The sequence below is a fragment of the Pseudoliparis swirei genome, chromosome 16 (genome assembly GCF_029220125.1).
Source record: "Pseudoliparis swirei isolate HS2019 ecotype Mariana Trench chromosome 16, NWPU_hadal_v1, whole genome shotgun sequence".
Lineage (NCBI taxonomy): Eukaryota > Metazoa > Chordata > Actinopteri > Perciformes > Liparidae > Pseudoliparis > Pseudoliparis swirei.
The window spans coordinates 21369246-21513424 of NC_079403.1; the positions used below are offsets into that span (position 1 = coordinate 21369246).

General features: G+C 43.3%; 1 protein-coding gene across 1 annotated transcript; it reads left to right on the forward strand.

Moving 5' to 3' along the window:
* The first annotated feature begins 39921 nt into the window (after positions 1-39921).
* On the forward strand, positions 39922-79000 carry LOC130206680 (uncharacterized). The gene is made up of 5 exons (XM_056434751.1): positions 39922-40346; positions 40501-40647; positions 41392-41493; positions 41596-41731; positions 78795-79000. The coding sequence occupies exons 1-5, from the start codon at positions 40002-40004 to the stop codon at positions 78998-79000; spliced, it is 936 nt and encodes a 311-aa protein (XP_056290726.1). The 5' UTR covers positions 39922-40001.
* Positions 79001-144179: the final 65179 nt, after the last annotated feature.

Below are 144179 nucleotides of genomic sequence, written 5' to 3' on the forward strand. Positions count from 1 at the left end.
AACATTTTAAATACAGTTGTTACTGCGTCTTTTGGCAAACATCCACAACACCCTCAAGATTTATGACACTAGCCCTTCTTGATTCTACACCTGCACATTGCTCAATTGATCGTCACTAATTGTATTTGTCAAGACGATCTTGATTAATGCGAGCACAAAAACGGCTCTCAACATGCCGCAGTGCTCACGCGAAAATGCACGTTGTGGTTTTAACCAAGCTTACAGAACACATCCCTGCATGCTTTAGGGAAAACTGTGAGCTCCATTAAACTGGCTTGTTTCTACCAGACAGGTTCACTGTCACGGCTCTGCTGTTTCTTTGTGTCTCTAATGTCCCCTGTCAGTTCTCTGTATTTGTGTGTGTGTGTGGCATGGGTGCTGCTTCCATCACCCGGCACCTGTACGAAAATCTACCCATCAAACCCATCCAGTGAAATACCCTGGCTTCCTTCCTACTGGTGCCAGATTGTTTCGTTAGCTCAGTGGTAGTAGGACTCTCGGCTACTCCGAGTCCCGTAATGACAAATAGCACTTTTTGTGATTACTGTTAACTTTTATTTGTCACTTAAATTGTTTCATTCGTTTAGTAATATAAACATAAAACAAGTACAGAAATGTCAGACATAAACATATATATACACACATATACATACACATACACACGCATACACACACATACTATTATGTCTTGAGTTTATGACTAAAGCTATCAAGGTTCTGTTTACTGGGCACTTCGCAGATGATGGAAATCAGGCTCTTGATGCGGTGAATTCAGTTTAACAGTATTTAATGGCAAGAAGTTTGTGGCTCGCGATCGCGGCTCCGTCCGACCTGTACCCCACAGTCTCCTCCCCTTGTAATCACCAGAGAACAGCTTCTGCGCGACACCGGGACCGGAACGAGAGACCAGACGTTTACCTGCACAGCGATATATTAGTTTCCAAACAGCCAATCCCTATGCTCAAAGATTAGTTATGTCATATTCAGATCGGCAATGCATTCCGGTTGGCTAGGCTAATACAAACAACAGCATGGAGAAGTTGAACCGTTATATTTCCCGCCATCCACCACAGAAGAGCTAACCACTAGTTCCGATTTCTACTTGTTGAGGACCTCCCACAAATGTCGGGACATCTATCGCCTTTGTTTGGTGTCATGACATCACCCGTAGGCTCACACAGCTCGGTGACTTTTTACGAATACGTCTGAATGACTGCCGCTTCCATCGCCATTAGAGCAGCAGCAGCCAGTTAGATTCACCAACGGTGCAGCATCTCAACGTTGATTGGCTTTTGCAACTCGCCGTCGGGTGAATTTTTCGTTTTTTTACTTGAGGCGAAAAATTAGCAACAAGCAGTTCGTATCAAACGGCATCCGGCGGAAAAAAAATTATATCGCAACCACTCTCGTCTGTACGTTGACTTTGCATTGGAATTTACTCTCGCGGAATATTCGCAACGCTTTTGGTGTGAACGCACCTTAACTCCTGTTCTTTGTGCCAATGATTCACGTTCCTGCCCAACCGCCGCTCTTGTCGCCACCGCTGCTCTTCCACATCTATTGCATACGAGATAAGATTGATTGAGTTTGCTGATAAACTGTAAGATTGGTAGTGACAAATTGTATAGGATGAAGCAATCTACAGATGGAGCTTTACATGATATACCAAGGAGGAGCTTGTTCTGGGTGTAAGGAACCAACCAGTGAGCTGGAGACCAAAGGCAAAGTTATTTTAAAATGGAGAGGAAAGTCCTGATCTTCTGGTTCCTGAAGCTTTCTCAAATTCAGTCTGGGGTGTTTCCAGAGATTTGTTGAGAGGAATTGTTTAAAAATATTTGAAGTTAAAAGGTAGTGCCGGGAAAAAAAAGGATATGTACAAGGTCTGGAATTTTATTTTGTACTAATGCCTATTGCACTACATACACAATTTCCAGGTTCCAGTTTTAGTGTATAAGAAGAATAGCTTATGATGTTGCCTAATCAAACTTATGTCCTGAGAATGTATGGATTAATCATAAATAATGATGGGACCTCATTGTCAAGTTTGCTGATGACACAACCATTGTGGGCCTCATCACTGGCAATGATGAGTCAGCCTACAGAGAGGAGGTTGCTACCCTGACTACATGGTGTCAGGATAATAGCCTCTCTCTCAACATCAGCAAGACAAGGGAGATGATTGTGGACTTTAGGAGACGGCAGGTGGAGGAGCACGCACCCCTGCATATCAACGGTTCTGCAGTGGAAATGGTCAGCTGCTTCAGGTTCCTCGGGGTCAACATCAGCAACGACCTCACCTGGTCTGCTCACACAGACGAGGTGGTCAAAGCGGCCCGGAAGCGCCTCTTCTTCCTGAGGAGACTGAAGAAGTTTGGCATGGATTCAGTCATCCTCACCAATTTCTACAGATGCACAATAGAAAGCATCCTGACTGGGTGCATCACAGTGTGGTCTGGGAGCTGCACAGCCAAGGACCGCAAGGCCCTACGTCGTGTGGTCAGGACTGCGGAGTTCATCATCGGTAGGGAGCTCCCAGCCCTGCAGGACACATACCGCACACGATGCCTCAGGAAGACTGGCAGGATCCTAAAGGACTGCCATCATCCAGCCTTCAGTCTGTTCACCCCGCTGCCTTCTGGAAGGCGGTACCGTAGTATCCGGTCTCGCACACAGAGACTGGAGAACAGTTTCTTGCCGAGAGCCATCAGGCTGCTAAATGGACACTGACACACGATCGACACTTTTGCACTCGTCACTTTACAAACACTGTCACTTTCAGCTTTGTACTTACACTTTTTATTGCACGACCTGCTTTCACTACCTGCTACTCCCATTTGTCTGTAGTTTAGTTTATTATGTGTATTATATGTTTTATGTATATATGTTAGTATTATGTTCAGAGTACTTGTACAGAGTGTATGTCATGTTATGTTATGTTATGTTATGCTATGGTAGTTGTTGTGTGGTGCCTTGTCCTAAGAATTTCAGTGCCCAGTCTGACCCTGTGTCATTCTGTGCATCTGACAATAAAAGACTTGACTTGACTTGTTTGGGTTATGGCTGTGAAACCGATAGTTAGAACTGTTCTGCAATGGGTGTAAAGAGCGCAGGAACAGATGGACTCCAAGATGGAGAATAGAACCTATTTCAACCTTTTTAAATGCCTTATCTGTGTTTAAGGAGACTGTACATACCCCAAAGTAATAGTGTACCTCATACCAGGGCCAAGAGCTTTACCAAATGGGAGATTTTGTCTAGCTCCAGTTATTTACTCCAGGGTGATTGGCTGATCAATTGATGTCACCTGACAGACAGTGGGAAGACCAAAGGGAGTACCAAAGGCATTAATTTCCTGCCCATCTATGTGGGACTTGAAGGAATGGAGGCCGACGTAGAAATCACAGAATGGTCAATTCCTCTTATTGGGTGTACTCTTAAAGCAGGAATGTAGCTTTGAGCCTCCTTTCGTTTATTGATGTCCTTGTCCCCTCGTCTGCTAGGCCTTGCTTAGCCCTGAACAATGCAATTCATCCTTGAGGGTTAAAAATAGTATTTAATTGGTTAATCTGGTTAGGGAGATCGAATGGTGCCCGCTATGTAGATTTATTTTCTCCCAGTCATTCTGCTCAATGATAGTCTTTTTTTATTATGAAGAATGTTGTATGATATAATCTCTGGCGAAAGCCTTTCCTAGCTTCACAAATTATGCCTGCAGAGGTTACAGAAGGCAAGTCAGTCTTCTTATGAAGACAAATCTGAGCTCTTAGAGGCTGGGGACGAGCTGTTTTATTAAAGAGGAGCATGCTGAGTAATAGAGTGGCGTGGTCAGATTAGTATTTACTGCAGAGGAACTGACACATTTTGAGATATGGAATACATCTAATCTCGACAATGTATCCTGAGGGAATAACAAACGTGTAATCTCTAGTAGAAGGATTTAGAAATCAACAGACGTCAACAAACCCAGAGTCCTGACAAATGTCTTGTCTATTTGAGTGACGGACTGGTGGGCTTTGGTCCAAAATACAACCTAAAACTAGTTGACTTCCCACGACCCCTAAGTATGAGTAGACATGGGCTAGTATTACAGTTTGACCTTGAATTTTGGAAGATGAAAATGGAAAACATCCAGCTTTGTCCCTGCCTCTACCATAACAAATTTGTATTAATGAATTAATAATTAAGACAGCAGTGCTTTTATTACTCACACGTGGCAGAGACATGACCAACCCCAGCATAAGGTGTGTCTCTTCCATATATATATGTATTTGTGTGTGTATGTATATATACACACATACATATATACATATATGTGTGTATTTGTGTGTATATGTGTGCATATACTTGTGTGGGTGTATATACACATATTTATAAATATATGTGTCTGTTTATATATATATATATACACATATATGTGTGTATATATATGTATGCCGTCAATACTTCACCCCTATTTAATATGTTTAAAGGCCTTCCTTTTGAATTGGTGTAGATGAGTGTGATAATATTCTGCATATTTTCTAAACCTGCTTCTATTTAGAAGTGTATTCAATTCTTTCGACATCCAATATTGGTTAGTGATGAAAATACTTGTCAATCCAATTGTTTTAATATGATTCTGACCTCTTTGTCAACCATTCAATTTAAAGTAAACATTTTGGGAGTTGATTTGTCGAACTAAGAGAGTAAAGTTAGTTTGTTAAAACGCTTAATGTTCCTATTTTATTCCAAGAATTGACGGATGAAACTGACATAAAAAATTGTATGAATCATTTTAGAATTTTGTATCTTCAGGCAGGAAGCTGCTGAAACTCATTACAAGTTAGAGACATTATGAATGGACCTGGCTCTGTTTTTCATATGACGCCAGTCAGCTTGATCTGATTGTCGATGACTTAACGCGTCTGGATTCATCAGGCGGGCTTTTTGGAACCTCTTTGAGCCACTGAAGTCTGCCAGTTTAAACTCCTAGAGCCTTCAAACAGAAACAAAGCACACACTCTAGATACATCGGTGGATCGACTCAATAATGTGCTACAACAAGTGGTACTACGGTAACGACTGTGGTGTCACAAAAGATGATTTTTCATCATATTTGTCTGACGTACAACTTGGGATCCTTTACTAAATGTCGTGTTACTCATATGAACGTTTAATAGAACATCAGGCACTCTTGGATATAACGATATTTGGTCCTAAAACACAACTTCCTTGGTTTCGATATTAAAGCTCTCATGATAATAAGTTGAGAATCCTTCCAACACTCAGGCAGTACTTTCAACAGTGGAAAACAAAAAGTGCAAATTACCATGTACAGAGTATTTAGTTGAGTTGAGCACATCTGTACCATGCAGTGGAACCAGAGGGGTCTTGGCCCCCCACATAGTCCCGATGCAGGATGACAATCAACAAGTTTCCTTGATTAGGAAATATATATTTTGAGTTGTTTTCATTATTTTGACAAAATCACGAGTTATTGGCATTACAAACATCTGTAACCCATCAGGTTAAACTCCGTACAACTTTTTAAAAAATCAAACTTGATTGCTCTTTAGTTCAGTTGACTGTCAAAGTTGTTCAATAACAACACTGGAGGTGTGTGTGTTTAGTCGGGCAGTGTGTGGATCGATCAGCACCGGTCAGAAAAAGGACCCGGGCGGTGGTGTGTTGAAGCTCAGTCTTTTGTGAGCTTAACAGGAGCAGTAGGTTTGGGTGTAAATGAAAACTGGTCCGGTGGACCATTAAACAGCGGCCAGAAGAGCGGCTCCGACTAATGGCTATTGAACAGGTTTCTCCAAAGGAAAAGTAATCAAAGCAGGGTGTAATTACACACTCTTCTGTGCTTTTCCAAAGCCCGGCCCATGGTGCCCTGAGCTCTCCACATCTAATGACACAGGTAAAGGATCAAGCGGAGCTGAGGCTGACAAGTGGCAGAGCAGGGATGCAATTATGTATCAATGGTAAGGCGGTGCTCGCAATTTGGCCTTACCACAAGGGCAAAAATGATGAATGCAAATAGAAAAGATGAAAGAAGAAGAAGAAAAAACTCGACGATCAGAGCAATCTATTTGCATTTGAACTCTGGTGTTGGGAAGTGCTTTCTTTTGAAAAGCCATCAGAGGTTAGCTATGACGCACATATACAGCAATTGGTCATTTCGCTGCGATGTTCACATTATCGAAGGGCAAGGGAGTCTTAAAATATTGGTTTGAACCCTCTTCTTAGATTCTCAGGCTTTACTCGACACATTCAACCCTTTAAACTGCCTCTGATAATTTGAGTTACGGTTCGTACATTTATTTTGCGTCTCTTCAGTGTTAGTTCTTGGAAGCTACTTAGAAGAACTTTCTTTTGTGTTTGGATTATTTCAGTCCCTGTTTTTACGAGCACCAGAATCCATTTTATAAAAGACCGCTCTTCTGAACCTGCGAGTCGATGAGGCAGACGCCTTCCAACTCCTATCAATGAGGTTGAAAATGCTCAATGGACTTGTACTTGGATAGTGGTTTACTCGTATTCCCTCCACTGAAAAGTGCTTTTTCGCTGGGCCGGTTAAAGCACATTAAAGGTCTTACACAAACATGTTTGGAAAAATCCATACCTGCCAGCCATATAGACACATCCAGTCTTTGAAGATTAGGAGGAAACCCAAGCCCCAGCTGGAACACATGAAAAACATGCAATACCATATTCCCTGGTTAAAACACATTCTCTTCTCCGCATATGTTCCCCTCTTTACAGGCCTGTATTGTCTGTAATCGATCTGCTCACACACAGTTTCAGTTTTCTTGTTTGTAGTTCTCTCAGGTAATTTTGTCCACATGCATTGGTAATAGCTTCTGGCAAAAGTCGATCGCTGTTTAAGTGTCATTAGAGGTGATTGACAGCTGCTTTGCTCCTGACATTTACAAACTGTTGAGGAAGAAGCCCCGTCGCTGAGCACTGATCTTCTTGCACCTTGATTTAAGAAGGAAATTGGAAATCTTGAGAGAAGCATCCTCTGTTGCCACTCTTCTCAGGATTCTGTTTTATAGGGAGCCACTCTGCATTAGTGATTCATGGTCAATGGCACGCTGAGTGCCAATAGAGAAATCAATGTGACGTGAGGTTTTTTCACACTGGCATCCTGGGTTTGTATCCTCCTTAAAGCAGTTGGCTTTACAGTTTTTACCAAACTATATCACATAAGCTCACTATTCAACAACTAATGTGATAGTGTTGAAATGGCACATTGTCATGGACCAAAATACAGTACATGTCAAGATCAAAAGCAGGTAATATCCATAGCAGACTATTAATATACACACCAGGTTTGTCAATGTTGGCTTGTACACCTAGCTTAAACCTATGAAGTATACTATAACAGCCATGAAATAAATCACAAGTCATTAAGATCATGTATAGTTTTTGTTGAAACAGTTTGAGACGGGTATGAGATTCCTTTTTTAGGGTGTAGTTTGTGGCGCTGTTCTATATGTTACAGTAACATGTGCCATTTTAATTGTCCACTTCATTTATATCAACGTGGGCTAAATAACGGAAACAGATCTCTGTATAACACAATATAGTTCAACCACTGCGTCAACCTCTGGGCTTGAAAATTAAGCACTATCTTAAAACTTGTATTATCTCTGGGGGCGACTCCTCTGGTTGCATAGAAGTCTTTGAGAAAATGACTATACTTCTCTCTTGAGTTATTCCCTCAGTAAACATTGTAAACATGAGTTTATGGTCTCAATATTGAATTTATGGTCTCAATATCGAGTTTCAAGTCTTCTACATTTTGTAAATCATGGTCCATTTCAAGTCAAATACACTATAAAGCACGGTATGCTTTAGGATGGGGATAAAAGTGGGAATCGACATATTGTCTACAACAGCGTTGACCGATCTGGAAGCTGTCTTGAAATGTAACACCATCACCCGTGTGTTTTGTGTAAATCATGAAAGTTAGTTGTGACATTTTGGTCAACCAACAATGTCTCATCTAGCGTTCGGTTGTACTGAGCTCCACCCTCGCGTGTCCCTTCTGGTTCCAAAAAAATCAAGATGGCGACGGCCAAAACGACGAACTTGTTTCTTCAAAACCGTAGTCCACTGACTCCGTTTTAGTGAGACTCCGCCCACTATTTATATCCAATCTAGAACAGCGGCCTTTTGGCTAAATACACGCTAACACATCCTTTCACAGAATCTTTGTAGTGGATATACACAGGTGAAAAATCTAGATATCTGCTTTGAAATATCATGCTGCTATCATAACATTTGAGGGTGAGACAGTAAGAATAGTATCCAAATAATAGACTACTCCTTTCGCACACTATGATTATAAATTCCCTGCAGGCTACACAGACTGATGATTACATTTCTCTGAAACTCTACTGGCATAATTTCTCTGATGGAAATTGATGGAGAATTACTGATGATTAAAGCATATTGATTAGCTGCAGCCTCCAGTCAAACCAAGGTGAACAATAATATATGGGAGACGTCAGATTATTAATGACCGAGCAATATTGGCTTGCATATTGGTGTGACCCATAAGTGATACTCCAAGCAGTCACTTGACAGCGTGATCACGGCTCTCCACAGACTGTCACAATAATCCTTCCCACAAAGTGTTGGCATTGGGCAACGAGAGAAGCAGAGCAGTCTTAGCCATGTAGAAAAGGGCATTTTCCTCGACTAGTGTGTTTTAGCGACTGCAGGCTCTCTTATCTGGGAGTGTCAGAGAGAGAGAGAGGAGCTCAGCTAATCCAAAACAGCTCTTCTCAGCTAATCTCAAATGAGATGGAAATCCAGACGATTCATAGGGCCAAAAAACACGCTGCATCCGTCCTGTAGGATCTGCCTTAAGAGAGGAAGAAAACATTCATGTACAAATGTGGTATATCAGAAAGTAGTGAATCCCCAAAAAGTCTAATAAATTAAAGAAGTTGCACTCTGCTTCGGAGAAAATACGTATTGTCAAACTGCACAAATATTCATAACGTCCTGCCGGTCTTTCTGCAGCACTAAACATTGACATATAATGTCTGCCAGTATTGGAGAAATTTCACTGGCTCTATAATAAAACAATTTCATATTCTACGTTTCTCTAAGAAGTGAAATGTTCTCCCCTGAAAGCTTCTGAGAACAATTTAGCCCATCGCTGGACACGATTTCATTATCTCCAGGTAAGTAGCACACAGACACAAATTCGTAGTCATCGAAATAAACCGATTCAAACATCTCATGACATAATTTCAGTGGAAGGGCTTTCGAGAATTAAGTTGAAAAAGAGACAGTGATGTGAACTCCATCACTCGAAAAAAAATATAGCTGCATATACTGTACAGCAGAATTCTCTCTAGGGACCACCAGGGGGCGACTCCTCTTGTAAAGAAGTCTATAGAAAATGACTACTTCTTCTCTATATATATTTCATCAGTAAACATTGTAAACATGAGTTTATGGTCGTGATCTCTAGTTTCAAGTCTTCTTCAATACAGCATTATATTAATTTACTCCATTATCGCCCAATGGCTACAAGGTGATTGACAGGTGACTAATACAGCATGTTCTGGTCTGGGAGTTGTCCGTGTTTTCATTTTACAACTTTAACCCTTTCTTAGTGTGTATTCACTTGATGAAAGATAATCGTAACATTTCTGTGAGGCTGTATTTGGTGCAGTAGTGCTTTGAGCACAATGCTAACCTAGCAACATGCTTTCAATGAAAATGCTAACATGGTGATATTTAGCATGTATGTTTGTTAGTTTGCTAATATTTATCTAATGCGCACAAAACAAAGTGCAGCTGAGGCCGATGCAAATGTCATTACTTGTGTCGGTGTGTGGACATAAAGTATTCGCCAAATACACATTGTTACCTGTAAATGAAAAGTTAACAATGTTATTATAATTTATCCTGAGGAGGGCATGAAAACTGCAAATGCCACGAGACAAAAGACATTCGTCATCTGTGCCAAACGCTGTGCCAACCCATCCGAGTTTCACCGGAGAATGGAAACCTTTGACCAGCTGGTGGAGCAAGAGGAAATTATGCATCCCCATCTTTAACAGTGGAGTGGCTCTTCGGGGCCCGTATTGAGAGAAGGATTACACGATTACACTACTATGCAGCGCAGAGGGCCGATGCATGAAAGTCTGGGGTGGCGCAGAAAAACATAAAAGGGAAGAACACGTCGTCCCCAAAGCCACTACCACCTGTTCCACCCAACAAGCGGTAGAAGTCACACTCAACTCAGTCCAACTGGAACCGCGTTCAGACGAGTGCAGTACCTCAAGAGACCTGAATGACCACGTGAGGAAGGGGCAAGGAAGCCAGGAACACAGATGCCAAAGATCCGTTTGAAGTACCCGTTACACGCCGTCCTCCGGTATGACGGCACAATACCAGAGCCGTACCGACACAGGACCGTGTGTGTGTGTGAGAGAGGCAGTGACGGAGCCATTTATCTTGGGAGGACCTGGCAGAGAATACCCTCATCTCACTAATGGTGTTATTTGTTGATCTGAATCCAGACTGATGCGTTCAGTGATTCTCCGGTCCCTTCGTCTTTGTCTACATTGAAAAGGAGACTTCGGACTCACACGGACTCTGATACAGAGAAGCATATCTGAACACACAGGCCGGGGGAACAGTCGTTTCTGACCATCATGTGATTGCCTATGCTCCTGTGTAACCACTGGGGATACTGAATCTCTGGGTTAGCATACATAGCAATAAAAAATGAGAATGAAAAGTAATCTTGATCTGTTTTTCTGTGGTTGTTTTCATGGAAAAGGAGATCTTTTTGATCCCTTTGGGCCGTGGATCATTAGATTGCGTGTTCCACGTTTCATCTGAAGCGTGTCACGCCGTGGCGGGACTGATATGGTCCTGGTTTTGCTTCGGTCTCGATAAGCTCCGTTCTTTGTCATGACTTGGTGGACAGATAATGAAACAATGGGCCTCTGGGCAGATGCATGCAAAAGACAAGGTCATCTTTCTCATGTCTTGCTTTTATTTGAATATTAACTTTTTGTTGACAGCCAAGGTAAAAACACTTTCATTCAGATATTTTTTACGCAACAAAAGGTTTAATCAATACAAGAGACTTTCGTGAAAAAGAGGCTGTCACATAATCCCGTGCTCCTCCGATCAGGATTTATCCAATCGGATCCAACCCATTTCTCACCGTCCTCATGATGCAGATCAGCTGAGTTGACGACTGCTAATGTCTTCATGAATAACAGACTGAAGCATTTCTGGTTGTTACTTTATATGATATGTGGCTGTTTGGTGCTGGAGGGAAGTAGAAGAAGAGATGTTGAATTGAAGAATGGATTCGTGAACAATAACTCTCAATGAAACGGAGGAGGAGAACACAAGTCCAGGGAAAATTAACACATGTTGAAGCTAAAAAAGATGTGTGGAGCTGCTTTATATAACCATCATTTAGACACCTAGCAGACGGACCTGAGTGCTGTAGGAAGTGGAGAGAATATGGGCTTATGAAAAGCTATAATGGGAACCTTAATGAGATCTACAAAGATTCGTCTCTTGTTAAAAAATTCTCCTTTTATTGTTGCACATTTTGATTCCATAAAAGATACATTTCCAGGGACTCTTATTGGCCTATAACGGTACCAGCCCTAAAAACCTACATTTCCAATATTGCAAATTGATCAACATTGATTAGTTTCTGAGAGGTTAAGATGGGCCTGATGACATCATCAATAGCTGCCTTCCAAATCACACCATTTTTCTTTTAGCTCTTAGTACAAACTGCAGCTGCCCTTATGAAGCGCATACTGTTGCATGTAACAATGGTTCCTTTTACAGTCAAATAAACATAAATGATGATCGACAAGCGATCACACCAGACGCGACTTTTAAAAGCCTGTGGAGTGCCTGCGTGCGCTACCGGGCGATATAACTTAATTTACAAAATGGATTCTAGCAGCCGTCGTGCTCTTGCTGTGTTCACGATATAAAAGAAAAAAGGAAAGAGTACAGCGAATACCACCATCTATTCTGCGAATTGCGTCTCGATGACGAGCGCTTTCAGTTGCACTTCCGGCCGAGCGGGAGTCAGTTGGAGTCGTGTTTCCATTTAGAATTATAAAGCTCTTCGTAATTAAATACCGCTAATATGAATGTCTCGTCGGGAAAACGGGAAGGAAAGCCCGCCTCTTGCTTGATCCGATTGGCTACCTTGGCCGACTGTTACATTGATGAGCAGTGCGCCTCGCGCTTAAAGTTGAGAATAAAGCCGTACCATAGGAGAGCAATGGTTTTGCTAGCGATGCATTTTAAGAGTTGCGTTTGGTGTGATCGAGCTCTTACTCGGCACTCGGGCGTACTTGGCTCCACCCTCTCTTTACTTGGCTCCACCCTCTCGTGTCACTTCTGGATACAAAAACTTAGACGGTGACGCCAAACCGTAAGCTTCAAGACCTTTGAGAAAATCTTCCACATCCACCACACAGCTGTACAACCATAGGAACACATGCACTCAAGTCACTCTCAAATTAACGTTCTGTTTGTTTTTTGGTGAGGTCAGGACTGCTGATATATAGACTCTGGGTGTGTTTAACATCAGTCTGTGTGTGAACAGCAAATTGAACATTCTGCTCTCGTCTTCTGGATGAAACCAATTGTGTCTCCTTCCTCCTAATCCCGAACAGCCACCAGAGGGCACCAGTGGTCTTTTTTCTCCCCACAAGGGAGGACACATTTGTGATGCGTGTGTGTGTGTACATTTAAGTGTCACATGTCCCAGTGGGGAGTCATACTGTTGGAAATCCCGTAATTATGCAACCACTGCACTTAAAAAGAAAAGAGTGGCGACTTCATTCTGGGTCGTGACACCCATATGGTTATTAGCATTAAAAAAAGATTTATATTGTGTATTAAGTAATATAGAAACAGTGACAAACAGCACTTATTGCATTCATCTTAGGTTTTAATGGTCAATTGCTGCATATTGTTTTTGAATGTAAAATGTTGCAATTTAAATGGTTTAATTAATGTAAGGCATTTCTGTGTGATCGCTTAATCTTCTTGCCTCACAGACTCCATCAAATGACGTGTCATCATTATATAATAATCGAATACATATATATAATATATGTATAGAAAATCCATTTATATAGAAAATATATATTGAATTCCCTGCCATTCATAACAAACTAGGCTTGGACACGTCTAAAGAAAAGAGACAATATAGGGACAGTCAGTTATAAGAAACTACTGTTTATATAGGTTTTAAGCATGTTTATGTGAAGAAATCCATGTTATCAAAGTACATATGCTCAATCTACATTCTCCCGATGGTTTGGTAAACTGTTTACACATTTATAATACACATAAACAAATTTGACGACGACAGACCAGGACTTCAATAGTGGACTTCTGAACAACCCTGTCTTTATGTTTATGTACTACGAATTAGTATATGGATTTTGTATTATATTTGAGAGCTACATTTATTTGCCAAACCAACATTATGTGAAGGAGGAGCTGGAGGTGTACAAAGTGCAGGCCTTCGACACCAGTCACCATCATAAGAATGTAAATCACACAGCAGCTTTTATTCTTTTTCCTCTTTGTTCGCAGTTATGTCAGTAAAAGTGACACAATGCAAAGTCAATGGATAGCAATTAATTGTTTTCCCCTCGGGGTGTGGGCGGGACTTAATGGCTGGCGCTCTGTCTACATTTCATCAATTAAAAATCCTATTTTTAGCTGTACTCCGACAAAATGAAACAATGACATAGTGTTGAGCTGGTAGCACAACGTTAAGTGTTTGACGAGCATCTTCAGGATCCCGAACAGAACATGTGGGCTAGTCCAAGAACATATTTGACAGATTAATTTGATCAAACAGCTGAGGTGGATCCAAATCAAGGCATATGCTTTTCAAAAATGATCCCGCTTTATTTCAGTTATTCCTGGCTTTTATGTCTCTTACTGGGACATTCAGAGACATCTAGTCACCAGTGAAGTGTGAGAAATCTTGCACAGTATGCTGCAGTTATAACACGGCTGTCTGTGTGTCTGTGAGTGAGAGAGAGAACCCTCAGGCTGCTCTCACATGAATGAGGACGATGGCTCCTCTTAGAGACTAAAGGTCCACTGTTTCTCTGACATGCCACACGTGTGGAGAAACAGGATTTCGCAGCGAGAGAGGTGTCACAGGAAACTCTCCTGGATCTCCGTGGCTTTATCAGGGCTCAGCCATTGGGGCGCCGGTGGCTCATCTCTATCTCTGGATCTACTGTGGAGCCAGGCGCCTCTGAGGCTTTCAAATCTTATCACAGTGAAATACATTAAAGACAAGATTAATATGAGAGAGAACACGACAAGGGGCTCTGCCAAGACTGAGTCGGGGATCTTCAGCCTCATCTCAGCTGTGTGAAATGGTTGGCTGGACGGAAATGAGGATGGTGGCTGAAAACACAAGGCTGGATATACGAAACCAAAATAGGAACCAAACAATGTCAAGTTCTTGGATTTAGTGAAATTAAATCTAGCTGACGCTTTTATCCAAAGCGACTTACAATAATATACCGTTGACACAGCTACGGGGAACAATTCAGGGTTAAGTGTCTTGCTCAAGGACACATCGACTTGGGCTAGCGGAGGCGGGGGACTGCTGATCTTCTGATTGAAAGACGGACCTGCTAAACACAGACCCACGGTGCCAACAGTGTTGAAGGAACGTTGATGAACTCCCAAACCCGGCCAACGTGTGTCCATGGAGAGGGGTCAGTGCCTGATGACTTGGGGGTGGTTGCACCCATATACCTGGCGTAAGCCGCTAAGGTCGTCAAGAAACTCCTTGGTGGCAAGGCACCGAGGGCGGATGGTTCCCATCTTCAAGAAGGGTGACCAGAGAGTGTGCTCGAACTATTGTGGTATCACACTACTCAGCCTCCCAGGGAAAGCTTATTCCCGGGTGCTGGAAAGGGGGCTCCGACCGTTGGTCGAACATCTGAATCAACAGGAGCAGTGCGTATTTCCTCCCGGTCCTGAAACAGTTGACCAGCTCTTTACCCTCGCAAGACTACTGGAGGGGTCCTTGGAGTTTGCCCAATCAGTCTACATTTGCTTTGTATACTTGGAGAAGGCTTTTTAACCGTGTCTCTGGATCGCCTATCAGCTGTTTGCAGACAATGTGGTCCTGTTGACCTCCGCAGGCTGTGACCTCGGGCATTAACTGTCACGTTGCAGCCGAATGTGAAGCGGCGGGGGTGAGACTCGGCACCTCCGAATCTGAGGCCATGGTGCTCTGCCGGAAACTGGTGGATTGCTCCCTCCATGTGGGGACCGAGTGCCTACCACAAGCGAAGGAGTTCAAGTATCTCGGGGTCTTGTTCACGAGTGAGGGTAAGATGGAGCAGGAGAACCGGCCAATTGGTGCGACTGCAGCAGTAAAATCTGGATTATGCCAAATACACTGTTTTGATCATAATATATAATAAGTGGAGGAAGAGGTAAAGTAAAAAGGAAAGAATACAGGAAGATAAAAGTACAATATGAACCTCCAGCTGTTGACTTTGATGAATGTGTTGAGAGAGCCACTGAAGACAGAATCATTGTGCCTTTTAAGGTAAAATCTCATCTGTGTCTATATCGGGATTCAAGATGTTGGGAAGTGCTGAACAAAGTGGCTTTCCTTATGATTTGGGTTCTTCTCAAGGTCCCAAAAATCCACTGAAAAAAAAGTCTGATGGGAGATGTTGTCCTAACAATAACATCCAACTCTTCCTGCAGAAAAAAACACAAGGCCTTTGCAGACAACTATTTAACATTAGTTCCACTGGTTGAGCGCTTGAAAGAAAGAGGAATCCAATACATAGGCACAGTCTGATTGAACAGAGTAAAAGACTGCAACATGATGGATGAAAAAGAGATGAAGAAAAAGGGGAGAGGCTCATGGGATTTTAAAGTTAACCAGGAAAAGAACACTATCGTAAGATGGTGTGACAACAAAGATGTGAACCCACTTTCTTCTTCCGTTGGCATCGAACCGCTGGGAAATGTGAAAAGCTGGGAATCCAAAATACACAATGGTTCCCAGACCAGCTATTGTTGAAATGTACAACACATTCATAGGAGGTGTTAAACTCCTTGATATACTGTCTGCACTTTACAAGTTCAGGTTTTAGATCCAGAAGATAGTATTATGTACATTTGGTGTCACCGTTACTGTGGCAGTCCATAATGCATGGAACCTCTACAGAAGAAACCCATGGCCTTGCGAAGGTTTCAGGTTATTGTTGCCACACCTCTCACAAACACATGAAAGAGCAGAATCATGTCCATGACTCACTTTCATCCCCACACCCAAACCTCTTCCTCACCGGACCTCCACACCTTTTTCAGGAGGCTGAAATTAAGAGATCCTTTCTGGGGAGTGTTAGCGTTTTCCAAAATTGGATGTCTGGTAAAGTAGTAATTCAGCCAACGACCTTCTCCCGTTCTCCTTTCCAACGGGAGGATTTATTCTCCGATCACATGTAAAATACAAGCTCGATGCGATTGCAATCACAGCGGGAGTCCTTTTCGGTCAGCGCATGTCAAAACCCAAAACAAGTCCGGCTCTTCCAGCACCCACATTCCGTGACGTCGTCCTGACCTCGGATCTGCTCGTCTGCTCCTTTCTCACAGGAGGGGGGCCCTCGTCCCCCTACCTTATTGTAACAACATGATGTGTGTGTGTGTGTGTGTGTGTGTGTTGCTTTGGGTGAGGCGGAGTAGCTAACCTTCGAGAGGCAGACATCATACTTATCGGCACATACTTCAGCTGCTACGTGCTGTTTATTCTGAGGTTTGAAGGGACCTGGACAGGACGGTCCAATTCAATAATTCAGATTAATATTAACAGGAGCACAGGGGCGGGAGCCTGTGTCAGTCACCGGACCGTCCTGCTGGGAATGAATTCATAAAAATTGACAAATACTTACGCAATAGCGGCCCCTGACAGACACAGACAACCCAACATTTGCCAGTATCATAAACACATTATTAAGACACTTGGTAACAGCAAACACATCATGTCACAACATGTCATTAAACCAGTCGATAAGGGGGGACAAACAGCTTTTATGCGAGAGACATAACTACACTTTAGAAGCTAACAGACAGTTAAATAACACATATTACCACTGACACACACACTAAAATTAAAAACACAACTACACCAATGTATAAGGAACATTACAAATAGCCTACGCAATAACAAATATAAACACAAAAACAATACCTGGACAATGCTGATGAGCCCACTGTCAGGATCCCTGTCTGACCCATTGTGTTCCACCCATGTCTGACCTCTGTTCCCCAAAGTCTCCTTAACTCATGTGTCTCTTAACACGCTGTTTTGTTTTTGCTCAGGGGAAGTATTCTGCTCAGGACTGCAAGGAGCATGTCAATGTTTTAGAGGGCCATGCATCTAGTACCTAAATACTTTTTGCCATATTTGAGAGGAAAGCATGTCCTTCTTCGGTCGGACAACACCTCGGCCGTGTTTCACATGAACCATCAGGGGGGCACCAGGTCTGAAACGCTGCTACGGGTGTCCCGTGACCCGACTTGGGCGGCCCCTTGCCTGACCAACCATTGGGTGATGTATCTACCAGTAAAACAAAACCAGGTCAAAGATTCCCTCTCTGATCCATCAAGGGAGTGGCGGCTTCATCGAGAGGGGTGCCGAGCTTCTGGAGTCTCTTTGGCAGGGCCGAGGTGGATCTCTTTGCCTCGGATCTGTCGACCCACTGGTTCTCCTTGACGGGAAGGACCAGTCCTCTTGGTCAGGACTCCCTGGCTCACATATGGCCAGAGCGTCTAGTCGTCCGACCACCTAAAGCACTTTAACACTACATGACATCATCCACTCATTGGTACACTGATGGGAGGAGCCACCTGATGACATGCATTAACACACCGAAGGCACAGCTACAGAAGCAATTTTGAGGTTACGTACACTACCGTTCAAAAGTTTGGGATCACTTAGAAATGACTTTATTTTTCAAAGAAAAGCACTGTTTTTTCAATAAAGATAACATTAAATTAATCAGAAATACACTCTCTACATTGTTAATGTGGTAAATGACTATTCCAGGTGGAAGTGTCTGGTTTCTAATGAAATATCTCCAAATGTGTATAGAGGCCCATTTCCATCAACTATCACTCCAGTGTTCTAATGGTACATTGTGTTTGCTAATCGCCTTAGAAGACTAATGTCTGATTAGAAAACCCGTGCAATTATGTTTGCACAGCTGAAAACAGTTATGCTGGTGATATAAGCTATACAACTGGCCTTCCTTTGAGCTTGAAGAACAAAATTAATATTTCAAATATTAATCATTATTTCTAACCTTGTCAATGTCTTGACTATATTTTATATTCATTTGATAAATAAAAGTGTGATTTTTCATGGAAGACACGAAATTGTCTGGGTGATCCCAAACTTTTGAACGGTAGTGTATCTCAACAGGATCAAACCGCCAATCCTCTGATTGAAGGACAAACCTGCTTACCACTGATCCACAGTCGCTGGTAGACCCCGCCATCAGTGTATGAATTTGTGGGAATGGTGAGATGAAGGGTAAAGCTTTGAGGGATCGGAAAACTAGAAAGGTAATAAATGATAAACAAATACAAGTGTGCTTTCCATAAAACAGAGGGAACTCTCTAAAGACAAAGTCTGTCTATCCGTCTGATCTTGTTCACAAAAGTGTAGGTTGAGATCCAAAGGGCTGGATGCTTAACAAGACAGAGGATCTATGGGCGAGGTAATGCAGGTTTCACAAAGTTTCAAAATAAGAAAGTACAGTGGGTTTAGAAGAGATAGCACCCAAAAAAATGTCATGTCGCGAGTGTTTAACCTCTGCATTAAAGAGCTTCATCAGAGCCTTAAGGTCCTCATGGAGACCAGGGAGCACAGAGGTCTACCGCCACTCTGCTTTACCACAATTACGTTTTAAAGCATGCATGTTTGAGGATTTATCCAAGGCTGGGTCATGTGTTAGGCTTTCCTGCTTTTTGCGGCAATAGAAAAAAAATTAAGTTGTTAAGATATGACCTGACACGTTTGCCCGACCATGAGCAGGTCAGACAGGATATATACATGTTCGGATCCCTCCTCTTGCTTCCACTCATCCACTTACCTTGAGTGGTACAATATTTCCCCGGCATTTCTTCCAGACAACGACGTACTCTCATTAATCATCTCTATAAATGATGCACGAGAAGAGTTCAATCAATCTTAATTTCACATCATGCAGCCTCAGGAAAAGAGGATAACAATTCCCCAAAAAGTCAAAACCTGCCATCGTCATAACCATTGCACATCAAATACAGTACCCACCACAATAACAGCGTAATTAAAAACTCATTAGCTTCCCATGTTGTCAAATTATACAGCATATGCTACAGCTTTGAGCAGAGTTGAACAACGCATCAATTATGCTATTCTCTAAAGATTAGAAATATTTAGATTTTATGTTTGTTCATGATGTAAGCATACCTGCAAACTTCTCACTTTTCGGTGAAATAAGCCGTTTTGAAATCAAAATTGGTCATCCACGTGAATCGTGTAGATCAGAAGAGTTTTTGTTTTTGGGGGGGGTGGGTCACCTGGCCCGCTGCCGTTGAGATTGCAGTGAGACGCGGAGAAGATGTGATGTGGTGATCTTCGCAATAAAACATCTTTGATGGGACGTGTGTCGAGTCTTGGCCAATCAGCGTTAAGATGTCCACAGCGTTTGGGGGGGTTCGGGTTAGCTTGAATGTCAATCCGCTACATCTACTGCTGTAATGTAGCACGGTGTATCGATAATAACAAGGTATCCGTACGTTAAAAACTATATGATTTTGCATATTTGTAGTATCGATACTTAATTAAAAGAGTGTGCGATCAGAGCACGCTGCTCCGCTCCGTGTCATGCTGTCTGCACGCAATGCGCAGCGCTCTCACAGCGAGGCGTTAAGTGGCGGAGCTTTTGAGACGGTATTTTGGCGTAAAAAAAATAAAAAGGTGCCAGAAGTGAAAAGTTGAAGTACTTTTTCTACAATGCAGACAGTCTGTAAAGTTATGTAACTCTACAATTGCTCATACTGAAGGAAGTCTGTATCATCTGGTATCATAAACGGACTTATAGCCATGTATAGTCAATGCTTTGATGGCACCATGTAGTTTCATTAATATCTTGCTGTAGGCCAGGGGTGTCAAACTCATTTCCCCCCGTGGGCCACATCTGCATCATGGCCGCCTCTTAAAGGGCCGGTTGTAACAGAAGTATATAAACGTATAAACTACTCCCCAACATATTGTTAAATCTCTCTCTCGTCATTTAATTATTGCTTATTTGAGTGTAGAAATATTGTACATGAAAAAAAGACTAATATTATAACATAAATCCATTTCATCTGAAACCTTCAAAATAAAAGCACGGGATTTGTTGTCATAAATGTCTTTAAGAAAAGGTGATCGTGTGTCTTTCAAGCCGTCGGGGGCCACATGAAATGAAGTGGCGGGCCACATTTGGACCGCGGGCCTTGTGTTTGACACCTGTGCTGTAGGCTAACACTAATATTACTGCCATTTGTTAAGTGTTAAAAAAGTTGAACCATACAGATGTTATATTTATTACTATTAAAGATATATATATATATATATATATATATATATATATATACCTGTATCGTATTTATGGTGTATTGTATTATGGTGTACCTTTTATTGAAGTAAAGTGTTGTTGTTTCACTTTAAACCGGGAGTATTTCCTGTTTCTCTGCACCTGAGCCTCACCCCGTAACAACCCGTGACACTCTTAATGATTCTAAACCGTCGCGGATGATGCAAGTTTAAAAACAGCCTTGAAATGAAGGTACAAGAAAAAGATTAACTCCACAGGGGCGGTGAAGGTTTAAACTGTGTGACAAGAGACAACAAGATGCTATCTTTTTAAACATTTTAAACGTAGAAAGAAGAAGACAAATATGCTTGCATTATGTAGAAACAATGTCAAAATGTTCCTTTTGTACACGTGACATCTTTTGCTTCTGTCCATCTGGGGTGAGGGATCCTCTTCTGTTGCTCTCCTGAAGGTTTCTTCCCTTTTTTTCCTGTGAAAGTTTTTTTTCTGGTGTAGTTATTCCTGATCCGTGAGGTCCTGGGACAGGGATGTCATATGTGTACAGATTGTAAAGCCCTCTGAGGCCAATTTGTGATTTGGAGCTTAACAAAAAAACTGAATTGAAAATCTCTTCTCTGAATACACACACACACACGTGTAAACACGAGCATCGTACGCCGGCAGCTAAATGACCGAGATGGAAATTGCGTGCATTCCACAGAATACGCCCAATCAGTTCTTTTACTTGTCATACTGAAAACACTACAAAGAGTCTTTGCTGGGATGTTTTCCTGTCTTCCTTCCAGTCTTATGTATTTGCTCATTCGGCATAATATTAGATAATTTATTTCATATTTAGTGTAATACCCTGTGGCCTGAGGAAATACTTCCATTTGCCTAATGGACGAGAGATGCCACAGTCCTTAATAATAATACCTTCCTCCATTACACAGCATAAAATGTGTGTTAACTTGTGAATGTCGGTGATGATGTTGACAATGGCCGTCGAGTCTGCTCCAAAAATGATTACTGGCTGCAAAGTGAGTTTTGAACAGCCAGAAATATTGGCAGCAGGCCAAGTCATGTTCAGTTACTGGTATTGATCACGTCCCCATACACCTAGAAACGGAAGAATCCCACCACGCTGTCACTAAAGAGAATACGTCTTCACAACAAGAATGATGGAGGGTTCCATTGCTCGAAGGATTAAACTGATTCGAATTCTAGTTTCACATTCATGTGCAACAGCTGCTAGTATTCCTGCTGGGAACAGCAGCACTCCCTCCCGGACCCCCAGTCAGTCACTCAGCGACCTGCCGCTGCGACTCAGCGTGCTACGCGGCGTTGAACTTGCACAAGAAAGACGCATACTGTACACGGCGCTCAGTCGTGAAGAATGGGTGATGTCGGGGGCCGTCTGTCCAAATATCAGTGTTCTTCAGTCTCCTCATGAATAAGTCGTGACTTTGCATCCTGTGCACAGAGTGCATTTTCTTGTTAACCACAGAGGAGTTTGAAAATTGTATGACTTCTAAATTATTCACGCCACTGTGAGATGACAAAAGAAAAACAGCAATACGCTGAAAAAGATAATCTATCAGAGGAGAGAGAGATCAGTGGATTAGTGGCGGGAGATAAAAGGCATATGAAAATGTTAGGATTATCATAATTTGCTGTGTCTTTATAGTGTTCCAAGGACACACAAAAAAACACCAGAAGATAGATGGATAAAATGCAGTGAGTGCATCCACCGCGGTCACAAAGAGGGAGTCTTCCACCTCTCTGGGATATATAGACGCTAAAGTTATAATTTTCTGCTGATGCTGTTGGCACATCAGTAACCACCAATTTACTGAAGATGCTCATAATTTAGCCGTCAGAGTTGATCTTTTTGAATTGGAATGATTTTTTCAATGAGGCTTATTTACATGGAAAAGAGGCAGATCGTCCACCAAATGACTGTATATTACCCAATTTGAATATGTGTTTGTAGAACTGAAGCACCAACTGGCGTGGCAGCTCAGTTAAGAGTGCATTTAAACTTTAAGTCTTATACGCAAAAGTTTATCACTGCCTTGAGTGTCCTAACTCACGTGAGCATTTTCAGAACTGCAGCCCTTTCTTCCCTGACCTCATTTCTACATAATGTTCTATTCTTTATGATTCTGAATATATTTGAGACGGATGAAAAACAAATGTAATCCTGGAGGAAATTACATTTCAATCAGGTAAGACCCGTTAAATGAAGAGAGGATGTTTATTGTTAACATGTGATGCGCAATAATGAAGTCTCAGAATCTTTGGCGCTTGGACTCTACGGGGAGATTTGTAATTGAGGGCTGACTGCCCCGATCAGCAACGAGATAGATCCCCCCCGTGGAGTCCAGACCTGGTGGTGGCTGATGAGCTGATGGAATGATGAGTTGAAGCTGATGGATCCTTGAAGACTGGCTGGCGATGGGGTGGTGGAGGGGTGCATGACAGCAACCTGAATGAACTGAAGGTAGAGAGACGGTCATATTTGAATGAGACAGCAGCGAGACGATTGGCTCGCCATGTCATCATTTCCCCGTGCTTATTGGATAGAGTGGACCAGCTGATCTGGAGTCATGATTGACGGCGCCGAGCGATGACGGCGAGTAAGTAATGAGTGCGCATGTGTGGGAAATGTTTATCGGACTGAGGGATGAAAGGCTGGCGTGAGAGGTATGGTCTTCCTGTCTGAACTTACGCGAAGCTTCATTTCTCTGGAAAATAATTGACAATGCAATTTTGGCGCATGGCTAACGGAGACCCGGCAGGCCGTTTCACGTGAACATCACAGGCGTGTCAGTCTTGTTACAAACTGAACACGACCTGCTGCTACTTTACAAAAAAACGGCAACGGATTGAAAAGTTGTTATTGAGAAGCAGACACAGAAATGGTCAACATAGACACAGAGGCGAATGACGCCTGGTGGCCCACTGATCTGGAACATGGAGCTTTGTTCCCCCTCTCCCATAATACTTCTGTATTTTTCTCTACATTTACCCCTCTTGTACACTGTCTACATTGTACAGTCTATAACTTAAATATGTGTGGGGAAGACAGGAAGTAGCCACACCTAAACTGTTTATCTGAAGATGTTTTAGAAAACTGGAGCTAATTGTGTTAGGATCTGGAGTTTGTGTCTAGTTTTGTGTTGTTTAGAAGTCCTTGTGTCGTCTGTCTCCCTGTGATTGTCTGCCCTGTTCCTGATTGTTTCCTTCTGTGTGATTGCTGGTCCCGCCCTCATTGTGTTCACCTGTGTCTCGTTCCCCGTTGTCCAATCCTCTCACCTTGCCTGTGTATTTAAACCCTGTTTGGTCTGCGTTTTGTCATGCCTGTCTGGTCTGTGGAATTACATCTTAGTTTGTGCAGTAATGTCGGTATTTGGGTCCTCTCTCGCTGCGACAACCGTGACACCCCATGACAAATTGAAGTGGGAATACACCTCAAACCTCCACAGCATGCACGTATCCCAGTGTTAAAAAAATAATCCACACACATGTAAGTGTGCCGGGTACAGGGTGCATTTCATGTGACCTTTTGAGTGGAGCTTTCTTGACCTACGTGTACTGGTTTGGCTGGATAGTGCAACCACACAGGTAACCGTTATCAAAATAATTTGCAAAGCTGCATCTTGGCTTGTTTGCTTTAGGTCCATTAATTGTCATTATCATATACAGTGGTTCCGGAAAGTATTCAGAACCCTTTAAAATAAAAGGGTCGGAATATACATGACAATGTGATATTTCAGTTTTTGTTTTTTAATAAATTTGCAAACATTTCTACTTCTGTTTTTTTCTGTCGAGATGGCGTGCCGAGTGAACATTAATGAGAAATAAAATGAACTTTTTTGATTTTAGCAAATGGCTGCAATGAAACCAAAGGGTGAAACATTTAAAGGGGTCTGAATACTTTCCGTACCCACTGTATGTTCCTCGATGAAGAGAAGTTTCACCCGGTTCCAGAACTCTCAATCGTTTCCCATGTCTTGGAATATGTGTTGGAATATGTAAAGTGAATTGAATCACAAACGTGATTTAATTCACTTTACATATTCCAATCAATTTGAGTAAATCATAGACCGAACCAGGCACAAATTGAGCCCCCCCCCCGTACACACACACCCCTCACTTACAAAATGTCATTCAAAGAGACACGGAGGAGACTCAAAATGATCACAGAGAAATATATAACGACGACAAAGACGCACAAAAAGATTACAAAAGCGCCCAAAACAACTATAGATGCAAAAGGACCACAAGACCACAAAGCAACAAACAAAGACATACAAGATGGCTACAAAGTAATTTTGACAACTACTACAAATGGATGTATTTCAGTTCCTAATCAAAGCCCAGTATAGTAGTAGCATCATGTCCACGGTAGATTTACACACATCGCAATTTAGGTCCAACGTGTTCAGTGCAAAGGCAGGGAGTAGTTTGCCACTTGTTGAGGTAAAGAGGGCTTAAAGTTTGGGCTTATGGATGTGTAGCATTTCAGATATCTTGCATGACCTTAACCAGGTGTTCATGTTGTCTAATCTTAACCATATCAACCTTGTCATATACACAATATAGCATTACTGTAGTTGCCATTGACGGATGTAAAAGTTCAGAAATGTTATGTTGATATTTGGAATAAGAAAACATGGTCATCACCATAATCTGACATGCAGAAATGTCTACTAGGGAGCATTTTATTTGGCAATGGGGATGCTTCGTCCCATCATCCTGAAGTGTACCCAGTTCAGATTGTATACATACCATCCCTCTGTATTCTGGGTTTACCCAGTTTTCCTATTTTCCTTGCTAAGAAAATATTCAGAGGGAGGCTCCACGTGGCGTCCCCATCAGATACCCAAACCACCGACTACTTTCAAATAAATATCTGACCTTCTCACCTTGTCCCTAAGGCCACGTTTACACATAGCCGGGTATTTACAGAAACGAAGATTTCTGCCCCTCCGTTTTCAAAAATAACGTCGTACACACAAGGTCGTTTTCAAAAAAGTTTCTGTTTATATGAACCCGCATAAATACGCCCCCGGGCGCCATCATAACTATGCCAAACCTGTAGTCGGCAGTGTAACGAGAAGGATAAAGACATGCAAACCAATCAGAATTCTCAAGACTCGAGACATCCGAGGAGCTTCCTCATGTCAAGGAGGAAATAACTCGGGCGCACCTGACAACGAAAATGAAGGCAGTCGACACTGGACGTAGGAGCCAGTTTTCCCGCGGAATTGGGCTACTTTTGAAGTGTTGCCGCGGGTTGAATTTGTTGTCCGCTGGTTCGGGTAGACCTATTTTGCATGCAAATTACATGAATATCTTTCAATAAAAATCCATATTTTAAATGAAATAATTTATTTATACACAAATCCTACCAAACTGACTCCAGATCAGCACGTAAACACATGGACATTGGACACGTCCACATACCCACACTTTAAAAGCAGTGTATATGGTTTGGCACGGGCATATTTTGAGTTCAGATATTGGGCTGGTACACACAGACCTGGCAACCCTGGTAGGAGCGGCCAAACTAACTGTAAACATAGGACGCTCACATGACGTGAAGCATTTTTAGTCGCATACTGTGACGTTTGACAACCTAAAACTCCGTTTGACTTAGTTCACACGCAAACACAAAAACTGAGTTTTCAGAAATCTCCACTTTGGCCGGAGTTTTTAGAAATGATCGTTTTCCGTGATAAAACCTCCGTTTTTGTGTAAATGAAAGGCCAAAACGCATGAAAATATATGCGTTTTCCCATCGTGTAAACGGGGCCTAAGGCTGTGCTCAAGTTAATGACCATGGGTGAGGAATATGAAATATACAGTAAAAATAGAGCTCTTCACCATGACAGTTCGATAACACACTGGATATTCTGAGTCTCTTGAATATATTTTCAAACTTCTGAGTCATTTATTATTCCACCCGTTGAGGACACCGACCTGGTAAGTCTCCTTGTTGATTGTTTTTTTTCTCCATGAAACACCAAACAAACTGCATCATATCCATCATGTATAAGGTGGATGACGCTGACTGGACCAGATTTAATAAAAGGCTAATATTCGCCCCACATATCAATGCATTGCCAGCACGAATACACTGAGGGACAGTGTGAACATTCTCCCAAGCCGACGTGGCTATTTGTCTAACCGTGGGAGGAATAATTGAGTTTAAGCTTTAGGCCCCTGCGGTGGGAGTGTAATAAGTAACACGATAAAGGAGGGGGGAGTTTTTGTCCCCGTTGGGCTGAATCTCAAGACTCCTCCACTCCTCTAGCCACCATTTCAATGGAATTAACAATCCTCTTCACCCGTTTTGCCCTCCAGCTCTCTGGGTCCTAAAGAGATTCGACCACTTCAGGAACATTATTCAGATTGTTTATCACTCTCAGCTCCAATTGAAATGAAGTGGATTCTGTTACACTGAGGGCTTCTGCAGAAATCTGGATCACACCTCGTCTCTGCCTCTCCTCTTACCACTGTGCCAATAGCTCCTATTTTGCAGAGTTTGTAATGTTATATTTGTGACTCAGTAAATTACATGTTATGTTTTTTTTTCTCTGTCTCTAATTTAGACTTAAATTTCATCAAAACCAGGCAGCGGTGAAGGCCAGTCGATATGTATTAAAGGAACTAAAGATGAGAGGAAAAAAGAAGTGTCCAGAGAAAGGGGTACCAGAAACTTCAGTTGACGGGCAAGCAACTGCAGCAGCCAGGACGCCTGATGGCACGGAGGAATTGAATAGCATGGTAAAGTCGCTGGTTTGCTCCTTAGAAGCAAAAGATAAGCAGATTGAAAAAGAGACCACATGTGAAGACCAGAGATGCCGAAGTATGCAGCACGACGTTCATCTGATTCAAGCGCAGATGACTGTTATGAGAGGTGAATATGACAGCAGAATTTAACTCTGCTTCCTCCCCGGAGTCCTTGTGACTTCACGTCTCATAGGGTCCATTGGACCTGGCTGGGTCTGATGTCATGGCCCTGTTGATGCCCCGCCCACTCCTCCTCTCTACCTCCATCTGCCTGATGGATCATGGAGGTCTGGATCGTGGTCCATGCCTACTACCAACTATTCATACACACTGTCATACTCATTGAATGTGTTGTTACTCTGTTATGATTCCTTCTGGTCACATGACATCTATTGTTTCTGTCCATCCTGGAGAGGGATCCTCCTCTGTTGCTCTCCTGAAGGTTTCTTCCCTTTTTTTCCCCGTGAAATTTATTTTTGAGTTTTTCCTGATCCGATGTGAGGTCCTGGGACTGGGATGTCGTATGTGTACAGATTGTAAAGCCCTCTGAGGCAAATTTGTGATAATGGGCTATACAAAATAAACTGAATTGAATTTAATTGAATGGAAAATCCAAGCATTGATGATGACAGAGGAGGGAGGTCCGGTGATGATGGCCAGCCTTACCTTACAACTTTTGAAAGATTTGCTACTGTTTGGCCAAAGAGTGGGCTATTCATCATGTTCCTTTGCTCACAGGTAAAGCATGCAGTGCCTATGTGCGTATGGAAGTAGCAAAGTCTAAAGAGTATGAAAAGGTCAAATAAGCTATTTTAGGTAATCACAGCTGAGACCTACAGACGAAGGTTCAGATCACTGGACATTAATCATGGTGAAACACCATGTGAACTGTATGTGCGTATGAAGGACATGTTTACCAAATGAGTAAAACCAGAGAGCTCCGCTGTACACGTTTTTGATTCTAGAGCTATTTCTGAGGATAGTTGGATCCGTGAACGTGACCCCTAGACGGCAAAAGAGACCTTGTAGAAGTTTTCCTGACAGCCAGAGCCGGGAACAGAAGAACGGCCTTTAGCCGTGATATCCAGTTCACCGGGCGCAGTAAGTCCAATGTGGATGGAAGGGGTGGTCCGGCTCAGGTTAGGCCTCCATATCGTAGTCCCGATCAAAGATGACGCCGAGATTCTTTACAGTGGTGTTGGATGCCAGCGCAATGCCATCTACAGAAACCACATCACCAGATAATTGATCTGAGATGTTCTGGACCGAGTAAAATAACTTCAGTTTTGTCTGAGTTTAACATCAGGAAGTTGCAGGTCATCCATGATTTTATGTCTTTACTGACCTCTAGATGGAAGGTCTAGTCACCAGGGGTATAACGTGCTCAATTTGTTTGTGAGGGGGTGGGTGGAGACCAGTAGAGGCTGGGGGAACCTTTATGTGGTGTTTAAATGTAAATAAAAATAAAATAAAGCTTCATCCAAAAATGCTTTTTGACTCCTGATCGGCTCATTTGGCTCCACGATCGCTCGGGCATCCTAATAAGAGTGTTCTGAAAAAAGTGTGTTTGATTTCACCGAATGGGATATTTCTTTTCTCACTCAAGGTCAGATGTCTTGTTCGATGATCAGAGAGGCTCCCATTCTCATTGAGTATGTGCATACAAATGACTGAGTGATTACTAAATGAAATGATGTGACATGTCTTCGACATTACCAAATGATTTGCCAATGGCTTTGCACAGTGTCACATATTTGAGGAAACGAGTCCTACCTTTTACTTTTTGGTCTTTTATGTGTTTTTGCTTGTTTGGCGATGTAGTTTCACATTACGTATCAGACCGAGTTGAAATAAATACAAATAAATCACATATTGGTGTTGGGAGACATGACTACCATTAAAAACATAGAAATGTTTCAACTGTGTAGATTTTTGTGTCTCTTAAATTTTTAAATATACTATTAAGTGGCTAACATGTATTTTATATATGACTACTTCTATGTGAAGGACATCTAGCATCATGATGACTGTATCATGTCCAATATTTCTACACTAAAATAAACAATAATTAAATACAAAGATTTATTTAAAAATATGTTTGAGAGTAGTTTATACGTTTATATACTTCTGTTACAACCGGCCCTTTAAGAGGCGGCCATGATGCTGATGTGGCCCACGGTGAAAATGAGTTTGACCCCCCTGTTCTAAACCTTTAGGTGAAAATATGTCAGTTCTTTTGTTTATAAACAGTACTGCTTTTTTTTATTGCAGGTTGAAGTTCAGTGATAAGATGTGTTAAGTATAAAAAGAAAAAGCGCTCCTACTATGAACTATATTTTATCATATTCAATTCAGTTTATTTTGTAGAGCCCAATATCACAAATGAAAAATTTGCCTCAGAGGGCTTAACAATCTGTACACTAATTGATCGCGTCCAAATCCACATAGGAATAAACTGGCCCAGACCAACTATGCAAGCCATGAGCTGGTGCCCCTTGCATTGCGGTCAGTTCTACCACCAATCACTGTGTGCACTAATAGTAGCAGATGACTGGATTAAGATCCAACATTTTAGACTCCACAGGCGTAGACAGTATCGCCAACAATCAATGACATTAAGACCTAGCTTAGGTGTTACCACGTTATGACCATTACACTTAAGTGGGAGTAACAAAAAGGTGTTGTTGTCCTAGTTCTCATTTGTCAGATATATCAATGCCATGCAAATACAGTAAGAAAAAGTTTGGGTTGGGCAATTCACCTCTTCAACGGGGTTATTGTGGAATCTCATCATTTGTCTACTTTAGATCATTATCAATCACTTACTTGGTCTGAATCAAACTCAGTCAGCCAATGTGATCACATGTGTCATAATATGCCCGGCCTTAGAAAGATACCGTGGCCATGTGGTGATTTCACTGGGAGTGATACATCTACCGTATGAACCTTGAATGGTCTCATGGGCACGTTGTGGTGATACTCAGCCAACTGCTTATCAATGTGCTGGAGTCGGACCAAAAACAGTTTATTGCCAAAAAAACGGTCCGTGAAAGGCGGGAAGGAATTCCATTCATGAGCCGCTGATAACACCGATGGATACTCACAGGCATTCGTGCAGATTAATTTTGTCACATCCATTGTTAATTAGCAGAGATTGGGGAGAAACCGTGATTATCAAATGAGCTGAGTGTATTTCGCCGGGACTAATCCACGGCTTTCCTTGTTTATGGGATTTGATGAGGGAAGACAGCGGTGAGTCAGCTGGAGAGGTGAGAGGACAACTGGATTCACACGAGCAAACCGTCATGCAGGACAAGGCTGAAAGAGCTGAAACACAGATTAGACCGGTTTCAAACCTTACTGGGCTTTCTCATTAGCATTGACGCAGAAAAGTAGAACTGCATCACGTGAAGATGACATGACTGGGTGTTGAGCCAACAGTTTCCATCTGTACGTTTTGAGTCTCTTCGTACTCTTTATGCACCTCCTTTTTGTTTTTCGAGCTTGTCGTCATTTTGTAGTTCAACATTTGTAGTTTTCTTGGTCACGTTGCTGCATCTCCTCGTTCGTTTCCATCTGTTTTATTGGAATAAAATGTTCACAGCCACTTCAAACTGTATAGCTGTTAGTGCTTCTATCGGATCCCCTAGAAAAGGACTAACCTTTCAATGAATTCAAATACACTCAAAAAAGTGGGAATGAGCTCAATTAATATTTACAAAATAAATATGAGTAACCTTTACTTAAAAAATATATCTGAGTGCAGTTTGGTATATTATGTTGATTTAATGAAATTTGAATTATTAATCATTTGCATTTTACTTATTTTTGTTTGAATAATATCAGCCCAAAATCACTGAGTAGAATTTAATCATATTTTATCAGTAAAGTCAACAATGTCGAAAAATTAATAAATTCCACTCAATGGAAACTCTTTGGTTTTAAACCCGGTACACTTCCGCCCAACACTTCCGCCCAAGGGATTTGCGTCACACCAACGTTGATGTCTGCCACATCCGCCATCGATTGCCATCTGCTCAAGTTAAGAAGCTTTAATAACAACACTTTATATCTATGTTGTTCCAGCGGTTGAACATTGTTTTGTGGCAGTATATTAAGTTTAATTTAGCCTATATCTGAGGGTGACCAAACGTGCTCTTTTGCCCGGACATGTCCACATGTTACGTTCTGTCCGGAGCGCCCGGGTTGGTTTAATAATTTCATGAAAATGTCCTGTTTGCAATGCTTTTCGTGTTTTTCATTCCATTAAGTGTGTACATAAATTTACTGTGGCTCTGCACAGAATACTACGGCACTTTGTTCATTAACCTCCGAAAAGCCTGTCTGAATTTGTGTCGCGAGGGGTGGGCCGACACGTTTTTAAAACTTCTCCAGCCCTAAACGTGCGTTCACACCAAAAGCAAAACTATTTTTTCGCGCGACTGAATCCCATGAAAAGTCAACGTACGGACGCGTGTGGCTGCGATAGACGCCACATTTGTCCGGGCGGCGCGTTTATCTCCCGAATCCCCAGACTCTGCTTTCTTTACACGTGTCGATTGAGTTTGTAGCGAAATGCTACGTAGCGTTAGCAACCGAAAAACGCCGACCTGTTTAGAAATATGCGAGATGAAATGTGATAATTCGTAATTAATGTAGTGTTTGGGGCATGTCAATATTATATATTCTTGTAGCCCAGGTTCCGCTGTTTAATTTGATGTGTAGCATTTGGCATATTAATTAAAAATAGTTTCTTTTTCATAAGTGCGGAGTGCTAGGCTCAAATTGGGGACTTCAGGGCTGACAGGTCTTCTTTTTTTTTACTTTGTCTGACAGGACGTCTGATAATATGCTTTACGTGTCGTGCTCTTATTATGAACATTCCAGGGTTTTTCCTGGGTTAAAATGGGTCTTCTGTGCTCCCAAAAAATGTCTTGGCGCGTGCACCGTCTATTCGTACAGGTCGGGCTGTTGAGTGAGTGATCATCAGCTGTCCGCTCGGTCCATTCGCGCACCTCACAGTTGCGTATTGATCAGACAAGAAGACACGCGTATCAACTCCAGTGTTCCCCCTACTATTATAACAGGGTGAAATCTCCCCCCAAACAAATTCTCGACTCGCGAGACAGAGCGATGCGCGCGCCGGCATCGAAGCTCTGCCATGATGCGCGCACACGGGTGAGCACACACTCACTCACCCCCCCCCCCCCCCCCTGCCGGCGCGCGCCTCGCTCAGCGGTGATTATTATTTATTTTTTCCATCGCGGACTTTTTTTTGCCTTAGGCGCTCGGGATTTGTCATAGGCGCTCGGGAAAACGGCTTAGGCGCGCGCCCACATTTTCTCTACGTAGGAAAAACCCTGCATTCTTTAGATGGCAGACAAAAACGATCTACATTGAGATTGAAAAAGAACCAACACTAAAATCAAAGGTCCTCAAGTTTTACATGTCACTGTACATTATGTAATTATTAGCACTATTATTGCAGTCGGTTACTGTTTGTAAAGTTATACTCTGTACAAGTTAATAATAGTTTATTTTGTTTTAACTTTTTTCTTTTCTTATTACTTTAGGTTTTTTCCTATGGGATGGCAGTGTAAGATCTGCAAGTCTTTGTCTGCTACAAAAGGGAACCTACTAAAGCATTACAGACTACTGCACTCAACATTTGGTCATGCGCAATCTCAGCCATGTCTCTATGATGGTTGCCCTTGCACATTCAAAACTCAGTGCCCTTCGCACACATTTGTCCAGGTACCATGGCACTAAGGAAAGTCTACAGCCAAATATCATCTCCACTTTTAAGTGTTTAGTTTGTGATGATAGTTGGTCTACTGAGAAGGACTTCTTTCAGCATATTGGAAATCATCTGAAAGTCCATGAAACTGTCTTTTGTGTATTTGAAGGGTGCAGTTTTCAGACAAATATTTACAATACATTTCTGAAACACAAAAGCAGAAGACACCAACCCTATTGTTTGAGTGATTTTAAGCAAGCTGTGTATGAAAGACAATATAACCAGACAGCCGACCTCTCTGATTTACCAGAGGCCAGTGCTGATGAGGGAACTAGTTTAGATAGTGATCCCGAATGTGCATCAGACCTAGTTCTGAAAAGAATTGCCTTGCTTCTGCTGAAGCTAGAAAGCATATGCAGTGCATCTGTGAGGTGCATTGACGCCTTGGTTGAAGACCTCCACTTCATTTCATCTTCAGCATCTGTTGCCGTTGTTAGAAATACACTTGATTCAACATTGAGATTAAATAAGTGTACTGTAGACCAGGCATTCATAACTGACTTGGCAGAACAACTGTGCAACTTCCATACCATTAGTACAGCACTAGGGGCAGGTGGTCCTCTTAGTTCAGCTTTTAAGAGAAGAAGGTATTTTAAGGAGCATTTCCAGTGTGTTGACCCTGTTGAATATATTCTTGATTTTCATAAGAACAAAACCTTTCAGTATGTGCCCATTCTCAAAACTCTGCAGGAAATTTTAAAGAATAAAGACGTTGCAGAGGCAATCTTATCCAGGTGTTCAAACAGCACTGGATATATTAAGTCAATTTTTGATGGCAAATTTTACAAGCAAAATGATTTTTATTCTGGAGAGGAAACACGAATCTCAATAATCCTTTATGTAGATGATTTTGAGGTGTGTAACCCTCTAGGGACTTCAAGGAAAAAACATAAAATTACAGCCATTTATTGGATTTTGGCAAATTTGCCAATTGAATTGCAATCTGAATTAACGTCAATACAGCTAGCTTTACTTTGCAAAGCTGTTGATGTCAAACAGTTTGAATACAAAGTAGTTTTGGAACTACTCTTGAAAGATCTTGTCACTCTAGAAAAGGAAGGTGTTTTCATTCCCATTGCTGGAAAAAGTATTAAAGGGACAGTACACTGTCACAGCTGATAATCTCGGTGCACATTCGATCAGTGGACTAGTTGAAAGTTTTACAGGGCCATACACATGTAGGTTTTGTCTTGGACATTCTTCCAAGTACCAGACACATGAAGTGCGAGGTGGAACATTTCCACCCCGTACAAAGGAGGACCATAGTTTGCATTGTGGCAGCCAGCCACGGACGAGACCACGAGGGGAAGTAAGGGATGGGAAATACCGACTGTTCCCTGTACTTCCCCACTGCGGCCCAGAGAGGGAGCCAACGGAACACCGACAGCCAGACGACAAAAGTGAAAACACCTGGGGGTGATTGGAGGCACCAATCACCACCCGCGTGGCAGATAAAAGACAGGACAGAAGCCCACAAGAGGGAAGTGGGGAGACGCCCGATTGAACTAAAACCTCTGGTATTGGGAAATAAAAGACTTTGCATTTGATGGTAATTGGGTGTGGACAGTTTAATTATTATTTCTCAGTCACGGGCACCCGCCGGGCGGGTACATATGGTGGAGAATGCGGGTTTTTCTGACTGAAGATAATGATTAAACCCCAACTACAATGGAATCAAAGGATTTAACTGATTGCACAACTCGTGGCTAACAATCAACAGCTCATAGTTAACAATCAACAGCAGCAGCTGCTGGTGCAGCAGCAAACCACCGAGCTTCTGCGGACCCAACTCACGGGCCCAGGAGGAGCAGGCTGGCTATGAGAGGGACCGCCGGGTCCACCCCGCACGCTTCCTCACCAAGCAGACCCCCGCGGATGACATTGAGGTCTTCCTGCTAACCCTAGAGAGGATTAAAGCCAGGTTTTACTGGCCAGGCATAAAGAAAGCCGTAGAGTACTGCCGGAGCTGTCCCGAGTGCCAACAGGTGGCACCCAGACCCCATCACCGTCCCTTGCCTTAGTCGAATAGGGATGGACCTGGTCCCACTGCCAAAAGTGCCCGAGGACACCAATACATCCTAGTAGTCCTAGACTACGCCACCACCATGGCCTCCAAGGAATAGCTCATGAGCTAATGCTAATGTTTTCACGGGTAGGCATCCCTAACAGACCATGTCCCGAATCATGAAAGACCTATGCCGAGTCATGAACATTACCCAGTTGAGAACGTCAGTATACCACCCTCAGACTGACGGGCTGGTCAACCAGACCCTGAAACAGATGTTGAGGAAAGTTATCACGGAAGGTGGGATCAGCTCTTACCACACCTAATGTTTGCCATTCGTGAGGTGCCCCAGGCTTCCACAGGATTTTCTGGAGACAACCCAGAGGACTCCTAGACCTGGCCAAAGAAGCCTGGGAGCAACAACCTCACCCCATCGGACCCTGGTGGAACACGTGGAGGAGGTACAGGAGAGAATGGCCACAGAGAACACATGGAGGCCGCCCAGGCCGCCCAAGCCCGTGTCTACAACAGGAGCGCACAGCCCCGGTGTTCGCGCCGGAGACAGAGTGTTGGTGCTGGTGCCCACCTCGGGTGCAAGTTCCTGGCCAAATGGCACGTGATCGAAAAGGTGGGAGAGGTCAAGAAGGTATATCACATCAATTTGTTAAAATGCAGCTATCCGAGAGACAACGCCAGGACCTCCGAGAGCTGATCGACCGCCATAGAGATGTGTTCTCTGAAGCCGCCATACCAACCTTCTGGAACATCACATCAGGAAGAAGGTAAAGCTGAGGGAGAGAAGCCGTCAAGAGGTTAAACGATGTGACAGGACGGGATGATCGAAGGGTCCCATAGTGGGTGGAGTAGCCCCATTGTGCTGGTCCCCAAAACAGACCGTACCCTCAGGTTCTGTAATGATTTCGCAACTAAACCTGATATCCAAGTTCGACGCATACCCCATGCCTAGGGTGGACGAGTTGATCGGGACCAGCCGATATATCACCACCCTAGACCTGACCAAGGGTACTGGCAGGTACCCTGGAGAAGACCGCCTTCATCACCCCGACGGGTTGTTCCACTACCTAATGCTCCCGTTTGGCCTACATGGAGCCCGGCCACCTTCCAGAGGCTGATGGACTCCGGCCCCACCAGAAATATGCAGCAGCCTACATAGATGATATTGTCATCCATGGGGAGGAGTGGGGACCCATCTCCAGCAGGTCACCGCCGTGCTGAGAGCCCTGAGAGGGGCCGGGCTGACCGCCAACCCCAAGAAGTGTCGCCGATTACCTGGGGTTTACAATACAAACCCCAGGCAGGCAAGGTCCCCAAACCAAAAAGCAGGTGCGAACCTTCGTGGGCTCACCAGCTTGTCCCCATTTCTCCTCCTCGCAGCACCCTCACGGACCTCACCAGGAGCCGATCCTGTGGACAGAAGAGACGGAGAAGGCATTCCAAGAGCTCAAAGAGGCGCTCTGCTCAGGACCAGTGTTGGTGACCCCCGATTTCTCCAAACCCCTCATCGTCCAGACAGGAAACAGGGTGGGTGCCGTTCTATCACAGCTGCAAGAAGGGGAGGAACACCCCATTACGTATATCAGCAGAAAACTGCTACCCCGAGAACAAAACTACTCGACGATCGAGAAAGAATGTTTAGCCATTAAATGGGCGTTGGAAGAGTTAAAATATTATTTGTTGGGACGGCACTTCACCCTTGTCACGGACCACGCCCCTCTCGTCTGGATGTCAAGGAACAAAGAAACTAATGCCAGGGTCACTCGCTGGTTCCTGTCCCTTCAATCCTTTGCCTTCTCCGTCGTCCACAGGTCCGGGGCCGCGGATGCCATGTCCCGGAGAGACGCCTTGGGGGGATGGGCCGCCCCGCCCTCCCGGTTGGAGCTGAGGAGGGGGGTGTGTGGCAGCCAGCCACGGACGAGACCACGAGGGGAAGTAAGGGATGGGAAATACCGACTGTTCCCTGTACTTCCCCACTGCGGCCCAGAGAGGGAGCCAACGGAACACCGACAGCCAGACGACAAAAGTGAAAACACCTGGGGGTGATTGGAGGCACGGCAACCAATCACCAGCAGATAAAAGACAGGAGAGAAGCCCACAAGAGGGAAGTGGGGATACGCCCGATTGAACTAAAACCTCTGGTATTGGGAAATAAAAGACTTTGCATTTGATGGTAAATTGGGTGTGGACAGTTTAATTATTATTTCTCAGTCACGGGGCACCCGCCGGGTGCCACAGCATGTACAAACTGTTAAAGACAATCCCAGTTTAACGCATTTCTTTGGTGTGAAGCGGTCGTGTCCACTGACCGACAAATTGACTCACTTTCACTTTGTCTCTGGGTACCCACCAGATGTACTTCATGATGTTTTTGAAGGGATTGTTCCAAGGGAACTGGCATTGTGTATTCAGGTTTTCACTCGGAAGAAATACTTTAATTTGACTCAAATTAACGAGTTAATTAAATGTTTCCCCTATAAGGGCTCAGACAAAACTAATAGCCCTCAGGAAATCCCTCAAAGTTACATAACTCGCATATCCATCGGGGGAAATGCTCATGAAAACTGGGCCCTAATACGGTTGTTGCCACTCATTGTTGGTTCACTGATACCTGAGGGTGATTCTGCTTGGCAGGTTCTTTTGGCTTTAAAAGACATAGTTGAATTGGTGGTTGCTCCTGTTCATACACTTGAGACTATTGCATACCTTGACTTTAAAATATCTGAACATCGTAACAGACTTTTGTCAGTTTTTCCAGAAGAGAGACTGATACCAAAACACCATTTTTTGGAACACTACCCTACATTGATTGAAGAAAATGGGCCTCTGGTTGGTGTGTGGACAATGCGCTTCGAGGCAAAACACAGCTTTTTTAAGAAGGTTGTGAGGCACACTAACAATTTCAGGAATGTCTTGTTGACCCTTTCGACACGACACCAGATGATGATGGCATACCACCTGCAAACACATGGTGGAAAGCAGGCACTGTGTGTTACTAAAATATCTGAGGTGTCTTTAAATGTGCTGCATCCAGACATACAGGGACTCTTAAGAGAAACATCACCACTTCGGTCTGCTGTGCTGTTAGCCAAGACTGTCACCTGTTATGGAACAAGGTACAATGTTGGGATGATCCTGTCCTATGGTTCTACAGACGGACTTCCTGATTTTGCTGAGATTATTCAGATTGCTATTTTGGACAACTGTGTACACTTCATTGTACAGTTACTTGCTGCCTGGTATGAAGAGCATCGACGGTCTTTTCAGTTGGAGGACACTGGGAAAATGGGACTTTGGGAGCAGCAGAAACTTGGTGATGTCTACCCCTTGGCTGCATACAGTGTGGGAGGAAAACGCTTGGTTACACTCAAACGCCACATCTGTTGTTCGTTTTAGGTAAATGACATTATATTGAACCCTACATCTTCACATGCATCATGTTATCTGTATTCTGGTTCATGTAACTGGAATTTTAATTTCTTTTGAGCAATTTCATGACAGTTATGTTATATGTTAGGGCTTACATATACAGTATATTGTTATGATTCCATCAATGAGGTAATAATAATAATAATTAACTTGTTTGGTGTCAATACTTAATATATACAAATATATCTTAAAAAGTCTGTATAAATTGATGAATTAAAGTTAAATGATTTGGGCATATTAAATTAAAATTGTAATAGTTGAAAAACAAAGTGGTCCAACATGATAGCAGCATTAATTTACATTAGACACATAACTAATACAATACATGACAATACACAAAAAATTATCAGAGTTCTATTTACTGTTAATTATCAGTGATTTATGATATGATGACATAATTAGGAAATATAATATTTTGTAGAAAATTAAAGTGTATTTCAGTTGTCAGTAATATTATCTCTGAGTTTGTTTGTTTCTTTTTTTTCTTCTGGTGGAACGTCTATGCTCTTCATTGTAGTATTTACTGTATGTGTTGTCTAAGCGTCTGCTTCTGTCTGTTCATATTCTTATCAGGCTGGAGAGATGGAGAAAAAACTGCGAGTAATCATCAACGACCGGATTGAGAAGTTGGTCCTTCCATCAGGAATCCCATCGACTGTGGAGGAGCTGCAAACTATTCTGAAAGAGAACTTTGGAATTCTGGAGGAGTTCAGTCTTCAGTATTTGGACTCAGAATTTGAAGATTACTTCACACTGCATAAAACGGACCAAATTAAACACAAAGACACTGTAAAGGTCGTCTATGCTCCCAAGATTCTTCTTAATTTACAGCAAGTTGATGAAAGTGTGGACATTTCTTTTGGTCAACAGTCAGAATGTGACTCGGGATCTTATGCAGAGTCATCTGCATCAAATGTAGAGTCCTCTGCTTCTTATGCAGAGTCATCTGCATCAAATGTGGAGTCCTCTGCTGGAACATCATCTTCAACGGACACTATTATCTTGCCTAGACGGAGAAGCACCACTGAACGATGTCAGCCATGGCCAAAGCAGTTCCCCATTCCACAGTTTTCATATGAGACTGAGATGTACCTTGAAAGAGCCGATGAAGACTACAGAAAGAATGGAACACTTCTGACTGCCTCAAAGGTCAAGGCAGACATATTGGAGAAGCTGACAAACTATATATACATATACAGCTTATCCATCAAGTGCACAGATATGTGATGTTGCTGAGGCACTTGTAAAGAAATATCCTTGTCTGAAGGAACCTGGCTCCTTCTCAGGCTACTATGGCTGGCAACAAAGCCTCAAATACAAGATGGCAAATTATCGCACCAAACTCAGAGGCTACGGTGTTCCTGAGGTGATGTGCAATGCGTTGAAGCGCAAGAGCCCTGGAGACCAGAAATCTGCAAAGAACGTGAAAAAGCCTCGAAAGGCAGAAGTAAACTACCTCCCACCTTACCCAGCAGGAGAGGATGAGGAAAGTCAAGAACAGGACAGGATTCAATTGCTAACTGAAGTAAGGAAAAGAGACAACAAAAAACTGATCAAAGAAAAGATGGCCCAAACTTTTGCACACCGAAGAAATGAAATCGTTAACCAATCACCCGCCATAGAGGACATCAAAGCCAGGTGGCCAGCTCTATTTGAGGCATCTAATGTGAGTTACAAGTGTATGGTAATCAGAAACATTCCTTTGCAATTGTGAGGGGTCAGCAATTTTATACAAAATGTGTTAAGTCACTGTCATCTCATAAATGATGCTTCAGGTATTTTCAAATATAATTTACAGGTTACATCATTTGTCTTTTTAGATCCAGGATGAGTTTCTCAGAATTACAACAGTGCACCTGGAATCGAAGTTCATGTCCAAGCTGGATGAACACTCTCCCAGGCTTCTGAGCCTCTTCCACTCAAAGGGCGGGGCCATGGGATTGAGGTTACAGACTATCCTACTGAAGGTATCCTAAATTTGGCCATATTATGTTTATATTTACAGTGTTTCCCCTAGGTTTACAGCTTCAGGGGACGGGGACCCGACCGACCGACCGACCGACCGACACACCGACACAAACACTTAAAACATGTTTGTGTTCACATACCTGCAAACTCATGAGGGGTGAAAAAGGTGACCGGGGAGAGGCGGGGAGGGTGACTGACTTTTTGTTTTGCTCCATTCAGATGCACGCAGACACGCCGGCATCGGAGCTCTGCGGCGCAAAGACGGCGAACCGAGAAGTGTTACCGCGACACGTAGAGACAGAAATGACATGCTGTTGTGTAGATACGATCAATAACTGACGTTTAGTTTACTAAAAGAACAAAGATGTGCTCTTTAAGAAAGGGGACCTTAAATTCCTTCTGCTGTAATCTGGCGCTAAAGAGAAAATTACAGGGTGGCGGGCGGAGATTTTAGGGGGGCGGGCCGCCACCCTGGTAGAATGGTGGGGGAAACACTGATTTATATCTAAATTTATATTAAATCTGCAGGAGGAAATGTTAGCCTGTGACTGTCCATACAAATGTGTATTAAATAAGTGCATATCTTTTTAATTACATCAGTTTGTATGGCCACCGAATTGGACAATAATGTTCTCTATATATATTTTACATTACTCTGCTCTTACCAGTGTATTTTAAGTCTAAAGCCTCTTAGTGTTAAAAACTGCACCATGACCTTGAGTAATATATATTTGTTATTTCAGGCTCCTGGCAATCCGAACATCGACATAACCAGAGATGTTGTCATCCGGTGTCTGATGGTTTACCTTGGGGAATCTGATGATCAGCTCTTTAAAGAGTATGATGTAAGTTGAAATGCATATCTCTCTCTCTCTCAATCTCTATTTACTTAGGACCATCTCCTTTCGCTGTACAGTCTAAAATACAAAATGTTCTTGTTATTTTAGGATGCAGATCAAGACAGTGTGGCACAGGACCTTGCTGTACAAGGGATGACAATATACAGCACCCAGATGAATCTGTCAGAGGGAATAGAGGACATCGGAATTGTCATAGATGGATCAAAGGTCTTGACCGCTCTGGGTAACTTCCCAAGGGCTTGTGCCATGCTAATTGGTTTGACGTATGCAGTCAATCTTGCCTATCCCAAGAAGCTCAGGTACACCTTTGAAGCCTTTCAGAAACTCTTCCTCGAGCTGGACTGTTCAAAGCTTTCCCCGAAAGTGAACAGCCTCAAGAGCAAGCTATTGGCTTAAGAAAGGTCTGAGTGCTCATTTATAACTGTTGTTCAGAAATAATGTGTGATGTTCTGCTTTAAAAAAAAGAAGAAGTAACAAGTTTATTTTGATGCTGCTGCATTATAACCGTTGTTGTTGTTGATGTTGATGTTTCACAGATTGTTAGTGTTTATAGTCTCATGTTTTAAAATATGTGTACAAGTTTCACAAATAAATGTTTAACTGCTGTTGTCCTAAATGTGGTAATTTGTTAACTGTTCCTCAGTACATTCTTGCAAAAAGAAGGCATGATATTAAGTAGATTCTACATTAAAAAAATATGCGAACAAAGTGACAATCAATAACATTACATAGATTTTAAGTCATGTGGTACCAATTATAAGTTGATTTGCAAAATGTATTTATGTAAAGATAAATAACAATTTCAGTTTAAATGTGTTGAATTAAGTAACATTCTTCCAAGTTGAGTTGTTGTAACTTATTTTATTTATTGAATCCAAATCAGTATTATCCAGATATTTAGTAAATGGAAATCAATTTCATCCACATAATTAGTAAATCTAAATTACTTTTTCACAGCTATTTGGTATATCTAAATTACTTTTTTTTGAAAACCTAGTAAATATTAATCATTTTCACCAATAAAATTAGTAAATATAAATTGGTATTATCAGGATATTTAGTAAATGGAAATCAATTTCATCCACATAATTAGTAAATCTAAATTACTTTTTCACAGCTATTTGGTATATCTAAATTACTTTTTTTTGAAAACCTAGTAAATATTAATCATTTTCACCAATAAAATTAGTAAATATAAATTGGTATTATCAGGATATTTAGTAAATGGAAATCAATTTCATCCACATAATTAGTAAATCTAAATTACTTTTTCACAGCTATTTGGTATATCTAAATTACTTTCTTTTGAATACCTAGTAAATATTAATCATTTCCCCTGTATAATTGATTTGGATTTACTCAACATTTGCCATATTATTAGTAAATCCAACATATTTGTATTATATATTTTGTTTAAATTTGCTTAATTAAATCAATAGTTTTTAATCAAAGATGAAGTATTAAATTCTATTCAATTATATTAATTGTCACTTTGTTGCCTTAATTTTATTGAGTAGACAATGGTCAAACTTTTCTGAGTGTAGAACCTCTGAGCTCAGGGGGCTCCCGGGAAGGTTTCCCATAGAGACCCATTCAGTAATTCATCCAGAGGGTCATCGTTTCAGGATCATGAGTAGAAAACAGACAATTTCATCAAAATCTGGCGAGTCCGTTTTTTATGAAATTCTTGGTCTCCACCAAATTGTTGGATGGAATAACAAAGAAATGGACAGATTTAATGATTGACAGATCAGCTGACATAATTATAAAGTCTCCTGATGCATGATACAGGCTGCTTTGTGGAAATGTTGAATGAGCACTAATTCGCTTTAGGTTTTAGTGATATTTAGAAAAAAAACTTGTAATCACTCAAGTTTAATAATGTTTGACTGACATGTATGACAACCCGTTGACAACTCCCAACACACGTCAAGTACTGCAGCTTGTTCAGGGCTCTTGTTTGGACCCAAACCCCAATCTTCTCCTCTGCCCAGGGGCGTCTGTATAATTAAAAGAAAAGGGGGGCTAAGCCCCAAGGGGAGCGGTATGCCTGGTTATGTTTGGGGCCCCGGATATCAATTGTTAGTGATATGTTATGCTCATTTGGACACCATCACTGAACTAAAGATGAACTAGTTCAATGTCAAATATACCATCCAATGGAAAAAAATTATATATATATATATATATATATTAATGCAAAGAATAGAGAGATGTCGATAGTTATTTATTGTATTTTTAATTTGCTCGTTCGCACTCTCGCTCACTGGAGAGTTTCCATTTTAATTTGCCTCAAGTAAAGCTAAATGTAAGCAGGTAACAATCATCAACAACTTCCAAGAACCACATTCTGTCACTCCCTGGACTTACAGGTAACTCTTTGTATCATTGAGCTGAGCAGCCTCCCCAAGGTCCTAGTGCCCTGGGTGCGCCTCTAAAATAGGCCTAACGACGCCTCTGCCTATAACCAAGTACTTTTGTCAACATGTAAAAATGTGAATGTAAACGAGTGGAAAATGTTTGTTTCCTATGAAGATGGAAGTTCATTTTAAAAAGACATCTTGAATGTAAACAATAGAAATGGACACGCTGTCCCTGACTCATCTAAAACTGACTCTAGGGGGTTACGTCGAGCGTTACTGACCAGACGTCGACCATGTGACGAGTTGGTAGTGAGAATGTTTTGCATGGGCAACGACCCTTATTATCCACATGCACTCGACTTCCTCCTCCCTGGCCCTAGCTATACAAAATAAACTGCATTGAATGTGCATTACTCCGTCCAGTGTTGAAACGGACATACTCGGACAGTGCGTGTCCGAGCGCTTCTCCGTACCGTTTCGTTTGGGGCCGTCCTCCTCCATCTGCTGCTGCATCCGGATTCGGGGAAGGGGAGGAGGAGGAGGGTGGGGGTGTCACCCCGTCACAGCCGAGCCGCTTGACTGGCTTCCCTTCGCTGACGGACGGTCCCGCAGCAGTGCAGATGGCGCCCCGCATCGCTGGCAAGCGACGGCACTTGTACTCCGAATGCGTTGTCGAGCGGTGTGTTTGAGCGCGTCGAGCATTAATTTAATCTCGCCTTAACTTTGGAGAGTGAACGTTTTCATGTTCAGCCTGTTTAATGTTCAAGCTGAGGAGGCTTTGATTCAGCAGCCATGCAAACAAGTTGTGCATAAATCACAAAATACTTTTAACTGGAGTCTTTCGTGTCATTGTATTGGCTCGGAGTTGCTGACGTTCCTAAAAACAGACCTGACGGGAGTACCGACAATATTAATTGCTGCCTTACCGAGAGTTAAATAAGGAAATTAGTTTCAGAGTCTTAACTGATGGTTCTAGCTGTTTCTGAGGATTTATGCACATCAAGGTTTTTTAACGGCGAATAAATTAAGGCTGTGAAACAAGCAATCCAGTAAACTGATTGTTTTACACACAATTCCCAAAGCAAAGAATGAACTTGGATGCTTGAATTTTCAGTTTTATCCATTTTGTTCAAGATAGTGAAACGACATGACGCCTTAAAAGCCCCAAAAAAGAGAAAGCAGCCACAATATAAATCATGTTAAATCAGTGTTTTAACATTTTAGAAGCAAGATGAAACTAATGAACTGCTTGAGAAACTTTTAGTTACATTAATAAAGTAGAAGTAAAGTAGCAGAAAAAAAATAACACTGGTGTTTGCTACTCATTCATGTCGGTTTCAGGCTCAATCAATAATTCTAACGGCTTACATTATTGGTGCTCTCAGAAAAATACACTTATTTGACAAAGATGCTATTTGCTTTAGTGTATTTCACCTTTTTAGAATTGCAGAGATTATATTTGCCTACTTTGTGCCTGTTTTGTTCACAAACAAATGGTATCACCTTTCAGCATGCTACTTCTGAATATCTCTGGGTAAAAGTGAGGAGATGTGCAAAAAAAACAACTAAATAAATGAAAAGTCACACCACAAAAACTGTTGGTATTTTTTTGTTGAATGTCCCGACCTGCAGCAAACGAGGTAGCGCATACAGCTTATTAGTGACACTCTAAAAAACTATTTGCAACACAGCGTTGCTCTTTGGAGAAGAAAAAAAAGAAAAGGAACCAGAATGCAGAAACATACATAGTAACAGAGGATTGTAAGAGCAAGAAGAAAATATTCTCCTCTTTTTGTTGTAATCTCCTCCAGCTCAGCTTGGCAGATAATAGGTTTCTTGGGATAAGAGTGAGGAACAGGGGGACGCTAATGCATTCTTGTCTGTGTCACATCTGCTGAGGAGCTCTCCACACGCCGACTATTTACAGGAGCCTGATAAAGGGCTACAATACGCTCTCACATTAATTGTTAATGCCGTCAGATGCCAGTTCTGCCTCCCGGTGTCAGGGACTCTGTATATTGCTCGTTTGAAAGAGGGAAATACAGTATTCTCTACCTGATGCTATCTTTTTTCTTAAGACATTCAGATTTCTAAATAGCTCATTCAAAATCCCGGGTAGTTGTGTGTTAACCTCTAGCAGGGCAGCATCCCTCCTGCCCAGTGACGTTCCTGCATGTCAGTGAGGGTGTAACATCAGGAACATGGCAAAATGGCTTCATGCAGACCAGGCAAGAAACACAAGCTGTCAGATGCTCAGAGAGATTATAAACCAATCAGTTTGATTTTAAATAGATTCAATTGTACATCTTAAACACTTTATTTGGATAGTACATCCTAAAAGTGAGCACACTTTATATATTAGTAATCATCATTGTACAGAACAAGTGTGATGGTGCATAACCAAGACGAGCACAGGAGTTGAAGCGGGACGTGCGTAAACCTTGAGATACGTCTGCAATGGGCAGTGTGGATCATAGTTTGCTGATCATCATCTCTTTTTTTCTTTTTCTGTATACATTTGCCAATTTTGGGGTTTAAATGTCTGACAAAAACAGAAATCCTTGAAATAACTGACCTACGTGGTGGGGCAACGTATCTCGATACAGTTTGTATGTTACCTTACGAAGGCTACTGAAGTACAAACGTTACGTGAGAAGACAACATTAACTTTAATTTATAATTATGACAGAATAAATGTCTTCTGAGGTTAAGTGTTCCTATGAATGGACCGGATGGACAACCTGAAAACATAAATCCTCAGGCCCCCCCCGGCTATCTGCCTCCATCATGGAAGCATCGAACCTCGGGTTCAGGCAACACAATCATGTTACGTTAAATAATGAAATATTATATTCACATAAGGTTAAAGTATTTAACGGTTAAAAAAAAAAGAAATGGTTGCACAACTTATTAGGTAGTTTTAGAATATTTTAAAATACATTTTGTCTCAATATAACTGTTTGTTACATACATTTGTTATGTAGTCTCCATCATTAAAACAACTCAATGTGAATGTTAGTTATTGCTGATTTTCAGGTGGAAGCTTAGCTCCTCCCATCAGTGTATGAATGGGTGTAAATCAGTGAATGATGTCATGTCGTGTTAATGCTCTTTGAGCGGTTGGCTGTAGCTCATGGGGACGAGCGGTCGTCCCGCAGCCACAAGGTTCCCGGTTCCATCCCCGCTCTCCTCCTAAAGTCCTTGAGCAAGACACCGAACCCTTCACACGTCCATTTGTTGTGCTGCCATGTCATTTTAACTTCAAATGTCGGGATACACTTTTGTGTTTCTGTGAGATCGAGCTGACATCGTCTGATTGTGTGGCTGCTGGTTCTTCTCACTCTGTCGGACTTCTTTCATCTTTAATCCAGTGAAAGTTTGTGTTTTTATTTTGACATATTTATTTCAAAGAATCTGTCAAAATCACTTCCAGAGGAGGTCAGAGCAGGAACAGTGTTGGTATAATTCATGATGTTTAATCCAATACATTTACTCATGTATGAATCCTACAATTGTTCTGACTTCACACTAAGATATTGTTCTTGTGTTTAGGAATCCAAGATTATGAGGTGTCGTAAAGGGCAACATGTTAAAAGCCAGTTCCCCACATCTCTGAATCTGAAGTACATCCATGCAGTACACAAGGCTGGTCGCTGCTGCCATGACCTCGTTCTCTTTGTCAGTTTACTTGCTTGATCTCCACTAAATATTATCCTCCTTAACCTTTTGACCTTGTGCAAAGGACCCACAAATGGAGACAATTGAGCAGTCTGGAACAATTCAAAGAATATTGACACGATGGAGACGCACGAGCTGCCAGGAACAGATCAAGATATTCAAAAGGAGAATCATCGGTTCATGGATGTAGGCAGGCAGGTTACCCCCTAAAATGTTCTGAACACATTCCGTTTTATTCTTTTTAAGACAGTTTTTTAATTTATTTTAATTTTGCTATGTCTGCACTTTATGTTGCTGTGGAACTAATATAGGATTATCTTATTTCTTAATGTATCATATATATATGAATATGTATATATTTTCTTCTTTTTTTATGCAATAAAAAATAAATATACAAATTAATAAAATATATAAGCATGCAGAAAACTACGCCACCTCCAGTTCATGGCAAGGTAGGTTTTCTTCTTAATTTATACCAATCCCCCAATGTCCAATAACTCAAACATAAATGAAGAACCCTTTTAATATCCCAAAGAACCATATGACAAGTATGTAGAACCTTCCGATAGATAAAATGGTTCTTCGTATAACCACGACGCCTTTTAAAGAACCGTTTAACAACCACTTAAGAACCATTATTTGTCTGTGTGGAGGGTTTGGGTTTCAGGGTCTGTGTCAGGTACATTGGACTGATGGACATTTATGGGTCCGTTAACACTGAGCGTTAAATTAGTGTTTTTGCAGTCAGTATATATTAAATACAAAGAATTGGACTAATTTGCATATTGTTTTTAAGAAACTCGCAATCACTTTTTAATGAACTAAATACGTGCTTTATGTTTTTATGTGCTATCTTCATAATGAATATTGTGCAGTCGCATACACATCTCATAGCGATAGTAGGCCGGGACACAAATAGAGTGAAAGAAGATGGTAATATAAAGGTGATTTTGTATCTCAGCTCTTGCTCCGGTGAACCTTTGGACAGGATATTACTTTTCAGCTGCTTAGAAATATACATTTCCTTTTTCTCGAGCTTCCCTAGAGATTGGAGATTCCACAGCTCCTTATCTCACCGACACAGAATTAGATTTTCCTTCATCCACGATGGACTCAGAAGTCTCTCTTGCTCTCCTTCACACACGGTTAGCGGTTTATTATGCCTTATTGCTTTAGAATTGTGGTTGCAAATGAAGGCCAAAATCTGCTCTTTCACATATTCAAAAATGAAAAGCGTTCACCTTGTTGGGTCATTAGCAGAGAATCCCCCCCCGTGAGTCGGTGACTTACGGAGACCAGAGGGCCTTCAGGATCAGCATGCTCAGGACTTCCACCACGCAGCAGCACGAGTGACATCACAACCTGAGGTTTTGTGACAGACTATAGTTCACACCACACTCAGACTTTAGTATTTAATAGAATTACTGAATGGGTAGGATGATACCTTCTATTTTACACCAGAGACACGGTTGGCATGTCTTCAGGGAATAATCTCCTGTTCTATCTTTCAGTCGTGCTTGTTCGTAGAACTGATGCCAATTACTGCTTTTAAATATACAATTAAGGAAATGGAGACTGGGTTCCCAAAAAAGTCAATGTTTTGTTGAAATTAACTCTTATGTCACCGTCTCTTGACCTTTAGTTTCTTTTAACTCGACATTTTTTTATCTCAATGGGATTCACCTGGTTAAATAAAGGTTTAAAATGAAAAAAAGGTAGCATGGAGCAAATTTTTCAAAAAGGCTACTTTTCTCTTTTTTAAGTAACACGCGACATGTATTCTGTGATTTAGTAAATCTTTCGTCACTTTTATTGTTGCTTCCATTTGAAGGAGATTTAAATGATGTAACCCAATTAACCTGTGAATCCCTCGTCAGTAAACGTTTGCTGTTCTTCTGAGCTTCATTTAAAACAGACTGACAATGTGGGCCTGAGGCATGTCTCATTATTTCAGCTAAATATATATATACACTACCGTTCAAAAGTTTGGGGTCACTTAGAAATGTCTTTGTTTTTCAAAGAAAAGCACTGTTTTTTCAATAAAGATAACAGTAAATTAATCAAAAATACACTCTATACATTGTTAATGTGGTAAATTAATATTCAAGGTCGAAGTGTCTGGTTTCTAATGAAATATCTCCATAGGTGTATAGAGGCCCATTTCCATCAACTATCACTCCAGTGTTCTAATGGTACATTGTGTTTGCTAATCGCCTGAGAAGACTAATGTCTGATTAGAAAACCCTTGTGCAATTATGTTAGCACAGCTGAAAACAGTTATGCTGGTGATATAAGCTATACAACTGGCTTTCCTTTGAGCTTGAAGTTTGTAGAACAAAATTAATACTTCAAATATTAATCATTATTTCTAACCTTGTCAATGTCTTAACTACATTTTATATTCATTTGATAAATATAAGTGTGATTTTTCATGGAAGACACGAAATTGTCTGGGTGACCCCAAACTTTTGAACGGTAGTGTATAATATAAAAATATATGAAACAATCCACAAGGAATCTTGAAATCCTGCTGAAATCGGCATCCTAACCCACTTTGACGGGACCACTTTGTTGGGTGGGACCGTGTTCCAGTTGCTAGCCATGTTCACGCTATTAGCTGTTAGCCGCGAGCTCGGACATCTCCATGTTCAGAGTTTGCGTGCAGGCAGTCGATCCCGGCTGTATGAGCTGCAGCTGCTCCAGATGTGGTCCAATCACACTTCATGTTTATTAAAGAACTCCTGAGGCGATTGGCTGCAAGTAAAATACATACGTGAGGGGAGATTCTTTCATTGGCCGTTCGCTCCTTCCATCATCCACCGTCGCTGGAACGTCGGCACGGTTTACTCTACGGTTCCCTGCCAAGTCAGACCTCCTGGCAAACATTGTTAAGGCTTGCTTTCAATCTTATCAGCTGGAATCTTAACAGTTAGTGGTAATTGGACAATGTGTCAACACTGATACAGTAATGGATTATTGATTTTAACATTACACTGAGATAAAGGGGTCGCCCCTTCAGAGCACCAGTGTGCTCAGTGAATGATACTGCAGTCTGCCAATAAGGCTCTGGAATATCTGATGATCAAGGTTGACATTTTTGATTGAAGGTGGTGCTGGAGGAAAGATTATTGAGTCTCCAAAAGGAAGAGATTGGATTTGCATTCTGACTATACAAAAGAACCAAACACATTTAAAGAGTTTGAAGCAGTGATTAGCCGGTCGGTTCATTCCCTGCACCTGCCCTCAGCCACTCTAGTCTCATTATTGTCTCATGTCATACACATGTTTTCCCCCCTATATATTGTGCCACTCTTTCCCTTGTCTGTTGCTGGATTGTTGTCTTTTTTCCGTCGTGCGTTTATCTGATCCTGCCTGTTTCGACCCTGCCTGCCCTGAACCCCGATTCTCTGCCTGCCCCTTTTTGGTCTTTGTTGTTTTCTGTGTGGAAACGTTTGCCTCAATAAAGAGCGCCTTTTTTTGTGTTAATCTACAGTCCTCAATTCCTCTGCGCATGAGCTCCTGCACCTCGCTGCCTGTGACGTAGCCCTGACAGAGTCCTCCCTGAAGTAAACAGTCCTACTCAGAAATTCAATTCAATTCAATTCAGTTTATTTGTATAGCCCAATTTCACAAATTACAAATTTGTCTCGGAGTGCTTTACAATCTGTACACATAGACATCCCTGCCCCAAAACCTCACATCGGACCAGGAAAAACTCCCAAATAACCCTTCAGGGGAAAAAGGAAGAAACCTGCAGGAGAGCAACAGAGGAGGATCCCTCTCCTAGGATGGACAGATGCAATAGATGTAATGTGTACAGAAGGACAGATTTAGAGTTAAAATACATTCAATGAATATGAATAGTTCCCATTCTTCAAGGTAGTTTCTCTACCTCCTGTAAAACAAATAGTTCCTCCTGGAACTATTCCAGGAGGAACTATTTTGACTATGCCCTCTATCAATACATTCCATTCCCACTTGAATCATCCTACAGTTATAATAAACAAACAGTGACTTCCTTCTCCGTTTAAAAAAAATACATTGTTCATAATATCCCTTTTTAATGATCATATCCTTATGTTTTGTAATTTAAACAGACATTCTTTATATACATGTGCAAGTCAAAATGAAACTTTACTCTACAAGTTTAAGTAATACACAGCACACATTTTGAATTTAATTTGTTTTTGCTACTTCATGTAATCCTTGTGAGAAAATGCTTGACACGATAAGGCTCTAATTTACTTATGCTGAGTACTATCAATAATCATGGTAACCATTGGTGCATAAACATGAGCTCAACTCACGCTCTATTTCCTCTCGGATGCCAGTGCCTTCAGGCTCACGAGGCAGAGATGATTGACTGATAACGGCGCAAAATGAATAGTTTGTTATTTTCAAAAATTCTGCTGAATCAGCAAAAAGGGGACTTTAACCTCGTCTCTCTGCCGTTCAGCACTACTTTTACATTATTTCTTCTTTTGTTCGTCCATCTTGTTCTCCACCAATGTGTCTCCAAATGTCAGCAGGGGCGAAATTCGAGATAAAGTCATAATGGACCCAACACAATTGGCTCGGAGAGACGAGGCTGACGGCTGTAATACCCAAACCGCAGTCAGCCACACAGATCCTGGTTGTGATTCTACCAAACGCAAAAGCTGCCACAATGGGGTCTCTCAGTTTGTGTGTTTAGGTACATGAACACATTATTTGGGGATGAAATGAGAAATTAAGCCACACCCTAGAGCAGTGGTTCTCAAACTGTGGGGCGCAAGGGGAAAGACCTTTATTGAGAACTTTACATATCACAAAAGTACACAGTACGCAGAGATACAACTAAGTCATTAATAAATACACGGCAAAATGCCTGTACTTTCGTGTAAATGTTTACGTCACTCCATTAACAGATAGATAGTGTAAGGTATCCTCAAAACTGGGCACTCTGCAGATGGTGGAGAAACAGGCTTCCGGACACGCATGGATTAAGTTATCAACATTTAATGGCAAGAAAAGTGAATCAAACATCCACCGCGCTCTCCCTCGTGTCCAGGCTGCTGCAGGCTGCCGGCACCTTCCGGACTCACAACCTTCCCTTCGGGGCTTACCTGAGAAAAAGAAAGATCCCTCTACAAACACGCAGTCATATACTCTTCCTGTTTCCGGTCTAACGTCACTTCCGGTTCCAGTCGCTTTCACAATAAGATTCCCGTCTTGTAAAGTCACCTTCACAATAAAAGTCTCTTGTAATTGTGAGTCACTTCACGGATTTCAACCGGCTTCGTCAATGTATTATACTAACATACAGTCACTCTCATGCAACATACATTAATTCTTGCCATTTACATTTGCATAGAGTAAACATTACCCCTATGCTTCATAATACATTAATAACAATATCAATATTCTCCTTAATATTGTCTATTATAATATCTTTCTATATGTATTAATTTAAACCATAAGACCTCTGCAGATGTTATCAAAATAAACTATTACAACTTAACAATAGATAGATAGATAGATATATACTTTATTAATCCCCAAGGGGAAATTTGTCGTGACAGTAGCAGCAACACACAAGAATAAAAAACAAAACGCAAAATATAAGAAACAGGGATGAAAGATATAGAAGTATACAAGTAAGATAAAAGTAAAATACAAAACAAAATATATATGTAAATATACAACACACATGCATACACAACACACAACAACACTGACAAATCAAATACAAAAATATTAAATATAGACAGAGTGCAAAAAGCAAAGTGTGTGTATGAGTGCAGAGCAAATGAAATGAAGTGTGTGTATGTGTGTAGTGCAAACAAATGAGATGTGTGAAGTGCAGATCAACATAGTGTAAGTATTCAGTGATTGCACTATGATCTGGCAAGAGGTGATTTGTTATAGAGCCTCATAGCCGTCGGCAGGAATGTTCTCCTGTATCTGTCCTTGTGGCAGCGGAGCGTGAGGAGACGTTTGGAGAAAGTACTCCTCTGTCCCTGTAGGAGGTGGTGGAGAGGGTGGTCCGGGTTGTCCAATATGGACACAAGTTTCTTCAACGTCCTCCTCTCCACCACCTGTTCCAGGTGCTCCAGCTGGCAGCCGATGATGGAGCCAGCCTTCCTAACCAGTTTGTTGAGACGGCTGGTGTCACGGCTCCGATGCTGCTCCCCCAGCAGACAATGGCAAAGTGCAGTACACTGGCGACAACCGACTGGTAGAATAACTCCAACATCTTGCTGCACACGTTGAAGGATCGAAGCTTTCTCAGGAAAAAGAGTCGACTCATCCCTTCTTGTACACAGCGTTGATGTTGGCCTTCCAGTTCAGTCGGCTGTCGATGGAGACGCCCAGGTACTTGTACTCCTCCACCATGTCCACGTCCACTCCCAGGACACTCAGAGGTGTAGGAGCTGTCGCCTTCCTCCTGAAGTCCACCACCATCTCTCTGGTCTTGGCCACGTTCAGCCGCAGGTGGTTCTCATCGCCCACTTTACAAAGTCGCCCACCACTGCCCTGTACTCCTCCTCCCGTCCATCCCTAATACACCCGACCACTGCAGAGTCATCAGAGTACTTCTGCAGATGGCATGACTCCGTGTTGTACTGGAAGTCACTGGTGTACAGGGTGAAGAGGAAGGAGACAGAACAGTTCCTGTGGGCTCAACATCACTGACCACCGTTCCAGACAGCACACGGCCCATTCTGACAAACTGTGGTCTGCCTGTGAGGTAGTCAGTGATCCAGGAGATGGTGGACGCGTCCACACCGGCCACCCGCAGCTTCTCACTCAGCAGCAGTGGCTGGATGGTGTTAAATGCACTGGAGAAGTCAAAGAAAGTGACTCTCACAGAGACACCGGTTCCATCCAGGTGCGACTGAGCTCGTTGCAGCAGGTAGATGATGGCGTCGTCCACAGGTTACGGTTGCAAATGCGCGAAGGCCAAGATTATTGGTGACTTGTGTCTCGGGTTGAGCCTGTAGACCAATCAGAGGGTGTGTGCCTAAAATAAGTCTAACATCAGCCCCAATGGTCTGTCGGCTTATTGAGGAAACTGCTGGGCTCTCATTTATAAGCATTGCATACGCACAAGACGTGGCCTGATAGAGACATATATCTCTAGTTGGGATCTAAAAGCAAACCTGACGGGAGAAGTTCCCTCTTCAGGTTAGCTCTGGATGAGCTGTAGCAGGGTTGCCAGGTCTGTGTGACAAAACCAGCCCAATGGCCAATAAAACCAGCCCAATATCAGAACTCAAAATATGCCCGTGCCAAACCATATACACTGCTTTTAAAGTCCAACAGCATTGCTATCATTGCCAAATGTATTGTAATATCTACAAAGTAACAACATATGTTTAGTATGCCAGCATTAAAAGCAGTTTTCCCGAAACAGTTATTTCACCTAGGTCCTAAAATGGCCTTGTGTAATTAGATACAGTATGTGGGCGTGTCCTATGTCCATGTGTGTAGGTGCTGATCTGGAGTCAGTTTGGTAGGATTTGGGTATAAATAAATTTCATTTAAAATATGGATTTTTATTTAAAGATATTCATATAATTTGCATGCAAAATAGGTCAACCCGAACCAGCAGACAAACAATTCAACCCGCGGCAACACTTCAGAAGTAGCCCAATTCCGCGTGAAAACTGCGGGAAAACCGCGGACCTGGCAACACTGAGCTGTAGGCTTGCAGATCACCTGATCTGAAGGCGGTGTCGCGGGCCTTCGGTAGTAGGCGGACCTCACTGCTCATCCGTGGCTTCTGATTCGGGAACGTCTGTCCTGCTCGTCTTTGGGCGATTTGAACCGAACAAGGATGAAATGATGTATGGTTTAGGATAAACGGAACCAACTGGAGGTGCGATCGCTCACTAAGATGCTCAGCTTGCATATATATATATAGTGTGTGTGTTATCCTCTCAGCCACAGACTGGAACTGCAGCACTGTGTCTGAAGCTTTATTGAGGCAAGCTAATCCATGAGCTGCAAGCCTCAGCTGCCATCCAGGCTGAAAATAATTACATTTTAAATGGCTGTGCAAACAACAGCCACCATATTAATGTGTTAATTCAGGCCAATCACTTCTACTAAAGGAAAAAAAAGAGAATTGAAATAACGAGTGAACGCCGCCTTCATTCTGTCCCCAACAGACTGATAAATGCGCGGTAGTCTTCCAAGCTCCGGGTGACCATTTATAATCTTTTGATTATTTATTTATTTCCCCAAATCTGCATAATCATTTTGGCTATAGGTCATATGCGAACAAGATGGGGGAGCTCAGAATAGCATGCATTATTCATACGTTTTAGGATACAGTGGGTGCCAGAGGTTTACAAGATATTTGAGTGAGATCTTCCAAATTCATTTATCGCACAAAACCTCCTTGAACTGGGAGTACCTGGAGCACAAAGTGTGTAATGAAGAAAATGGTAAAGGAATGGGGAAGAAAAAGAAGAAGTAATCTCAATAAATCAAGGGTTGTTTGAACACGGTTAGCCCTGTTCAAACAAGAACGTTTGACTTTGTAAAGAAATCTCCCTGTGTGCGGTGGATTTATCGCCTGTAGTCGCAAATGATAATAGATACCTTCTGTAATAATAAATCTGTGCTATCGACTGTTTTCATTTAGCATGTTCAAAATATACTCTATCTGCAAGTTTTCTTTTTGGGAGCTTAGTCTGCCGAGACCAAATGTGAGAGCAATTGAGTTTCATCTAATTACAAATATGAAACTAGAACGGGCACTCGGTAGAGCGCATACCTTCGCATATCACAAGATTGGGCATTGAATTATGAACATTTTGGCATTAGTTGCATGCCAATTGGATAAAAATGTACCACGCTATGGTAAAAAGAAGATTTTGATCTTTTCATGACCTTGACCTTTGACCCCATCGATCCCAAAATCTAATCAAATGGTCCCCGGATAATAACCAATCATCCCACCAAATTTCATGCGATTCGGTTTAATACTTTTTGACTTATGCGAATAACACGCACGCACGCATACAAATAAATACACGGCGATCAAAACATTACCTTCCACATTTTCTATGCGAAGGTAATGACGTAGATGATGTCAACTTTAATGGCTCGTATCAAAGCGCGTGGGCCATCTTTACTCCGAATATTTCAGTTGTTCTGACTCATGCTATGTATTCAGAGGACAAGAGGGTGCTGCTCATGTGTGTGAATGGATGGATGGCCTGAGATCAGAGATAAATGACTTCATTAAAGTACAAGTCTCAGAAAGCTGGAATGAGCCACGTCTCCCACCTCTGTGCCACTGCAGATTATGAACTCCATAAATCAATACATTTCTGCAAATGGATAATATGCCTCTTCCTGCGACATCCAACCTCCCCCAACAGTGGGTCTGACACAGCGAAGGACGTTCACATTGTGCAGTGGTTTGAGTGGACGTGGGGGTGCATGGGTTGTATTATGTTAGCGGTGAACATGTGCTCGGTAATGTGGGGGCTGTTGAAATCTGGCAACCCTGTGAAAGTGGTTTAAATTTAAGGATGTGTCTTGTATCTACCATCTGAAATACGGCATGTTCACCGCCAACATAATACTCCCCATGCACCCTCACTGTAAAACTGGAACAGGCTTGTGAGCGCCGCGGAGCAGGTCGAGGGGAAATTCTCACGAGAATTTAAATAAATTCCCTGACAGATACCCAAACACATTTGGGTGGAATTGATAACAGAGAGGAAGTTTTATTCTTAAATACTGATTAATGAAGAAAAAATGTGGCTCCAGCAGAAAGGGCAAGTGCTTGAGCACCACTAGGGGTCTATCTGCACGTGCCTGCATGTTGTAATATCTCTAATTTTAACGTACACTGCATGCTACAGTATATTCTTTGTAGGAGCAGCTGCAGCGTGTACTAAAAGTACAAAGAAGTCATTTGGAAAGCGGCAATAGCTTAAAAGGCGCAAGCATACAATATGGTCACATTCTACAACTAGAACGGGCACTCGGTAGAGCGCATACCTTCGCATATCACAAGATTGGGCATTGAATTATGAACATGTTGGCATTAGTTGCATGCCAATTGGATAAAAATTGACCGCGCTCTGGTAAAAAGAAGATGTTGACCTTTTCATGACCTTGACCTTTGACCCGATCGATCCCAAAATCTAATCAAATGGTCCCCGGATAATAACCAATCATCCCACCAAATTTCATGCGATTCGGTTTAACACTTTTTGAGTTATGCGAGTAACACTCATACAAATAAATAAATGGCGATCAAAACATAACCTTTCCCAAAAAATAGAAAAAACCCGGAAGAAACTATACTCAATAAGAAAAATGTACTCTTATTTTGATTTTTCAAAGGTAATTAGATGTTCAGGATTCCACTTATTCTTTCTAGAAAGGGTGTAATATCTATTGGGATGGGGAGGACATGATGTCCCCCCCCCCAAATGGATTCAATTAGCTTTATTTTCTTACTGCAGAGGCTGTGAACGTTGTCCTCTGGCTGTCCATCTGCCTCAGTTATCATCTCTTCTTAAAGCAATGAGCGTAATGTGCAGCAACTAATGAGCGTGGCAAGTTTTTGGGGACTTTTTGTGGCCCCTGGTTTCAGGTCTCAGGCTGATTACAAGCTATCAGACCACATCGGTGTAGGTTGTGGATGTAAATAAAGCCTTAAAGAAAAGGAATGCCGTGAAACCTCAATCAACCACAGAGTCCCTTTCGCTGGCCGGAGGTGGGTACATGATTTGAAAAATAAAACAGGAGTTTTAAATTAGTCGTTGGATCTGTTGGCCATTGACGCTGAGAAGCAGACCATTTTACAGAAGTTTCATGAATTTATAAAACCTCTTAAAGCTTAAGCCGGTCGTTGCCGTTATCAGTACGCTACAGTGAGTCAATATGATATATCATATATATATATATGATATATATATATATATATATGATGTATGATATAAATAGGATGTATATATATCATATATATATATATCATATATATGGAAGGAATATGGATTTGATAGGTTTTATCTGAATCCTGAGTATGAAATAAAGTTTGATTGATATTTTTATCCAAACACAAATTTGTATTGCTTGTATTATAAAGTAAAATATGCATTCCCACACGTCCCTTATGTTGAAACATCAAACTTCTTCCATTCAAATAAATATTGTGAAAGATATATCTTGAGTTATGCCACCTAAATGGTTTGGGTAATTAGCAGACAGATGTTCAATATGTAACAATGTGGTTAGTCTCGTCCAAAAAGCGTTACCGCTGCATTCAAAGTGTCTTTCACTGCCAGATAAACGGCAGAAACGTAATCTTTAGGTTTCAAAACGGACGTGGAATCTGGGCTGGAGAAAAAATGACAGATGGAGGACACTCTTCACGTCAAGTCCAATTGAGTTATCTCTCCTCTCAGTTGGAATGTGGATGATAAAAACAGTAATAGCTGAGAGCATGCACATTTAATAAACTGATAAACTAACCCAACTGCTCATTCAAACATTGTAACACAATTCGTCCAACAAGCCTCTAAAGAGACCTATAAACTGATTTGTCAATCAAATGTATGGACTGCTTTCTAAAATGTTTACATTAACGAACTCCCGTCGAAGAACCCAGCCATTGTACCGTCGACTGGCAATGTGAAGAAGGGTGTCAATGCTTTAAAACTAAAGGTGCGTTCACACCAAAAGCGGATTTTTTTTTCTTCACGCGACCAAATCCCATGAAAAGTCAACGTACAGACGCGTGTGGCTGCGATAGACGCGATATTTTTCCGGGCGGCGCGTTTGGGGCGTCGCGATGTGGGCGATGCGTTTACAGCGGCGCGTTTTCAGCGGCGCAATTTTCGCCCCGAGTTGAAATATTTCAACTTTGAGGCGTCATCTCGCAACTCGGGCCAATCAGCTCTCGAGTTCCGCTCTTGTAGCGCTGGAAGCGGAAGTCTTTCAGACGTAACAGTAACTTCATCGGTGAAAGTGACCGAGCTGAGTGAGCCTACGGGTGACGTCCACAACAAGTATAAAGCAGAACTAGTGGTTAGTTATTCTGGTGGATGAAGGAGATGATGACGGTCTTTACGGAGACGAGACACGGAGACGAGACACGGAGATAAGCCCCGCCCCTCGCGGAGCGTCTCGACGCTTATGGCGAGAACACGGCGAGCGAGTAAACTCACGCCTTTTGGGGCGACGCGAAAAATAGTTTTACTTTTGGTGTGAACGCACCTTTAGGAGCAGCTCAACAAGCTGAAGGACTTCATTTCTGCCACAGCCATCGTGCCACCGCTGGACAAACATTTGAAATCGACCAGCGCTTTTTACAGTCCGCCATTTATGTCCCATGACACAAGGCCGGGTGTCTTGTAGAAATTTAGGACAACCACAAAGTTTTATTAACATATGGCTCCCACAAAATGCTTGACTGATTTCCCTCATCACTACCTTCCCTGGGCCAAAAATGGTGGCCTTTATTAGATAGGTGGAGAATAAAACTGCAGGACTGTGAGCTTTGAAGCACGGCTGATTTGGTTCGTTTCAATTTTCAAGACCATATATATGACAAACTAAAATGACAGACTAAAATGGGAAATATATACATGAACATATGGCGAACATAGTAAACACCTGCTAATGGAGAGCAGATGGATGTGGAGGTCATGTGATTTGGACGGGTTCAGAGCACAAACAAGCAGTGACAATACTATCTGGGAGATTATTGGTTTTGGATCCGATGAAGATGGAATCAATCAATCTGGCCGCAAGTCAAACTTTTATTTTCAATGCATTGTGTCACAGACAGAAAAACAGACCGCTCACCTTACATTTTATATATAAATGTGTAATGTATGTCAAACTATGAGAAATATCTTAGCTTCCGATGATAAACAAGTTAAAGTGATGACACACGTGAGTCTGTGCCATGCAGGCTCAGTTCACCTCTGTGTGTTAAACATGTTTCTTTATTGCATTGTTTTAATTATTTGGTTCATCTGTTGGTAATAACAGAGTTGCCTACTACGAACTATTTATACACTCTGTAATGCTTCCTTCTGGTCACATGACATCTATTCTTCTGTCCATCCTGGAGAGGGATCCTCCTCTGTTGCTCTCCTGAAGAGTTCTTCCCTTTTTTCACTGTAAATTTCTTCTTCTATTTCTTGGGAGTTTTTCCTGATCTGATGTGAGGTCAAAGGTCAGGGATGTTGTATGTGTACAGATTGTAAAGCCCTTTGAGGAGGATTCGTAATTTGTGATATTGGGCTATATAAAACAAACTGAATTGAAAATAGAACCGTGGGACCCGTGAGGCCAGCAGCGGACGTGGGCTCCACAGACTAATTGAAGAGTCGACTATTCAGGCCCGCCTCTAGTTTCACCTGCAGCTGAAGAGGTTGACAGCGTTTCACTACTGCACAATCGAACGAATAATCAGATTACTATCAACTTCATGGATATGGTCAGTAAAGAACATCCATCAGACCAAAAGTGGAGCACCTCCACTGGATATTATCTGATATTTAATTACCTGCAGTCATTGTCCCATTGTATGGATCGGATCCAGATGGTTGGTGCATCATCCCGTCGACTTTGTACAAAAAAAGAGCCCAGAACAAAAGAGAAAATACTGTACGCCGCGAGTTTGACATCAATTTGCTTCGTTGGCTTGTCGTTTGCTGAATCGGAATGAACTAAGCAAGAAGAATCAATAGTCACGTCCCCATAAATCCCCCGAGATCTTATAGGTCAGAATATAATTTGGCAAAGGCAAATTCATTTAGTAACGCTGCACTTCATACCCGGAGAGAGTCACACTCAGAGCCTTCAAGTCCGTCGGGTCTCCGTTGCGTGGCGAGCCCCCCCTCTCCAGTGATGGAACACAAACTTGTGTGTAATTGTATAGAGCTCTTCTCTCGACCTTCTCTGTCAGGAGAGAAATGCGGGGTCATCATTCATCCTTGCCATTACCAGCCTGCCTGCCGTGAATAATGCAATTTGTATCCTCTATGGAGTGCATCCAGAACAACGGGCACTCCAATAAACAAACAGCAGATCGCAGTAGAAATCCACTTACAAGGGGGCAGTCTGGCAAACGGCGCGGCCATTAGAAGCCCACTCAGGTCCCATCATTTCAGTCCGATAGATCCCTACCTTATCTGTTTTAGAGTGGGCCTATGATAATGAGCCTGCCAGCTTCGCTCTGCTGAAGTGCTGGATCACAGACAGAAACCTGGGAGCACAGACTGGGACACACACACACAGTCATGCAGCAGGTTGTTCAGTGGAGATTTGCGCGACCTAAAAGAAGAGGTAAAGGTCACTGTTTGACCTTTTGTGGGCACCAACAGCAATCAGCACTGGAATGGATCAGTGTGTGTGTGTGTGTTTGGTGAACACGGGGTATATTAGAAGAACTCAGCTCATAACGGGAGCAGATGAACTTGTGTTCCAGAGTGATGTCACACGCTGGCTTGATGTCACTATTCCACTTTTATTTTGAAGCCAGTTTTTTTTCTTCTCATTCATACAGTATAGTATACTTCTGTGCGAGTCAAATAGTTGATACACTGAAGTATTTTCTCACCATCTTAGTTTTAAGACAAAATAAATGAATATCTGATCTAAACAAAGGGGGAAACTAATTAAATATGAATAAATAAATCAGCTGATGAATGCTTTTCACAGGACGGTTGGCAGACTTTAAGGCCCATAATAATGTATACATACACGTATATGCATATCAATAATTCAAGATGTATAGCCTCCATAACTAGTAGATCATAATGGACAGACAGCAGGTATCCTGCACTTCTAATATTCATGTGGAGACCTGCATATCCTCCTGAGACCCAGCCCCTTCATTTGTGTCCTCTGAGGTGGACATTTTGGTTTTGCATCTCTTCTTTGACTCATTTGAGTTCTCCCCTCAAGCCCTGCTGTATTCTCAAGACGACACCCGGGGCTTTCCAGTGACACCACATGCGTCGAGGTAGGATGACGACAACTTCCTGAAACTTTTGACACAAGATCAGCACTTTTTAGAGAAAGCCAAAGGTTAAGTCAAATATTGATTAATTGGGTTTTTTACCATTATATTCAGATATGTTCTTGTTTATTAACATGTCAGAAATTATATATTTAGTTCTGAAAGCATTTCATTAATTTTTTAATTAAATTAAGTCCTTTTATGAATATCAAATATAGTGGACGCCAGGACATACTTTGTGTATTTAATGACTGATTGTATATGAGGTGTAACAAATGCATGGTATGCCTCTTCATTTCTAGGAATATCACAGCTAAAAATAAAACATGCAAAATAATAAAAGAACAGGAAATAATAATGAACGAAAGATTAGTTTAGGTATTCCAAATTAAAATAAATATCGGTTCTAAGTTAGTTCTGGACATAAGACGTTCAGTTTTAATAAAAATGGTTCTACCATCCTTCAACCAACAAGCAAAACAATCCAGATGGATGAATGCTTTAGTTTAATAATTAAGTTTAATGAAGTTGAAAAGACATATTTTCCCTCCGTTCAGACTCCGCGTCTGACTCACAAGCTCCTCCTCTTTTGGTTTGACCGAGTCCGACCACGTTTCCGCATGTTGTGATCGCAACAACAGCCGATTGCTCCGGCTTTGCTCCCATACGCATAATAATACGCATAATAATCATACATTACATTTCTATAGCGCTTTTCCAAATACTCAAAGAAGTTGTTCCGCAAATGTAAATATTGCTGTGACAACTATGCGATAGAAACTTTCAATTCAATTCAGTTTATTTTGTGTCGCCCAATATCACAAATTACACATTTGCCTCAGAGGGCATAATAATCTGTACACATACGACATCCTCTGTCCCAGGAGCTCACATCGGGTCAGGGAAAACTCCCAAAAAATAGAAAAAACCCGGAAGAAACTATACTCAATAAGAAAAATGTACTCTTATTTTGATTTTTAGGCTTCCTGTATTGTGGTTATTAATCCGATTTGTATCTTCACCCCTTTTAACACACTTCTCTTTGGCAACAACGCACAAAAACCAGAAACAAGCCGGAATATTCGCTGCAAAGTACGTCAACTTTAATTTGGCCTGGCTCAATGACATCATGCTAAACATGTTCCTGAAGCCCGTCTGTGACAGATCTGTAGGTGAGTTTTACGAGTCGTGCCTATAAAACTCCCCCAGATGATGAATGGAACTTTATATTCTCAGAGTCCAATAATTATTTGTCCCAGAGGCTTAGATCCTCTAATGACCACATGAGGTTCTATTCATCATTCTGGTGTTTAAATCAGTGGCTTTTATTGCTTTGTTATGGTAAGGGAGTGCTTTATCACCATGCTGTTTGTGTATTTGTACAGAATAGATATACATATATATATATGCATATATGCCTGCATGATTGCTGGCTCAGGACAATTTTTTTATTAATTTTATCCCGTGTCTGCTCTGCTTCAAACCCTTTTATTTCTTCTTTCTGACAGCCTCTTCATGCTCCGCCTGCCACAACAAGATAATCCTGGCAACTCCCATAAAATGGCGGCATCTGTCGTCTGTAATAATCTGGCCGAGGAGCAGTCAACAGGATGGAGTAGGGCGGGGGCGGGGGGGGCGGGGGGCATGCCTTATTCCCAACGCGATAGCCAATTAGAGTGGCCATTATCTTTTCACGTGGGGAGGCTTTTAGTCACCCTGGCCGCCCTTTTTCGGGCAGGGAGGGAGGACGGCGCCAGACCTTCGGGGACTGGGAAGCGGAGACGGACGACGCTGCGTCGACGGTGGCGGGACAGGAAGTGGAAGTCAAGGCGTTGTTTCTCCTTCATCGGGCGCAACATGATAGCTCGTGAAGCGAGCCAAAGCTTTTGCCCCCGCGGCACAGAGATCCTCGGCATGGCCTCATTGCCTCACAGTATTTCAAATCCACATCAATGGTCCTCATCTTACAACGTAGTGGCATTTATTCGCCCTTTATCGGATTGATTGTGCACATAGTGGACTCGTATAAATCGCTGTGCTGGGGTTGGGGGCTAAATATATGTTGGCTTATTTAACTGAATTCCTGCATCTTTTTTTTGTTGGCTACTGTATTTCTTTCATACGTGGACAACGGTGGACTGTCGAGTTTGCAAGAGGAAAAAACTGCACGAGCTTGCAGAAAATGTGTCAGCGATCAAAACATTAACAGCTGCTTTGTGTGAGGTTTTAAAAAAAAGTTACAACAAAAAAGCAAAAAAGGCCCCCCTGAGAACCTCTTTCGTTTATTAGCTTTAAATGTGAACAAATGTGCTTTCCTTGCGTAATACATTTCTACTAGCCACATGAAAAACTAGCCATGCCATGAAACACAGAAGGACATTAAAGTCCTGCCTTATAAAGCAAAAACAGTTTTATTCACAATTACTGTAAGAAAGGTGTCACTGATGACAGCTAAAAGATTTTGTTTTCTTCAGATGACGTTAAATGACAAAAGTAATACTGATTTGGGATGGAATGAGTTTGGCGCAAATGTTTTTTTCTTTCTTAAATATTTAGTTTATTTTTTTAATTTATAGTTTATTTTGGAGAAATACTTCTGGTAAACAGTTACACGTCAGATATGTCCAGGGCTTTTATTGTGAAGGGTAAGCTCTGCAAGAGTGGATCTGCTCTGTGCTTTTTGTCAAGGTCGAAAGGAGAAATAAAGGGCGTATTGCATTATCGACGTATGCCATCTGTGTGAAAGACAAAAATACGAGTCGGAAGAAATTAATCGTGTGACGTTCTAATAAATGAGAATCTGAATCTGCAGTCGGTTTGGGCTTCAATTAATTCAGTACAAGTACAATCAGAGCATCGATGGAACAGCAGTTAAAATACACAACTATTTATTTCACAGAGGAAAGAGGAAAAAAATAGCTTTGGGGTTGATTTATTATGCCGATCAATACACTGTACTCAATAAACATCAATACTGTGCATAAGAGGGATGGAGGTTGGGGGCCGCGGGCCAAACTTCTCAGTTCTGCTTCCACCATTCTGGTAGAGTTTGGAAACCTCATGTCCAATACTGAGCTTCTGATCATTTTTTAAACATCAAGTAATTTGTTTATAAAAAATGGAAGGTGTTATACGTCGACAATATAGCGTCTTCAGTTAACCCAGGAGGCTCATTTAAATATCCTTTGCCGTTTCATTTCTCTTGGCTGTACATCACCCCTCCCCCTCCAACATATTGAACTATTGAATTTGTGAGGCTACTGCTCAGCCTCAGTGACTTTGTCTTGCTCCAGAATTGTAGTCGCATATTTTTAAAACACGTGATGAAACAAAGCGGTTGCACATTTTTTGCACATTTTTTTAATTTATTGATCGTATTTCATATCTTAGAAAATATATTAGTGTTTTTGAGAGTCAAAGTATCCATGAGTTCCTGAGGAAAAAATTCACGTAAATGCATCGAATGTGCCCAAAACTAAATTGTCCTTACAAACAAACTATGCTTTTTTACATTTTTAAATCAGTTTAACAATAATCGGTCAAAAACTGCGAGAGGCGGTGCATAGAACCCTGTTGGTATTGTGTGTGTGTATCTAGGTGTGTGTGCTAAATGTGAGAGCACCCTGCCTGAAAAAAGGCCAGAAAAAAAACAAATCTTCCAGCCACCTTAACCTCTACTGTAAACTGTAATTCTGGAGAAAATGTGTTTCCATCTGAACATATTTGATGATGCAGTTTGAGTTTATTTTTTAAGAGTAAGGGTTGGTAACCGGCACAGGCGGAGCTTTGAGTTGTGCAACAACATTACCGTGTACTTTAATGAGCAAAAAGGGGAAAAAAAGCACACAGACTAACACGCGGCTCCCACGGATGCTTGTCAGTTATTTTTAATTAAAACTCAGTCCGCAATCAAAGCCGACTGAAAGTCAGAGGATCGCCTGAGGCGTCGGTGTCGTTGTGACCGATTCCTCAGGATGACTAATTGTGCCGGCGATGCTGATGTGTGTTACGTAACTGCATTAGCACACATGAGAAAAGACTGTTTATTCTGAGGAAATTCAAGAGGAAGAAGCGTTGGCCTCTTCATCTCCCTCACACTGTCCTGGCGTTAACGCAGCTGCCTTTGCCTTTCAAAATCAGTCAGTGTTTGTTTTTTTGCTTTTATTGATTGCTTTTTTTTCAGTTTCACTGAATAATAAACCCAGCAACAAAACATTGTAAATGACAAAAAGAAAAACTTAAAAGAAAAATACAAAAAATGAAAAGAAAAGACAGACGTAATTAGTAAATATATAGTAAATTAATAGGGGGTCATCAATTGCTTTTAATAATTATTGATCAATTCTTCTCAGGTCAGCTGAGAACATTACTCATCTTTTCCCTTGTGTACATGTTCGTGGGACCCTGCTTTGATCCTTAGGAAGAGAGTACATCTTTCCATAGAGTAGGTTTCCTCTACAATGTCCTGGGTTTGTCACTTTTCATTCAGCTCCTTGTAATGGATTTTTAATTTGCTAGTACCAGGATTTTAAAGAGGTAGACATCCTTCTTGTAGTCCCAGGTATACACAATCTGTGTGTCTGTGAATTTATTCTGTTTTAACCCAGGCTGTCCATCCAACTACATGAAGATAAGTGCTTGCTAACATAAAGAAGAGGAAGGAGGTAAGACTTAACCTGTATATTGAGGACAGGCCTTAATGATAACCCTCTGAAAAAACTACCACTTCTCTCCTAAGAGGATCGTATTCTGGGCTTGCGACATGAGCGTGATCAGATTTAAACTCATAATTTACTGGCACAACATTTTTGTTCTCAGCAACTTTTATGAATAATACATTTTACAGCTAGACCTTTTGTAAGCCTGCTGGAGACAAAAAATCTCAATGTTACACAGGTCACTAATAATAGCTTCTTTTGGCTGCCGAGTGTTTTTCTTGTATTGAACGAAGCACTAAACAAGATGTTTTGGACTTGCCAAGCTGTTAATGGATTTTGGGTGAGGATTCAACAGAAAATGGCTCATCAAATGTATAATTCATGTGATTTATCTGGGGATTATAGCTTTTGAATCTCTAATTTGGACAATGCAGTACTTCGTCTGACACACAGCCAAGTCGAGCTCTCTGTACATCATTGAGATCTTATATTTCGTGACAGATTCAGAATGAATGGTAACATTTAATAGCAATGTTTTCTTTCCTTTTTCAAGGTAATATGCAATCCAACCATGTTCACCTGACTTTACTGCACACCAGACTCCTTTGACTGCACTCCTGTACCACCCTGCCATCATAGCTAGAAGCAGAAACCCATCACTACCTATTCTCACGGACCCCAGCTGTATTCAACATCTGTATACTGCAGACCACCACAGTATCTGGCTGTGATGGCACCCTGGCTGCTCACAGTAGGCTATTACCCACCAGGCAGCCAGCTATTAGTCAACAGTGACTGGGAATAACCATTCAGGTCCACAAGATGGAGTCGTCCCCGCCCCTGTACAAACGTGGCCATCCATTTTAATAATGATGTACCCTAAGGAAAACCAAGGCGAAATGATGGAAGGAAGAAAAAAGGCTCGATAGGGAAAGACAATCTGAAACATGGACACAGAAAGAATGAACTACTGCAAATACCATCAATGTATGCACATGTCACTTTGTTTGTAAGACATTTTTCGAAGGCATCAAGCTTGACTTAATCAGGTGCCGATTGATTCACATTCCACCAAAAATACAGCTTTCAGCCAAACCTGGTCAGATGCAAGTTTTAAGGTAACTAAACCAGACATCTTCATTCTGCTGTAAATGCAATCTGCTTCACTAATAAACAGGACCAAGAGTCTACAGAAATTACATTACATGTCATTTAGCAGACTCTTTTATCCAATGCGACTTACAAAAAGTTCATCAACCATGAGTACACACTCAGAACAACAAGAATCAAGAATATAATATTTCTTCAAGAAAGCCAAACTACAAAAATACCATGAGTAACACCATAAGTAATACCATTGTAACTCCCTGTTCTGTTTCTCCTGTGTTCCATGTCTCCTATGTCTTGATTGTTTAATTCCCTTCACCTGCCCTCAGCCCCTCTCGTCTCGTTACTGTCTGATGCCGTACACCTGTTTCCCCCCCTATATATTGCGTCAGTCTTTCCCATGTCTCCTGTTGGATTGTTGTCTATAGTTTTGTGTCTTTAGGTCCGTCTTCCGTGTGCCCCGTATATTCCGGACCCGCCCGTTTGGCCCTGCCTGCCTGCCCTGACTAGGGTTGGGTACCGAAAACCGGTGCCAATGTGGCACAATGGGGAGACCGATGATGACGAGCAGCCTTAACTCAGAGTAGTACCGTAACGTTGATTGCAAAGTCTTGCATTCATAAAAGTAGGCCAACAAATAACAATTCAGCCATAATAACCATGTTTAAGCTAGCTACGAGCGTGACAGTCTGATAGCGGCTTTTACAGAGAATATGGCCTTAGAGGTTTTTAATGTCCTCATTGTGCTTTTAAAAAAAAGTATCGGTTCAGGCACCGTTTAGGCACCGGTATCGTTTTAATAGTAATGGTTTAGCACCGGTATCGGAGAAAACACAAACGAAACCCATCCCTAGCCGTGACCCCACGATTTTCTGCCTGTCCCCTATTGGCCTTTTTTGGAACTTTTGCCTCATTAAAGAGTTTTTTGTTATTCATTGAGTCCAGCCTGTTTCTCCGCACCTGAGCCTCACCCCGTGACAAAACCCTGATGGAACAATCAAACCATGATTGGCTCAGCAGAGGACGGCGTGCGCTCAGCTCTTCAGACGCAAGAGGAGCGTCTATCCGAGATTGAACAATTAATCTCTGGGAGGTACAAGGAGCTCCACGACCGTCTGAGTGTTTTTGACGGAACAGCTGCGGGATCTCTAACTCCCGAGCGAGCCAGTGCAGGCCGGCTGCAGTTCCCAGTCGCCGGCTGAGTCGGCACCGCCAGCCCCGCCTGGCTACCAGCCCAAGCCCCAGCAGCCCTCGCCGTTCTCCACTGTCCCCATGCAGCCGCCGCCGTTCCCGTCGGGCATTCCCCGTGCCCCGTCGGAGCCCCGGCCATTCTCTACGTGCACCGTTTATTCCGGACACGCCTGTTTGACCTTGCCCTGACCCACGATTTTCTGCCTGCCCCCTTTTGGACTTTTTGCTTTTTTAAAAACTTTTGCCTCATTAAAGAGTTAATAGTTATTACCTTGGCATTGAAAATGCGGAAGGTTATGTTTTGATCGCCGTGTATTTATTTATTTGTATGCGTGTTATTCGCAGAACTCAAAAAGTATTGAACCGAATCGCATGGAATTTGGTGGAATGATTGGTTATTATCCGGGGACCAGTTGATTAGATTTTGGGATCAATTGGGTCAAAGGTCAAGGTCAAAGGTCATGAACAGGTCAAATCTTCTTGAATGGCATGACATTTGGTGGGATAATTGGTTATTATCCGGGGACCATTTGATTAGATTTTGGGATCAATTGGGTCAAAGGTCAAGGTCATGGAAAGGTAAAAATCTTTTTTTTACCATAGCACGATACATTTGTGTCCAATTAGCATGCAACTAATGCCAAAATGTTCATAATTCAATGCCCAATCTTGTGATATGCGAAGGTATGCGCTCTACCGAGTGCCCATTCTAGTTCATATTGAGTTTAGCCTGTTTCTCTGCGCCTCACCACATGACAAAACACTGATGACCATAAGTAATACCATAAGTGCCATTCAAGTGCTAATCTATTTTTATTCAAGGTAGTCGAAAATATGTTCTAGTTTCCAGCGCAAGTTGTAGAGACTTCTTGCTGTCAGAGGGGAGCTCGTTCCACCAATGAGGAGCCAGGACAGCAATCAAGTGATTAGCTCAAAGTGACTGAGGCATAGAAATGCTAGAGGCCCAGAAATGTTACACTATTTGTCAGGGACGTCATAGTCAGAGTGAGAGAGAGGACCCAAATGCCGACAACTTCATCCAAAACAATATTTAATTCTGAATTACAGGTAACACATGACGACAAACATGAAGCAAACGGTACGAAGCCACACAGAGGAGACGGAGAGAGTTTAAATACACAGGCAGGCGGAGGTGATTGGACACTGGGCAACGAGACACAGGTGGACACAATGAAGGCGGGACTAGTAATCACATAGAAGGAAACAATCAGGACCAAGACACAATCACAGGGAGACTGATGACACAAGGACTTCAAAATAAGACGCATAACAAAAAAACTCCGGGTCATGACACTCTTGTAATGAAAATGTCCATAGGCAGGCATTTGGTTACAGTCAACAGTATTTAAAAAAAATATATAAGTGGATTACCAAAGTTTTACCATTCACCCTGTGAGCATTAGTAGTGTGTGTTAAAATGAATGGCAACTAACCTAAATGGGTAATATTAAAGATATTACATGAAAGTCCAATGTGACAGATGACTGTAGGTCAGGGCAGGGTTCAGCGGGGCAGATGACAGCTGGAGACGGGAGGTATCTTCTTGAAATGATGCAGAGCAGGAGGCGGGCAGCAGGAGTCCATTTGGTGGTGGCCAACCGCCGTGGATCAGGGCCACTGATGAGGTTTGCTGGCCGATGTGCTCGTTCATTGTCCATCGTCTGACTTTGTGTCAGTGGAGATGGCTGACTATCGGAACGAGCCATGATGTAGCTTGGTCTGGCCCCAAGCTACATCATTGAGATGTTAGCCCCTTGTGAGCCAGCATACAGCCTTAGATCCTCCGGTGGGGCCCTTCTGGCCGTTCCAAAGTCGAGGCTTAAATCAAAGGGTGATGAGCCCCTCGACTTTGGAACGACCTACCGGAGGGGATGAGGCTCGCAGAATCAGGAACTTCTTTAAAGTCACTCCTTAAAACCCATTTTTATTTATGGAACAGCTTTTAAATGATGTCCTTTTATGCAGTTCTTTGGTTCCCCTAATTTAGTTAGTTTGTTGTTTTTTATTTTATATTTTTATCTTACCATTCTATTTGTTTTGCTTTGATTCTCTGTAGAGCACTCTGTAAACTCTGTTTTTAAAGGTGCTATACAAATAAAGTTATTATATTATTATTAGTCATACCCATTCATCTGGATGCATCCAAAGTCTCTTGAATTGCATCCACATTTCCCTCACTTGTGTCTTTTTATTTGTGTCTTAGTCCCTCCCGTCAGGAATGCATGGAGAGATGTAGAACACCATGTGAGGAGAGAACGAACAATGAATTGTGTTTCTCAGAGAAATGAGACCTCCTTTCCTCTGAAGCGTGACGTGAAGCGACCTCCGTTTCTGATGACTACTGCAGACGATCACAGCTGTCGTCTTTCGCAGCTGTGGAGCCTTTTTGAAGAGTTTGCGTCCGCACACATGTGCAATGTGCTCATATTTAAAAAAGACACGCAGTTTTTAAGCTTATAGCCTCGTTACCTGTTTTACAAGCACCTGCACCTGAGTAACAGCATGCATTCTGTACACTTTGAACTGTGTTCTGCTAAGACGAACAAGAACATTGTCTGCTGTCGGCAGAATGTTTTTGTATTATTTATTCATTATTTGAATCCGTCTCTACTAATGTTCTTATTGTTAACATCATTGAATAACCTAGAATAGTATTACGGTGTATATTGAACACTGGACATTATTTATGGAGGCTAAATTGTCCAGGAAAAATGTGAATTATTTAACTCTTATCAAACCTGATGCTCAGGAAAAGATGGCTTCACGTCTCTGAAAGAAAATGACAATTCATTCCAACAGACTCTCCTGCTTTCTTTGAGTTTAAGAAGGATCCTCTGTTGCTCTCCTGAAGGTTTATTCCCTTTTTTCCCTGTCAAAGGTTTTTTTTTATTTTGAGAATTTTGCCTGATCTGATGTGAGGTCAAAGGTCAGGGATGTTGTATGTGTACAGATTGTAAAGCCCTCTGAGGCAATTTTTTAATAATGCCTATACAAAACAAACTGAATTGAATCTAAGTTAATGGGGGGGGGGGGTAAAAGAAAAAAAGAAATGTTGAAAAGTTATTTGCGATACTTTTGTTAAATTTTAACCAGATAGCGGATTAGAAAACCAATAGACTATCAAACTTGGGAGTGATACACTTGAGTATCGTCCGTGGTCTTTCTTCACCCCGGTATGATGCTCCTAATCAGTACTTGAGATGGCCTTCAAGATGGCGGAACAGAATCAATACTGGTTGGAGTGAGAGTTGAGGAGGAAGGAAATATCAAACAAGAGACTAAAGGATGGGACCTGGGGAAATGAGAAAAGAACCTGAAGGGAGAGACGGAGGCATCATGGGAAAGACGGGACGGAGGCAGGTGTTATGTCAAACATAAAATGGTTATGGTCCCAATGCTTACACGTTTTCTTTTGTCCATTCCACAAAACTGTGTAATTACTGTGGGCGGTTAGACAATAGGGCCTCAGTCACATTAATGCATATTTTATTGTATTGGCAACTGACTGCCTGACAAATTGCTGACAAATCTGTTTCCTTTTTATGATCACTATATTCTTGGAACTGTGTAAACTGCATTCTCAGCACTTCTGTGACCGAAGGACGCAGTCTGATCTGTTTTAGTGGTTTTATAATCGGAAGTGATATCTTCCCTTCTATTCAGGCCACTTTTAAATTCAAGGAGTGTGCATCTGGCCCCACGCCGTGAATCCAAACTGGAGAGCTCACACTTGAGTTTGGTGTAAATGTTTTATTAAAGTAAAGCATAATGTCTTGCTTGATGTCATCAAGGAAAACGTACCTTTTAACTGAATTGTACCAGGAGCTGAGGAGGCCTAGAAGCTTAACTCTTTTGTATATCATTGTTTGTGTTTCTATCTCTGTCTTCTAGTTGAGTAGAAGATAGTGGATACACACTATTTACACACAGAGTAAATATTGCTAATGCTGCGTTCACACCAATAAGTGTTGCGAATATTCGCAACGCTTGACTTGTGTTAGTTTACTCGCCCGATATTTGTGGTTTAGTCGCGGCATTCGCTTAATTTGTGGCTTATCTCTGTGGTTTTACTCCGTGGAAACTGTTAACATTTTCGCCATCCACCATGGAGGAACTAACCACTAGTTCTGCTTTATGCTTGTTGTGGACATCCCACAAACGTCAGCAGCCAGTTGGATTCAACAACGGCATCACGTCAGTGAGCGTCTCAGTAGAGCATCTCAACGCCGATTGGCTTTCGCAAATCGGCATCGGGCGTATTTCACTTTGCGACATTCGCGCCGGCCGTCGAAAAATTCCAGTCAATCGCAACCATTCGGGTCTGTGCATTGACTTTGCGTGGGATCTACTCACGCAAAGAATTCGCAACGTTTTTGGTGCTAACGCAGCAGTAAAGCCTCTGTAAAGCTGTATTGCGGTGCTTCTAAACTTATTTCTATTTCAGGATGAAAACATGCTCTAAACTAAATTGAAAAGTGCTGAAGTTTAGCCTAGCTCCACTTGCTTATTATTACATAAAACAATGTATAGTTAAAGCTGATGAATATAATTTGTTTTTCCCTCATTTGGTAGTCGAATTCGCAAAACTGTTTGGATACATGATGCTAAAGACTTGTGTTTTATCAACAACACCATTCAGCAAACCCCACCTTAATGTTTCTGGGCCCTCACAAAGTACGTCCCCAGAAGAAAGTATAGGACTGTATTTTTTTTCTTCCATCAAAGCACAGGGAAGAATTCCTGAATTCCAAAAAAAGACTTCTGAAAATGTTAGTATAGGACATTTTAAATTACAGAAATGTTAGGCGTCTACCTCTGGACTTGCATATATATATATAGTCTTTCGACCACTCAAAGGGCAGCAGCTTAAACACAGGGGGCCAACCGAGAGCAAGGGCACATAGACATGAACTGGGAGGAGCCTGTGATCAAACTACCGATCTTCTAATTGGAAGATGAACCACTCCTCATCTGCACCATAGCCTTCATTTAGTCCTGTAATGCCCTATAGACACCAATACAGTGTGCTTCAGAGCATTGCAGGCCAATTTAACATCATTTGGCAGCGCGAACCACTCTGTCCATAACATCGTCCTAAAAAGAAGTGATACAAATAGAGGAAGTAAGAAATATATTTATTTCTCCACAAATGATTCTTTGAACGACACGTTGAAAACACGATGTGCACTTCTAGGAAGATCCCGTCCTATAATCTCCAGCAATGCACTTATCGACCGCAGTGTTTGTTCATCCGGACAGCTGATGGGGAGGAGACAGGCCACAGATTAATAACGTTTGGTATGGCAGTGTATGTTGAAGATTGTTCAATAATCCCTGTCATTTTTAATGAGATTTCTTCTCCCTCCAGCAGATACATAAAGCAACCATTACAGGCCTTACAGGGACAGCCAATCCTGACTCATGAGTACAATCATCTGACCGAAAAATGGCTAAAGCTGGCGCACACCGTCAATCATCAGTGGATTTAATCATTCCCAACAGGCAGACCGACATCCGCTGCGGGGGTCCATTGCTGCTGGTATTAGCTGGAAATGTACAGTCATGAAGGAAGCTGGACGTCCCAACACTAAATAGTGCTGCATGAATCGGTCCTTAATTGAAGTTGTACTAATTAAGACCGTTCAAAAGGAGCGGGGCTTTGACGTCTTGTATGATTACTTTAATGCTATCAGAGTGGTGTTGTACAGGAGCTGAATACTGATAGTATATCACACTATCCATAATCTACAATCCACTGTCTAATACAATTCTGTAAATGAGTAAATGTAAAGCGTTTACAATGCTGCTCATGTTCACATCTGTATGTGCAAAATGAGATTACAATGCGTTTTGATAAGTTTAAAGATTGAGACGCTTGAATTGTGTTACATTAAAGACCGACTCAGACCCAGCGCTGCCACTGGTCACCAGCCCGCTGTTGAACTTATTTTATGAAACTAGTGTAGAATGAAGACATGGTGGAACTTGCAAAATAACTAGTTTACTAGCCAGCCGCTAAATTAGTTACATTTAACAGCGTAATGCGTCATCCTACATCTGCTCTTGTGCCAGAGTCGGAAAGTGCATTATTATTGCCAGATGAATTCATTTGGCTTATTTTATGGAACCAGGTTGGCATGAAAGCATGTCGGAACTAGAACGGGCACTGGGTAGAGCGCATACCTTCGCATATCACAAGATTGGGCATTGAATTATGAACATGTTGGCATTAGTTGCATGCCAATTGGATAGAAATTGACCGCGCAATGGTAAAAATAAGATTTTGACCTTTTCATGACATTGACCTTTGACCCGATCGAACCCAAAATCTAAAGAAATGGTCCCCGGATAATAAACAATCATCCCACCAAATTTCATGCGATTCAAAGAAGATTTTGACCTTTTCATGACCTTGACCTTTGACCCGATCGATCCCAAAATCTAATCAAATGGTCCCCGGATAATAACCAATCATCCCACCAAATGCCATGCGATTCGGTTTAATACTTTTTGACTTATGCGAATAACACGCACGCATACAAATACACGGCGATCAAAACATAACCTTCCGCATTTTCAATGCGAAGGTAATTAGCACGGTATCCTACATGCTAGCTGTTACAGAAAATGAGCCCAACAGCAGGCTGGTGGCCTGGACTAATCGTGTGAATTGGGTCGGCCACATTGACGAGAGAATAGTTTTGATGCTTTTATTTCCATTCCTCCTGCAATTTAAAAAAACCAGGAATGTACCACTGTTTTCTTTTGTTTGTCATGTTATGTTCTTTCTTGTGTAGCGAAAGGGCTACAAATGCATTTAGTTGTGCACCCATGTTGCATAATTACAATGAATTGTTCTTGAAAAGCTCATTCTCATTTTCTCTGTGGTTTGTACATGTCCCAGAATTTGGACACGTAAAATAAAGTTATACCGATACCTTGGCAGGAACACTATACTGGTAAAACAGATCCAGATCAGGCTACCAGGCTTGTGAATAGATATACAATCAGCAATTAAGGGCTTACCTTGGAGTTCTTCAGATTTGATAAAGGTTAGCCCAAAATACATTAAGGCCCTATTGGCTGCACCCTACCAGGTGGCTAAATACCCAGCGCCTCAGTCCCCTCTGATACAAATGCTGAATGTGCTCTCTGACCATTGTTGTTTAAAAGTCCAATTTCCTGACTGATCTGTGATAAAGACTTGTTTCACTCTCTCTAATGGCCTTCATCAGCAAATGGAACTTGCTCATATTTGCTGAACGATGCTGTATCATCAAAAGTTGTTGGAAAAGCAAAAGAATACAAAACAAAAACGTGTATGTGTTGAACTTGACTTTGAGCCAAGAAGTTTCCGCTGCAGTTTCACAACTCAAAAAGTTCCCGAGTGAAATGTCTGGTGGAATGATCTCCCAAGTTTAATCAAAGACACTTGCATAATGTATGGTATAATTAATGTCTAGGTGCAAACAAAACAATAGAACAAAGACAAACGGCCAGACTAAACAAAGTAGGATATTCATTATTTTGTGTGATTCAATTACAAACAGCGACGTTTGCGCGTTTTCAGTCTAACAAATTACCTCCCACGGCATAATAAATGCCACACATAAATCATGTCATATTTCATTATGGCACAAATCAGAAATGGATATGCTCTGATTTCCTTGCTTTCGCCTGATTACTATTCCCACATGTTGCCTTGCTGCTGATGCAGTGCTGGTGGCTGGAGTTGTGTACTTCCTGCAGTTCTTGGCTTGTGCAGACTCAAAACTCAAACTTTTTGCATTTTTATCCCCATTTTGTATACATTTACATTCTATTAATAATTCATGGTATTTCATTTCACACTAAACGCCTGGTTTCATTCCTTGATATCAATCTATAAGAGACTTGTGCAAGGTGAGCAAGAGAGGATTTATATGGATCAATGTTTTTTTGTGTTGATAATAAATGATCAGATTTTACAAAATATTTTAAAAACTGGAATTTGTGTATTCAATATACTACCTAGCCTGCCATGTCGGTCTCCTCTTTAATGGTTCGTTTAATTTAATTTCCAAAAAATGAAGATGAAATTGTTCCATTGTCAAGGAAAGATACACCACTTGAGTGATTAAGTCATCTGGTGCCACGTGGATGAGTGACCAGTGGTTTCTGTCCTCACTTTATTGCTCAGCACAAATATGTTTTCCCTTTTAAAACATCGCTTTTTCTATCTTGCCGAAACATTGCACACATTTTAAGAAACATCTGATTTGACAGCCTGTCGCATATGTTTTGCTTCTTTATTTTTTTCATGTTTTAATTCAAAAAGCAAAATAATATTTCACAAACGTATCACAAAACAAATCAACCTCCGAAACTTGAGGGGGAAAAATGACATTTCCTTGAACATATGTAACAAAACCGACTAATAATACCATTTCAGAAGACTTATCAACAGAGCAGACAACCAAATTACATTTTAGACAAAAAATCAAAAACACATAATACACAAAACCACTTCACTGGAAAAAGGTCGACAGCAGCACAACAGCAGTTGCATTCAATGGCCACATCACACAAGCTGTTCCAAACCTTTTAACAGTTTATAGACATACAAAACGTACACTGCCGGTCAAAAGTTTTAGAACACTTCCCCCATTTTTATAGAAATGTAAGTGGTTCAAGTCCATTGAATAACCTGAAATGGTTCAAAGGTCAGCTGCAAACTGCCAGAGTTTTAGCAAAACATTTTAGGTTTCCGAAAACTAAACGATAATGTATATTTCAGAGTTATACAAAAAGGCATTTTTCAGGGAACAAGTAATAGTTTAACTTGCAGCTGTTAGAAGTTTATCAACAATATTCGATTTCCATTGTAAAAAGAAAGCTCTACGAGTATAGCAAAATGATACTAAATCTCCCTGCACACACATTATTACCTTCGCATTTGTTCTTCCTCTTGCCGCATCTGAAGTCTGATTTTCCCAGCTGCTCCCCACTCTTCCGTAAGCTTTTGTTGCCAGCCTCCAGCAGAGCATGACTTCTTCTTCTCTCCTCCGCTCCCTCTTGCTCAGTGTGTCTCATGTATAGTTATCCTGCCTCCTTAATGATGATACGATACATGCAAACAGTGTAGTTTATTTTGCTGGAGGCAGGTCAGGTCTAAGTGTGGGTTAGATGCGGCTCCCTCATCGCTCTATGCTAGTTGCTAGTTAGCCCGTAGCCCGGGCGCGGAGCTACAGTCGCTGTTAAGTGTGCCCAGCGGGTAACGCAGCAAGCGGTTGGTGGTTGCAGGTTGGGTGTCTTCGTCTAAGTTCACACAGTCGCCCGCCAGCACCAACCACTTCGAACCTTCAACCAGTTTTCCTGCTCACAACCACCCGCTGGAGGAACACACCCTGGTTATCGAGCTCTATCAGTCAGAACGTGAAAATAGCGAACCAGACGACCGGTGTCGCAGGCCTCCCAGAGCGGGAGCGGGCGTGTGGCTGCTTTGCTGAAGCTGCTGGATATATATGATGAGTCAGATTGCCGATTGTATGACGGTAAGCCCGCGCGGCGCCCTCCGGAAAAATTAAAAATTAAAAATGTGGAATCGTGTGTTGTTGTTATGCTACGCTGTAATACAAATTTTCTCTGGCCCCTCTCCAAATTGCAGAATTTGCAGACAATGTCGTCTTCAACCCCTTTTCAACCAGCTTTTGGCTGGGTGGTGAGTGCCCAGCTGGCTAAAGACAACTCTTTCTGGGGAAAACTGATCTGATGAGGAGAGAGACATCCATCCCCCGTTGACGGAGCGCTGCCTCATTTTTCTATAAATATGACCATTGATCACCGACTTAATCTATGACAACCCAGGTCAGATCAGGAAGAACAGAGGAGCAGAGTAGTTTTTTAACACCTTCTCTTCCATTCGAGCAGTTACCCACCCTTGACTTTAGAGTAGTAGAGACTGTGTCTCCACCACAATTAAATAAATCAAAAGTAAAAAGTAAGCAGAAGAGCAGTCAACCTTATACAAGTTAACATTTTTACAACAAACAGCAATAGGTCAAAATAAATCTATCTGGTGAATTTCTCCTCTCTTTGCCTAACTGAAACCCTGGCTGAGCCATGAAGAATATGTCTGCCCTGAATGAATCGACTCTCCAAGTCATATTAATACTCATCCCGAGAGGCGGCTGCGAGAGAGGGGTGGAGCCATCTTTGAATCGAGTTAATTAATTAATTAATTCCAAAATTACAAACACACCTCATTTGAAAGCCTGTGTCTTTAGTTTTCACATCCAACCTGGAAAACACTACAGCCAATTCGATTTGTGTTTCTATCTGCACAGGTTTGGACTCGATTGGCTTCTGTCAGAGTACAGAAACCCACTCACAGCTTTGGCCACACGCTTTCTTGTTCTTCACTATATTGCGCATTTGAGCATTTGAACGCCTTCCCCACAGAATCTCTTCTGTCAGACCACACACTCATTTGAACTTATCTTTTATACTACGTCAGTAGTCAAAAGTTTCGCTGTAGCTAAATTTAAAGAAGCGATTCTTCTCTATTTGATTCGATACCACGCTCCCTATAAACAACAGAGGGACTCTGTCTTTAGTCCGTCCCAGATTGACCTGGTATAACCCCTCAGACCAAAAACTGGAAGCAACGTCGTTTAGCTTGAACGCATATGGTGCCTCAACTAATCATCTCAATCCCGCTGTTTAGTTGATAGTCTTAAAACATAAAAGGCATCCGTCTCCCCACCCCCATTACAACCTTAGTGGTAATGATTTTATGAACTTTTTTAAAAACAACTTCTTGTTAAAAAAAGACAAAACCGGCCAGTAATTTTAATCCCTGATGTAGACGGCATTGCCTGGGCATCCAACACCACTGTAAAGAAATCTTATGCTATCTTTGATCTTGTCCTGTCATATTCATTGAATGTATTTGAACCTAAAATGTCCTTCTGTACACACATTACATCTATTGCATCTGTCCATCCTAGGAGAGATCCTCCTCTTTCTCCTCCAGGTTCTTCCTTTTTTTTCCTGAAGGGTTATTTGGAGTTTTTTCCTGGTCCGATGGTTTTTTTTGGGGCAGGGGTGTGTGTGTACAGATTGTAAAGCACTCGAGACAAATTTTGTAAATTGGAATTGAATAATAACACAAATATAATGAATTGAATTGAATTCCATGATTTATTTGTTTATCTCTAATTGTTTAGAGTACATTGAGAAATTAAACTGTGTACAGTTCAATAAAAACTGGAGAAATGTAGGTGTTCTAAAACTTTTTCCAGGTAGTGTATGTAGAACCAGAAAGGTCCTCAGTCAGATGTTTCGACCACCTTTTAATTGAATGAACACAACCAACAATGTCTCATCCCCATTTCTAAGTGTATCGGATGTGATGTTCACTGGCTGTCTCACAAAACAATAACTCTGGAGAGTGTTTTCTACTTCTTCTTGTGTGAAAATGCCCATTACATAAATTCTGAATCGCGATGCTGCAGAGGCAATGCTTGGTGTATATCTTCTGCCTTCTTGCTAGCTTGCATATTGTGGGCTACATTATGAAAACTCATATTTACGTGGCTCTGCATCTCATTCAGCAGGTACATTTATGTCTTCAGATGGGCACTGCTCTATATCCTCCTTCATGGAGGTTTATTTGAGATGTTTCCATTGTCTAGTGTGTTAAAGCAACTAAATTGGTCGCTAAATAATTCCATAAATAACCATGACAAAGAATCTAAAGTTTTCTGAGGTGCAAACATGCAAAGGAGAGATGTAAATTCATCCATAAGTAGAGCGAGAAGAGGAGATAGGTGCTCAGTGTATTCTAAAACATCCCCTAGCAGCCTATAGCAGCATCTCTAGGGGCTGGACCAGGTGAACCTGATTCAGCCCTAACTATAAGCTCTGTCAAAGAGGAAAGTCTACTCTTAAACGAGGTGACTGTGTCTGCCTCCCGGACTGAAGGTGGAAGCTGGTTCCATAAAAAGGAGCTTGATAACTAAAGGCTCTGGCTCCCATCCTACTTTTTAAGACTCTCGGAACTACAAGTAGCCCCGCATTGACCTGCAGGTTAAACTAGAGGAAGACACAGAGGATTAGCAAAGTCTTGGATTTATAGTTATAGTTATTGTTGGAGCTATTTAACCCTTGTGTTGCCTTAGGGTCATTTTGACCCGAATCAATATTACACCCCCCTCCCCCCCCTATGGGTCATTTTGACCCGATTCAATGTTTCACCCTCCTGTTACCTTTATATTTACTAACATATTTTACCCTTTGGGTTCAATTTGACGCCAGCAATTAAAACCTCCAGAAAATTATTAGAATTAATATTGTTTTCCAAGTTTAAGTGTGAGGCACTTTATGTTTGTTTGTTGACTACCGAAAGAACACCGACATTAAACATTGAATGGGGTCAAATTAATCCTAAGGCGGGGGGAGGGTGTAATATTGATTCGGGTCAAAATGACCCTAAGGCAACACAAGGGTTAATTTGACATTTTTATTTAGGTTTTATTGTAAAGTAATATTGATTGTTTATTGAGGTTATATTTTGATATGTTAGTTGTTTCTTATGATAGTTGTAGTTTAGTTTAATATATTTAGTTTTAGGTTCACTGATTGGGTAACACTGGGCACCTGTGGTTATATGTAGAGGTGGGTAGGCACAGGACCAGCATGCACCAGGGTGGCCAATGTTTTTTTTTACCAGCACAGAGAGGAAGTGTCAACATTTTGTTTGTTCTTTTTTGTTGGTTTAAGAAATAAATTATCAGAATAATAACAGGCGGAAATGGACATTACTTCTTTTTGCATGCGTCAACACCGAAACCCTCGGTGCATCAGTGGCGGTTTGATTTTTAGTTTTGTTTCAAGTTGAAGGACAAATGGCCACTACAGTTATTTTAGACATTTCAGTCTGGACCTAAGTGGTGGATCGACAAGATAGACAACATTGCCACGCCAGAGCCATACTTTCATGGAAAAAATGTTCCCCCAGTTGACAATGTTGAGTCTCCATTCCATTATCCATACCGCTTATCCTTCTTAAGCTGCGTTCACACCAAAAGCGAAACTATTTTTTCACGCGACCGAATCCCATGAAAAGTCAACGTACAGACGCTTGTGGCTGCGATACACGCGATATTTTCCCGGGCGGCGCGTTTGGGGCGTTAGAGGCGACGCGATGTGGCCGACGCGTTTACAGCAGCGCGTTTATTTTCGCCCCGAGTTGAAATATTTCCACTTTGAGGCGGTCATCTCGCAACTCGGGCCAATCAACTCTTGAGTTCTGCTCTCGTAGCGCTGGAAGCGGAAGTCTTTCAGACGTAACAGTGACTTCATCGGTGAAAGTGACCGAGCTGAGTGAGCCTACGGGTGATGTCATCAACCCAAACACGAGGGTGTTAGTGTGTGGGACGTCCACAACAAATATAAAGCAGAACTAGTGGTTAGTTATTCTGGTGGATGAAGGAGATGATGACGGTCTTTACGGAGACGAGACACGGAGATAAGCCCCGCCCCTCGCGCAGCGTCTCGACGCTTATGGCCTGAACACGGTGAACGGTCGAGCGAGTAAACTCACGCGTTTTGGGCGACGCGAAAAATAGTTTCTCTTTTGGTGTGAACGCACCTTTACGGGTCACGGGGCGTTGGAGCCGATCCCAGCTGACATTGTGCGAATGCAGGGTCGACCCTGAACAGGTCGCCAGTCCATCTCAGAGCACATAGAGACAGACAACCATTCATGCTCACATTCACACCTACAGGCAATTTAGACTTCTACTCACCTACATATCTTTGGACTTCGGGAGGAAGCCGGAGAACCCGGAGGGAACCCACGCTGCCATGGGGAGAACATGCAAACTCCACACAGAAAGAATGCCCAGACTGGGAAAAGAACCCGTGGCCCTCTTGTTGTGCCGTGACAGTGCTAGCCACTACACCACCGCGCAGCCCAATGTTGAGGCTATCTCTTTCACTCTGCACAATCATCAAGATGTCGAGTATGCTCAACATCAGCCGAGAACATCACCAAGCCCAGAGGAGGATGTACTTCCTGACCGTGTCCAAGATGGTGCACTTCTACATGGCCATCATCAAGTCCACCAAGACCAAAACCTCATGCCACAAGAAAAGTTTCTAACGCAGCTGGTATGAACAACGTCTCATGGACAGTCACCATATCTGGCTCAAAGAATCTTTTGGACTATATTATCTCTAGACTATTTTTCTTTATATTTTAAATATTCTATGTTTATTGCTATGTACCAACAAGTAAATTATTGCAAGGAAAAACCTACCTGCTATATATAATATATTTTTTTATATTTAGCCTTTGCTTTGCTATTACATTCGACAAACATACATGCAATGCATGTTATCTTGAGTGGGTGTGTAGGTTCTTTCACACTGGCCTTCTCTTGATAGCTTCATGGTGTAATTATGTGGTCAATTTACATCCCCTTGCCATCATATACTCTGCATCATTAAAAGAGCCTATTATAGGACTGCTCTTAATTACATACTAATTTAGACTGCTTTATTTTGTATTATGCAGCGATAATTAATGTCCCAATCAACCTTTCTTGAACAAATTACAATGCTTAATTGTTTTAATTCCCGTCACATTTGCATACAGATTACAGAGCAATAATTCTTTCTATCAAAATTGTGTATGAAGATAATTACATAAAACAAAATATATAGCTTAGTCACAGGTCTGTATTCAACAACATATTGTAAACATTTTGACACTCATTTTGAATGCATTTTTTCATTCTGCCATAGACCTGCACGTGAAATGTTAAAATAATGCCACTCTATCATTTAATATAACATCATATTATAAAACAGGGGTATTAAATTAACCCAACGAGGTCCAGTTAGAGATCCGGAACGTCACAATAATGTCTAACTAATAAATACTCTAATAATAAACATTGTTCTTTTCTCATTTCAAGTAAAATAAGGAATGGATTTTAAAAAATAACATAACGGAACACTTTAAAACACAAACAAATACATGTTATTGTGTTAAGATTTGTATACAGGGACTAAATCTCTAATTTGAGAGACGGCGAGCGAGTTATATAAATGATCGTCAACGTGCAGCCCCCCTGCGAGTTGGCGTTGGTGCCCCTCAGCAGCCTTAGTTCAAGTGCCCCTCCCCCACTGCTCAACTGCTGCACTTCAGCCAGAGACAACGTGGGGAGAAAACCCACTTGGTCACTTTCATTGATTTTGAAGGAGGTTGAGCCGATTAGCTAACAGCTAACGGAAGCAGCAGTACTCCGCTAGCATAGCTACACACGCTGCCGGCTGCATCGTTGCCACTAAATCGTTGCTGTGCAGCCAGAGACACCGATGTCATGTTTACAAGCGTACAGGGAAGTGCATAGGAGCGGAGGTAACAAATAAGAACGTATCTGTTGTGCATCTGAGATGTGAGAGTGAAAAACATTTATGAAACACTTGCAGTGTTAATTGGGGGTTTGACGATGTGGGTCAATTATGGATGGGTGGATGGATATAAGGAAAACTTGATGGATTAATAGAATGATGACCTGTACAGTGCATCCCATGCCTCTTGCCCAATGGGGTTTGGAATAAGCTGCAGCTCTCCATACAGGATAAATGGATTTAGAAAATTAATGTGTTCTCATGCATATGTTGTGAACATTTGCAGATGGATTGTGTGTTTATGGTACCTTAATTATCATGAATCAACTCCACGGCACTGCCTGAGACATCAGAACACACACATAAACACTATATTTTGTACCAAAATGGCATTAAAGAAAGAGAAAGACATGAACACTGACAATCGGTGCCATAGAAAAATGTGTTCCTGCTGCAGTGTCTTCATGAATAAATAAATATAACTTATGTAGAGAGAACAGTGTTGCACTCACACAAAGACCTAAGCAGGCGAATTCAATGCAAATGTAATGGAAAAGGTTGCGTCCGCGACATGAAACCTGCATAACTGGTTGAAACCTATTCACATGGTGAGTAGTTGAATTGCATTTCCTTACGCTAATGTTGCATTCACGCCAAAAGCGTAGCACATTTTTACCGCGAGAAGATCGCATGCAGTCAACGCACAGACGCAAAAGGTTGCGAATTACGCAAATGTTGCTTTTAATGCGAATGACGTGGCGCGAATGAGCTGAATAGAGCGAAGTGAAAAATTGGCCTCATCCTCCGAAGTCGTCTGAAAATTCGTCCGACGGTGAGTTGCGAAAGCCAATCAGCGTTGAGAGGCTCCGCCCTTCATTACTGACGTGGAGCCATTGGTGAATCTAACTGGCTGCTGCTCTAGTAGCTCTGGAAGCGGCAGTCATTTAGACGTAGTCGCTGAAAGCCACCGAGCTGTGTGAGCCTACGGGTGATGTCATGTATGAATATATCATATTAATGTTATGAACCCAAACACGTGACCGTTAAGATGTTCCGACGTTTGTGGGATGTCCACAACAAGTATAAGGCAGAAATAGCGTTTATTTCTTCCATGGTGGACGGCGGCAATGATTCCGGTTTTAACGGAGAAAAGCCACAGAGATAAGCCACGCCCCCTCCAAGGCGCGAATGAAGTGAATAAACCGCAACATGTCGGGCGAATAAACTCACGTGAGTAAATCGTTGCGAGTCTTTTGGTGTGAACGAGTTTCCAGGGTCTATTTCGCCCCTTAATAATACAGCATAGAACTAGAATGGGCACTCGGTAGAGCGCATACCTTCGCATATCACAAGATTGGGCATTGAATTATGGACATTTTGGCATTATTTGCATGCCAATTGGATATAAATTGACCGCGCTATGGTAAAAAGAAGATGTTGACCGTTTAATGACCTTGACCATGACCTTTGACCCGATCTATCCCAAAATCTAATCAAATGGTCCCCGGATAATAACCACTCATCCCACCAAATTTCATGCGATTCGGTTTAATACTTTTTTACTTATGCGAATAACACGCATACAAATAAATAAATAAATAAATGGCGATCAAAACATTACCTTCCGCATTTTCAATGCGAAGGTAAATATAAACTTTTTCACATTATGTCACAATTGAGTTAACATCAGCTTTTACATTCACAGCAGCGGAATTTATGTTCAGCCTCATCAGGACATGACACAGAAGACAAATGTGTTTGTTCCACTTTAAGCTCACCATGTAATTATCTCCTCGCCGATTCCGCAGAGAGCCACTGCAGCAATTAGCATTTAGCGCCAACAATGGAGATGCAATATCAAGACAACAGCAAAGAATGTCATCCGTGTCACCCTCCGCTGATTCCATCCCACAGCGGGCCGTTAAAGCAGAATGCCAAAACAACAAGGAGACACAACACAGTTTTATGGAAATCTCATAAGTGCCTCTGAGATGTTGGACGTGAGTAAGAAACAGTTAAACAGATGGCGTCTCACCCCTCCTGGACCAATCATTGTTTTGAATTTCCTTAAAAGACACTTAATTAAAGAACATTCTGTTAATTCCGTGCGTTGGATGCCATATGTTTGCGTGTAATGTCAGACGAACGAACAAATGGAACACCTTATTTCCTCTTTGTGGGGCCAGACATCTACGGTGGCGACGCATTGCCTACATCTGACGCGCTCGAGTACTAATCGAACTTGCACGACTCCGACTTAATGAAAGAGGCCGTCAGTCTGTTGAGGGGGCGGAGTATTCATTGCCGGATGCTGCTGAAGAGTGAAATGCTGAAACAAAAAGGTGACGGAGAGAAACGAGCACCTTGTTTTATTCCCCTTTAACGCAGAGCAGACAGATGTAGATATTCACATATATTTCTAGAGAAATATGTATATTGTACTTATTAATATAGATATGTTCATATACCTTATTTTTTTACGAAATGATATATTCTCAATACCCAATATACAATTTAGGAAGCACAATCCCCTTTTAAAATGGCTAAACTTCTTGAATGTGAGCCTATTCGATAAGAACAGTCGCCAGTCACTCACTGCAGGGACTCCAGCCAAAGCTCTGCTATTAGTGTCTGCAACATGAAATATTATGTCGATGAATATGTAACAATAAAATGGGAATGAGTGCAAGAAGACCTGGGGATGTAAATTGTCTGAAGCAGTAAACCTCTTTCTGAGATTCTTGAAATGAACAAATGGATCCCTCCTCCCTCTTTTTCTCCTCTTCTATTCAGGCAGACGGACGGACAAAAAACAAAGCGCATGCAACATCATCTATGGGAGGAGGCAGAGCGAGCCAATATTGCTTTTGGCAGGTAAAGAGGAGAGATAATAACACGGTTTCACTGGCAGATATCATCAGAAACACGAAGCAAAACAACGATAGTCATCCTTAGGTTCAATTGGCAAAACTGGGAATATTTATATTGTCCTTATTGTCAAATTATATATCGGAATCAACAATAAATTCATGAATGTGTCTGTGTATGCATATGTTATTCCTGCCTACCATAGCGCTCCATTGTTGACAGTATGTGATACACAGAATTATATTGTTGAGATCATTTTACATGCAATGTGTAGTAATATGTGAAATTAGATATATTAATAAATCATCTAGTCCATTTTTGTGTGTGAACGAGGTCGTGGATACAGGGGTTCAGCTGAGGTTTACTGGGCACACCCAACCGGTAAGAGACCGTCCAAAGACTGTTTCGACTTGAGCGCCACATGTCAAACTAAACCATTGAATACCCTTCTGTCATTTAATTCTGATAATTATTATTCATAATAACGGAGATTCATAAGAGATAAATAAAACCAGACTATGCATAAGAACTTGATAGATCTGATGCATATTGTGGCTCAGTGTTGGAGAAGGGTCGTCCTTCAATTAGAGCATCGGCGGTTCGATCCCCAGCTCCGCTACCCATGTCGATGTGTCCTTGGGCAAGACACTTAACGCCAAATCCATGTGCCATAGAGTTCCATTGTCACCCAAAATATATTAGAAACACATCAATGAACCAAAGTGCATTGGGTGACGTTTCTCTTCATTACTATGAACACACTAAAGTTGTTTTTATTTGTTTTTGATGAAATCTAGAGAGATGGGCTGCTTTATGAAATTACTAAAGCCTTTTAAAATAAGCAATATATTTGCTCCGCATTCCGAAAGATTTGCTTTTTCACAAAGAACAAATGGAATTTGGGTTTGAGTGCTGCAGACACAGAGTAGCCATCAAACTGAGTTTTCTTTCTTTCCAACAGCTCCGTCTTTTCTTTTCTTTTTTGTCGGCCTTCCACGGCGTTAGCATGCAAACCTTTACTACCCTCGGTACTTCTGCCGTCCTCTGATTCGCTTCTATTAACCCGGAGGTGGGAGAGGAGGAGCGAATGAAACGAGATCGATAAATGTTTTATCAGATTTAAAAGACGGCGTTAGCCTCAGTTTTATGGGTATTACGCTACAGTTTCAGGGTGGCCAAGTCCTTGGGTTTAAAAGAAAGGTTTATGGTGCTGTAAACATAGCCCAATTCTCTTTTCCATTTCAACCACATAAAGTCGTGACAGATAGGTAAATCCACACGGAAGAGTAGGAGCTCTTTGCCCCCGTTCTTTCTCCCCTGCAGGTTTTCTTTTCTTTGCATTCAAGAGCAGATGAAGGTTACATGCTGGGATCAGGCTTCCAATTAATTGTGAATTGTAGCAAAGAAGTCAGTTATGACATAACTCAAAATGTTCTGAATACACACCAAGGTTTATACAATGATTCTCTCTTTATTAGCCATGGAAGACTGTAAGACAGCTGATGTAATTATTATTATTCAAGGATATGAAGGACTGTTTTCATGAATGAAAGTAAAATATTCAAGATGAACAACGCACTGTAGGTTATACAGGCCATATGAATCTCAATCATCATATTTGAAAAAAAACTTTTGTTGATTTCACCCACGGTCTGCCTCAAGGTTTATTTCTTTTACAAATTTGACAAAGGGAAATCTTTTTTTGTAAGAAAAGGGCACAAGCTAAACGTTAAATAAATGAATCTGCTTGACATTGTATGCCAGTCTTTTATTTACAAATGTCCCAACTGAAGGTACCATGTAGTTGTGGTATGTCAAATAAGTCAGTAATGTAGCATTGCTCATCTTTTTTGTTAAAGTAAGGAAACTGATGCAGGTGAACCGGATGTCTCATTTTTTATTTGCAACATTTGCCACCTGCATTACCCAAAATACAAGTTGCCGTGTAGGAGGGTGAGGCGGCATGAGGCGGCGACCTCCGGTTCTGACAAGTGGATTTATTGTCTCAATCAGCAGTTCAAGTATTTTCAGTTCAGTATTTTTCAATTAATTACATTATGGTCCATTTAGAGTTAAATAGTCCATAAAGCAGGATGTTACTATCTTGTGATTGAAATGCCAATGAAACAACTTTAACCCCTTCAGTGTGTTTTTCTCTTCATGAAAGTAAATTGTAACATTTTGGTCACCTAGAAATGTCTCATTCTGCATCTGTTTGTAATTAGCTCCACCCTCTTATGTCTTCTCTTGTTGCAATAAACCAAGATGGTGACCTCAACATTTCAAAAAATGTTCATACTCTATTTCTTGCCCACGCAGATGTCTTTTCATTTTCAAACCTGGAGTTATGAAACACTTGATTCACGAGACATCACTTGAGAGAGTTCCTCAGACTTCACGCAGCTCACTGTAGAAACATACAAACCTTTAGACAATGTTTCAACATATGTTGTATTACTACCCAAGACTTTGTCAGCACACATTTCTGTGGAAAATCAATTATGAACAAAAAATGTGCCCACATGAAGTATGACTCTCCAGATTTAAGGCTTCATAGTTGGGCAAAGCATGGGCCTTTGACGCAGTACACTGACTTTTATTGTTTCCTGCCAACACTCAGCATGATCACATTTCCCTCCTTCTGTCCAAAACCAACACATTCTGCTTTAAAAAATGACTATAAAAGGTTCCTCTACCCAAACAAAAGTGTTGATTGTGCCTAAACCCGAACTGGTGGCATCACAGGAAAAGTCAGCATACCAGAAAAGTAATTAAAATCCACCGAATGATCTCTGTCTCCCAAACTACACAGCAATCCATCCAATAGTTGTGAAGAAATTTCACACCATGGACCAAAATAGTGAACAGACGCACTAGAGTAGTTAAGCGGCCTATGGATTCAGATAATTAGACAGTGAGTATGATTTGTTGCAGGTAATAGCCAACTCACTATCCCTCCACATACTTCTCCCTGTCTAGATCTGTGGTAACGTGAGCCACCGAGTCCATACCATAATAACACTACATTGTAGTGTTGTTACGAGATGTGCCGACGCTTCGAAGCGTGTGTCGAGTAATGGAGGGGGCATTTCCTCGAAGCGCGTATCGAGGCTTGCTTCATTTAGGGGAGGAGCCAAAAATTATGACGTCCGAAGCCTCGCTGCCTGACTGTACCACGTGACTGCTTCGGGAAGTGGTTCAGATATTGCCGGGAGGTTTGACAGCAATATAAACCCCTCAGGCTCCATTCAACATGTGGGTTGTTGGTTGAGAGTTTGGAGAGTTTAGAGAGAGAAATAGTTTGGAGAGTGAGGAGAGAAAGAGAGGTGATAAGATGGAACTGTTGAGAAACTGTTATTTCTGAATAAAAATGAATAAAATGTCCCTTGTCCTGTACATCACTGTCCAAGTTACACACGCATATTCAGTGCCCTCTTCCTAGTTACACACACACACACACACACACACACACGTTCACTGTCCTCTGCCTGCTTAAGCCCATGCCATTTTCCTAAAGTGACATAATAACATTATTACACAACCTGCCATATCATATGATACTACCATTTTGGGAACATTAACACACACAGAATACATTAAAACAATATTTTATTCTGCACATGTGATAATTTATGTACAGAAATTATTTGGTCATACATTTTTGTAATTCAGTCATTCCCAACAGCCATAACAGACACACACACATTCAATGCATCACATTATGTGGTTCAGATACAGCTGCCTGTGATTATACACTTGGCCAGTAGGTGGTTTCGTGAGCACATGAAGCTTCGAGAAATGAACCCTTTCTCGAACCAATTGGCTGAAGTGGTTCGATGCCTCATGAGGCTTCATCTCACCATCACTACTACATTGGGAACAGTAGAGGCCAGACGGCGTTTCATGTTACGACAGTTTAAAATTGCGCCTCAGAAAACTACGCTAGCCTCCGGGTAACGTTAAAAACGTGTAACAGTTTAGCTCCATGCCTTCCTTTTTGTAGTCGTTGTTTTCATCCTGTCACTAAGTATCATGTCATTCCAGATCCTGCTTCCCATCTCGTCAATCCAACTCCCCTCACCTGCCTCTGATCACCTCGTTAGTCCCTCATTCCCTTCACCTGGTCCTCACGCCCTTCTCACCTGCAGCCCATCCCCTCATTAGTCCCTCACTATTTAGCTCCCTCACTTCCACTTGTCCTCTGCCAGATTGTCTTGTGTTTTCGTGCCAAGTTCTCCAGCGTTATTAGAGTATATTCCTGACCTGCCTGTTCTGACCCTGCCTGTCTGCCCTGACCTCTGATTCTCTGCCCCGCCCCTTTTTGGACTTGTTTGCTTCTTCGACTGATCTCCCGGTTTTGACCCAGCCTGTTTTCAACCAAAGACCGTCATCTTTGTTACTCCTGTCTGAGTCGTGCTTTTGGGTCCACTCTAATTGCACCGTGACAAAACGTGAAAGACTCTCTAGAATCACGGTTTGGTTTGTCCATCCTGTGCTCTTGTAGAAACATTTTGTGAAGAGGAACCAATGCATATGTAGATAGGAAGATAATGAAAATACAACGACTCTTAAGATTACATTCATGAAGGTATAAGAGTATCTGAAACTAGGCACTTTGCAGATGATATAAATCAGGCTCCGCGTGAATTAAGTTTAACAATATTTAATTGCAAGAAGTATAAACAAACAATCAAGGCTCATGATCGTGGGTTTCGTGGTTATGCAGGTAAAAGCTCGAAGCACCCGGGTCAAGACGAAAGAGAAATCTATTTCCCCAGTACAGAGTATTAGTCGCTAATCAGCCAATCACCTACTCTCAAAGGTTTAGTTCAGCCTTTAACTGTTGGATAAAAGTCCGCTATCAAAATGGAGGGGTCAAACGTCATGAACCCTGGGTCAAAATGTCACTTCCGGTCAAGTTACTAAACAAGTATTTTCACAATAAAAGTCCTGTGTTATTGTCTGCATTAAAGTCGCTTTACGGGCTTCAACCAGCTTTGACAATTCTGAAATACTAAACTAACATTCACTCTCATGCAACATACATTAATTATTTCCATTTACATGAATCATTTGCATCGAGTAAACAGTACCCCTATGCTTCATAACACATTCATAATAATATTAATATTCTCCCTAATATTTCCTATTATAATATATTTCTATATGTATTAATTTAAAGCTCAAGACTACAGAATTAAAATAAACTACTACAACCTAACAAAGGCATGGTAAGAGATATCCCTTGAACTGAACTAATTCCTTAAACCTGTTCCCGATACACAATTACATTTCTTTAGATTTGAATGCAGACTTGAATTATTGTGTTTTGTTTCAATAGTGATTCATTTCAAGTGCACAGGAACCGCTTTAACATTTGCACCCCAACCGCACATAGACTACTGTTTTACTTTATTCGTTGACATTACAAACGTCAGTGGGTTTGGACGGAAGAGCTCAACTAGGGGACCAACCAGTAAATGTAAAAAAAAAAAATTCACAAATGATTTTCCCTATGATTTGTTATCAGCCTTCATATGAGTGTTTGCCTGTAACCCAGCATGTGTGTGACACTGCTGCCAAAAGTATTGATGACGCCTTATTTCGTTTCGTATTTACGTCCTTTGAGATGAATTTACAAGCACTTGAGGCAGCGCTCATAAACAAAGGAAAAGTCTCTCGCCCCGGTTTCCCGCTCTCCCTGGACCACATAAGGAGCTGAGTGTAGAGTTAAATTTAGGTCAGCACTTTATTAAGTGTAACAGATGCCTCGGTCGGTCTAGCCCGAGGTTAGAGAACTGCATTTGCGGTCTCCTCTGCCATAACGGTACAAAGTTATGATAAGAGTGTGGCAGGGTGGAATCCATTTAACCTCCAACCACTGTAGTGGGAATCGAGCCAGGCCCGTGTTATCCTCCACAGGCATGCTGCGGGAGAGGAGGTAGACCCAGAGCTAACAGGTGGTGGACGAGAATTTTCCCATGACAGAACGCACCACTCGGCAACTCATCACCCCAATTTCTACATCATTAACCTCACTTAACAACCACGGCGCTGCCAGAATCACAAGGAGGTGTCCTGCTCCCAAGAAGGTCCATTTAAATGAAATTGTTTCTTTATTACGTGTCTGGTGCTCTTTAACTTGAGAATCAGAATGAACTGCTGTTTTAATTTTACTTTTTAATTGTGTGTCTAAATCTGTCCTACATCATTTTAAAGTGATAAAGCAAGTCGCAGGAAGTGTTGTTCATGGCAATTGTGTGTCGCACAAAGAAGGAGCTGTTTGCTTCAATAATAACAACACGTCCATCTGGGTCAATCTCATCCAGGCATAACATAAAAAATATTCTGCATTGTGTTATGACGCACTGAATTATAAGAAATTATCAGCCTTTCACAATGACAATAAAGTGTCGGCTCAAATATATTATGAGTGTCATTTATATTTATTAAGTTTCAAAGTGTGCGATCTACAATTAACTGTCGTTGCTTAATGTGTGGAGACGTTCAAGTGACTGAAGTTTCTTTTTTTAACTGTTAAATAAGTAATTCAGAATATCAGCCTTGTATTGACAACACATTTAATCATTCTGTGCACATAAAGACAATGGGGCTTTTATTTTGAAAAGGAAACGCTAAGCATTGAGCATGTTCGTGTCTTTGATCTTTTTCTTTTCGATGACCTGGAGCCTCAGTTTGGTCAGTTCACGGACAGCAAAGTTGCCTCTGAGTGACGCTGCTCATACAGGAAGTGTAGCATTCAAAATGTCGTCCAACATATCGTATTATTTTGGGGCTTGCTGTTGGACTGGTTATGGGGAATATTTTATCACAAACAGCCATCTTTCCCCCCCGCTGTGAGTTATTTGTTGCGATGAATCCCCGCCTGCCTCCAGGAAGTCCTGTCGCTATAGGTATTCATGTGACCAGCTGGAACCACCAATGGATTCCCACACTGAGCGATTGACTGCCGTTCGGATTCATAAGCAGGGCGATTGACTGCGGCTCGGATTCATAAGCCGCGTGATTGACTGCTGCTGGCACAAAAGCTGCCAGCGGCGCAAGTGGTGGCTGACAAACGACAGAGTCGAGTCGGCGGCGAGGGAAATTACCTCGGCTCTCCTCTTTCTCTCTCTCTCGAAGCCGCCCGGCAATCATGCCACTTCCCCACGTCTTTCTCAGTGCCTCTTTTATTTTTTTATTTTTTTTACTGCCACACTCGATCAGTGCCAAACAGATAATGCAGCCACGACTTCCCGACAAAACACGTTTGCACCGCACACAGAAGAGCCTACGTAGTAGCGCATTGTTAATATAAACGCACAGGGTAGTCGAGACACCTCCGTGATTATGAACATCTGTAAGCTACTCGCGCTAACAACCAGCATGCCATTAAATATCACGTAATGAATGTGACGGCGGGAAATGAAGGGAGGGGGGAAAAAATCATCGGGAATTACCATTCTTCTGCTTTCTCTCTCAAATGTAATTGTCTTTGGGAAACTTAATCTCTAGAGTGCTGACTGCTTAAATCAATTTGTATTATGTTTTAATTGACTATACAGCATTCAGGTGGCAGCCATTTTGAGGAGCGGGAGAGGAAAACATGCCACATTATGCTGCATTAGAGGCGATTCATTGGAAAAGTCCTGTGTTAGTGGGCCCGCACTTCTCACTGCTCCTTCCCTGTAATTATTTGTATACACTTGCACGGTATTTCTGCAAATAAACGTTTTATAATGGCGTCACCGCAGAGAATGGGGATGTGGGGGGGACACGGTGTTCTCGGTGAGACGGTTTAATCTAAGAGGAAACGTTTGACTCTGATTAATGACTTGTTCATTGCAGCTCAACAGTCCGTGGAGGCTTCTTTGGATAGTGCTGATCTTTGAAGTGCGTGTGCGTAAATACATAAAGGACTGGCGAGAGGAAGGACGCTCAAGGACATCACGGTTGCTCGAAAGACGGGGGATTTTAACGGTGTTTTTTATCGTCCATTTACATTGGGCATCTCCTGTCAAAGCAGAGTACGGCGAACACCACACGGAAATAGGAAGGAACTGGTAAAGTTTAGGGTTGTGAAACGATTAAAATGTTTAATCGGGTTAATCACAGGTTTTTGTGGATTAATCATGATTAATCACATATTACCGATATTCTCGGTATATTTTGTGAGAACATAGAGATTTATGACAAAAGACGGATATATACATTTATACATTCTTCGATACAATGGTGCTGCAACTCAGCAGTTATTTAGCAGTTTTCTTCCATATGGAACATTAATACATCTTCATCCTAAACAGAATGTTTAACCCTCGTAATGTCCTCCCGTTGACCATACACCTACTGTCCTCTGGGGTCAAAAATGACCCCGTCTGGTTTGACCGTTATTTAAGGCATATAGTATAAATTGTCAATTAATTCTGTTTTACACCTTTAGTCTTACTTCAGTCCAACCCATAATCACACATTTTTCTCTTTGTTTCGGGAATTTAGGGCCAAAATACCTTGTTTATAAAAAAGTATTCCCCGTTTTTGAACGGAAATGAAATGTACCAATTTTTTAAAAAACTTTATATTATTTTGACTATTTGAATTATTACAGAGCGGTACATGTCAACGTTTAGTGAGGATGCTGTTTTGGAATCATTTACAATTTTTCTAATGGCAGCACATAATCACACCTGTTGTCCTCTGGGGTCAAAAATGACCCCGTCTGGTTTGCCTATTATTTAATGAATATAAAGTGGATACTTCTCCCAATTTTGTGTTACACCTTAACAGCTTCATTTGAACACAATCACTGCATTTCTTTATTCCATTTTAAATTTAAGGCCAATAATACCTCATTTACATAAACTTTTACTTCATTTTTTTTGTACAAATAAATAAAATGATTAATTATTCTGACTATAGTTAACGATCAGAGTCTTCTGTGTTGATAGATCATCACAGACTGGTATATGTCAAAGTTTAGTGAGGATGCTGGTTTTAAACCACTTCAATTCTTTGAACGGCAGCACATAATCCCAACTGTTGTCCTCTGGGGTCAAAATGACCCTGTCTTGTTTGACTGTTTATAAAGCATAAGTTATAAATTATCACCCAACTCAGTTTCAATATTATATTTATATATTTCATATGAAGTGAAGAAGTTGTCGCAGGTGATCGTTTTCCCGTGGAGACCTTCTGTCATGTAAAGTAGAGGTCCCCAACCTTTTTTTAGCCACGGACCGGTTCCGTGTCAGGAATTATTTTCACGGACCGGCAATATAAATGACGTAATAAATATGACGTCATGCAATTATACGAAGGGCATAAAGTGCCAAAACTACAACTCATCATGACGCCGAATTAGTGTGAGCCGTGCGCTTGTTTACCTGCAACGAGCCGCTAATGAAGACGGCGACACAGACGTGTGTTTGGTCCGCTGCTCCTAACCGAGTTCTGGTCGCTGTCATAATAACACCGGCAGAGTTGTTGTGTGAAATGTCCCTTAAGGCCACCGTCATTTGCATCTCCAAGACATTTTCTTCTAGCTCGGACGGGCTCGATTCACCGGGTGGGTTTGTTTACAAATGGGTTGCAGGTCTATTCTTTTGCAGTCGTGTCTTTTGTGGTTGGAGTACCGCTCAAACTCTTTTAAAAGCCTCTTCCACCCGGTCAACGTCTGAAACATGTAGAATATTCCGCTGTTCACTCGCCCACACAGCAGCGACTTTATCGGCCAACTTGAAAACAGTTGTCATTTCCCTGAAGTGACAGAATTCATTGAGCAGGTTGAATATGTTTTAAGATTCTTTGTCACTGTGCCGCCAGCAGAGGGTTTGGCGCGTGAGACTCGCCTGCAGCGATAAACCCGAACTTTAAGACTCCTGAACGCGGCTCAGACGTACACACGGGTGTATCCGCTCCTTCTTCAAAATAATATATTTTTCCGACTGATTAAAAAAAAAAAAATTCCAACTTTATTTATTCACTTTTTTTCCGCGGCCCGGTTCCAACCAAGCCGCGGCCCGGGGGTTGGGGACCCCTGATGTAAAGGACAACTCGCATGCCCTGATTTCTTTCTGACTGGGCACCAGCAGTTTGCCGGTGTATACTTGTTCCATGCATAGCTAGACCTGGCATCGCATGCTGCCCATATTTTTATTCCATATTTCCCCGGTTTACTCGGGATGTACTGTTTGAATGGACAGCGACCTCTGAAGGCGACCAGGTGCTCGTCCAGTCACATCAGTACCCGGATCGGACATCAACGGCAGGAGAGACACCCACTTGTCCCAAACGTCTCGCATGGGAGCGAGTTGGTCTCGTGCACGACGATCTGCTCTGGTGTCTTTGGGTCAAATCAAATCACTCTTGAGATTTGATGGAACATCTTGAGTGTCATGGTAGCACGGGAAACGGCCCTCCCAGACTCGGCAAGCCATAAACTAGCTGTAGCTTCTTTACTGGATCGGTGCACGCCAGCGAGAATCAACAAACCCACGTCTGCCTGCAGATCCATTGGATCCATCTTCCTCCACTTGTCCCCCCTCCTTGTTGGTCATGTTCGGCCTCTTCGATAGACTTGGGCACAAACAGGTCAAAGGTGGACTTGATGTCATGGATACGAGACGTTGCGTTTGCCGTGGTGGCTCGTCTCTCGGCCCTCTCTGCTGTCAGCATGTGTCGTCACTGGGAGGGATGGAAGACCAGATCAATCGCTCATCCTTTGACTGGAAATATTCTTCTCCTCCAGCTGGGTCCTCTTCCTCAGATTCTTCGTCATCAGTTGATTCTTCTTCATAATTAGTGTAGTCCTCCACTTCTGACACTTCTTCCATTTCAGATTCTTCCTCGGCAGTCGTTTCTTCCTCTTCATCATGATAAGTGCATTCCTCCACTTCCTCCAATTCTTCCACATTTTCGGAGCAGAGGCCCAAAAAAAGCTTGGTGCTTAAAGCTGACTTTTCTGCGTGCCTAAATAACGCTAGAAAAACGCGCCGCGCGGCTTTTAAGAGGCGCGTCTGAAGCAAAAAAAAGGTTTTGCTAGCGACGCGTTTTTGAGCGTTGTCGCTGGTGTGATTGAGCCCTTTCTTTTCTTCATAATTGCTGGATTAATGGCTGCTGGTTACTGGGATCTAGTGTATTTTTTCCCTGAATAACATGAACATGTAATTGCAATACTTCCAAAGAGGAAAGGCAAGCAAATTGAATTAAGTAAAATAATTATGGTGATGATAATGAAGTAAAGATGGTCTATTTCTATCCACATTGTCCCCAACAACATATTCATGTACGCCACTGTGCCCGATGCCCTGAGGAGGAAACTTCCAGTAATTACTGCATGGATTTTGTTCTCATGTGACATTGTACTGTTAATGTGCTTAGCGGTCATGGAAAGATAGTTTCATGTTTTTTGGGTTCAATAAAATTAAAAGATGCAATAGCTGCAGTTCATATGTTATTTCCTCAAAAAATAATAATTTTAGTTTTAAAAGATGACCTCGTCCCATCCTTCAAGTCTGTATCGACTCCACTATTAATCCCAAACCGCCAACCTAATCTTAACAGAGTACTACATCAATCATGTTTTAATTACCATGAACATTTAATGTAGGAAAACTAATGTCAAGAAAGTTAAGTCTTTGCAGATACAGTTGTGTGAAACAAAAAAATCAGTTGCGCTTTCAAGAAAGTTCAATAATTAGGTTTTGTGAATAAAACAAATATATATATTTTTCTCCTGAAAACAAATTGGCTTTATACTTTTTAGAAGACTCTCTCAAATGCTAAAATATGTTACTTGGTGCATCGTCATTTTTCATTAGAATCATATAGCTTTCAGAGAACCATACCGGTGTATTGAAAGGTTTAGCTCCTTTACTTGCACAGTTTGATATTTTAATTGTTTTGAAGCTCGATGTAAATGAATGCAGACTTGGGGTTTACTATAACATATTAGAAAATCCAAAAACTGTCCTTATCAGGGGGAAACCTCTTAACTGTGACTGCTTTCACACAAGTACAAGATTGTGAATGAAAAAATACAAGATGTGAAACTTGATACTTAATAACAAACAAACAAACATATCTTATTGTTTTCTGTGCCAATTGCCCTGGGGGCTTACATAGATTCCTGATTTATTAAACAATGAATGGAAATAACCGCCTACTCATTAAAATTCAAACTGAAGGAATAGTCCATTACATGCCGTTCATCCCAACACAATCAAACCAACAATTTCATTTGAATGGTAAAACATGACGAGCCTTTCCGACTGTCGACTTTCAGAGCTGGCTGAAGATGCATATTGTTTCATTTTTTTAATGAGGCTCCCCTGAGGCCTTTCTTATTAAAAGGAGTTGTCGGTGGCAGTCATCAAAGCGTGACCCGTAGACTCATAACCCAGTGTTATGACCTAAACTGTTATTGTTGGAGTCCAGGCCCGGGTAATATAATATGATGTAGATGAACATACAGTTTATGATAATGTTGAGATTCTCTGAACATGGTATATGCCTGTTGTTGTCTTCCATGGTAATTTCCCTAAAACCTATTACAAACCCATGAACGCTGGATCAATATGATTGATTTTTTCTGTTGCTCCACTGGTTCTGGCAGCCAATTAAATTGAGTCACAACTGCAGAAGCCTGCCATTGATATAAAACGATAGTTTGCAGACAAGAGACTAAGGAAAATAGAGGCATTGTTAAATTTAGGGGTCATCATTCTCCACGTTCACCATTTGATTACATTTTTATTAAAAGATCTTCTTTTTTGCACTGAAAGCTATGTCATTGTTAAGATCAATGGGTCATTAAATGTATGAACAGGAAACATTTAAATCTTCTAAATATTATTGTAAAAGAGTTTACATAGTATTAAATGCGTTATTTTTGGAATGTAAAATATGGCCATAGTCAAGATATATATAATAACTTACTGTCTAGTCAATTTTAATTCTATAACAATATCTTGTAATGCTTCCCTATAGATTCAACCTTGAATACAACACATTTTTGTTCATTGTGTTGTGCATTTGCACTACTGTTCTCAAACTAGTAGCTTGTGGAAGTAACGTCACTACATTAAAAATACATTTATAAAATACTGAACTACTTACGTCTGAGTGTCAGGCTTGAGGTCATAACTCAATGAAAACCCCTTGAAGGTGCAACTCAACAATTGTCCTGCATTTGCAAATCATTGTGACATGAACAAAGCTTCTTTACTTTCAGCATGCATAGAATGCAGAGCACAGAACCCAGAGGTCAGAGCATAGAACCCTAAGATCAGAGAACCTTGAAGTCAGTGCATAGAACACAGGAGGTCAACGCATAGAACCCTGAGATCATAGCATATAAAGTTGAGATTAGAGAACCCTGAGATCAGCACATAGAATGCTGAGATTAGAGCATATAACCTTGAGATTAGATAACCCTGAGGTCAGAGCATATAACCCTGAGGTCAGCACATAGAACCCTAAAGTCAGAGCAGAGGACCTTGAGATCAGATCAAAGAACCCTGAGGTCAAAGAACCCGAAGGTTAAAGCATATACCTTTTGAGATCAGAGTATATAACCCTGAGATCAGAAAACCCAGAGGTCATCGCATAAAACCCAGAGGTCATCGCATAAAAGCAAGAGGGCAGAGCATAGCACCTTGAGATCACAGCATAAAACCACGAAATCAGCAGAGCACCTTGAAAATAGAGCATAGAACCATGAGGTCAGCGTAGAACCTTGACATTAGAGCATAGTACCATGAGGTCAGTGTAGAACCTTGATATTAGAGCATAGAACCATGAGGTCAGCGTAGAACCTTGATATTAGAGCATAGAACCATGAGGTCAGCTTAGAACCTTGATTTTAGAGCATAGAACCATGAGGTCAGATCATAGAGCCCTAAGGTTAGAGAATTCTGAGTTCAGAGCATAGAACCTGAGACCAGAGAACCCTGAGATAAGAGCATAGAACCTGAGATCAAATGCCAATCTTGGATGTTTGCATGTTCTGAGTCTGGTCACAAACGTAGGGAATAGAGGAGACAATTGGTGCTCTAAATTTGTCTGAAATGTCTGTGTCACCGTTTTTACTTTTTGTTCATGACATGAGAAGACATGCAAAGTGGAAGGAGAGGATTCCAGGAAAATCCCTTTTAGAGCATGAGATGACCCTATTAGATTTCATTGGAGGCGACATAAGTTTGCCATAACGGCGAGATATGCAGTCAAAATGCACAGAAGCATCGTGTTGCATTGGAGTTTGTGTAAACATAATTCTTATGCACAGTACAAGTATACATTATAATAGTCAGCACCAATCGGATCGTGATATTGCTTCATTCAATATTAGAAATGCCAGAACAATGTGAATCAAGTCCATTCTGCTCAAATATATCTCTTATATATGTGTCACACTATACTGTACAGCAGTGGTCACCAACCTTTTTGAGCCCAAGATCCCTGACCTCCGCCTTCATGACCGGCAAGATCTACCTATTGAGGCGTTGAGAGAAAACGACTGTCCAGACTGGACTTACAACTTTTTATTTGGCCTAATTGTCATTTTGGTCCAGCGTTCAAATTGATGTGACCAGGTACACAGAATTTAAGTGTAAGATAACAAGTAAGATATTTGTTAACCGCACACAATATGAACAAGAAAAAACACATTTGCAATGAGCAGCTGGATGAACTACCAATATAAATGTTGTATTTATTTACATTTCGTTGCCTCTGTACCTGGACTCTAGCAATGACAATAAATTGAATCCAATCCAATTACAGCACAACACTGACAACATGATCAGTCAGTGCAACTCATGTAAGTTCAGCTCTCATCATAATGCCATCAAGTCATGTGACTCCAGTCAGTGTGATGGCTGTGACTGAACTCTGTCTGTGAGCTTGTAGTTAGTTCATAATCACAGACAGCCAGTCTGAGGCCGTCTGTCAGCTGTCTGTCAGTAATCCAGCTCCTGGTCTTTGATTTGGTGATTTTCTCAACTCCACTGACGAGTTTTTCGGGGCAAAATTGGTATTCACGAAAGTTTTCTCATCTGCGACTGGTTCTGAACTCAGACCGTTGGTGATTACATTCAACTCAACAGACATCCTCAGATTTAAATAATTTTCTTAATAATAAATATGAGAATAACCATTTGTGACTCCTGCATCTGTCCCTTTTCAAATAATAGAATAAATGCAATTGCAATCACTTTCAAGTAAACCAGATTGCTCTTTCAGACAAGAAAAAAAAGCTCAATGTTGAGCTTTTGTTTTGAAGGACAACAGCAGAAAAGCCCAACTCACTGAGGTAAGACCTGTCAAGTCGCCAAGAATCTCGGCTGTCGCGCATGCGCAGGCGTAACTTGTTAATGCCGTAACGTAAACATGTACACGAAGGTACAGGCATTTCAACATTTATTTATTGATGACTTCGTTTTATGTCGGTGTACTTTGAGCTTGTGTAATATGTGAAGTTATCAATAAAGGTCTTTCTGCATTTCCCCTGCGCCTCACCTGTAGTGGTACGTTCCCCTCTTTCGGGGCGCACAGCTGACAACACGGCTGTGTAAGCGAACCCGTTTTCAGGTGTTCATGAATCAGGCGGAGATCTTTTCTGACGTCAATCTTCCAGTCGGAAAGAAAACATTTCAGAAGACACTTCAGAAAATGTTCGTAAACAAGGAACAATGTGTTTCTGAATTTATTTTCATTTTATTTTGGAGATCGACAGGGAACGTCTCCGAGACGGGTTGGCGACCACTGCTGTACAGTCATAATAACCCTAAAGCATTTGTTGAAATTAATATTGCATCAAAAGTAATGGTGTTTCTCCATGTTCCCCCATCCTGTAGCTGAGCTTTGTTGCTTGTCAGTGTTGAATCTATGCAGCAACACACATGGATACAGCTCCCATTGTCAGTGCTATTTTGTTGTTGTCCAGAACCAGCACCAAGATTAACAACAGCGTGCCATGTGCAGGAGAGCACATGAGACAATCGTGATATATGCTCTTAAGTTATTTTAAAAATCATGCTATTGACCAGAGGTCCCCAAACTTTTTCCAGTGAGGGCCACATAACCACAAACGGGGTCAGTTTGTAACAGAAAGAGTGTGACGATCGCAGGGGTGCCTAAATGTAAACATTTATTGTTTTCCAGAAAGCCACACATAACCAAATATGAATAACCCTTTCCGGGATCTTCACAGAAAAAGAAAGTCGGGAAATAAATAACACTATTTATGAAATAAATAACAACCAAATACCCCTCTCTGGGTTCTTCACAGAAAAAGTGAGGAAATAAATAACACTTTGTGAAATAAATAATAAGTCGCCATTATTCCGTTCTATATGACAGGGGCTAGTCTAGGATATGCGTGGCCAGACTGAAAAAAAAAGAAGAAAAAAAATCATAATGCGTCTTTGGTATTGTTCAGGGGGCCGGGCCAAATGTGGAGGCGGGCCGTCCGTATCCGTGGGCGGTTTGGGGACCACTGTTCTGACCAACTGTTCCAACATGCGTTGTATGCCTATCAGTGGTGGTTCGTCCATAGAGGGCGCTAGGGCGCCGCCCATCTTAAAATTTTGAGATGAAAAAAAAAAAGAAGAAGAAAAAAAAATATATCCTGTCAAAAACCATTATATGCCAAATCATTTAAATAGTAAATATACCGTGTTGACGCGCTAAATGTGTGTGGGAGACCGTAAGCCTGTCAACAACCACTTAAGTTAATGTGAAAAAATATTATATCGCCATCACGGAGAGAAGCCCCTCCCCTTTTTCGGGGCTTCGGCCCAATGTGTGTGTGCGGCATCGAGAAAACATTTCAGTCGTTTCGGCAAGGACGGCTTCTCATTGGTGGATGAAACGTGAATCTTGGGTCACAAAAATGTGCGCTCATTGGCCACTGGTCACGTCACGTGGACTATGACTATTCAAGATCAGAGACCGTATGTTCCCTCAGCCCATAGAGCAGTGTTGCCAGGTCCGCGGGTTTTCCCGCTGAATTGGGCTACTTTTGAATTTGTTGTCCGCTGTTGAGTCCGACCTATTTTGCATGCAAATTACATGAATATCTTTAAATAAAAATCCATATTTTAAATGAAATAATTTATTCATACCCAAATCCTACCAAATTGACTCCAGATCAGCATGTACACACATTTTATTTATGATAATATACTGTATCTAATTACACAAGGCCATTTTAGGACCTAGGTGAAATAACTGTTGAGGGAAAACTGCTTTTAATGCTGGCATACTAAACATATGTTGTTACTTTGTAGATATTACAATACATTTGGCAATGATAGCAATGCTGTTGGACTTTAAAAGCAGTGTATATGGTTTGGCACGGGCATATTTTGAATTCTGATATTGGGCTGGTTTTTGGGCTGGTTGTGTCACACAGACCTGGCAACCCTGTCAGAGAGCTCCACGGAGGTACCCGAGCAACATAGCTAGCAGAAGCTTTTTGTTAGCATGGCGTCGGCGACTGAAAACTCTGTGGTATCTCTACGCGAAACACCTTTCAATCGACGGTCAGATATTGACAAGAAGAGGCTGAAAGAGTTGGGACCCGAACATCTGGAATTAAAAATTCTGCAGCAAAGCGCTGACCGCGGGAGGACGTACACCCGGAGATTCTCCTCAAGCCTACATGCTAACCGGAGCTGGTTAGCTGGATGCTCCGTGAGTAATTCATTTTTTTGTTTCCCCTGTCTGTTATTCCAAAGTCCTGGGACTGAAACTCTCTGGACTACAATGGGGATGAGGGATCTAAAGCACTTCACCGACAAGTGCAAGAAGCACGAATTTTGCCACAGCCATCTAAATAACAGCATGAAGCTAAACCTGTTTGGTAGACTGAGTATAGCAAAGCCGCTCGACGAAGGCTATCGAATTGGCATTCGAAAACATAATGAAGTTCAGAAAAACCGACACATTCTCTCACGAATTATGGACTGTGTGAAGTTCTGTGGTGCATTTGAGTTGGCCCTGCGTGGTCATGATGAGAGCGAGAACTCTGATAACCCAGGGATATTCCGTGGCTTGGTGGACGTCGTTGCCTCACTTGACAGTGCACTGAACGAGCATCTCGAGAGCGCAACTGTGTTTAAGGGAACATCCAAAACAGTCCAGAATGAGCTTCTTGACTGTATGCTGTCTGTTGTGAAGGAACAGATCATAAGTGAAGTTCAAAGCAGCGATTTTCTATCGACCCAAGCAGATGAGACCATGGACATTAGCACACAAACCCAACTTGTGCTTGTGCTTCACTACATCAATGGTGCTAATTTGGAGGAAAGATTCTTTGAGTTCATCCCTCTGCAGTCAGCTACAGCAGAGAGCATTGCCGTGGCATTAAAAGAACGCCTTGCTGCCATCCTCCCAGGTGAGCAGAAAAGTAAACTCATCTGCCAGGCATATGACGGTGCCAGTGTAATGAGGGGTGCCACTTCAGGTGTTCAGAAGAGAATCAAGGATGACTACCCAAATGCCCACTATATCCACTGCTATGCCCATCAGCTCAATCTCATAATGCAACAGGCCACCTCTCACATCGTCAAAGTCAAAAACTTTTTTTCCGACCTTGGTGGATTTGCTGCGTTCTTTTCAAGATCTTCCAAGCGGACCGCTGTCCTTGATGAAACAGTGGCCCATCGTCTGCCAACAGCCAGCAACGTGAGGTGGAACTTTCGCAGCCGTGCCGTCAATACTGTGTTTGAGCATAAAGATGACCTCATTGAATGCTTTGGAAGAATTCGAGCATCAGGTAGCTTTGATGACATGACCAGCCAAGAAGCAGGGGGCCACATCAGGCTACTGGAGGATCCTGATTTCAACTTCTTCCTTCAACTGTTCCAACGGATAATGCCACACGTGGACATCCTCTATGCCAAGCTCCAGAAGAGAAACATAGATTCAGTCCATATAAATACATGCATCCAGCAGTTCCAAGAGAACATACAAAAAATCAGGTAATTTCATTATTGTTATTATTCTGTAAGCGTAGTCACAACATTCTTCTTTTACATCAACCATAGTAATAAGACAAATATGATTTGTAAATTATTCTTTTTATTTACAGAGATTCAATCGATGCAATGGTGGTGGAGCAACGCAGTGGCTCTGAGCAGCCGAGGAAGCGCCGGGCTATGAAGGAAGATGAGCTTGGAAGGATCGCTGCAGAGGTGAGTGTCAAAAAAGTTTGTGTGTGTGATAGCTCCAGGCTAGAGCATCAAGGTGGCTCCTGGCCTTTTGTCTATGTTGATGAGCCATCCAGACACACAAAACATATTTTTTTGTCAACTCTGATTGTTGGCTTTTGCCTGTATTATGAAGCCTGTTTGTCGTAGATATTTCCCCACAACTTATCTGTCTGTCTCTCTCTCTATATTTATCTGTAGGTTTGTGACACCATACTTGGACACACCAGGGAACGCTTTGCCTTCAAAGACCACCTCATCAGTGCCACCTTACTGCAGGGCCGCCAGTTTGAATGCTACGTCAATGTATTCCCTGAAGTTGCTCTGGCCACCACATTGAAGGCCTATCCAATGCTCAACGGAAGAAAGCTGAAGACAGAGCTTAGCCTCATCTATGGCACAGAGGAATTTCGATCCTGTTGTGGTGCTGTGGATCTTTTCCAGTTGTTCATGGAAAATAATCTATCGGAGGTATTTTCAGAGACAAAACACTGCTGAAAATCATCATCACAACTCCCATGACCACTGCTGAGGCTGAGAGGTGTTTTTCAACACTGAAAAGGGTTAAAACCTTTCTCAGGAACACCATGACTCAGGAGAGACTGAATGCCTTAGCCATGCTCTCAATGGAAAAAAGGCTGGTCACAAACATGATTGACTTTAATCAGAGAGTCATTGAGAAGTTTGCGAACTTGAAAGAGAGGAGGGCTAAATTTCTTTACAAGTAGTGGGGCCAATGTACAATGTGATGCATCTCTTTCTGAATCCAATGTTTTGTTTGTTTAGTTGTTGTGGACAGTGTTGAGCACTGTGTTCTTGAAATAAAGCTTTATTTGTGACAATATTCTACTCAAAACCTCTTTTCTTCTCATTGTGGAGTGCTATTTAAACCGCGCCGCCCAACTGTGCCCCCCCCCCAAAAAAATTCACCAGCCGCCACTGATGCCTATACATGGATAGAGGTTGCTTTACTCCACAAAACGTATGTCATTCATGTCATTCATGCATGAGTCCAGAAAACTCATGCATGAAAATTCATGCCCAGAAAATTCAAATGCCCAGGATTACCACAACAGGGAGCTGCAGGCAGAATATGGCGGGAATGGCCCCTTCATCAACACACCGGCTCCTTTCACATCACCGGACAGCACTATCCACAAAGAGCATCTTCCTTCAGGTATGGCCCAATAACCTGTTTCTTGGATATTACTGCAGTACATTACACCAGATATGATAAAGTATAAGATGCATATCATGCTCTGATCATTGCAATTTCAACCTTACCGCCAAAGGTGTCCAATGTTACGTGCAGGGTTTCTCATTGTGGGTGATGGAGGCTATCCCTGCATTGGACATCCTGTGTCCATTAGTGTTCCATGTTAGGAGCCGAGACGAGGAAGCATGCAGAGCTGCTTCAACCTCCAGTATGGCACTTAAAGGATGGGACCTCGGGTCATGCAGTCACAAGACAAAAGCTTGCCGTTGATGGACCCCCAACCTGGTCTCAAATTGGATATTTCTGTTCATACACTTCTATGTAGTACACTCTCTACTTACTTCATTAATGCGGAATAGCGACGACTTTAATCTCTGCATTCAACAGAAATGACAAATGCCTCTTTAAGCTAACTACTCTTTTGACCAATCGACTTAATCTACACAGGTCTTGAGTCTGAGATCGATTACTTCGGTCTCCACTCATATACCTGTCGCCATATTTTCCTCATCGCAGTAAAGTTCTTGCTGAGGTAAAGGATCCACATCACTCTCGTAAATAATTATCCCAATTTTTCAAGTATGCTGTGCTTCATGAACAGAGTTAATATGTTGGTATGAATTTACTAACATGTCATGTTTCAACAGAATGCTGCTACATTTGGATTACTTTAGAGTTCAGTTTTGAAGTTGTAGGTGTTTGTAATGAGTTCTGACGAGATTTATGTTAAAGTATCGAGATAACGCTATTTTATGCTTGATAATTTAAGAAGAATATCTCATTTTGATTATTGTTTTCACGTAAATAGGGTTTGCACTCTATACTCTGAGGATCTCTTCCGATGTATTTTTTGGACGAAATGAATTACCGTAAAAATATTGCTGAGGAAAAAAGCGTCATATCCCTCTCGTGATTATTCGTAACATACAAAATGATCACACACAGAACATCAAGTGTATTGTACAGAGTAGACGCATTGTGTTGCTGACCATGAAGCAGAGACCACTTCCTGTTAGGAAATGAACGGCCTTCTCCAAGGAAAGATTTCTCTGCCATGAGGTCTGTGAACAAAATTGAGCCAATTGATGGATCCAGCTCCCAAAAAAAAAATTCAATATAAAAAGTACAGCGGACACTAATAATTACACAGACTATATCCCATGGAACAGAGATCCAGTGCCCGCCCTCCGGGCAGACCGACGTAGATCGGTTACCTGCCCGGCGGTCGGCACAAAGAGATCGCCTGATCTTTTTCCTTTTCCAGCTTTGTAAGCTTAAAGTCAAACCCCCCTTCATCCTCTTCTAGTCCATCGATTGGACAATACCTCGTTCTGGTGTTCCTTATCACTTTCTCCATCTTAGGTGTTCAACCCAACCCCCGTCCACATTCCCGAGCAGCCCTCAGGCCTTAATGCTTCCTCTAATCTGCTCCATTCTCCAGGCTGTGTCCATGCTTACATTAATTTATTTGGTGGGGGCGCTTGATGTTTTCTGGATTCCTTCCACAATCACTAAATAGATCCCATAATTATAATTGATGCATTTGCATAATCCATACAGGGTTATCTATTTGTCTTGACTCTCCAACTTGTAAATTCACTGTAGTACATAACCGCAATCGCTAGGAGCGCCACTAAACCTAGTTTTCTCACACTCCCCTCAATTTACCGGACTCCGACGTTGATGAGGATGGAGAAGGACTCGGCTGGCTGGATTCCACGGTCTGGTATCAAGAGAGTTAGCCATGTCTCAGTCGGACAGAGGTGGTTACGGTTTCTGATGTCCCTCTAGGACTGGATCTTGGCCTGAATGTCATCCAGCTTATTTCCAAAGACTGCACATTTATTTCCAGTATCTTGCTGGCCGATGTCCAATGTGCCCTGGAGCTCAGCATGCCCATAACTCCAGAGCGTCTTCCCTGACGTCTGTGTCTCGTGTTGGGGTTTGCCCCTCACTTATTTCCAACTCATTTGTCTTTCTCCGTGAGCACCTAACAGAGGAGAAAAGACACAGCTCTCCGACCAACGAGGACCTTAACTGACTGCACACACACACACACACATACACAACGTAGTGTAGAAAGTGAGGGTCTCTTCTGCAGTGGGCTGTTGATCCTATTTGGCTCGGTTCAGGGAGAGGACAGCATGCAGCCGTCCGCCCTCTTATAGTCTGATAAACAATCGTTTTAATTGGCTTTGGGTTCACAACATCTTCATCTTATACCGTTTTAGCTCCAGCCTTCTTTTTCTTTTTTCTACTTCACATTATCATATTTTCCACAACTATGACCTTGAAAGAAGCACACTCTTCACAACTCTTTACGACAAAAAAAAGGTACAGAGTAAAGAAGTGTCGGATTATACAAGTGGGAGTGAAGAAGGGCTCACCCCCTATTAAGCTAATGAGTAACTAATGTGCAACTTAAAGGCCACTAGCTTGAGAAATATGAATAGTGTTCATTTTTATGTGTGCTCGGTTTTGAATCTATTACCTGTGGCTCTCCAAGTACTGACTGGACTGTCGGGAGCAAAGGAGGCGATGACGTTGTAGAGTGATATCTTAATCCTCATCTAAATCACATTCACCTCCATTGTATTGAAATCTGAGAGTATTGTTAAAAGGATGAAATTGAAACAAAATGTTCACAACATTTCACACCTGCATGAATGTGGGAAAGTGTCAAATCTGATTAGTTTTATACATCCATAGGATGCTGTAAATATGTTAGTGCGTCCTGTTTACCAATTATAGGTGTTATAACAGTTCCATGTGGCTGAAAAGAGAAGAAGACTCACACAAATACAATTTTCCTATTAATGTAAACCGTGCAGTTGTCCACTATTAAAATAGAAACCATATGAATATATTAGCTAGTCCGCTGCAGTGACCACTCAATGAAGACATTGGAGGATTTGCAGATTGCTGTTCAAGGGTTTCCACATGGATACGTCAGTGTTTCATCTCCAAGCTCCTCTGGAAGCCTCGTCTCTCCTCACTCCTCCGAGAATAAATGATTAGAACATCCTCGATGGTGGCGGACCTCGGGTGAATCGCGAGTTACGGGCTGGAGGACGGACGAGCTAAGATCCGAGAAAGGATAATTAGCTTAAAGAAAAAGGGTGAATTGAATCTGGAAAAAAAATATATATATATATATGTATGTATATATGTACATATATGTGTATATATGTGTATATATATATTGGTCTATATCTCAATAATCTTTAAAATGGCTCACAAATAAAAGGTTTATTTTCTCAATTCATTCAAGCCAATAAACACACGCACAAGAAGGGTACAGCCCCGGTTAGTTGCACTTTAAATACAATGTAGGACGATGTCATTTGTGTTTCAGCAGTTTGGTCCCATCTGGCATATTCTTGCCCTGCTATAAGTTAGTAGTTGGCCTTATTAAAAAATCAAGAAAGTTTAATCCTTTATTAATCTCACAGTGGGGAATGTATTCTCTGCTACCCTGTCTCGGTAATTTAGGAGCAGTGGGCTTCAACATGCAAACTATGGGGAGAACAGGGATTTAACTGTCTACCTTGTGGTTTCAGGATGAAACCTGACGATAACACAAGAACATTAAATATTTAAGATATTAACACCACTCTACCCATGAGCTACAGCCCCCCACACATTCTGTAACTCATCATTTCGAGGTATATTCTGTCAAACAAAATAAAACAGATGAAATAAAAAGACAAAATGATAGTCATATCTGAGCATGTTTATTATACGTCATATCAAACATTACCTTCATCCAGAAACAAGCTGTCGTAATAAACATTTAGGCACCTTGGGATCGCAGAGGTCTTACTTTGTTTAAAAAACGTTGCCAATGCTGAATGAATGACATTTCTTGTTTATATGTTCAGTAATGCACAAAATCATTCCACGACACTGAATAACACTGCAATCTGCCCTCAGTTCATGTTTTCAAGCATGTGTGTGTGTGTGAGAAAGAAAGGTGTTTACATCTCTGAGAGCTTGTTCAATTAAGTGAGCGCTGCCCTGGTGTGTGTGTGTGTGTGATGTCCCATGGTCTCCATTAAGTGGCCTGATGAGAAAGTTTGTAAAGCCACACTATTGCTACGTAACATGCATTTTTAAAGTGTTGCAGTGTGTTTCAACATGCCGAAGGAAATGTTACTGTCACTTCCAATCCGGCATTATCCCGTCCCACACTCCCGCCGCACCTCGCACACAAATGTGCCAACCAGACTCTTTAACCCTTGTATGGTATTCATTTTTTTGATACTCAGAAGGTGTTGTGGGTCTGTTGGACCCGCTGTATTTTTGGGCTTTTAATTCAACACAATTTGATGTTAAAATACTTCATCCCAATTATGAGCAATATAAACACCAAATATGGTTAATATTTTCCCTTTAATTTTGTTATAACACATTTACGAATTAAAGTGCTACTGTTTTTTGTTGATAAAATCAAGAAAACTAATTTTAATCAAGATATGAGTGGACAATATTCAACAAATTTACAAATGAAGCAAGTTTGTTCATAACTATTGACTTTTATTTATTTGAATTTGTATTGAATTTCATTAGTAATCAGGTAATTTTACATAGCACAACACACAGTTTACATTACACATTGAACACATTACATTGTTGAACACATTGCATTTTCATACCAGCCTATTCAACACGAGTGGCAGAGTTTTACTGTGTGTGTGTTGCATATGTACTTCTTGCACTTGATGCATGTATATTGCGTCTTTCTGTCCGTCTTGGGTCCACACACTTCGCACCGCTTTTTGTTGCTGCCGGCCGCAACCTAGAATGATGAAAAGATCATGAATTTTACTAAAACCTCTGTCTCGTAAGGTATGAGTGTCAAACATATACTGCAACAGCATCACACACACTTACCTCAGGCTCTGCAGATGGTGGTTCTGTAGGTTGGGTGGATGGGGCGCCAGCATTGTTCTCCTGAATCCTCCTCACGGTGGCTGCAGAGGCTGAGGTTCTCGGAACATGCTGTCTTCTTAGGATTTGTGGTTTCACCAGTGCCTTTCCAAGTTGCCCAAGAAAGAGGCGCCTCCTCTGGAGCTTCCCTCTGTTCCACTCTGGGTTCAATGCCATCCAGATGACAAAGGCGTTGTACGCCGAGATGTCCAGCATGTCAAAGAAAATCACCAGTGGCCAGCATAGGGTCCTCCTCTTGCAACTGTAGGCAGACACCAGCTTGTCCAAGTTGTCTACTCCTCCTTTTGAGGCATTGTAGTCCATAATTATCTCTGGTTTGTAGATTCCAAGCATACAAGGAAGTCGCATCACAAGCAGCCCAGATCTTTATACCATACTTGGCAGGTTTCGATGGTATGTACTGTCTAAAGGGGCAGCGGCCCCTAAATGGCATCAGCTGCTCATCAACGGTGACATTGACACACCAGGCCCACTCACATACACACATAAACACACACATACTTAGCTTACAGCAGGCCCACAAACACACACACACACTTACAGCAGGCCCACTCACATACACACACGCGCGCGAACACACACACACACACACACACACATCCTTGCGTACCTCCTTTGTGGGGCCTGAACTTGTTTTACCCAAATGTGGGGCCCACCCTTTCTAGTGGTTCTACAACTCTGTAAAAAATCAGGCAGCATAACAAAAAAATCTATAAAATTAATATCTATTCCATTTATCAAATTTCCAAACTATTTTCTTTGCGCTAGTTTTTTGGTTACTTCGTGGGGTCCGTTTCTAGCATTCACAACTTGTAGGGTCCATTCTCACACACACATTTACATGTCAAGGTTTTATATCTTTGCTGGCCCCGCATTTCTCGTTTATATATCTTAGCAAGACACATTAATACTATCTGGAAGCAACCATGTTATCTATTGTTTTTCCTTGCTTACCAAAGGCATAGCAGGACTAACCAAAGAGTGACTTTTAGATAGACAAGGCATTAACATTGTATTCATAGAATTACCTTGTGCTCAACACTTTAAGCCATGAAACCTTCTCCAAATCAATTGAGCAGGTTTTTAATAACACACACACGTCTATTGGTCCATGTTAACAAACATATTTAACAGAAAACTTAATTAGGATAAAGAAAACATGAACATGTGTCTATTGACACGTTAACCAACATGTTGTCGTCGAAAAGACATAACTTGGTAGCACTTTATACAGTACACACTATTTAGCATTAGTAAAGCATGAACAATCACTGAATTCATCATTTATAAAGCATTATTCAAACATGAATCCTCATTAGTAACTCATTAGTATGCAATTCATAAACAGTTATAAATGTTTCATTCTTGTTTAATAAGATTGGGGTTGCATTCTTTATAAATGATGGATTCCCCATTTGTAAATTAAAGTGTAAGGGCAAAGTGAGTAAATGATTTTAAAAAAAGCAGCAATTCAAAATTAATTCAGGTAGTTACTACTCGTTCGTAAAGTATTAGTTAAGTATGTTCTGTGATCTAATCCAAAGTGAAGACTATCTATGCTTTGCAAAGCATTTCTAAGCAGTGCCTCAAAGCGAGCATAACTTATATTTTCAACAGAAAAGGGAGATACACACAAGACAAAGTGATAAAAACATTAATATGATGGTGCTGGGAGGTCATGCCCGCCAGTGACACGAGTGTTCCATAGTGTGTTTGCACATAGCTACAAACTCACCAGCTAGCAAGCTCGTCACTGGTCCAGAGAGAGGCACTGGCACCTCGGTTGTAAGTAGACCAATCTAGGTGATAGCGAGATACTCATTATCAATAATTTTACCAGCAGCTGATGTGCATTGGTCGGCGCGAAGGACCCGCTGTGTCCCATCATAGTGCCTGATCAAAAATAAATCTGGCCAGATGATGGGCCTGAGACTTTCTGAACAGGCAACATGGGACTCATCGGGTCCTCCTAGAGCGCAAACGTGTGGCCCACGTAGTGCCGAACAGTTGATGTTAGCTGATGCACATCAGTAGCATGTTTCACAGTTTGTTCATACAAATGATTGATGAGTATCTCGCCATCACCTGGGTTGGCCTACTTAGAACTAAGGTGGCGCGTGCCGATGCCTCTCTCTGGACCAGCGACGGGCTTGCTAGCTGGCGAGCTAGCAGGCTAGCCAGAACTAGCGGGCTAGCCATAGCTAGCATAATCAATAATATGTAGCTATGTGCCAACAAACTATGGAACACTCGTGCCACTGACGGGCATGGCATCCCAGCATCATCATATTAACGTAAATATGTGAATGCATATTCACATATTTGTCTTGTGTCTATTTCCTTTTTCTGTTAAGAAGATAACTGAGACTTATGCTAGCTTTGAAACTGTTTATAAGTGCTTTGTAAAGCATAAATAGTCTTCACTTTAAATTAGTCCACAGAACATGCTTAACTAATACTTAACTAATGAGTAGTAACTACTTGAATTAATCATGAATTGCTGCTTTTTTAAATAATTTACTAACACTTTACAAATTATTTCGTAATCATCTATAAGTCCTTAATACTTCATTTACAAATGGCGAATCCATCATTTATAAAGTGTGAAACCCTAATCTCATTAATCAAGAATTAAACATTTATAACTGTGAATGAATGAATTGCATACCGAGTTACTAATGAGGATTCATGTTTGAATAATGCTTTATAAATGATGAACTCAATGTGTATTCATGCTTTACTAATGTTAAATAGTGTGTACTTATTATAAAGTGCCACCCACAACTTTAATAGGATTTCCTCAAAGAAAATATCAACATTAGTCTACTTTTCACTTTTTACAACATTTTTTTTCTCAGAGATGTTATTCTATTTTTAATGAAATACTTGACTGCTCTCCAGTCTCTGTCACTCAGGGCTTGAGGCTCGGCTGAAATGCAGCGCTGACAGTCCATTTTCCCAGGAACTTTGTTAAGTACAATAAATCTCCTTAAATGTCGTTCAACAGCTGCACACTCCTGTGGTCTCCAGTTTCTTTTTACAGCAGTGGGTTTCTCTAAGTAGGCACAAAAAAAAGTTATAGGTTTAAGAATTGTACATCTTAATTAGAGCTGAAACACTATTGCATCGAACACAAAGATTATCCAATGGAGTACTGACATCGTTCAGAGAACATAAAAGACTCCCACAGTCACTGAGAAATATAAATAGTATTATTCTCCACAACAGTTTTTTGTTTAAAACTTAATACATTCATGAGGCCATAACGTCGACTTCCTAATTCTGAACTCACCACTTATTTTTGCGGACTTCTTTGGTTTTTGTGCCGATGCGGTTGAGGAAACGTCTTGCAGCAATGTCCCACTGGCCCCGTCATCTGACCCCTCCTTATCCAGCACACTGGCATCTGGGTAGAGAAAATAGTTCAAACAAATGTTCCTAAAGAAAGTAAACCTGTGGCATTGTGGTAGTGTTCTTGTCTACTGAGACCAAGGTCCACGATTCAAACCTCGGTTTTCCATGTTAAATTATTTTTTGAAATCACATTTTTGGGAAAAAGTCAACAAGGTGACTTCAGATTCATTCCAGGACTCAACTGGGTTTTGCTGCTGGGTGCAATAAAAACATGTTTAAATAACTTTTTGACAACATATGATTAGGGTAGACACTAGAGCACTAAGGCCATAAGGTCGACTTCCTAATTCTGAACACACCTCTTTTTTTCCCGGACTTCTTTGTTTTTCGGGCCGACGCGGTGGAGGAACATTCTTGCAGTAATGTCCCACTGGCCTCGTCATCTGATTCCTGGGTATTGAGCACACTGGTATCTGGGTACATAAAACAGTTTATACAAAATCAATTGAGAGAAAATAAACCTGTGGCGTAGTGGTAGAGTTTATGTCTACTGACTCCAAGGTCCAAATCTGAGTTTTCCAAGTTAAATATTTTATCAAATAAAATTTTTGGGAAACGGTCAAAAAGGTGACTTCTTTTTTCTGAGGAGTTATGAACCTTTGAAGGAGGGGAAATTATTTTTCTGGGGCACAGTTTCCACATTAACCCGTGGTAGAATACACACATACCTCTTAGTTCATCTTGCGAACACTCCATGTTCCCAGTCTCCATGCCAACAGTCTCTGAAATGGTAATTGATAGAGCACAGAGTTGGACAACTGAAAATGTTGTGATCAACCTCAGACAATCAAGAACATACAAAAGTGGACAGATAGCAATAGCTGAACTAAAAGTGTACTTATAGACAAACTATTACCGTTCACATCAATGTGGATTTCGTCGAGACTCTTCCCCTTGAACTCTCCTAGTCGGCCCTGCTCCAATGCCAGAAGCACTTTGCTTATTTTTGCTAGCTGCAAGGTGCCCTCTGGAAGGCGATAATGTTTGCGGTGGACATCGATGTTATGCCCTAGGAAATCTGCCAGCTGGTCAAGTTCCGTTGTCTTTAGATTAAGAACCGTTGAGAGGGTAGCAATGTGCTTTCTGAGTTTGGTTGAGGTAAGTGCTTTGGGATTTTTCACATCACATTCATGAACAAACTGCCTGATGCAGTCGGAGCCCCTGAGGGAATGGAGAGAATTTGGCAAGGCAAACAAAAACTCATTTTCCTTCAGCACCCCACATTCTTCTCGCTCCTTGATCAATATATCGATCGATTCCCTCATGAGTGGGGTGAGGAGCACTGGCACTTTCCTTCCTCTCTTTCCTACAATGGTTATCCTGACAAAATGCCTGCAAAGCTTTTGCTCAAGTGGTGTGAGAGCCAAGTTCACATCTGTGTGTAAGTCGGACATATCTCTTGATAGATAGGACTTCACGGGCATTCTTGACACCTCTCCTGCTCGGCGACGGTTAAAAAGAATAACTTGCGCCAGGGTTACTTTTGCCAGGTCTTTCCATTTTGAGGGTGAACTCTTTTCTGTCATTGCATTCACACAGTCCAGTTGTTTCTTGGCCAGATGAGAGTGAAGACTTTTGACATCCGCCGTGAATGGTAGGAGTTGTGGAGAGTTCCATTTGGCTTGGTCCAGCTGTGCAAGTGCTTGGCTTGCTATGTCGAATTTCCAACTCTCCCTATACAGCTGGGCAAATTCGTCAGCATTCTGGGATAAATCTTTATCCATTGTCTTCAAACCTTCCGCCTTGATAAACATAGCTAAAGCGTGTAAGCTATGTCCAACTTTGCGAGCGAGAGAGGGGCATTGGTATTTGCCAGATTCTTCACTGAACCCGGCTAAACATCTTGCGGCGTTGACTAAAACAGTGTACTTTTCTGGCTTGATCAGTTCTTTTATTGTATTCACAGGGGTCATTTGCTTAACGGCCAGTACCAATCTTCCAAGCTCTCTTAGCTTTTGCCGAATATGTTGATGTTGGCTGACGATCTTTTCATTCTTTTTAAACAGCCTAAATCCATACTCGAGGATGCAGCGATCTTGCTTCACAGCAAGTGCAATTTCATCCTGGTTCATATCATTTAAGAACTTCCAGTATGAGTCACTAAGGCCAAATGGAGCGGGTAATGCAAACGCACACAAAGCTTGCACTCTTGTTTTACCCGGTTTTGTTTTTTCATCCCGAGGCCTGAACTTGCATATTTTAAAATGTCGCCACAACACTCTTCGAGTAAACAACCCGAAGCAGTGCACACAATGCATGAACTCTTCTCCTTCAGTCTTGTTCTTTGGTTGCTTACATGGTATAAGCTTCCCTTTCTGCTTCTCCAAGACTTCATTATTATGTTGGAAGTTGCCCTGATTTCTAATATAGTCCAACTGCAGTCGCCTCTCTTTTGAATTCTTTGGGAAACTTAACGCTTTTACAACATCAACTTTGTCATTATGTAGACGGGCCAAGTGTCTAGACATCTTCTGAACTACTTGAGAACAATACAAGCAGTGATGTTTTTTGTTGTACATTCTTGCACCATCCTTTTTCATGACAGAATCAACATAGACTGCCTCTTTTTCAGGTGAAGTTTGAATGTTTGCCTCCTTGTGAGTATTTGTGTGTGCCATTGACTTGCCGCTGCTCTTACTGGAGGACTTGCTGCTGCTCTGACTCGAGGACTTGGCGCTGCTCTGACTCGAGGACTTGCCGCTGCTCTTACTGGAGGACTTGCCGCTGCTCTTACTGGAAGACTTGGCGCTGCTCTTACTGGAGGACTCGGCGCTGCTCTGACTGGTTGATGCATTTTTGTTCCCCTCTCCCAGCAATAATTCCAAACTGCAGTCACTGTCTGTGTTTTCTTCTGCGGGATTTGGAATATACTCCTCTTCGCTATCTACACTGGAGTCATCGGATTCTCTGAGACTCACTTGAATCTTCAGAAGAAAAGAAAAAGATCGAAATTAATAATACAAACTCTCAATCATTGGTTTATGTAAGACTAATACTGACAGCACTCTTAACTACTGTACTACTGCATGTTGGAATGATGTACATTCCATAGGGATACTCAGAATACTCAGTCAAAGTAAATTTACAAATAAGAGAGAAATACTGTTAAGTTACCTGTTAAGTCTCCTCCTCCTTTTTTCTGTTTGTTTGTCTATCTGTCTGTCTTCCTGGATGGGCGTGGTTGACCTACATTCCGTTTTTCCATCAACTCACCTCCGCTCCTGTTTCTCATCATCACTGATTACACCACTCACCTACAGCTGCTTAAGACCCCGGTTCGACCATCAGACTTCGCCAGTTCTACGTATACTCTCAGTGAGATCCACATCCACTCCATCCTGCCTGCCACGTCCAAGCCAACCTCCATCTCAGCTGCTGCTCCCGGGTTTTTCCTACTCAGCTCAGAGTTTTGTTTTTTCTCCTGCCTGTTTTTGTGGACTTAATAAATCCAGCTCTTTGGTTACACTCCACCCAAAGTCTCCGTCCCAGTGTTTCTGCATAGCGGGTTCTCCGTTTGTGTGTCTCCCGGAGTGAGTAACAGTACCCCCTCAAGGGACGAATTCCAGGCGTCCCAAGCGCCCACACGGGTGGGTGGAGGGAGCCGGAGGAGGGTCCAAGGCTGCAGAAGCAGTCCGGGGGGCGGGCCGCAGGACGATCACCAGGCCAAGGGGAAGGGCGGGCTGGAGGACATGAGTGGGGAGCTAGGGGACCGGGCTCAGGAGAGGAAGTCACAGGGGTACCGGGGTCTTGGGCTGCGGGCTCTGTGGGACCAGGACCGGGCAACGAGACATGGGGAACTGTGACTGACCGGGACGGAGGCGGGATGGGGAGAACCGGGGCCGGGCGGAACGGAGGCAGAATACCGGGGACTGGAACATCGGGGGCTGGAGCCAGCAGCGGAACACGGGGACAGGAGCCGTGACGAACACCGACTGGAACCGGAACATCGGGGGGGAAACGCGACGGAACACCGGGACTAGAACCAGAACATCGGGGCTGGGCGCGGCGCGAGGCGGCGGCGAACACCGGGGACAGGAACATGAACATCGTGGACTGGAACCGTGACGGAACACCGGGACTGGAACCGAACACATCGTGGACTAGAACCGGGACGGAACACCGGGACTGGAACCAGAACATCGTGGACTGGAACCTCGGGGTCTGGAGCCTGTGACGTGACGAACCGAACATCGTGGACTGGAACCGTGACGGAACACCGGGACTGGAACCGAACATCGTGGACTAGAACCGCGACGGAACACCGGGACTGGACCGGCACAGGGCCAAGGGCCCGAGGGACTCCACATGTTGTGGAGATGCAGCTCATGGGAGGCTGGCCAGACCAGAACCAGCGACGGAACACCGGGACTGGAACATCGTGGACTGGAACCTCGGGTCTGGAGCCTGTGACGAACACCGGACTGGAACCGCACATCGGGACTGGAGCCGTGACGGAACACCGGGACTGGCCGCACAGGCCAAGGGCCGGAGGGACTCCATGTTGTGGACATGCAGATCATGGGAGGCTGGCCAGACCAGAACCGCGACGGAACACCGGGACTGGAACATCGGGACTGGAACCTCGGGGTCTGGAGCTCAGACGGAACTCCGGAACTGGAACCGAACATCGGGACAGAAACCGCCGACCTTGAATCCAGGGCCGGAGGGACTCCACATCTCCTCAAGCAGAAGATGAGCGTTAGCTGGCCAGGCAGGAACTGTGTAGCGGAAACTGAAGGCTGGGTCCATTACTGGTGGCTTCGTTCTGTCATGGGTAGTCCGGGTTGTCGCAGCGAGAGAGGACCCAAATGCCGACATTACTGCACCACTATATTTATGCCAAGAAACCAGAACAGGACGACAAACACGCGGACCAAACAGTACTGTGAGGATTGCAGTATCTCCTCCTCCTTTTTTCTGTTTGTTTGTCTATCTGTCTGTCTTCCTGGATGGGCGTGGTTGACCTACATTCCGTTTTTCCATCAACTCACCTCCGCTCCTGTTTCTCATCATCACTGATTACACCACTCACCTACAGCTGCTTAAGACCCCGGTTCGACCATCAGACTTCGCCAGTTCTACGTATACTCTCAGTGAGATCCACATCCACTCCATCCTGCCTGCCACGTCCAAGCCAACCTCCATCTCAGCTGCTGCTCCCGGGTTTTTCCTACTCAGCTCAGAGTTTTGTTTTTTCTCCTGCCTGTTTTTGTGGACTTAATAAATCCAGCTCTTTTGGTTACACTCCACCCAAAGTCTCCGTCCCAGTGTTTCTGCATAGCGGGTTCTCCTTTTGTGTCTCCCCGCGGAGTCCTAACAGTTCCCAGTGTTTCTGCATAGCGGGTTCTCCTTTTGTGTCTCTCCCCGCGGAGTCCTAACAATTAGTTTGTGGGTGGAACCCGGAGGAGAGGCTGACCGTGGTGTCGAGGGTCCGGAAGAACGCCTTCCAGACCTGGGAGGAGAACTGCGGACCACGGTCTGAGACGATGTCCGCAGGGATGCCATGGAGCCGGAAGACGTGCAGGGTGAGGAGATCCGTGGTCTCTCGGGCAGACGGGAGCTTGGGCAGTGGGATGAAGTGTGCAGCCTTGGAAAACCGGTCCACCACGGTTAAAATCACAGTGTGACCATTAGAGGGGGGAAGGCCAGTGACAAAATCCACTGCAATGTGGGACCACGGCCGTGGGGAACGGGAGTGGTCTTAGCAAGCCTGAGGGAGGCCGGTGAGGTCTTGCTGCGGCGCACGTGGTACATGCCTGGACATACGCTCGGGTATCCTTTCGAGGAAGGCCACCAGAAGGCACGGCGCAGCCAATTTATTGTACGCCGTATACCGGGTGGCGGAGAGTCGGGAGTCGTGAGCCCATCGCAGAACCCGGGAACGGACAGGCGGGGAACAAACAGGCGGTCTGGAGGTCCCCTCCGGGACCAGGTTCGTGAGCTGGGCTTCACGAACTGCCGCCTCGATCTCCCAGGTGACGGCTCCGAGCACGGATGAAGCTGGCAGGATCGTATCCGGAGTGGGGTTCCATTGGCACGGGTAAACTGACGGGAGAGGCGTCTGGCTTAGTGTTCTTGTGGCCTGGGCGGTAAGTGATTAAAAAATTGAATCTGGCGAAGAATAAGGCCCAGCGAGCCTGGCGAGAGTTGAGGCGTCTGGCTGAGTGGATATATTCCAAGTTTCTATGGTCAGTCCAAATGATGAAGGGGTGTACCGCGCCCTCCAACCAATGCCTCCACTGCTCCAAAGCCAGTTTAATAGCCAGCAACTCCCGGTTGCCAACATCGTAGTTCTTCTGCGCAGAGGAGAGTTTACGAGAAGAACGCACAGGGGTGGAGCTTAGAGTCGGACCCGGACCGTTGGGATAGGATGGCTCCGACTCCGTGTCAGAGGCATCCACCTCGACGACAAACTGACGGGTCTCGGGGGTGGACCAGGATAGGGGCTGAGGCAAACCGCCTCTTAGGGTTTGAAAGCCCTGTCGGCCTCAGGAGTCCAGGTATACTCCACCTTAGGGAGGTGAGTTGAGTCAGGGGTTGGCTGCGGCTGTAGTCCCAAATGAAGCGCCGGTAGAAGTTGGCGAACCCCAGGAACTGCTGGAGCTGTCGTCGACGAGGGTACCGCCACTCCGTTACTGCTTTTACCTTCTCGGGTCCTTTCTGAGCTGGCCCTCCTCGATGATAAAGCCCAGGAACTGCACAGAGGACACGTGAAACTCGCACTTCTCGGCCTTTACAAAGAGTTGGTTCTCCAGCAGGCGTTGTAAAACCTGACGGACATGGCAGCTGTGCTCTTGTGGGTCTGAGGAGAAAATGAGGATGTCATCCAGGTATACGAACACAAAACGGTTTAGGAAGTCACGGAGGACATCATTAACCAAGGCTTGGAACACGGCGGGGGCATTGGTTAACCCAAAAGGCATTACCAGAAACTCAAAGTGGCCCAAGGGTGTGTTGAATGCGGTCTTCCATTCGTCCCCCTCCCGTATCCGCACAAGGTGATAGGCGTTGCGGAGGTCCAGTTTAGTGAAGATCTTGGCGCTGGCTAGGGATTCAAAGACAGAGGTGATAAGTGGTAATGGGTACTTGTTCTTAATGGTTATTTGGTTCAAACCTCTGAAGTCGATGCAGGGACGAAGGCTCCGATCCTTCTTGGTGACGAAGAAGAAGCCCGCCCCCAGAGGGGAGGAAGAGGGCCGTATAATCCCTGCAGCGAGAGAGTCGGTAATGTATGTCTCCATCGACTCGCGTTCAGGTCTAGAAAGGTTATACAGACGGCTAGTAGGGAGTGGTGCGCCGGGAGCAGGTCAATTGCGCAGTCGTAGGGACGATGGGAAGGTAGTGAAAGGGCCTGCTTCTTGTTGAAAACCTCCTTTAGGTCCAGATACTCACAGGGGACGGAGGAGAGCGTAGGCTCGGTGTCCGGTGGGTTGAGCTGAGGTCCGACGGGAACTGCTGATCTGAGACAGCGGGAGAGACAGGTGGGACTCCAACCAGTAATCTTGCTCTCAACCCAGTTGATTTGGGGGTTGTGGTCTCTGAGCCACGGGTGTCCCAAAATCAGAGGCGCTTGCGGCGTAGGGAACACGTGAGAATCGGATGTCCTGGCGGTGATTACCTGACACGAGGAGCGATAAGGGCGGGTCTGGTGTGTAATCCTGGCCAGCGGGCTGCCATCTAACGCTCACCAGCAGGGCACGGTCCAGGGTCTCCACTGAATCCTTCTCTCTCAACAAGAGTGGAGTCAAAGGTTCTGTTCCCCAGAATCGATGAGCACAGACAGGTGCATAGTGCCGGACGGTAGGTGCAGAGTAGCTGGGAACAGGGACTGAGACTTGGGGTGGGGAACTCGCTTAGTCGCTCGCCAATATCCCCAGTCTTATTGGCGAGCCCTCTCTTTGGGCGGACGGGCACTCTGGAACGCGGTGTCCCAGTTCACCACAATAAAGACAGACTCCTGCGGATGCGTCGATCTCTCCTCCTGGGAGAGGCGAGTCCGCCCTAGCTGCATCGGCTCCTCCAGATCCATAGGTGGCGCCACCGCTGTGGTGGCGGGGTAACCGTGCTGTTGCGGTGAGGTGAGTCTGGGAACCGGAAACTGGGGTGGAGACCGTCAGGCGCACAGGATTGTGATACCTGTAGGACCTCTCCCGATGGCTCTCTCGAATTCGGGTGTCCAGACGCATAGAAAGCGAAATGAGTTCATCCAGAGACTGGGTTCATCGCGCATCATGAGTTCGTCCCTCAGGCGGTCTGAAAGACTGTTCCAAAAATCCCTCGTAGTGGCAACTCGTCCCAACCGGACTCGGCCAGAACCGGAAGTCCACAGCGAAATCAGCGGCGCTGGTAGTTCCCTGCGGACCTGGAGCAAACGTTGAACTGCATCTTGAGCGTGAACCGGTGGTCAAAAACCTTCTTAAACTCTCCAATAAACCACTCGTAGATGATCTGCTCTGAACAACGACGGTCGAGCCATGCCTCGCCCAGACTAGAGCTCTTCCGCAGCAATCCCACCGTATAAGCCACCTTAGCGTAGTCCGAAGCATAAGTACGGGGCTGCTGATTAAAACAAATCTGCACTGGAGCAGGAACCCGACAGCCCCGATGCTCCGTTATAGGGTCTGGTGAGGAACAAAACACTCACGGTTGCGAGCTGTATCCTCATGAACAGGTTGCTGGGGAGGCGAGGGACGCGCTAGCTCCTGCATTCTGTCCCCAATGTCTGTCACTTGTGTCCCGATCGCTTGCTGAGACTCCCTTAAGTCCTGCAGCTGATTATGGTGATCTCCCAGGAGGTTACCTTGGTTGAAAACCGCCCTCTGCAGATGTTCTGCAGAGGAGGCTGCTACGCTGCTGGGTCCATTGTTGGTCAGGTCGTTCTGTTATGTGTTGGTGTGGAGATTGAACCCAAACGCAGACGGACACCAGCTTGAATAGAATCAGTGCTCTTTATTCCAAAAACAAGGCAAAACAGAAATAACAAAAAGGCAGGGGTCTCAGACCAAAGTCTCTTGCTCCGAGGTCGGGAGGGAAGCTCGACCGAACACTCAACAAAAAGGAAAGAATAGTCAAAGTGGGCTCCTCACTCAGGTGACGACTGTGTCTCTACACTGAGCGAAAAACAAAACAAAGTACCGGTCTACAGAGTAACGACGAGAAGATGAACTCACAGGGCGAGTGGACGTACGGACTGGCCTCAGGTTGGTAAACCAACGACCTGACAGTGAGTAAGAGCAGGGCCGGGGTATTTAAGCCAGCTGGAGATGATCAGGTGAGATGAGCCCCAGCTGGCTCTTCTGGAGGAAGGCGTGACAGTGGGCGGAGTTCGGAGGAGGGAAACTGCAGGGGAGACAGAGATCCTAACAGTTTTAGATTAAGACGAAACCCTCAATCTGAAGTCCATCGAATAACTCCATGAGTTAGCTGACTGACATGCTGCATCAGAAAAGCAATGAGAACACATCCCTATCTTGATAGAGCTACATCGTGTACATATATAGAGACATCAGTGTGTACCTTACTCCCTTACCTGGTCTGTAGCTGCATTTGAGAGACATTCGCCAAGGGAAGTCATATCTGAAGAGTTGTCCACTGCGACAGCAGGAGCCTGATTGTTGGTCACCTGGGATTCAGATTGAAAAAAACACTGCATTTAGAACTTATAGTAATGATGCATGTTGAGATACTCACAAGTTACCAAAATGACTTTATTTGAAAACAGTTTCTTAAACGGCACATAACTTAAAGCAGAGTGCATGGCATGCTCTAGAGGTCTAACAAGAACATATAGGGAGCTGCACTGGTCCATATTCAAGATATACTTTAAAACATATAACAGCTCAGAGTATAACAATATATGCATGTAATAACCTGAGGTTAGATGCTGAAATGTGTTGTACAAATGATGTGAAGTCACTCAAAGTGTGAATGAGACGAGAGGGCCCTATAAGGATAAACAAGAAAAGTGTGTGTGCATGTGTGAGGTTAACCATGAAATCAGTTTATGTGAGATAGAAATCCCAGGACCCCATAAGGATGGACCAGAAACAAATGTGTGTGTGTGAGGTTAACTGGCTCTCTGGCTGCAAGAATAGATATACGAGTCTAAGATTAAGACGAAACCCTCAATCTGAAGTCCATCGAATAACTCCATGAGTAAGCTGACTGACATGCTGCATCAGAAAAGCAATGAGAACACATCCCTATCTTGATAGAGCTACATCGTGTACATATATAGAGACATCAGTGTGTACCTTACTCCCTTACCTGGTCTGTAGCTGCATTTGAGAGACATTCACCAAGGGAAGTCATATCTGAAGAGTTGTCCACTGCGACAGCAGGAGCCTGATTGTTGGTCACCTGGGATTCAGATAAGAAGCAAGAACTAATATCAATCAGCGAATATAGATTTTAAGAGATCATATGGACACTCATAGACATACTAGCTGATTTATTCATGATTTTCCAATCTACAATGATAGACAATTCTAATTCAAATAGACAGACAATATGCCATTGAAAGGTGGAGCACTTCAGTTTGTTTCAGCTGTGTTTACTGAAAATGTGTATGATAGAAGTCAGGCAGTTTGATCTGTTTCTGTAGCCTAAATATGCATTTATTCTACATACACAAGTCAATGTATAGTACTGAGAAATGCAATTGAGAAAAATACTGGCCCTTTTGAAACCCCCATACCTTTGTTGACATCAATGAATCTTTCACTCAACCATGGCTTGTCCGCCGCAGACAGAATATGGGATTTTGCATCCTCGGCAGGTCGTATCCTCTGTTTTCTTTTCAACATTATGCCTCTGTGAAAATATGTTATTGAATATATTTCACAGGTCTCAAACATGAGAAACCCTATTAACTACGTAACCGATTTCAATGTGTTATTATGCAGAGTAGTCAATGGAACCACCACCATCCAAGATGGTGCTCATAGCATAATACCATGTGCAAGTAATCACCCTCCTCTGAACCCCAGCTTTAGATTACATAATTCTAAGCAGGAAGAAGGTTACCTTTCATAGTTTATAATAATCACAGCATTTAAAAAAGTAACCAGAGCAAGTAACACTGCATCCTGTCCGTGACTGTAAGACAAGTCCGACAGGTCACACTGCAACAAGGATCAAAAAGCTGACGCGGTGAATCAGTGAATATATACTAAATATATATTTCCATTTGTCGATTTCACAGTGTGAGAGTTACAGCTGAACAAATCAGGCTAAAATGCTGTCACACCAGCAACAGATTATTTTAATGAGAATACTCAATGCATTGATCAGCACACACTGCTCATTCAATGACTTCAAACTCAAAACAACAGACCAGTAACCTTCAATAAATGCATGAGAAGAATGACCAACCTCTTAGTGTATTCACGATTCAGACATAGAATATAGTGTTACACTAGCTATTTGAGTCATGTTACCTGAGGAAACATCACGGCACGTTTAGCGTCACGTGCTCTTTGTTTACATCTCGCAGAACTCAAACCGGAAGTGAGACCGCGGCAGTTACGTGAACAAAGCGCAAGTTACGTATGTAACTATGGTTCTATGAATCCTGGATGACCGCCAGAGGCGGTGCTTAGCACTGGATATCTTCCGTCTTGCGCATAGCAGGTCGAGTATTAATAACAACAAAGTCACCCGTGACCTCGGATGACCCGCCCACCGGGTATAAGTTCCGGTGTCATCCCGAGATCAGTTCTACGGAATCTTCGCGAACTCACGAGATTCCGAGTGACTAAGAACTCTGGCGGTCATCCAGGATTCATAGAACCATAGTTACATACGTAACTTGCGTTCTATATCATCCTTCCTGACCGCAAGAGGCGGTGCTTAGCATTGGATGACTTATACCAACAGAGTCACGAGGAATCCCAAGGAAACTACCTCATATGACTCAAGCAGAGGATCTGGACCACCTGCAATGCATGGAGGGTGTTCCCGTTCACTCTGTAGTCTCTGGTGAATGTGCGCAACGATGCCCCTGAGGCTGTTGCATACATATGCACCCATATTCCCCACGGGCATACCTCTTTGGGTCGCCCGTGATGTGGGAACGCCGTTGGTAGAACAACACCCTGCTCTGGACGTTCACCACATCTGCACAGGCAATGGCCTCCACTATCTAGTGGAACAGGCACTGTTCTGCAGTGGCATAGCCCTTCCTAGATCCACCCTAACTGATTAGTTTATGGTGGTCAAGCTGTGCAGGCTGGACAGGCTGGTTGAGACCCGAGCGTGCCAGCACCTTTGGGGGAAGCCACTGCTTTAGGCCGCAGTGTGACACCCGAGCCCTCTGAGTTCCCCTCAGACAAGGCTCATTGACCGACAGGGCGTGTAGCTTGCCTACTTGCTCTGCCGCAGTTATGGCAAGGATGAAAGGTCTTTGCCGACAGCAACCACAGCTCTGCCTCTGCCAAGGGTCTGAGGAGGCGAGCATAGGGTGTCCAGTACCCGGGCAAGTCCCTGGAGGAGCCCTCGGGGCTCAGGGATAGTCACTGAGGCCCTCCTTATGAAGAGGGACATCAGCTTGTGGCTGTTCCGCATCATTGTCGGCTTTAGCATGCTGCCCTGAAATGGCAGCTATGTAGGCCCTCAGGATAGAGGCAGACATGCCCTTAACTAGAAGGGATGGAGGCGTGAGTACCGTAGGCACGAGGCACCGTGCTGGGTCCCTCCGTCCGCTGGTCGGGAAGCGGCTTCGTCTGCACGTCTCGTAGACGGATGGCACTCCGGCATTTAGAATAGTCCTTTGGACTGATTCTGTTCAGCTGCTTCTGCTCTCCTGCGGCCAAGCCCTTTGTTGGGCACGGCCGGGATCGGGATGGCAGGTCCCACCATCTAGCTGTGCTAGGGTCCCGCATGTCAGCGAGGCACCGTGGCGTCTCAGCGAAGTCTGTGCAGCCAGGGGAACCAAGTCCTGGCTGGACAAGGGGCCACCAGCAAAATTCGTGGCCCTGTTGAAAACCCCGAGTAGTTGGCAAGATCAGCGGAAATGTGGGGAACGCCCCGGTTCCGTTCTCCTGGTCGATACCTCGCCCGACAATTGGTCAGGTGAAAGGTTACCAGAGTAAGAAAAATCAGAAGGGCACGGGAGCTTCGTAGCAGCTCTGCCGCCCTAGAGGCCCCTGGAGGTTCAAGCCAACACGTGGTTGAGGCGATGTCTCGCCCAACAAGTACATATTCCCTCCCAAGTATGGCAGGAACTGTTTGAGCGCTAGGTGCATGGCCTGTGGCTCCAGACCCAAGTGTTGCGAATAGACTGTCCTCTGGAAGTCCTGTACCGCCAGACTGCGCCCCACTTCGAGAGGCGGAGTCTGCTGTGGCGACCTTCCGGTGGGGCGGACCCCTTTCCCTGGGGATACCCTCTGACGGGTATGCTCTCACCCTCTACGGGGATAGAGCCGAGGGCACCACTGTGACCCCCATCTTGTGCCTGTGGCCCCTGGCGAAGGCTGTTAGGCCCTCCATGCGAAGGGCGCCGCGACAGCAGCCCAAGCATTTGCCCCATAAGCAAGGAAAAAAGGGATAAAAGACCACTGCCTGCCCCCTCAGAGAGTACCTACCTGCTTGAGTGACGGGCAGGCCCACTTAGTGGCTGCATCTAGAGCTATACCAATGAAGGTTATGCTCCGAGAATGGCTCAGAAAACTCTTTATGTTCACGAAGGCCCAAACGGGCAGCGTGAGAAAGAGTGTAAGACAGCTGATGCAGCTGTCAATTTACCCGATAGGCAAGAAGAGAGGATAAAAGACAGCCATCTGCCCCCTCAGAGAGGGAAAGGCTGCAGAGGATGCTGTCCACCTGTCTGAGTGACGGCCAGGCCCGCTTAGTGGCTGCATCTAGAGCTACACCAATAAAGGTTATGCTCTGAGAATGGCTCAGACAGTTGTTTGTTCACGAAGGCCCAACCGGCGGCGTGAGAGTGCAAGTAATGCACTGTGTGACGCTAAATGGGTATGACGCACATATCAGCCAGATCGTCCAGGATGGCAGTTTCCTCACGCCCTGGTGATTGCAGGCGGCAGTAATGCTTTGTAGAAACTCCTGGGAAGTCCACATGGAAGAAGCCTGGGAATAACGGCTTTGGAAAGCATAACAGAGCAACCGTCTGTGAAGCATTCTAGGGCCTGACAAAGGCCTCCTTAAGTCGACAGACATGAGCCGATCTCCTCTGGAGACCACACGAAGGATGTCTGCTGGGCTCAGCCTGAGAAAGTCAAGACGTGGCGCCCGAGTCTGCGGGGTGTGGACACGGTCCTGCGACCAGATAACTTCTGCCTGGTCTAACCGGCTTGCACCGTGCGCTGCTGCGCCTGTAGAGCAGGTCCCCTGATTTCACTGGGACAGTAGGGAGGTTGTTCCTACATGCCTCCGACAAGGGTGCCTGCGCCGGCCAAACAGCTGGTCTGAACCCTGGAGAGCATTAGGCACCCAGGTTCTCTTGACGTAAGTGCACATGCCTGCAGCGAAGCATCACTGAGGCTGTAGTCAAGTATGACATATGAGGGGGAGTTGCCGTGTAGTAAGCATGGTAAAATGGTCACCTGAGAACCGACTGGGCTCGAGGGCACCGGTCATCCGGCCTCGGAGTCCCCTTGGGGAAAAAAACGATGGATGCGATAATCAGCTCAATGGACGGCATGGGACGAAGGCCACATTTGCCCATATCCTGCATGGACGCCGGGGTTCGGTGATCTATCGTAAGATGGCAACCTCAGATAGTCTCTGGAGGAGACTGAAAAGGTGGCAGGGCCGGAATGCCCCTGAAGAATGCACTAGCGTGCGTGGGGTTCCGCTGCTGTATATCCAGCAGTTCCTGTGCCCTGCGAATAGCGAACCCGATGGGGCCGTCGACTGCCCCCTACAAGGGCTATGGCCTGAGGAATGGGAACCAGGCCCAGAAGCGTGGGTGGGCGCTTGTCCCGTCCTCCAGTAAGGAGATTGGTGGACACTGCCACTGGGATGTCCTCCCTTGGGAATGGATCAGCCGTGGGTGGATCTGATGCTTCAGTCCTCCCTGCACTAGGGTGGCGACTTATCTGAGCTAGTTCTGCGGTCAGCAGACCTACTCTAAGCTAGCCTGCCCGATTGCACTGCTAGGGGAGCCCTGCGGCTCCTGGCGCTTGCAACTGGTCGGCTGGCCTGGAGCTGACCTGACCTGTCTGTTGGGGTCTTAGCAGGAGCTAGAGCGAGCGCACTCCGCTACTGCAGCGCAGGTCCTGTGGAGCAGGACAGAGACAGTCCGTCTAGTGAGGGAAGAGCGTAACGCTGCCCTCACTCGTACAGTAGCTGTAGCTGCTGGGGGTCGCAGCAGTAGGACTCTGCTACTGTGGCCCAGGTCCTGTGGAGCAGGACGGAGACAGCCCGTCTAGTGAGGGTATCAGCCACCACTGGCCTCACTAGTACGGTAGCTGTAGCAGCTAGTGTCGCAACAGTAGCACTCCGCTACTGTGGCCCAGGTCCTGTGGAGCAGGACGGAGACAGCCCGTCTAGTGAGGGTATCAGCCACCACTGGCCTCGCTAGTACGGTAGCTGTAGCAGCTAGGGTCGCAGCAGTAGCACTCCGCTACTGTGGCCCAGGTCCTGTCGAGCAGGACGGAGACAGTCCATCTAGTGAAGTGAGGGCGTCCCAAAAACACCACTGTCCTCACTAGTACGGTAGCTGTAGCAGCTAGGGTCGCAGCAGTAGCACTCAGCTACTGTGGCCCAGGTCCTGTGGAGCAGGACGGAGACAGCCCGTCTAGCGAGGGTAGAGCGCGGACGCTGGCCTCGCTAGTATGGTAGCTGTAGCAGCTAGGGTCGCAGCAGTAGCACCCGCTACTGTGGCCCAGGTGCTGAGGAGCAGGACGGAGACAGCCCGTCTAGCGAGGGTAGAGCGCGGACGCTGGCCTCGCTAGTACGGTAGCTGTAGCAGCTAAGTCGTCGCAGCACTCCGCATGTGGCCCAGGTCCTGTCGAGCAGGACAGAGACAGTCCGTCTAGAGCGAGGACACCTCTTCAATACAGTAGCTGTGATTACTGGTGTCCAATCAGTAAATTAGCGAGCACTCTGTTACTGTGGAAACGGGTTCCGTGGAGACAGTTTAGAAAGCGGTCTAGAGAACAGCCTCTCTCTTAGAGAGAGGAAGTGAGGACACGCTTGACTAGTACAGTAGCTGTAATTACAAGCATCCCACGAGTAGCCTGGGCGAAAGCACTGTGCTACGGGGGAGCAGGTCCTGTGAAAACAGTCGTAGTGAAAGGGCAGGTCTCGTCGAGGACCCTCTCCACTAGTATGGCAACTGTACTTACTGGTGCCTCCCAGTAAGCCTGAGCGAGAGCTCTGCGCTACTGTAGACGCTGATCCCGTGAACACGGGTCAGAACCCAGCATGTCTAGTGAGAGAGTGAGGACACACTTCACTCATCTGGTCTGTCAGCATTAGCGTGGCATTAGTTGGCCTGAGTGGAGACGCTCTGCTAGCTGCAACAGCGGCGATGTCATGGAGGTACATGTGCAGTATGCATCAGTATCGACTTATAGCCTCCCTAGCGTCCCCCCGGTGAGCCTGAGCGGGACGCTCTGCTCACTGGAAGCCGGTAGCAGTGTAGCAGTGTGGCATCCAGCCGCAGCGGGCGCTCGTTAGCGCTGTAATCGCCCACCAGTAGCCTGAGCGAGAGCGCCCACTACTTGGGCCGAGGTCCTGTGGAACAGGAGGTAGCTGTCGGATTTAGCGTAGGCTCCGTTAGCCTGAGTGGACACACTCTGCTAGCTATGCACGGCGCAATGCTACCAAAGTCAACACACACGCTATCTCAATCGCTACAGAGAGCCGGTCGCGCGGTGTAGCAGCACCGAGCGGACGTGCTCCGCTAGCACACAGTTAGCAGGAACGAGAGCTCTGCTCCTGTGGGATATGCCGTCATAGGCAACAATTGTATTCGATCTCACCCGATTGAAGCTTCGCGGTGAAGGTGCTCTGGTGAAGACCGAAAAGACTCGTCCGCCTCCGGACGGACCGGACCGTGAGAAAACGCAACGTCCTCCTCCGAGGAGGAGAGCTCGTCGCAGCCTCTGGAGGGCGACGGATCGCAACTCCGACCATTTGGTCACAAGGCTCAGTTAAACTTCAGCCTTAGCTGATGCCTGCGTTTGCGAGAAGATGAAAAAGAACTGATCTCGGGATGACACCGGAACTTATACCCGGTGGGCGGGTCATCCGAGGTCACGGGTGACTTTGTTGTTATTAATACTCGACCTGCTATGCGCAAGACGGAAGATATCCAGTGCTAAGCACCGCCTCTGGCGGTCAGGAAGGATGAAATAGAACTATAGTTTCACAGATATAACCCGCCGAATTATAAGGGGTAACACGTTAACAACACACAGCTTTCTTACGTGTAACACGAAGGTTTGGGACGCGAGTCAGCTCGTTATATCCGCTCTTCTTCACGATCTCAAACCGAAGTCAAATGTCAGAAGACCGCAGCAGAGTTACGTGAACAAAGCTATAGTTTCACAGATATAACCCGCCGAATTATAACGGGGAACACGTTAACAACACACAGCTTTCTTACGTGTAACACGAAGGTTTGGGACGCGAGTCAGCTCGTTATATCCGCTCTTCTTCGCCGATCTCAAACCGGAAGTCAAATGCCGCCGTAAGACCGCAGCAGAGTTACGTGAACAAAGCTATAGTTTCACAGATATAACCCGCCGAATTATAACGGGGAACGCGTTAACAACACACAGCTTTCTTACGTGTAACACGAAGGTTTGGGACGCGAGTCAGCTCGTTATATCCGCTCTTCTTCGCCGATCTCAAACCGGAAGTCAAATGCCGCCGGAAGACAGCGGCATTTACGTAAACGGAGCTAAAGTTTCACAGACACAACCCGCCGAATTAAAACGAGAAACGCGTTAACAACACACAGCTTTCTTACGTGTAACACGAAGGTTTGAGACGCGAGTCAGCTCGTTATATCCGCTCTTCTTCGCCGATCTCAAACCGGAAGTCAAATGCCGCCGTAAGACCGCAGCAGAGTTACGTGTGAACAAAGCTATAGTTTCCCAGATATAACCCGCCGAATTAAAACGGGAAGCACGTTAACAATACAGCTTTCTTATGTGTATCACGAAGGTTTGGGACGCGAGTCAGCTCGTTATATCCGCTCTTCTTCGCCGATCTCAAACCGGAAGTCAAATGCCGCCGGAAGACAGCGGCAGTTACGGAAACAAAGCTATAGTTTCACAGATACAACCCGCCGACATAAAACGGGAAACACGTTAACAATATACAGCTTTCTTACGTGTATCGCGGTGGTTTGGGGACGCGAGGGAGCTTCTGATCTCGTCTGTACATGTTACAGCCCGAGAGCTCAACTGATAGCTACTATAGCTAGCATGAGCAGCTAGCGATCTTGTCATATAAAGTAGTACCATCTGAATAACGGAGAAACGGTTTTTGCTACTGTTGCAACACACGTGTGTTTAGAGTAAGAACACATCTAATGAACAAAGTCATATTTAATAAAGTAAACCTACCTTGGAGAAGAAGTTCATGGAAGACAGATCCACACGGCTTGGGGAATCATATCCAGATCTCGAACCACTGCATGGGACTTTGCCTTACATCTCGCGAGATTCGTGGACACATGGCGAGATCTCAGGCAAATCCCGCGAGAAGTTATACACACACACGGGAGTGTGTGTAGCCGCGCACCCAGCACCATTCAAACAGAGGGGGCGGTAGTGAGTAGAAATTCTACACACACATTACACACACTTTTCCAGTTTTTGTTACTTTATGGGAATTTAGTTAAAAAGCAACAGGAGTATCAGGGGAGGCTTCTGAGCCCATATACATCAAAAACGGTGTGGGGCCCTGATTTTAGGGCCCCACGAGGTAGGTGGGCCCCATACCGTTGGTGTGCTCCCTGTTTCGGGGCCCTACAACGTAATAAATGTGAGTGCACACGCGGGCACACACACACACACACACACACACACGCGGGCACACACACACACACTTACAGCAGGCCCAGACATGAGGAGGACAGACTGAAGGTACACAGGACCAACAATTTCCACACTTTTATTAGCCCGGGTCCAGTGGACCCGAACACCCTGTATGTAATACAAATGTGTAGGGGGGGGTTACGATTTGCTGTCGATGAAAATTTTGTCTGATATATGTTCTTCGCAGAAAATTAGCCAAGGCCAATAAGTCTGAGTTTGAAAAAATAATGAATCATATTATTTTTGTTTTGATGAAAAATGAAAACGGGTCCCACAGACCCGAATACCATACAAGGGTTAATTAGGTTGGTGTTTTAATGGAGAGTGCCTGTTTGTGTAGGGGTCTAATTCGATGTGTATGCGTTTCAGTGTGTCTCTTGTGCCCCGAGTACGAGCGTAGGGGATTTAGAGGAATAGCAAACTGTGACTTGTCTTAAGAAGGCCAAAAGCCACGTTTTTGTTGTCACAAATACAGCTCCCAATGTAGCAGTTGCTGATTGAGAGCAGTAACTAAACTGGTGGGATAAGACAATAAAGCATTAATAAAAATCAGGGTAGTATAAATTGTAAAAATGTAAGAAAGTGTTGGGGGAAGGGTGCCGGTAGGGCTCACGACGGAAAACCAAAAAATTAATTCAAACCTCGGGTCTTGTGGAGGAAGGAAAATTCAGGATCCAATGATTTTAAGTTGAACAATATTTAAATGGCAAAAATGATAATCAATTAAATGTTCACGATCGTGCAGTTGGAATGAGAAGGAAGGCCGCAGGCTGCCGAAGTTCCTTGAAGCAATACAGGTTCTGTCTGTCTCTCTCAAACCAGTAGAACTCTGACCCGGAACAAAGGCTTTGGCTATTAATAAAGGAATGCAAATGCTTTCACACCTAAAGGTTAGAACAATTGGCTAGTTTAAACAATGCTGGCAATTCTGTATTTAGGTTCATTACACAAACTGAGGGACAATGCCTCATCTCTTGTTACTCTAGTACTGTTCATTTGTTAAATATCTGTATGAACCCTAGCTAGGGTTAAAGGGTGATTAATAGCATTGACTTATTCAAGAAAAATGACGAAATATGGAGATAGTTGTGAAACACTGCCTCACTGTGTATTGTGGGGCATTACACAGTTGCAGCGAGCAAACAACAAGCAAACAAACAACTTTAGAACTGGGATGAGTGGAATGTGTTAACAGTAACTTCTTAACCAGGTGCCCCATATTGGAAGAAGTTTTAAAGTTGGATTCATGTGTTATAGAGCTATAACCTAAATGATCATTTCCATCATGTTAAGTGTTTGTTCCTCCCTCTCCAGATAGGCATCAGTGATGCTGACAATCTGTGAACAGCTGGAAGCAAAAACAACATAGGAGTATAGAGTATACGAAACAGCTTTTGAGGTATGCTCATAATGGAACTTTCACCGTTTATCTCTGATTGCCAGATATCCTCTCTCTCGAGGATATTACTGCAGTGTATTAAACCAGATATGATAAGGTATAAGGGGTACATTAAATTAATAAAGAATGTATTGCGATGCACCGAACATACCCAAAGTCGGCGTTGTGGATCTTCACACTGCAGATGGAGCTCCGGCTCAGTTACCTTCTGGCTTGATGCAGTCTGTACTAATGGTAGCCAACATTTAATCAATAAGCGATAGATTGCAATGCCTTGAATCTATTCACCGTGGAAGACAAAAAGAAAGAAAGAAAGTCTCTGGCTTGCTTCTTGCACTCTCCTTCACTCAATTGAGAAACTGCGTGTGCAGCCCTCCCCCTAAACACAACACGGGATGCTCTGAGCTTGATTAATCAAGTATTAAGTGGGAATTATTTAAGCTAATGGTCCATTAGTAGCGGCTTGACACTCTGCTTACTCTCTCCCTCTCTGTTCCTTGTGATGGACAGAGGTGGCGGCGGCCCAATCCAATTAAAAGTGAGGAATAACCACATTACTCTGTCTTGGCAAAGAGAAAGAAATTTGTAAATGAAAAGGAAATATACTTTTTCATAACCATCTCTTATGAGCACATTATTGGATTTGAATCGATACTAATTTCACGAATAAAAAAAGATGCGATCACATTGAACCAAGCATGTAAAGCACATGATCCATCCATCCATCCATTCTCATCCGCTTATTCCGGGGTTGGGTCGCGGGGGCAGCAGACCCAGCAGGTTGACCCAGACTTCCCTCTCGCCCGCAACACTTTCCAGCTCATTCTGGGGGATCCCGAGGCGTTCTCAGGCCAGCCGGGAGATGTAATCTCTCCAGCGTGTCCTGGGTCTTCCCCGGGGTCTCCTCCCAGTAGGACGTGCCTGGAAAACCTCTAACGGGAGGCGTCCAAGAGGCATCCGAATCAGATGCCCGAACCACCTCAGCTGACTCCTTTCGATGCGAAGGAGTAGCGGCTCGACTCCAAGCTCCCTCCTGATGTCCGAGCTCCTTACCCTCTCTCTAAGGCTGAGCCCGGCCACCCTACGGAGGAAACTCATTTCGGCCGCTTGTATTCGCGACCTCGTTCTTTCGGTCACTACCCAAAGTTCGTGACCATAGGTGAGGATTGTTAGTTATTTAATCGTTTTATTTGAAGAGGGACAATGCACATTAATGAACACTTTAGACAGGTTATGTTTTCAGTGTAAATATGCCAGATTATAGCTTTGAGCTAATTTCCATCCGTAGTCCCTGACGTACAATATATAATAACATGACATTTGTAAAAATATTAAATACATGATATGCAAAAAGGGCAAGAGCAGCATACATGAGTATTTACCACATGGCAGTACAATATAGCAGCAGTGACATGTAAAATGCAATACAAGATAAGATAAAAGTGCTACATAAAGTGCAAGAGGAGAATACCCCTATGCTAAAGTGCATTTAGCGGTGATTGCACGTCTGTGTGTTTCTCAACCATTCTTTTAGTTGACCTTTAAAGCTGTTGAGGGTGGCACAATCCGTATCTGAGTTGGGAGGCTATTCCACAATGTGCTTCCTTTAAGGGAGTGGACATTTTGGCCAAAAGTGGTCCGTCTAAGGGGAATGTCACAGCCTCCTCTGGTTTCTGACCTGGTGGGCGTCAGTGTTTTTCTGTGGATGAACTCCCTAAGGGAGGGAGCCAGTCCATGTAAACATTTATAAATAAAACCCATACTTTTAAAAGACTTTAAATTGTCAAAACTCAGGAAATGGTGTTTCTCAAGGATAGTACAGTGGTGGTATGAATTAGGCTTTCTGTCAAACACCTTGATAGCCCTCTTGTACAGCTGTTGTATTGGTTTCAGGTTTGTGGCACAGGCAAACGACCAATTTGTAAAACAGTATTCAATGTGGGAAAAGATCATACAGTGGAGGTATGACTTTGCAGGATTGGAACGTAGACCGACCAGTAAATTGAGAGCTTCGCCTTTCGGCAGCTGCACCGATCCGCCTGTCGATCTCCCGCTCCATCTTACCCTCACTCGTGAACAAGACCCCGAGATACTTGAACTCCTTCGCTTGGGGCAGACACTCTGTCCCCACCTGGAGGGAGCAATCCACCGGTTTCCAGCAGAGCACCATGGCCTCAGATTTGGCGGTGCTGACTCTCATCCCTGCCGCTTCACACTCGGCAGCAAAACGCCCCAGTGAGTGCCGGAGGTCATGGTCTGAGGATGCTAACAGGACCACATCATCTGCAAACAGAAGAGAGGCGATCTCAAGACCCCCAAACCTGACCTACTCCACCCCCAGGCTGCGCCTAGATATCCTGTCTATGCAAATCACAAACAGGACCGGTGATAAAGGGCAGCCCTGTCGGAGACCAACACCCACCGGGAACGTGTCTGACTTACTGCCGAGGATGCGAACACAGCTCCTACCGCAGGCGTACAGAGACCGGATAGCCCGTAGCAACGGGTCCGGAACCCCCCACAACAATTCCCGAGGGACCCGGTCGAAAGCCTTCTCCAAGTCCACAAAACACATGAAGACTTGTTGGGCAAACTCCCAGGACCCCTCGAGGACCCTTGCGAGGGTGAAGAGCTGGTCCACAGTTCCACGACCGGGACGGAATCCGCACTGCTGGTCTTGAATCCGAGGTTCGACCAGCGGTCGGAGCCTCCTTTCCAGTACCCTGGCATAAACTTTCCCAGGGAGGCTGAGAAGTGTGATTCCACGATAGTTCGAGCACACTCTCCGGTCCCCATTTTTGAAAATGGGAACCACCACCCCGGTCTGCCAGTCCAAAGTGCACGATTGCCTAGTTTTCTTTTCTCTAATTCAAATTGTAGCTAATTGAGTCGACGTGCTGTCCGTAAAATAACTGTTACGGTTTCGAACCCGCCACGGGGTTCTAACCCGCCACCTCTGCGTTCTGCTGCTGGAGTTCCTGTGCGCTATCCACTGCGCCGTCCACACTCTACCATCTAAAACACTCAGGCTCATCTGAGCCTTCCTCCCTGGTGACGAGCCGACTGGGCGTTGGCACTGCACACCTGCTCTCAGTTACAATCAACTCCAACTACAACCCGGTCTTCACTCCTGCTCCTCGCCAGATCATCCCATAGAATCACCTGGCAAGTACCAGTAGAAGCTTAGAGCTACATTGTTGCTGTCCGTACTTTGTAGAGCTGTTTTCAGTGCTTTGCTGCATTCCTTCTGACACCTTTTTTCACTCCAGACCTGCCGTGCCACGACCCCCTGCCTGGACTCTGACTACTCTTCCGAATGCCCCTAAGTATATTTTATATAGATCTACCTAAATACGTATGCTTAACAACAGCCTCAAGTTTCAAGTTTCAAGTTTTTATTGTCACATCCCCTTTTATACAAGTATAATCGGTTCGTGAAATTCTTATGTGCAAAACACCCGACAGCAGTAGCAGACTAAAAAAAGAATAAGAATGAGAATAAACTATACAATATCCACACAAAAAAAAGAAGAAAGTATTAACAATATATATATAAAACAATGTAATAGAATATACATCATGGCAATATATATATATAAAACAATGTAATAAAATATACACTTTTTTTGAGACTATATATATATATATGTATATACATACAATATATATATATATAAACAATGTAATAAAATATACACCATGGCCATAGATATTCACAGAATATGTTCTGGTGTGTAGTGTTAATGAGGGTCTCAGTCCTTGTTCAGCAGCCTGATGGCCTGACTGAAGAAGCTGTCCCTCAGTCTGTTTGTGCGGCACTTGATACTGCGGTATCGCCTGCCTGACGGTAGAAGGGTGAACAGTTTGTGGCCGGGGTGGTTATTGTCTTTCATCATCCGTTTGGCCCTGGCCACGCACCGCTTGGTGTATATGTCCAGGATGGAGGAAGCTCACCTCAACGATGTACTGTGCCGACCGCACCACCCTCTGTAGTGCCCTACGCTCCAGGGCGGTGCAGTTCCCGTACCAGACGGTGATGCAACCTGTCAGAACACTCTCGATGGTACTGGTGTAGAATGTTCTGAGGATGCGGGGGCCATGTTGAATTTCCTCAGTCGCCTAAGGAAATACAGGCGTTGTTGGGCCCTTTTCACCACGTGAGTGGTGTGCGTGGTCCATGTGAGGTCCTCGGAGATGTGCGCCGAGGAACTTGAAGCTGCTGACCTCTCTACTGCAACTCCGTCTATGGAGATGGGGTGTGCTCTCCTCTCCGCTTCCTGTAGTCCACGATCAGCTCCTTGGTCTTCTTGGCGTTGAGGACGAGGCTGTTCTCCTGGCACCACTGTACCAGTGATCCAACCTCCTCCCTATAGGCTGTCTCGTAGGTCGTCGGTGATCAGCCCCAACACTGTTGTGTCGTCAGCAAACTTGATGATGACGTTGGAGCTGTGCATGGCCGTGCAGTCGTGGGTGTACAGGAGTAGAGGAGAGGGCTCAACACGCATCCCTGAGGGGCTCCCGTGTTGAGGGTCAGCGGCTCTGAGGTGGTACCGCCCATCCTCACCACCTGGCGGAGGCCCGACAGGAAGTCCAGTATCCAGCTGCACATGGTAGAGTGCAGGCCTAGACCTCTGAGCTTGGTGTTGAGCCTGGCGGGAACAAAAGTGTTGACGCTGAGCTGTAGTCCACAACCAGCATTCGCACACAACAGTTCCTCCCCTCCAGGTGGGAAAGGGCGGTGTGAAGTGCCATGGCAGCTGCGTCGTCGGTGGATCTGTTTTGACGATATGCAAATTGCCATGGGTCCAGCGTGGCAGGCAACATGGAACAAATGAAGTCCTTGACCAACCTCTCAAGCATTTACTGACAATCGAGGTGAGGGCTACGGGTCTCCAGTCATTCAGGCAGGTTACCTTGGGGTGTTTGGGGACAGGCACAATGGTGGACATCTTGAAGCTCTCAGGAACAACAGCCTGGGACAGGGAGAGGTTGAAGATGTCTGCGAAGACTCCTGCCAACTGGTCTGCACATGCTCTGAGGCGCGCCCGGGATGTGGTCGGGACCTGCCGCCTTCCGGATGTCCACCGCAGAAGGCTCTGCGCACGTCAGCCTCTGAGATGATCAGCAGGCTGGTCTCCTCGGCGGCGCTGCCTTGGCGGGCTGCCGTTCACGTCGAACCGAGCAAAGAATGTATTAACTCGCCTGGGAGGGAGGTAGAGGAGTTCTCTTCACCGCTGGTTCTCCTCTGAAGTCCGTGATTGTCTGTAGCCCTTCACACACCTCTCACGTCATGGCTCTTGAGCTTTTCCTCCACCTTGTTCCTGAACTCCCGCTTGGCAGAGCCGATGGTCTTCGGAGGTCGTGGCGGGCTCTTTGTATTCCGCCATATTCCCGAGTCAAAGGCGGTGTTACGCGTCGGAGTGCAGCGAACATCGCCATTTATCCACGGTTTCTGGTTGGGATAAATCCGAACCGACTTGGTAGGAACAACGTCATCTATGCATTTCTTGATGAACCCGGTGACTGAGGACGCGTACTCACTGACGTTGTTGTCCGACGCGACCCTGAACATATCCCAGTCAGCACGTTCAAAACAGTCCTGTAGCATAGACTCCGATTGGTCCGACCAGCGTTGCACTTCCTTCACAGCGATTGGTTGCTGCTTAAGCCTCTGCCTGTAGGCGGGAGTAGTTGGATGGGCGGTGGTCCGATTTGCGAGCGGTGGGCGGAGGAGGGCTTTGTATCCATCCCGGAAGGGAGTGTAGCAGTGGTGAGAATCCGCTCCCCCTCGTGTTGCTTTTATGTGTTGGTAGAACTTGGAGAACTTTCTTCAGGTTCGCTTTGTTGAAGTCCCCGCCACAATGAAAGCAGCCTCGGGTGTGCCGACTCCTGCTCGCTGATCGCCCGTAGAGTTCCTTCAGCGCTATGTCCGTGTTAGCTTGAGGCGGAATGTACACAGCAGTTACGGTGACTGCTGTAAACTCCAGCAGTAGCCAGAATGGTCGACACATGAGCATTAGGTACTCCAGGTCCGGGGAACAGAACGACTTGAGAGTATGTACATGACTTTGGTTGCACCAAGATCTGTTTATCATGAGACATACCCCCTCCACGATCTTTACCAGAGAGAGTCTTTGTTCTGTCAGCGGTGGACGGAAAATCCTGCCGGCTCGATGGCTGAGTCGGTAACCTCCTCCGACATCCATGTCTCCGTAAGGCAGATGATGCAGTTGTCCTTAGTTTCGGTGGAATTGAATACGAGCCTGTAGCTCGCATAGCTTATTGTCCAAAGACTGTACATTTGCCAGTAAAATGGTGGGTAGTGGGGTCGATTGGCTCGACGTCTCAGCCTAACCAGCACGCCAGCTCGCTTCCCCTCCGTCGGCGACGTTTGCGTGAGATCGCGCCTAAAATGGACGGAGATAGTTCCTACTGTTCCTGGCGGGACGTCCGAGTAAGAGTTGAAAAACTCTGGTAGGCGGCGAGCAACTGCCGATCCAATCTCCAGAAGTGTGCATCTGTCGTACGTTAACTGGCTGCTAACGTTTTGTGCAAAAATAGTCGCAATAAGAAGAATAAATAACAAAAAACTACTACAAAATCCGGGAGCTCGCAACACAGCCGCCATCACGTACGGCGCCAGGGGGCTAACATCTGTGAGTTTTATGTATTCAGGTAGATTTATATATACAGGACTGTCTCAGAAAATTAGAATATTGTGATGAAGTTCTTTATTTTCTGTAATGCAATTAAAAAAACATGTCATGCATTCTGGATTCATTACAAATCTGTTACGAGCTCAGACACTTAGGAAGTAGGACCCAATTGCACGACCCGGGAGACAGAGATAAAGTATTTGTAAGTACTTTATTTTTCGGTTCTGCAGTGAACAAAATGAAAGCGCTCACGTAGTGAGGGATCAAAAACTTTTCAAGAGCACAACATAACCCGACCTGATCATGGCAAAAGACCAGACGAACTGACAAGGAACACTGGGAGACAGGGGAATTTAAGCACATGTAACAAGACACAGGTGGGACCAATCAGGGCAGGGCTGACACTGATGAGCATAGGAGACAGGTGTGATGACAGGTGAAAACAATCAGGAAGCCTGGAATGAGAGAAAGCGAACATAAATGACATGAACCTCTCTAGCATATCTGTCGGTGCACAACAGTACCCCCTCTAGGG

Coding starts and splice junctions, on each gene's coding strand:
- LOC130206680 (XM_056434751.1), top strand. CDS start 40,002: ATGGCAAATTATCGCACCAAACTCAGAGGCTACGGTGTTCCTGAGGTG. Junction 40,347..40,500: donor CTCTATTTGAGGCATCTAAT/GTGAGTTACAAG, acceptor TTGTCTTTTTAG/ATCCAGGATGAGTTTCTCAG. Junction 40,648..41,391: donor TACAGACTATCCTACTGAAG/GTATCCTAAATT, acceptor TTGTTATTTCAG/GCTCCTGGCAATCCGAACAT.